The sequence below is a fragment of the Coffea arabica genome, chromosome 11c, assembly GCF_036785885.1.
Source record: "Coffea arabica cultivar ET-39 chromosome 11c, Coffea Arabica ET-39 HiFi, whole genome shotgun sequence".
Lineage (NCBI taxonomy): Eukaryota > Viridiplantae > Streptophyta > Magnoliopsida > Gentianales > Rubiaceae > Coffea > Coffea arabica.
This window is the reverse complement of record NC_092330.1, coordinates 3,100,609-3,215,295: the sequence shown is the minus strand read 5'-3', so window position 1 is coordinate 3,215,295 and position 114,687 is coordinate 3,100,609. Positions and strand designations below refer to the sequence as shown.

Here is a 114,687-nt window from a genome sequence, read left to right as displayed (position 1 = left end):
AAATTTTCAGCAGGCAAAAACGTTAAGCAACACTAAAGCGTAAGCTCGCTAAAAGAGGACATAAGATTGTTGAAGAACTAAAGTTAATCATGATTTGATTAAGTTCCCAGATTAGATATCTACAAGTTTCCTTCCTACTATAGTGAATGTAGTACAACATAAAGCCAGAGGGCTTCTACCATATAGGTTTTGATGCTAAGCATTATATATTTTCATCCAAAAAGTTAGTTTAAATTTTCTAAAGCAAGTCTGCAGAATATGTATGCTTGCTGTGTGGCATTTCTTGTAATGTTGCAGAAACAAAACTAAGGTCAAGAAATTACAATTCCTTTGTGCAATAAACAGAACCCTTCAATGACATCTCTGTGGCATTAACTTTAAGGTTATTTTTGGGATTTTAAGCATCAGTTGGACTTTTGCAACTTTTTGGGATGTGATTAGGGAGGCAGGATTTCTCAAGGTTAGGTTATGCCGAGCATGTAAAGAAGAAGATTACAAATTGGGAGGATGTCATAAAATAAAACTCTGCTGAGCTTGTGGGATATACACAACCGGTCTCGTCCTTTTGTTTGCAAAGATCTGGTTTCCCAGGGACGAGATTTTTCTCATGGAGCAAGTGAACAGCATAAGTCTCCTCAAGCTCTCTCTGAAGGATCAACTCAAATCTATTTGTGAGATGTTTATATATACCTGAGGATATCTTTTTTAGGTCGATCAAAGGAGAAGACAGAATATGGAAAGTCTCGAGTCTTTCTAACACTTCGATGCAAATGAAAGACAGGGAACAAGACAGGAGATATTCTTAATGAGTTTCTTCTAAAGAAACAGCTCTTTCAAGGCAATGCTCTTTTATAAGAGTTACTAAACGTTAAAAGCAAGTTTGCTGGACGCTCTGAAGCGCCAAATTTCAATTCTTCATGAGGGGATCATATTCTTGATAGCATCAGATATGAATCAGCCAATGGAGAAAACTGAAGGATGAGAAAATGATCTTCACAATGACTGAAGCAGTTGCTGAAGGCATAGTATCTCTTTAGTAATTACTTACGGGCTTCCAGCCAACCCAGTCACAGAAGAAATGGTCAGGGAAACTGAGTGTTTACTTCCTGATTTGCCTGTAAAGCTCCGAGTTCTGAAGACGCAGCTTAAAGAGCTTTATTTTCACCATTTAACATTGAAATTGCCCTTTGCAAATGGACTCGACTTCATTGAATGTCTAACACTAGGAACAGTAATTACTTTTTGGAAAAAAAAAATGTCATTTCCATTTTGCGTCTTCAAATTATATCCGGATTTTCACTTTAGTTCCTAAACTTCAAAATGGGATATTTTAGTCCCTAAAGTATAAATTTAGACTACTTAGTGGTTGTTCTTTCATATTCTTTTTACTTTTTCTCCCTTCTGATGTTGCGCACCTGCAATTCTCACAGACCTGAATTAAAAAGATGTTCAAGCCAGTTTAGGTTCTAAACTCCTGCTAAAGAGCTTTTGCCTTTTCAACTTGACTGGAATCTGTCTAACTAAAGATCAAAGTGTCTTTCCAATTAGCAGCGCTTGATTAATACAGATCAATGTTACTATTTATATCCAACAATTCTTGACGAATCATACTTCAGCTCAGCATCTTGTTCATGAAATTACAAATTCCATCTAGCAAAACTTTCTAGAATATCATCATTGATTACTTGGAAAAAATCACAATCGTCCTATGCTCGCCTTATTTCATCAACTACAAATTGTTATTATCTTCCCTTTGTAAGTTTGAGATTTATGACAGGAACTTGTACTTGAAGATGGGCAGTGTTTAACTCCTCGATTAGCTCTTCAGGTGGCAGAATGAAGTTTTGGGAAAGATTAGTAATGCCTGCATCAACAAGACCTTTCACACCACTTTTCGTACCATCAAAAGCCTTCAGCTCTTTCAAACGATCATAACCTATAGCCAATTGAGCTGCAATCTCTTTGGCATGGGGCTTTCTATCCTTTATAGGTCTAAATCAAGCTCAACATACAAAATATTGCATGAGGCCTCCAGTGCATGCTCAGATATTTTTATACATGTGAGGCTAACATTTAGTCAGCCGAAGATTCCAGAACAAAATTTCGATGGAATATATAAGTTGTAGTCAGGACTATAAACAGAGCTGAATTGGCCACCCAGTGGAAATAAGTAACATGTTTAGGTTAAAAGTTCTTGCCTTCGATAATGATAGACAATCTGGACCTCTTCCTTGTGTGATGACTCCGTGAATGGGACTCAAAATGAAGTTTGGCACGGCTAAAGGTGCTGCACGGGCAAGAGCCCGGGTGATCTTGAAAAAATGGGGCTAAAACGCTCAGTCGTGACGCTAGAATGTATAGGCAACCAGCATCTAGAACTTGAATGTCTATATCCACCGAGGAACAAGTTGGCCGGCAGGCAAAATTCAAATGACGTACTGAAAAGTTCTGCATTAGAAAATCTTTCTGTCGGGAACAACGAATTAGTGAACAATAGAAGCAGGATTTAATATTTAACTATGATTAGGAGTCTATATAGAATGTACAAATGGCCAACATTTAACAGGTATTTTTTTTAAGAAAAAAAATTCTAATAGGAGAGAGGTGGGATTTAAGAAGTGGGCAGGGGGAAGGGGAGGGGAAGGGGGATTTGAACTTGGAGATCTCTGTGTCCTAAGGCCAACTTAATGAGATGTTATTAGAGTTCAAATTTTCTGATAAGACAATGTGATATGTTGGAGAGAGCAGATCATCTGTCCAATATTTTGTGTCCAATTTCCTGTCCAATATGAAACTACGTAGTTTCACTTATTATATCTGTTGATGTGGCAACTAAAAATAGGTGGCTGTTTGGCTGCCTTATACTTCCTTTTCTTTCTTCTTTTTTGGGTTTCTTTTGTTTACACAACTTTGTTTCAATTCCCATCTTTTTTAAATATTCTTTTGTATTTGAAATCTTTAATACTTTGTTTTAAAAAAATGAGAATTGTAACAAAGTTATGTAAACAAAGGAAACCCAAAAAAGAAGAAAGAAAAAGAAGTATAAGGCAGCCAAACAGCCACCTATTTTTAGTTGTCACATCAGCAGATATAATAAGTGAAACTACATAGTTTCACATTGGACAGGAAATTGGACACAAAATATCGGACAGAGGATTTGCGGTAAATTAAAGAGAGCAAATCCATTTTCGGTTTGTGGAATCTATGGACAAGTTAGTCATTTAACAGCAATTAATTGTCTAGTATATTCAGTGATTCTGTGAATAGTACTATTTTTCCCATCATTGCATTTCTTCAACTTTATACCCTCTTTATGAATTTAAAGTCTTCATTTTTCCTTGTTCCAAATTTTTTCTAACTTTTTTTTCAGTCTAATTTCCTTGAAAACTAATTTTTATATTCAATTTTACTTCATTCTTTTAACCTAATACTTCATCTTCACATCCTAACTCCATTTTCAGACAAATTTTCGTGCTTAAAAAAGAAGAAAACAAATAATTTATGTTGAATATAATCTGTAATTTTGTTGATGACCGCAATTGTAATATATTTTTAACCTCAAAGGGCTTAGGCATAATACAAAGATTATACCTCAAAATTATTCTAGTGACCAAAGTTTTAGCAAATCGAATCTTGACTCATAGAAGAAATAGCGCTTTGGGTCTTTCTACATTCGGCCTTGGGATCATTACTATAAAGCTTATATTCAACTCATAAAATTATTAGTGTTGGGTTTAATTTGGATTCAATCTAAACTCACAATTTAATATATAAATAGGATTAATCTTATATATACTGACAGTGTATACACTTTCACCATTGGATATACAACATATAATCCAAATTTGAATTTGGAACCCAATTTTTGCATTTGTCATGCATCCAACCATGATAGTGTATATACTGTCAGTGTATGTAAGATTTACTCATATAAGTATATATAAATTTATGTATTATTATATGGTTACTTATTAACTATTACTTTTTAAATTATAATATGCATAATTATAAATTACATGGAGGTGTTGGTCAGATGGTACGGTAGGAGGGAGTATGAGTAGGAGGTTTTGAATTCAACAGCTCCCACTTACGGAAAAATATTAATAATACAAAATTATAAATTATATTTATTACTCCCTCCGTCCCAAAAATTTCGTCGCACTTAGAAAACTGTGCTTTTTATGAATAGTTCCAGCATAGGTGAGTTGCTTACCGTTTTGTCCCTCGCCCAAGCTCTTCGTGTAAATGCAATCGGTTATGCCAATTCAAATTAAAGCCTAAACAACTTCTGGATGGTAGGACCAGAACTTTTGTTTTGTTTGCACATAGCTTGTGCGTGCTTTGCACGCTGAGGTTTCAACCAAGTTTCTCATGGTTTTTTACTCCACGCACATATTCATATGGGCTTTTCAAACACATGAATACTGAACAAGTGGGCTCAAAGGGCACACATAACTTGATTATTGTGGGGACCAAAAGGGTAAAAGAGTGAAAGTGAATGATAAGTCTTTACTATTTTTAGCAAGTGACAAATATTTTGGGACAGCCCAAAAAGGAAAGTATGACACTATCAATGGGACGGAGGGAGTATATAATATGAGTAAATATACAATTATTTGGGCCGGACTTTAATCAAGTTGAGCCTAATAAAATCTAAACTTGTTCACATTTAATTCCGACCTAATATTTGGGCCAAGTTTAGTCTAGCTTAATTCAACAGGCAAAATCCATTTCTTGGGCTTAGCAGGATGGATTTGGACTAGAGTGGTTAGATTAACAATTCTACTTAGACCAGATAGTCAATACAAAATTTCCAAATCCAAGTTACAATTCTGTGTTCAAAGGTGACCTCTCCTTTTCTGAATCAATGTAGCTGGCACAATTCCACGAGAATAGGTAGACCATTAAGTTCTAGGTTTTGATCCCTCTCCTTGCTTGACTCCCTCTCGAGAACCAACATTTTCCTTATCCATGGTGGCATGCTATATTCAATAGTTATGGCTTCTGCATCAACAGTTTCAAACTCCAAAAGATGTCGTTTCCAAGCAAAATGAGTGAATTTAGAAAGGCTATCAGCCTACAGCTAATGTTCATAGAGATTGAATCTTTGCTTGATTTTTTAAAGAATGGTTTGTTCTAGAATACTATCGCCAATTTAAAATTTTGGGTAAAAATTGAATGTGAAGTTAATTGCTGAAAGCTTGTAAATACAACAAAAACTAATTATATGATAGAAATTGTTGAGATTGCTTAGAAAATTTGGTGAGACACTAGGTTGTAATGAATTTTAAATGTAATGTGAACTGGATGTTAGAAATTTGATGACGAAAAGTGCTTAGATTTGGATGTTATTTTGATCTAGAAGTTTGAGGTTCAAGCTATAATAAAGGGTAAAATACAAGGAACCCTCTTATGGTTTCGGGAAAAGACACCTTACCCCCTATCGGTTAGAAACCTCCACATAAACACCCTAACTTCATAACTAAAGTGAAAATTGACCGGTAACCGGGCGTGCGACCTAGTGATGATGGGTATGCGAAATTCCTTTGAAAAGACCTTGAGTTTCATTCCCAAGATCTTGAAAAGACCTTTGAAAGTTGTCATGTCCATTTCTGCAAATTTTGGAGGAGGTTTGACGGATCAGATGTTATTCATTCAAGATGGGCTATGCTTGGAGCACTTGGTTGTGTTTTTCCTGAGCTTTTATCAAGAAATGGTGTCAAGTTTGGAGAAGCAGTTTGGTTCAAAGTTGGTCCGCAAATTTTCAGTGAAGGTGGGCTTTGATTATTTAGGTAACCCAAGCTTAATTCATGCAAAGAATATTTTAGCCATCTGGGCTTCACAAGTCCTACCGAGACACCACCAGAATCCACGAGGAAATAGCCGTCGATCTCTTGGGCATCAAGAAGGATGCCCGCATTCTCGACGCCGGCTGTGGCATCAGCGGCCCGATGCGAGTCATCGCCGCTCATTCCGGTGCCAACGTCATCGGCATCACCATTAACGAGTACCAGGTAAATCAAGCCCGGATGCAGAATGAGAAAGCCGGCCTCGATTCATTGTGCGAAGTCGTCTGTAGCAACTTCCTGGACATCTGGGAAAGAAAAAGGATTTATCTTGCTACTCATGGATAGGGAAAGAATACTCAATAATTTACTCTACAATAACGACTTATCCCAGGGCTCCGCCTATCAGGTAAATTCCGGGCGTTTATGACCAGTCACCAACTGCTTTTGAGCCAGGCCGACGAAAGACTTCGTTTTTATGCTTCAAAAAAATGCTCGTAGCGGCGATGCTTTTGCTTCTGATTGCTCAATTACAAGGGTTTACCATAAATAAATAAGAATCTACCTGTGTCAATGGATTCAAAATCTTTTATGCCTGACTACCATAGTGGTCCAAAAGAAGGTCAACCAGAAGAACTGGATGAAGATGTAGAGGAGGATGACTCTCCCCCAGTTGTGGAAATAGCAGAGATTGATTCTGGGAATGAGCCAACCGATGGATATAGATCCGAAGTAGTCAGGGATCCAACCAAGGGTAAGACTCCTATTGTTGATTCCACCTGGTTCAAAGTCCTTATGTCAAAGAACAGTCAACCGTTGGGGAAAATGGAGAAAGCTCTAAAGATAAGGCGTTGTTTCTTCGAGAATATAGAGCCAGTAAGGTAATCTTTGAGAAGCCACCATAGGAGATGACCAAGCATTTGAAGCTTTTGTATATCAAGGCTCACATTGATGGGAACTGGTATCCAGAGTCTTGGTGGACAATGGAGCCGCATTCCACTACGAATGGTAAGAAGATTATCCAAGTCTGAACAAGACTTGATTCCTTCTGAAGTACTAAGGAATGGGATTTTTCCATGTAAAGGCAAGCTGACTAATAGATTTATGTACCCAGTCGGATCGGGCGCTTCTGTTTCCGTGAATGTTTTTTTTCGAGTAGAGATTCCTGCGAATGGGATCTCCTCCTAAAGGTTGGCGAGATAGGGCCAGAAAAAGCATCAAAATTTCTTGTTCAGACAGAGATGTATGTGTCAAAGTATACCCTCTATTATAAATGAGGGTATTTTGGGTATTCAACATGTTGTCGGTAACTTAGCCCGTTTAGAAGGTAATTTCCACTTTAGTTATGAAGTTTAGGGTGTTTATGTGGAGGTTTCTAAATAATAGGGGGGTAAAGTGTCTTTTTACGAAACCACAAGGGGTTCCTTGTATTTTACCATATAATAAACTGTTGAAGATTCTGAAGTTTCTTAGGGTAAATAAAACTATGTAAATTGTAAATTGTATGCTTGTTCTTCTTGATGTGAAACATTGATGAAAAGGTGAAAAGAAGATAGAAAAATGGCAAAAACAATATAAAAAAAAAATACAATCTTTTCGGATGCTATTGTTTTCAAATATGTTATTGGAGTAATTAATTCCTCAAGTTAGAAATCATATATTTGACAAACCTCACAGCAATGGCTTCCCACTCCTTTCGCAATGACATCCTCAAGTTAGAAAACAATAACGGGAAAAGGAGCGGAATATAAAGCCACATGCATGAGGATGACTGCCTTTTTACCATTCTGCTGTTGGGGGGGAAAAATGATGGCTTAACTTGTTGCAAGAGCAAAACTTGTTCAAAGCTAGTTTTGTGGGAGAACACATAGCATGAGGACTTTAGTATCTTATATAGCCTTAGGGTTTGTTTGATAAAACTGAAATCTGAAATTTGAAATCTGAATTCAGAATTTATTAAATTATTGAATTGTTAAATATTAAATCTAATACATTTGAGTGCATATCACATTCAGTGATAAGTAAATAGTTTATTACTTAATTTTGGAAGCAAATTTTGCCTAGAAAATTAGCGCCACTTAATTATTTTAAATGTTCAATTTTTTGTTATTAAACGGTTTGAATATGTTTAGATCTGAATCCATTAAATTTAAATGTTAAATAGGGTAATCAAACAAGATCTTAATCTTAGAAGCAAAATCTTCATGCTGCTCTTTTAAACCAGCTATCATGTACTGATCCTCCCATGAGAAAGAGATGAATTATCCTCAGTCAATTTCACATCACCATTTGTAAGGTTACCAATTTCAGACGATGATTTGTCATTCATTGTACTTTCATGAGTATCTTGACATGATTGAATCATGTTATTTTATCTAAATAAGTTTTAGAATATAAGAATGAAGGAGTCGTGTTTCTTCAAGTGTTAAACTCACAATAATGAACAAGAGCACTTTCTATCCTTGTCCTACATTCTTTCTTGCTAGTTAATTCGCCTGTGTAGCACCATCAATAAAACTAATAAAAAAAATTGACTCTAACACCTCAGGAATTCTATTCTTTATTTTTTGACCTCACAGTTGAGATGTCCACAAATTGAGAACGCGTTTGGCTTTCTTTGAGATGGTAATTATATGTATTTATGTATGTGTGTGTGTATTTGTATATGTGTATACACATATATGTACATACTAGCTTGTAGTCCCATGTATAAGCATTGGGAAATTATTTATTTTCATAGTGAAGGATGATACAAAAAAAATTTGTTTGATTTATTCAAACTCTCTTTGAAAGGTGCTTGATGTTAGGTCTTTTTTGGATAACTAGTAAATTATTAGAAATGCAAATGCAATAATGAGATAAAAATTTGAAATAAAATAAAAGGCTAAAGTTCCAGATTGCAACCTCACGCTAATGCACTGAACAACGTTAATTTTAGTAGTGAATAAAATAAAATGATAAAACTTCCGAAAACAAAGATCTTTAATCATCCAAAAGGAAATGTAACCAATCATTTTCTAAAAGCAGTACATTGTTTAGGAATACACAAGTGAAAGATTTCTAGTGCAATTGAAATACACTATCAGGCTACTCTAGAATTGCAATTGAAATGCACTATCAGGAGAAAAGTTTACTGTCAATACTTTCAAATAAGGGAAATCCCCAATTTAATCTCTAAACTTTTTCACTTGAACCAATTTCATTCTTTACGGTTTTTTTTCACCAATATAGTTATCAAATAATTGTATCGGGTACAATGTAGGACTTATTAGGTGGTGCCACCGCATTTTATGTATTTCGCATGGCAGGTTAAGGGTATAATTGGAATGACAGGCTTGACCATCTAATTATAGGGATTATAACAAGGACTTTTAGACGATTAAGGACAAAACCCTCTGAAAATTGAGAGAGAAATAGGGTTCATGAGGATCAAAATTTAAGAAAAGGCTGGAGAGGGTTATAAGGATCAAAATTTAAGAAAAGACTAGAGCCGCTCGTCAAGGAAAAGAAGCTCAATGCCGGGGGCATCATCTCCTTTCAGCGTGGAGTAGGTGAGCTGGGCAAGGATCGATTGTTCATTGATTGGAGGCGCCGACCCGACGCTCCTAATCACCTCCAATTGCCTCCTTCCATGTCCACTACTAGTTTTTCGCAATTGCTTCCACATCATCAATATTCTTTCCCCCATCCTTGGAACCATCCTTTCTACTTGCAGCATCATCAGCAGCAACAAACCCCTAGGGACAATTCCCAATTGCTACAACTAAATAATGCTACTATTGGTGTTGGTATTAACAACAATCCCCATCCATCTAATCCTCATCATCTAAGCAACAACTATGCCTACGACAATGTAATGAAGGGGAACCCTTGTTCTGGCCCGTTCATTTATCTCAGATCCGTTGCGGCTGCAAGGCCACTCCAAGTTAATTTGGGAATTGGAACGGTGCAACTGGTACAAAAAGGAGGAGGCAGCGTTGGGCTGAACCCGGAGAAGGTGATGGTAGAGGAGAATAGGGAGGCGGAGGAGCCAATGGTGTTTGAGTTGGTGCCAGTGGTCCAAGGAAAGGCCGCAGCAAAGCGGCTAAGGCTGTTTGGAGTTAACATGGATTGCCCCATCTCGGAGTCATCGGAGGAGGATTAGGAGGATGATAACTGGGACATACTTGCATTACCTTCCACAGCAATCGATCATCCTACAATGCCATCACAATTTCCCCATTTGTGTTCATCTCTACCTCTACCTCCGCCTTCTTCTTCTTCTTCAACTTGTCCTCTGCAGTTGAGGCCATACAATTATGCCAGGTCCACCGCTCCACACAATGCCCTCCAACAACGACAGCAACAATAGCGACAGCAAGGGCAAGGCATCTATGTTCTTGGATTTGGATATATACTTAGATGGAGTGGCACCGGGGTCTCGGGAGTGACTAAATCTTCTAAGCCGGGACATATACAACTTGCGTGAATGCGACCTTGTGTACTATGTTCCTTTCCCTTGGAACAACTTACTATGTTAATCTTTTTTATGTCTATCTTTAGTGCTGTACTTTGGGCGGCATTTGAGAAGCAGTGAAACACTGAAATGTAGAACCATGTTACAGTGCTAAAAGTACGTGGAAAAGCTCTGGTTCCATTAGCTCTGCCTGGTAAAATCCCAGTGACAAATGCAGACAACTTACTATACTATAGTAGAAGAGGAAAGTATGCAACTCATGGCAAGTGGCTGACTTTTTGCAGAAACCTTGGTCTGGTTTCTCTTTAGTGCTCTTCTCTCTCAATTTTAAGAGGTTTTTGTATTTAATCATCTAAAGTCTTTATTATAATCCCTATAATTAGACAGTCGGACCTATCATTCCAATCATACCCTTTGCCCGCCATGCGAAATATATAAAATGTGGCAGCGCTGCCCAATAAGTCCTACATTGAACCCGATAAAATTGTTTGAAAACTAAATTGGTGAAAAAAAATCGTAAATGACGAAATTTATTTAAGTGAAAAAGTTTAGGGATTAAATTGGCGATTTTCCCTTCAAATAATTGGTCCAATCTCTAAATAATATATGGAGAGGTTCATACTAACAGCATAAGAACACATATAATAGGCATTTAATCCTTCATTTTTATAGGTATTACAAACTTGAACCGAATTCGTCCTCATTTCTGCTTGTTTACTTCTCTACTCTTTGTTTTAAACAATTTTCTTGACTCTATTACAACCCAACCAAATTGTCTGAATCATACTTCAAGTCCATCGGAGACAATAATATACCATCTGAGTGTGGAAATTCGACAGTGGATTATACGCCACTTTGTCTTGCAAGATTAACCAACAACTTTCTAACCATATAAAATCTTGTACATAATAGGAAATAACTTCTAATTCTAAACTAAATAGAATATTTTTTGGCTACTACTTCAAGTAACTAAAACCAATTAAAAAACTAGTTACTTCCACACAAAACAAGAATTCTACCTAAAAGAAATTAAGCCAATTTCCTAACAAATCTCCACCTTGGCGAAAATTTCTTTTAACAACCATTTGCCTTCAACTACCAAATAATATGGTACTGAACTACACACCCGAATGAATACAGTCCTGATACCAAATTGATTCAATCGGTAAATGAACATGTGTAGTTGCTCCGAATCTAACCTCCTATTGACTTGCGAGAAGGTGCATCAATTCACTGTCTCCCTTTGCAGGATTTTTTCTTACCACCACTTGCAACACGGGATCCCCTTCTGTGAGCTCTAACCCTAACCATTGAGGTAATCAATTGGTAAAATCACCATACTTCTCCCCATCCTCAGAACTGTCTCGCTATGTATGGTTTCCAAGACTCCACCTAAAACGAAACACTCATAACTGTCAGAGTCTTCTGGCGCATGGAAATTAGATCTCTTTGTTTCTTTGGGACACGTGTCACACCACCTAAAAACATAACCAAGATCTAAAAGCCATCGGGATGAAGTATCAACCGTTGGAGGTGTGAGAAAGTCTCCACCGATTCACGTCCAAAATCAACATTGGACTCCATATTTTCTTTGACTTTTGAATCACCTGCCTAGATACACCGTCAAGCATCTGCATACTTTTCGACTTCCTATCCTTCACCATCAATGTTTTTTGCCAAACCATTGAAACAAGGATACCACTCATTAAATTGTTCAATTAGTAACAGCTACCAATCTACTTGATCTCAATAGTTAACTAGAATCCAACCACAAACTTTGCTGTATTGCCCAGTCTCGTAACTTGAAACTCTGATACCACTTGTTATGATCCAAACACGGAATATACAACTATTGAAATATCAAGTACACAAGAATTTAAGGGTAAACAAGATACAAGCATGAAAGATAGATGGCACACAAAATTAACGTGGTTCGCTTCCACCATTGAGTTTACATCCACGGAGAGAAACTCGTTCTTTATTATGAAAGGAAAACTCTATACAAGAATACAATTTGAACCTAAGTCCTACCCTTGTATACCATCTCTCATCTCCCAAGAACCCTCTCTCACATCCCATGTATAAGGCTACATGATGCTCTTGTGTCTCCTTGTGTGTCTCTTGTGTAGTATGCCAACCCATCTATTTATAAGGAACATTATTTGGTCAAAACCCAAATAACAATAGAAAACCAATTATAATTCCTAAACTTGTACAGAATGGGAAATAACTTCTAATTCTAAACTAAATAGAATATTTTTTGGCTACTATTTCAAGTAACTAAAACCAATTAGGAAACTAGTTACTTCCACACAAACACAAGAACTCTATCTAAAAGAAATTAAGCCAATTTCCTAACATAAAATTGGTTGTTTTTTCGTAAAATAAATTCAATTATAAATAATCAAGTTAAAGAATACAGTTATCCGGAACCAACAAAAAAAATCAAATATAAAGCAAATAACTAAGAAATCTTACGTAGCATAGAAAGAAGTGATTGATTTATTCTGTCATGAACCTAAGTTTAAGTGCTGCTCTGATAAAGCAATTAAACTTTTAACATCGTATGATTGTATTCCTGTAAAAAGAATCAAACATTGAGTTTTCAGTCATCAAATAGATAACACTTTCTTTTCCAAGCAAGTTCGACTTACCAATCTTTTATTAATCACAAAAAACCGACCAAACTTTTATTGTATTCATGTCGGTTGACGCATTAGTAGAAGAGTCCCATGTCAGTTTCGGTTTCGGAATCTTTTGTATTAGTCAACTTGAAGGTCTATATATATGTACCAGTGCTAGTGCGGTTTTTCTTTAAAGAGGGAGCTTGAGAGAATAATTGAGAAATTCTTCAAAGACCTACAGTCTTCGAGTGTTTTGAGAGATATTTGAAGGTATATACATACACACATAAATATATATATGTACTAGTGTTAGTGCAGTGTTTCTTTGAAGTGGAAGGTTAAGAGAATACTTGAGAAATTCTAGTCTTTGAGTGTTTTGAGAGATATTGTGGCGTGAATTAGTAAGTGAAAGATATGATTTAGTATTGTTATTGTTGTGTATTTTTGGTTAATAAATTTTTTTGTGTTAAAATAACTTCTGCTGTTTCTCTTTCAATCCCCAATCTCGGTCCTCCCAAGACCCTAGAAGAACCTTAGGACCATAGAAGAACCCGAGAAGAAGAAAAACAACTCTAAAGTCTGATCGCCAATCAATGAGACAACGGAGCCTGCAGTAAGTTTTTCTATCCTGTTCTTTTACCGTCATCATATTTATTTATTAATTTGGTTTATTTGTACTTAATATGTTGACTTCCTGTTTCATTCAATCGCATAGTATTCGTTATTATTTGCCTCCTTTTGGGTTGCTTTGTTGGTCAATTTGATTTGTTATTTCTGATTGATTGCCTATTCGTCGTTATTATGTGATCTAGTTCAGTATTCTATTTTTATCTTTCAACTTTATACATTTTAATCTTGAATCTTCAGGTCGCAAAGAGATTGGAGAAGTTTAAAACCACAGTCTTCACACAAATGAGCATGCTTGCAGTTAAGCATGGAGCTATTAACCTAGGGCAAGGCTTTCCCAATTTTAACGGACCCGAATTTGTTAAAGAAGCAGCTATCCAAGCTATTAAAGACGGGCGAAATCAATATGCTCGTGGATATGGTGTGCCAGACCCTCAACTCAGCTGTAAGCAATTGCTGCAACCATTTCAGGCTTAATAGATCCAGAGGATGAAGTGATCCTTTTTGCTCCTTTTTATGACTCGTATGAAGCCACATTGTCCATGGCTGGTGCTAAAAAATGGAGTGTAACTCTACGGCCTCCAGATTTTTCTGTAACCCTTGATGAGCTCAGGTCTATCATCTCCAAGAATACTCGAGCAATCCTAATCAATAGTCCCCATAATCCCACGGGGAAGATGTTCGCTCGAGAAGAACTTAGGGCGATAGTATCTTTGTGCATCCAGAATGGCGTTCTAGTTTTTACTGTAGGAAATAGTCAATGATGAATTCCACATTGAAAGTGTGTGAAGAATAGAAGAGGTTTATAATCAAGTCCACACCTATTCAAATAAATTTGGATGGTGGAAAATTTTGGAGGAAAAGTTTAAAATTGCACATACATTTATCCGGTTGACTATTGAATTAGAATATAAATTTAATGGTTACAAATTTGGCACTTGAGTCTTAAGAACCAAAATTAATTAAAATTAATTTTGTTTTAAAATTTCTTCTTAACTAAACGATTTTCTTTTAGGGGCTGCGTCTAATGATATAACTCTTAAATGTCCGTTTAGTGTCCATTCATTTTAAAAGGTGCCTATTCATAAAAAAATGTCTTCAAAAGATATGACATTTCTTTTGGGGTATCTGAACATTATAAATTAAGGACGTTCAGATGTTAAGAAGTCTCACTTTTACTTCTAGTTTTACTATTCTTCTATTTCTTTCAAAACAATATTCTTTGAACCATTTTTGGGAGAATTTCTTCATACTACTATGTGAAAATTTTGGTTGGCTGTGTTATTCCTAGAGGGAATTGCCGCAAATCTGATAGTAGAATAGTGGAGACAAATTTTCTTAAGAAAAATGATTCTTCACGTCAAAGCCATTTTCTGTGGTTGTAGTTATTACTATTTCCTAACATTTACTGATAAAGTTTATGACAAGCTGGCTTTCGAAATGGATCACATTTCTATGGCTTCCCTTCCTGGGATGTATGGGAGAACCGTCACTCCGAATTCGTTAGGAAAGACATTTTCCTTAACCAGTTGGAAGACTGGGTGGGGAAATAGCTCCTCCACATTTGACATGGGGAGTGAGGCAAGCCCATTCTTTTCTCACATTTGCAACATCAACTCCAATGCAGTATGCTGCTGCAACAGCTCTCAGAGCCCCAGATTCCTACTATCAGGAGCTAAAGAATAGTTACATGGCGAAGAAAGCGATCCTTGTTGATGGATTGAAGGCTGCAGGTTTCATAGTTTATCCTTCCAGTGGAACTTATTTTGTAATGGTGGATCACACTCCTTTTGGGCTGGAAAACGATGTTGCCTTCTGTGAGTATCTGATCAAGGAAGTTGGCGTTGTAGCAAAATTCCAACTAGTGTCTTTTACTTCAATCCAGAAGAGGGAAAGAATCTTGTAAGGGTTTACCTTTTGCAAAGATGAAGAAACTCTTAAGGGTGCAGTTCAGAAAATGAAAGAGAAGCTGTCTAAAAAGTTCTAACCCACAAGGCATGGGGTTTTTAGACCTTATTTATATGGTGCTATTATTGGTAGCTAGTAATATCTCATGCGTTTTGGGAGTGTATATATTTTCCAAACTACAACATTTCTAAGATATTGAATTTCTAAGGTGTAATTTCCTTTTTATGGTTTCTAAGTATTATATCCACGGCTTCGTGTATTCCCTTTGGGTGATGTAAATGTTCTCTTTGATGTCATTTCAGCAAAAATTTTCATTCGTTTTTTAGTTCAAGTTCTCCTTCATCACATTTCCTGATTTTATCTTCCATTTTAATGAATTTTTTCAGTTTTTTTTTTTGTTTAATGATGAGTGTAAAAGATTGATAGTGCTATTTCAGTTAGGTGTTAATGATTGGTTGTCAAAAAAAAAAAAAAAACTATGGGTGTTAATAACTTAGGTGTTATCTTCCATTTGGGTATTAAGTTTTTTTCTTTTTTTATTTTAATTCATATAATTGCTATTCATTTAAAATGATCGGAGAACATGAAGTATAAAATTAGAGGTGGAGATCATTTTATGGGTGAAGAGATATATATTCTTTGAAATTGAACTCTTTGCATTCTTTTGTGTGTTATTTCTATTAATATATAATAGAGTGTTAATCATGATCCACCACATAATTTTTTTTTTCTATCTCATTATTCATTTTTTTACAACTAAAATTTCATTAGTAGAGATAACTGAGTTTTAAAAATTTTTTTTTTGGGCATATCAATGTAATGCACTAATGACAAAGAGTCCCTTTTTTAGGTCAAATGCGAAATTTTATTGATCAAGGCATTTCAGTTTGTACGCAACAGCAGAGGCTATATATTCATCAATGACATTCACAGTCTCCTAGACTATATCTGTCAACAAAAGAATTGGATTTCCAATGTTCACAAATCCAAGGTAATCCAAGGGACCACGGATATGGGACCAAGGCATCGATGGTTATCAATAACAATTATTTTCAACGATGTAACATTTTTTGAACAGGATATAATTTTACGTGAATTACTTATAAAATTTAAGAGATAAGTATTATATATAGGATCCATATAAATAATAATAAAATATAACAAATTTATTATAAAGATGTATATATATAAATAAACACACACACACGTATAGCCCAAACTTAACTCCCATCCAATTAGCACAAAATATTTTGGGACAAATTCAACTCATCTCACGTGTATAGGGTTCGACCTGATAAATTTAGGGTCTACTAGGCTGAGCTGAGGCTAACCCAACCCAATTGATAGGCCTACTAATAACTGGAACAAGCATTGCTTTAAATAACTAAAATAATAGGTCTAACTACATTTGTTTGTAAAAGTAATTATAACTATCTTTAATGGTCAAACGAAATTACTCAAATGGGTTGGAGTTATTGAACTAAATTATTGAAATTATTAAGATAAATGATATACAAAAAAAGTTGAAAAAAAATATGAAACTACTCAAAAAGGAAAAAGAGGGTTTTATAAATTATTAAATAGTTTCCTTCATTGTTTAGTGCTACAATTGGAATTGGTTTAATCTATTTCCTAACGAAGAGGCCTAGATAGTAAATATTTGATTTATGTGCGCATTACACATGTTTGTAAATATCATTCATAGAAGGAAAAGTTGTTCCAAATGTTCCCCATATTTTGTCAAATGAATTTTTTTGTCCTTCACTTTTAAAATAATAACTTTACATCCCTTACAAATTCATATTAACAAAATTTGGTCCAAACCAAAAATTTCAACTATATTTTAGTCTAAAATCACCACGTGACCCATATGTAGTCATTTATTATGTACAAAAAAAATCAAATTCCACTTTTTTAGTGATAAAAATAAATATGGATTGGATCAAATGCCACATTTTTGGGAAAAAAATAAATATGGTTCTAGTCAGATCATACTTTTTAGAGGCAAAAATGAATATGGATTGGGTCATTTGTATTGCTACAAATGGGATCTAGCATATTTGTCCCTAAAAAAATGACCATATATAGGTCACGTGATAGATTTAGAGTAAAAAGTGATAAAAATTTTGATTTGGGATCAAATTTTAACTTTTTAATCTTGTAAGGGACGTAAAATTATTATTTTAAAAATGAAGGATGAAAAAAATTTATTTAACAAAATGTGAAGGACATTATGAACTATTTTTTGTTAAAAAAACTTTCGTGTTTAGTACATTTCAAAAATATTCTGAAAAATACTTTTACTTTGAAATACTCTCATAAGACAAGTAATAAATTTTTAATGTATTATACTTCAATTTTTGAAAAAATTTAAAATTTGAGTAAGGATATTGAGATATATGCTAAGAGTGACATACATCATATTTTACACATATAGACAGTTATGAAATTTTAATAAATTTATTGTCTCCTACACAAAAATACTTTGAAAATTGGTATTAGATGTAGCATAATTTTTGAAAATCATAGTTAATTTATCTGTGTTTTTAGTTCCATAACTTTCAAATATATTATTACTATTTACATATGGATTTAATTATATGCATACGTTTGCTATATGCATTTTTTCATGCTGAATTGTCCTCATATTTTTTAAAAAATATATTTCAACATAATGTATTGTATAGTATATGTATTTACATAGTATTATACCCTTCCCTATTTTACCACAGTGGTGGAGATAGGATTTATAGGTAGGGGGCGAAATACTAAAGGTAGAATATTTTTTTACAAGTGCAATTTTGAAAATTATGAATTATGTTTTAATTTTTTCCATTTCTTTGGCTTAATGATTTAGAATTCATATCGAATTGCAACTAATTAAAAAAATAATTTAAACCAAAGTTTCTAACAACAAGCTTTTTTGTTCACAAGATGATTTTAACAAAACACCAATAAAATCAAGTCCACAAAACATAACACTACAACAAAAATGGCCTTTAACGGCATTTAATGGTGTTAGTATAGATAATCTAACCTGACACTTTATCTATCCTCACACCTAGGGCGAGTGTTGTCCCTTCCAATGTGGGGATAGCCTCAAATCTTTAGCAGCATTCAAATGTGTCAGGAATACCATGGTGCTATAGCATTCCCTCTGCCAACAAAAACATTTTTTTGTGATAATCGAAAGTGTCAGTAGAGCATTAGAACATCAGTAGCGGATCAATAGGATATCCAATTTATGAAGGCATCTTGAGTTGTCTTAATATATGGCTTTAAGGACACGTAGCCATGTGAATTTACACTGCTTTGGACGACATGCCCATTTGTCATTAGTGTTTTTCGAAGCTAAGCTATGCTGACACTTTTAACTGCCAGGAGTTTTTTCCCTGTTTTTTTTTTTATATGGAAGCAACCTACAATTAGTCCTCCCTACTGTACATTCCACCAACCAGAATCCCAAGGGACTTGTAAAATTATCCCAAAGAGCAGAATGCATATAGCAATTTAAAAGAAGAAGTCGATACTCAAATATAATTCATTGAATTAAAAGTCGGTAACAAGTACAAACATAGCAAGTACTAAAATCCCAAACAAGTACTAAAACATTCTCATGTACACAAACTTGAAATACTCTCTTGTGCACAAACTTAAAGATTCTCATCCCTAACAAGTTGAAAGAACTAATAGTAGCTTCCAAACTTTCCAATGAAATGATGAGAGCTTTCAGTTATAACCACGAAGTCCCCATCAATCTTCAGCTGGTTCCACCTATGCACAAAGTTTGTGGGGGATCAGTAGATCATCATACTAACAAGACCTTTCCAGAAAAGCCACAATGTATTTGCTAAAGATCAAATTAAATTGCCATAATTCTAGAGGCGAAGCCATTCATGATGAGACCTAAGAGCCACGATGTAAAAACATGAACCCCTTTTCCACTACTCTGGGTTAGGCCACGAGCCATGTCATTTTGTTTGATTCAAAGTTAGGAACCATTCTAAGGATTTAAATTTGTTCAAATTTTCTGTATTCCACGAAATAATCACTTCCAGGGGGAAATTTTGCAACCCACTCACACTTAAGATCAATCTGCTATCACTGAAAAACTAAACCTTGTATCCACTCAGTAACATAAAGTCAACTGCTAACAAAACTAGTTACATACATTTCATATCGGCAATTACAGGACAGATCAATGCGTAAAGTTAAAAGCTTTCAGAATAAGTATTAGCAGCTCAATGCCCATAAAGCCAATACATAAATGTGCAGCAGTAGCGAATCATGAAGCTTTAGTTGCATTTACTTCTTAAATATTAGCTAGAGAAAAGATCATAACGTTTCCCACCTAGAAGCTTTAATTTCATCTATTAGTTACCACCTCATACTTGCCAACAACCATAATCACACCACTCATCCTCTTATACCAACCACAAAGTCCAATAAACCCAATCTCCTGCCCCCTGACCCTCCTCTTCCCCACCCCCCCCAAAAAAAGAAAACTAAAAAAAGAAAGAACAGAACAAGAAATGGTTCTTGGAACATTTACAATTTTCACAACCCTTTCACAACAAATACATGGAAAGCACTAATGAACATCATCTGTAGGCCCAATTGAATCAAACAAAACTGACTACTAGTCCTCAATTTACTGTACAACCACTAACCACCGACATGATTACTACCAAAAATGCATCTGCAAAGCAGAAGCAACCTCTTTAATTCATAAAACAGAGTACAAAATCAAGCCATTTTAGTACTCAACTTCCATCCTTAAAATCCAGAAAAGGCCATGCAACATCCTTAATCTTCCTCACAAAGACTAAAGACCGTTCTTTGATCAGCTTATACCAAAACCCCACAAAATTAAAACACATATTTTTCAGTTTCAAGAAAAATCACGAGCCAAGATTTACCTTTAGAGAAGACTTAAAGCAACCCTTCCGGTACACAGACTGGAAAACTTAATGATGTATTGCTGTCCTATCCTTGACCAGGGGCTTTTAAATACTTAATGTAATTACCTAGTAGATCAAGAATTTAGTTTCTTTTTGGTGTTAATGTTTTCCACATGAATCAGGAGTTTGTTTTATCTTTTCTTGGCTTCCTCGTGAATCAGGGAATGTAGAAAATGGAAACATAAGAGAGATCACTCAATAAAAAACCTATACTAGGTTGTTTTCGTATTTATGGTGAAACCATATATTACCTAATAACTTTTCAGTACATCAAATTGCAATCATGGACAGCAAAATGTGCACTGCATCCGTTGCTTTCGCGAAATATTTGAACTATACTAAAAGGAATGTCTTAAAATTTTTACCTCCAAAGGAGGGAAGTTCTGCATTAGTGCTCAAAAGAAGCTGTGCTTTTGTTCCTGTGCAGAGTCTCCATTTCCTTTCTTTAAGGTAAAATTGTTTGGAGAGGCATTCATTGCTAAAGTTTCTTGATACAAAGCCTGCAAAAATAGTTTCCCCAAATTTTAGTAAAGACAAAAGCGAGGCTAAATCAAATGCTTATATGAGAAAGATAGTTTACCATTTATCATTGCCAGATATACTCTCATTGCCCTACTTCCTAGACTGCAATTCAACTTTCAAAGCCTTAAGAAGGTCTTGCATTTCAATTTGTTGGTTTTGCATTTCAGCTTGTCAGTTCTCCAGCCTTTGCATAAGTTGCTATTGAGTTTGGACTTGAATTTCCATCTCAGCTTGTTCAGCATTTTTCTTGAATTTTTAAACCATGTCAGGTACAAATAACAACAATTCGTTAAAAAACAAGACAGATTATGTCCCATCACAGAAGATGCAAAAGAAAGCTCCAAAGTTTGAATTATAAGTTGTAAGTGTGATTATAATTTTAAGCTAGTCCTAAAATTATACATCTCAAACTACACAACATCAACTCCCAAGTTTGAAAAAGAATAACCAAAGGAGATTTCAAGTCATGAACAACCCCTCTGTATGATACATACTGTGAAACCCACGACTATTGGCCCAATTATTACTTTATCTTTATTATTTTATTTTCTTGACTAATTAAAAAGGATAAAGTTGCTATGAGAAAAAAAAAAGAGAAAAGAAAAAGGGAAAATAAAATAAAGTAACTGTAGGATGGGTTAATGGGCTCTAATACAGTCAAACTTTTACCCAAGCCACCTACTAATAAGTAGTGCTAGGTTTAGGGTTTCATTAAAACCCTAGACAGTAAAATAACCCTAACCTTACTTTCTTTCGTCTGCCCTAGAGCAAGAGCCGTCAGAGAGGAGAGAAGGAGAAGCAGGCAACAACGTCAATCGATCCGTCAATTAGGCACCTAAACCTGTAAGTCCCAAATTCACGTGAAACCTCTCCTTTAAATTCTAGTAATCGAATTAATTATCCTAAATATTTTATGGATATATATTATTGTTGTATATAGATTGATATATGCGTTTCTATAAGAGATTAGGAGGATTCATATTTGAATTAGTGGAAATAGGGTGTTAGATCTTGATCGTTGGTGAGTAGATGACCCAAATCTGTTGAAGAAAAGAAAAGGAACAAAAAAAAAAAAGGAGAAGAGCAGCAGCGGCTGCCGCTGCTCTGTTTTGGCCAAGCACTGCCGCTGGGGAAAGGAATTCCAAGGGTTGGCTGAAAAGACAAAAAAAAAAATTTATGGTGATGTCGCCAGCAAGTGCTGGCGACAATGGAACAATTTGGTTGGCCTTTTCGGTCAACCAATTGGCTGATTTGGGTCTGGCGACCATGGTCAGCCATGCCATACGCCCCACCAGAAAAAAAATAATAACAATAATAATAATAAAATAAAATGAAAAATAAAGATAACAATAAACAAAAATAAATAAGTAGAAAGGGAGCAATTTAAACTTGGACCAAATTATAGTATAAAAATTTAGTAAATATTTAATAAATAGATTTTAAATATAACTAGTCCATTTTTATAGTATATTGTGAATATTAAAATTCAGGACCCAATTAAATATAATTGTTAGAATTGAGGGTTAGTCATGTAAAATATTACCTTATTAATTAAGTCTAAAGTACTTAAATAGCAATCTAAAACATTTTAACCTAGCCTTATTAGATTAAGTTATACAATGTAAGATAAGCTTTAGATTGTGGAACGAAATGCTTAAAATAATAATAATAATAATAGTAATAATAATATGGATGAAATAAATTAAGGATGTAAACGAAAATATAAATATAAATACAAGTGTAATAGGTTAAGATAATAAATATAATAACAAGTCAATATATATATAGGTTTATATATACATAAATAATAATAACACCTACACACGCACAAAGGTAGAAATAAAGTGAAAGGTAATAATAACTAATTAATAAATATATATAAGTGGTAATACAATAAAGTAGCGACGACAAGGACGATAATAATAATAGTAATAATTAATTATAAATCATAAATAGGTATAGTAAGATAGCAGTCAAGATAATAAACATGCTTATGAGTAACTATTTTCTTTTAAATTAAGAAACGTTACAAAAAGGAGAACTTTCCAAATTAAGAAATCGCCCAATTTGAGAGAGATACTATTAGGGTCCATTTAATGGTCTAGGTATGAATCTTATGCTTACTTAGGGTTGTATATTTATGCATCTATAGGAAGTAACAACTAATTAGGGAACTCATGCATTTGATAGGTACGGTACAAAGATCTAAGGTAGTCCACTCGAGCAGCTAAACAAAGGTAGGTGGTACTTACCCTTCTGAGATTTCAAATGTGTAAATGAGACTCTCGTTTTCAATCCTATTTGGCTATGTTGGCTCGAAATGTGTTTGATTAAATGCTTTACTTGGGTATTTATGAAAGTTGTATTTTACTATACAAAGATGGACCATGTGACTTATTTGAAATGTTTTGATATGTTCTTATATACAAAATGGGCTGAATCTTTTATGAAAGCAAGGAATTCTGTATATGAAATACGAAATGAATTTTGACCAGTAAAGCTCAGAGCGGTCATGGAATAGACGGTAGGGGCTATAGTCCTGTCTAATCGCCATGGTAGTCTGGTGTAGAATCCGGCCGATTGGTAAGATCATGGTAGCCTGGTATAGAGTCCGGCTGATTGACAAGGTCATGGTAGCCTGGTATAGTGACTGGACGATTGACCTAAATATGAATGAGACCAATCGGTAGTCATGAAACTTATTGGTCACCCACCTAGTAAGGGTTTAATCTCTAGGCTGAGTACTCAGTAGCCGGTCATTACATGTACTTGTTATGAGCTGGTCTGGAAGAATGATTTATGAGCCGATATGAAATGAATTCATGAACTGATTTGAAATGAGACTTATGAACTGAAATGAATTGAGACTCTCGTTTTCAATCCTATTTGGCTATGTTGACTCGAAATGTGTTTGATTAAATGCTTTACTTGGGTATTTATGAAAGCTGTATTTTACTATACAAAGATGGACCATGTGACTTATTTGAAACGTTTTGATATTTGCTTATATACAAAATGAGTTGAATCTTTTATGAAAGCAAGGAATTCTGTATATGAAATACGAAATGAATTTTGACCAGTAAAACTCAGAGCGGTCATGGAATAGACGGTAGGGACTATAGTCCTGTCTAATCGCCATGGTAGCCTGGTATAGAGTCCGGCCGATTGGTAAGGTCATGGTAGCCTGGTATAGAATCCGGCCGATTAACAAGGTCATGATAGTCTGGTATAGAGACCGGCCGATTGACCAAATATGAATGAGACCAATCGGTAGTCATGAAACTTATTGGTCGCCCACCTAGCAGGGGTTTAATCTCTAGACTAAGTACTCAGTAGCCGGTCATTACATGTACTTGTTATGAGCTAGTCTGGAAGAATGATTTATGAGCCGATATGAAATGAATTTATGAACTGATTTGAAATGAGACTTATGAACTGAAATGAATTGATTTATGAGTGGATATGAAGAGATTTGTGACTTGAGACGAAATGAATTATGACATTACGATTTCTTATGTACATCTATCAATAAGATGCTTTTAAATTGCTTGTCATTCTTTACTACTGATTGCTTTAAAAATAACGTTACTTTCAAAATTACGGATGTGAATGATATGCAAACGATTTGAGTTGTACTTATATATTTGTGTACCTATAAAATTAAGAGTGCATGGTCCAACAGAGGGGTAAATATTACCTACTGAGCGATGTGTCGCTCAACTCACTTCTTACCATTTTTGCAGATTCGGAAGAGTATGAATTGGTTTACATAGAAGACCCTGAGGATGACTTTTATTAGTTTAGGTGCATAGAACTTGGCAAACTAGCTACTTCTAGTGTTATCCTATTTACTTTTGTTTCCGCTGTTTCAATTGGAGAATAAATGTACGAATGCCTTGACTATTCGTAGACTTCCTTTTATATGTAATTCGAACCGCACTTTATTTGTTTAAATTATTTAGTATTGCCAAGTTTAATTAGTTAATGTAGCCTTGTATTCCTGAGTGGGACTTGGGAGTATGGTGGATGTCATGTGACGGGCACGTGCGGGCTCGGTGCGTGATATTTTTAGTGGTATCAGAGCTAGGTTCGAAATAAAATCATAAGGTAGAATAATTCATGAAATAAGTAGTGTAAGCAGTAAATTAGGTTTGACAAGATCTGTGTACGGTAAAGAAGAAGGGAGTAGGACTGATGGTGTTCCATTTGGTATTGTAGGAGATGGTCGAACCAATGCACGAGGAGCAGGAGAATTGCGACTGCCCAGTCCATTTGACAGGATGTGACGTGGCTCGTCTTAAGAAGAGACAAAGGTTTTATAGGGACAGGTTCCTAGAGGAGTTAGATAGAGCCACGGACGGAGCTAGGAAGGCTTATGCATTGAGTGATCGAGTAGCTGACCAAAGGCAAGAGATCTCGTCGTTGATAGTGTCGAGGGAACACATGAGGCAGGACATGGAAGGCTGGCGTGGAGAGGTCCTCCGACTGCGAGAAGAGGTCATTAAGTTGAAAGTAGATATGGAAGTACAGAAGGGACTAGCTGATATGCATAACGAAGAATTTGGGGAAGTAGCTTCCCTACTCCAGAATCGACAGGCGGAGTACGAAACCCTAGAAGAGAAATATGGAGAGAGAAGGCAACGTGTGATGAACTGGATAGCTGACCACTAGCCCCTTGCACCTCAGATGCACGGGTGGAACCACCTATGGCCTGATAGTGATGCGGAGGTAGAGGATGACCCCGAGGAGGACCCTGAGAACATGCCCATGGAAAATCAAGAGGGGGAAGATGGAGTTGAGGATCAGGACGGTGCTGGAGAGGGCATAGGAGACGGAACTATTGTGGATGCGGATCCACCAGTTGATGAGTAGTGGAGTTGGTCTGAGAAAGGTTTCATTTGGCGAACCACTCATTTTAGTAGTATTATGAAATATTAGTCCAAAAACATTGGTAGGTTGATTAGCGATTGTTCGCGTGGATTAGTCCTCTATCCAGTCGTAGGCTATAATTAGATAGTTTGGACGCTAGATTGTTAGACATTTTCTTCTTGGAAAATGTTGGATTATTGGCCCCGATGTATGAGGGATCGATTGTTCTTCTCGTTCGGAGTTAGCGAATGAAACCTCCTACTTTAAAAAAAATTCTTTTCATTTTGTATTTATTATCATTATAATTTGTTTAATGTGATTTTTCGCCCATGTTGTTTTAAGGGTAGTATATGTAAAGTATGCAGGTAGGCAACTCTAGTTGGAACGTCTTAACAGCGTTAAAAGCGTGTTTTCTTATGTACCTATATATATGTATCCATATATGCATAATAATAAATAGGGATAAAAAAAAACTTACTTAGTATGGGACTCATTGTGTGACTTAGGAAATGGCACCAAGAACTAGGCGCGGCGTGAATCGCAATGGCAGCTCTAATGGCGAGAACGTCCAGGGTAGTCGCAGCCAAGAACCGTATCAAGGAAATAATGACCAAGATACGGGCTATCAGGGGACTGGTTCAAGCGGGCATCAACCCTACCTGATGCTACCAACGGAACTAGTGACTGCACTAACTGGAGTAGCCCAAACATTACAAGCCCAATCACAATTAGCACAAGTTCAGGCTGTCCAAATCCCGGGCCATTGACAAGGGAGAACCCAATCCTACTATGAGAAAATGAAACGGATCCATATCCCTACCTTTGATGGAACCCCTGACCCGGACTTGGTAGAAAAATGGTTAGATAAGATAGAAAGTAATTTCGCACTTTTGCAAGTGTCGGAGGAGATGAAGCACCTAATTGTCAAACCCTTTTTGGTAGGAGAGGCTAATAAGTGGTGGGCAACTTTGGAACCTACCGTCGTCCCACCAGTAAGTTGGACAAAATTTAGAGAGGAGTTCCTGAAGTACTTTTTTTCACCTGCCGTGAAGATGTAGAAAATAGATCAGTTCGAAAACCTGAGACAGACACCGGGGATGTCTGTGGTACAATATTCAAATAAGTTTATGGCGTGGGGAAGGTTCGTGCCGTTGACCATGGCGGATGTCGAGTTAAAGAAATATAAGTTTGTACGGGGATTGTTGAGTAGGATTCAAATTAGGGTGAATACCGCTTATACCCCTACGTTTAATGATGTATTGGATGCCAGCGTGAAGGCTGTAGCTGACTGCAAAAGATTGGACAAAGAGGGTGGAAATAAAAGGTCTAGACTAGGGAATGAACTGACAGTGTCGGGAACACCAAGACCTGGCGGATGGTTCCGCCTAATTAAGAAAAGTCGTGGGCAACCACCGAAGGTGACTAGAAGAAATACCTTTCCCACGTGCAAAACCTGTAGAAAGATGCATCGGGGAGAATGCCGATTTAAGACGATTCCCACATGCAAGACTTGTGGGAAGATGCATCTAGGGGAGTGCCGATTCGGAATAGGAGCTTGTTTTGAATGTGGACAGATGGGGCATAGGGCTATGAATTGCCCAAACAAAAGATCGGAAGGAGATAAGAATGGCAATCTCACTGATAAGAAGTCAAAGGTGAACGCCAGGGTACATGCCATGACTGACGTTGAGGCGGAAGTGTCAGGCGACGTGGTCACAGGTACTCTTTTAATTAATTCTATGCCTGCATATGTGCTATTTGATTGTGGAGCTAGTCACTACTTTGTTGTTAAGAAATTTGCAAAGTACTTATGCATGCCCCCTGAATGGATGGACCACCCCTACCAAGTAGTTGCTCCAGGAAATAAAATCTTAGTGTCTCATACTAGGTATCCAAATTGTAGTGTGGAATTGGAGGATAGGAAATTGGAAGTGGATTTGGTGCAAATAAATATGAGTGACTTTGATGTTATCTTAGGAATGGATTGGCTAGCTAGACATTTTGCCCAAATTGATTGTAGAAGGAAGAGAGTGTTGTTCATGAAACCGGGCGAGAAGGATTTCTCCTACCAAAGAAATGTGGGTAATAGAAAAGTTCGTCGGTTAGCCCTTCTATCTGCTATGCAAGCGTATAGGGTAATAAGGAAAGGATGCGAGGCATACTTGGCTTACGCTGTAGATATGGAAAAGGAAGAGACGTCCTTAGAAAAGATTCCAGTGGTGAAGGATTTTCCCGACGTGTTCCCGGAGGATCTTCCTGGCCTACTTCCGGATAGGGAAATAAAATTTGAAATAAATGTTATACCTGAGACGAATACCATATCCAAGACCCCCTATAGGATGGCACCTGCGGAATTAAAGGAACTCAAGAAGCAATTACAAGAATTGTTGGACAAGAAATTCATTAGACCTAGTGTTTCTCCGTGGGGTGCGCCGATACTCTTTGTAAGGAAAAAGGACGGTAGTCTAAAATTGTGTACCGATTATAGGGAATTGAATCGAATCACAATAAAGAGCAGATACCCCCTTCCAAGGATAGATGATCTCTTTGACCAGTTGAAGGGAGCTAAGGTATTCTCTAAGATAGATCTGAGGTCGGAATATCATCAATTGAAGATTAAGGCCGAAGACATCCAGAAAAGTACATTTCGTACGAGATACAGGCACTATGAGTTTTTGGTCATGCCCTTTGGATTAACTAACGCTCCGGCGGCCTTTATGGATATGATGAATCGGGTATTTAAACCACAGTTGGACCGTTTTGTGGTAGTATTTATTGATGACATTTTAGTGTACTCTATAGATGAGGAAACTCATGCTGCCCACCTTAGAGAAGTCCTAGAGATACTCAGAAGAGAGAAACTGTATGCTAAGTTCAGTAAATGTGAATTTTGGTTGAAGAGTGTGGCATTTTTAGGTCATGTGATATCAGGTCAAGGGGTGTCGGTTGACCCAAAGAAGGTAGAGGCAATTGTGGACTGGCCACGACCCACTAATGTAACTGAGGTGAGGAGTTTCTTAGGATTTGATGGATATTATCGAAAATTTGTAGAAGGATTCTCCACTATTGCTACACCGCTCACTAGGTTAACTCAGAAGAGAGTAAAGTTCGAATGGACAGATAAATGTGAAACCAGTTTTCAGAAGTTAAAGGAAAAACTAGTGTCAGCCCCAGTACTCACCCTGCCATCTGGACCGGAGAGATTTGTGATTTACAGTGATGCTTCTAAAAATGGTTTAGGATGCGTATTGATGTAAAATGGTAGAGTGATTGCTTATGCTTCCCGCCAATTGAAAACTTATGAGCAGAATTATCCAACGCATGATTTGGAGTTGGCGGCAGTAATATTCGCATTAAAAATATGGAAGCATTACTTGTATGGTATACAATGTAAGGTGTTTACCGATCACAAGTGTCTCAAGTATTTGTTCACTCAAAGGGAATTGAATATGAGGCAGAGGAGGTGGTTAGAATTAATTAAGGACTACGATTTGACAATCAGCTACCATCCAGGCAAGGCAAATAAGGTAGCAGACGCCCTTAGTAGGAAATCGAGAGAGTTAAGAGAACCCACAACAAAGGATTAGATAAAAAACTTTGAAGTGGAGATGGTAGAGTCCACGGCCCAAGTGCTAGCTACCCTGATAGTCGCACCTACCTTGATAGATAGGATTAAGGAGGCGCAGCGCTCGGATGCCGGGCTCGCAAAAATTAAGGAAAAACTGGAATTAGAACCCTTTTATAGGTTTGAATTGGGAGACGATGGGAGTTTGTGGAAGGATAGTAGGTTGTGTGTACCAAGAGATGAAGGATTAAAACAGGAACGGCTAAAGGAGGCACATAATTCAAGGTTCTCGATCCATCCTGGTGGAACCAAAATGTATCGAGATCTGAAGAGGAATTATTGGTGGAATGGGATGAAACGAGATATAGGCGAATATGTGGTGAAGTGTCTGGTGTGCCAACAAGTGAAGGCCGAGCATCAAAGACCTGCCAACTTGTTGCAACCCCTAGAGATTCCCCAATGGAAGTGGGAACATGTGGCAATGGACTTTGTAGTGGGGTTGCCCCGAACCATTAGATATAATGATGTCATCTGGGTTATAGTCGATCGATTAACAAAATCGGCCCATTTTCTACCAATGTCGAATGGGATATCAATGGAGAGACTGGTAGAGATGTATATGGAGCAAATCGTATGCCTTCATGGTGTCCCAGTGAGGATAGTGTCTGATCGAGACTCTAGGTTCACGTCCAAATTTTGGTCAACTTACCAAGAAGTTATGGGGACTGACTTAAGATTAAGTACAGCTTTCCACCCTCAAACGGATAGACAGTCGGAGAGAACCATACAGACTCTAGAAAACATGCTTAGAGCTTGTGCACTAGACTTTACGGATAGTTGGGACAGGTTGGTAAAACTAATGGAGTTTTCGTACAATAATAGCTATCATAGCAGTATAGGCATGGCACCGTTTGAGGCATTGTATGGACGGAAGTGTAGATCCCCCTTATATTGGGATGAAGTAGGCGAGAAACAGATCGCTGGTCCTGATTTGGTGGAGCGGACTTTGGAGAAAATTAAGATCATCCGAGAAAGGTTGAAAGTAGATCAGGACTGAAATAAAAGTTGGGCAGATTCAAAAAGGAGACCTTTGGAGTTCCGACCGGGAGAAAAGATGTACTTGAAAGTGTCCCCTACCAAGGGAGTAATGAGATTTGGACGAAGTGGCAAGTTAAGTCCGAGGTATGTGGGATCTTATGAAATACTGGATAGAGTTGGACCTCTAGCGTACCGACTAGCTCTCCCACCTACTTTGTCAAGGATACATAATGTGTTCCATGTCTTCCAATTAAGGAGGTATGTGTCAGACCCGAATCATATTTTGGAGGACCAACCCGTCGAGGTGAAAGAGAACTTATTAGTGGAGGAAGTTCCTTTAAGGATCGTAGACCGAAAGGATCAAGTCCTAAGGAGAAGGACCATACCCTACGTCAAGGTGCAATGGACGAACCATACACCATGAGAGACAACATGAGAGTTAGAAGAGGACATGCGGAATAGGTACCTATATCTTTTTTATCAAGGTACGTAAGTTTCGGGGACGAAACTTTTCATAAGGGGGGTAGAATGTGAAACCCACGACTATTGGCCCAATTTTATAACTTTATCTTTATTATTTTATTTTCTCGACTAATTAAAAAGGATAAAGTTGCTATGAGAAAAAAAAAGAGAAAAGAAAAAGGAAAAATAAAATAAAGTAGCTGTAGGATGGGTTAATGGGTTCTAATACAGTAAAACTTTTACCCAAGCCACCTACTAATAAGTAGTGCTAGGTTTAGGGTTTCATTAAAACCCTAGATAGTAAAATAACCCTAGCCTTACTTTCTTTCGTCTGCCCTAGAGCAAGAGCTGTCAGAGAGGAGAGAAGGAGAAGCAGGCAACAATGTCAATCGATCCGTCAACTAGGCACCTAAACCTGTAAGTCCCAAATTCACGTGAAACCTCTCCTTTAAATTCTAGTAATCGAATTAATTATCCTAAATATTTTATGGATATATATTATTGTTGTATATAGATTGATATATCCGTTTCTATAAGAGATTAGGAGGATTCATATTTGGATTAGTGGAAATAGGGTGTTAGATCTTGATCGTTGGTGAGTAGATGATCCAAATCTGTTGAAGAAAAGAAAAGGAACAAAAAAAAAAAAAGGAGATGCCGCTGCTCTGTTTTGGCCAAGCACTGCCGCAGGGGAAAGGAATTCCAAGGGTTGGCCTTTTGGCCAACCCAAAACAAACAAAAAAAAAATGATGGTGATGTCGCCGGCAAGTGCTGGCGACAATGGAACAATTTTGGTTGGCCTTTTCGGTCAACCAATTTGCTGATTTGGGTCGCCAGACTCTCTGGCGATCATGGTCAGCCATGGTTGGGCCCCGCCAAGAAAAAATAATAATAATAACAATAATAATAATAAAATAAAATGAAAAATAAAGATAACAATAAACAAAAATAAATAAGTAGAAAGGGAGCAATTTAAACTTGGACCAAATTATAGTATAAAAATTTAGTAAATATTTAATAAATAGATTTTAAATATAACTAGTCCATTTTTATAGTATATTGTGAATATTAAAATTCAGGACCCAATTAAATATAATTGTTAGAATTGAGGGTTAGTCATGTAAAATATTACCTTATTAATTAAGTCTAAAGTACTTAAATAGCAATCTAAAACATTTTAACCTAGCCTTATTAGATTAAGTTATACAATGTAAGATAAGCTTTAGATTGTGGAACGAAATGCTTAAAATAATAATAATAATAATAGTAATAATAATATGGATGAAATAAATTAAGGATGTAAACGAAAATATAAATATAAATACAAGTGTAATAGGTTAAGATAATAAATATAATAACAAGTCAATATATATATAGGTTTATATATACATAAATAATAATAACACCTACACACGCACAAAGGTAGAAATAAAGTGAAAGGTAATAATAACTAATTAATAAATATATATAAGTGGTAATACAATAAAGTAGCGACGACAAGGACGATAATAATAATAGTAATAATTAATTATAAATCATAAATAGGTATAGTAAGATAGCAGTCAAGATAATAAACATGCTTATGAGTAACTATTTTCTTTTAAATTAAGAAACGTTACAAAAAGGAGAACTTTCCAAATTAAGAAATCGCCCAATTTGAGAGAGATACTATTAGGGTCCATTTAATGGTCTAGGTATGAATCTTATGCTTACTTAGGGTTGTATATTTATGCATCTATAGGAAGTAACAACTAATTAGGGAACTCATGCATTTGATAGGTACGGTACAAAGATCTAAGGTAGTCCACTCGAGCAGCTAAACAAAGGTAGGTGGTACTTACCCTTCTGAGATTTCAAATGTGTAAATGAGACTCTCGTTTTCAATCCTATTTGGCTATGTTGGCTCGAAATGTGTTTGATTAAATGCTTTACTTGGATATTTATGAAAGTTGTATTTTACTATACAAAGATGGACCATGTGACTTATTTGAAATGTTTTGATATGTTCTTATATACAAAATGGGCTGAATCTTTTATGAAAGCAAGGAATTCTGTATATGAAATACGAAATGAATTTTGACCAGTAAAGCTCAGAGCGGTCATGGAATAGACGGTAGGGGCTATAGTCCTGTCTAATCGCCATGGTAGTCTGGTGTAGAATCCGGCCGATTGGTAAGATCATGGTAGCCTGGTATAGAGTCCGGCTGATTGACAAGGTCATGGTAGCCTGGTATAGTGACTGGACGATTGACCTAAATATGAATGAGACCAATCGGTAGTCATGAAACTTATTGGTCACCCACCTAGTAAGGGTTTAATCTCTAGGCTGAGTACTCAGTAGCCGGTTATTACATGTACATGTTATGAGCTGGTCTGGAAGAATGATTTATGAGCCGATATGAAATGAATTTATGAACTGATTTGAAATGAGACTTATGAACTGAAATGAATTGATTTATGAGTGGATATGAAGAGATTTGTGACTTGAGACGAAATGAATTATGACATTACGATTTCTTATGTACATCTATCAATAAGATGCTTTTAAATTGCTTGTCATTCTTTACTACTGATTGTTTTAAAAACAACGTTACTTTCAAAATTACGAATGTGAATGATATGGAAACGATTTGAATTGTACTTATATATTTGTGTACCTATAAAATTAAGAGTGCATGGTCCAACAGAGGGGTAAATATTACCTACTGAGCGATGTGTCGCTCAACCCACTTCTTACCATTTTTGCAGATTCGGAAGAGTATGAATTGGTTTACATAGAAGACCCTGAGGATGACTTTTATTAGTTTAGGTGCATAGAAGTTGGCAGGCTAGCTACTTCTAGTGTTATCCTATTTACTTTTGTTTCCGCTGTTTTAATTGGAGAATAAATGTACGAACGTCTTGAGTATTTGTAAACTTCCTTTTATATGTAATTCGAACCGCACTTTATTTGTTTAAATTATTTAGTATTGCCAAGTTTAATTAGTTAATGTAGCCTTGTATTCCTGAGTGGGACTTGGGAGTACGGCGGATGTCATGTGACGGGCACATACGGGCTCGGGGCGTGACACATACCCAGCCTACTCAATCAGATTGAATTTGAGGGAAAAAAATAGGGTCAGATCAAGCACATAACATCCCATCTATTCCAATTCTGCGTACCCATACAAAAGCTCCAATTAGCTTGCTGGATAAACTAAATCAACCCCAAAAACTAGTGGCAAAACACATCTAATTTAATGTTTTCTAAGTTTGTTGAGTAGGTTTGTCTAATGAGGGAAAGAAGCAGAAAGTATGGTCAATATTTTACACTACCAACGACAACAACCAAAATTTTCCAACCGCTGGTCAATTTTTGTTCAACTCTCCTCCTGCTAAGTCCAAACGTAGTTGGGTTTTGTGCAAAAATGGTTGGGAAGTAGCAAGTCCTTCCCAAGCGGGCCAAGAGGCAGATGATGCAATTAATCTAGGGGATTCATGATGGCAAGGCAAAAATTTTTAACAATTTTTCCCCTAAGTTAAAATTAGGGCAATAAAATTTCTAGGGATGAAAAGATTAATCATGTAAATAACCATAAAATTACACCCTAAATAAAGATTTGACAAGAATGCAGGTAGAAATTTTCAGAAAAAAAAAAGAAACAGGCTTAGGGCCAAAATATTTGCAAATTATTTTAGTGAGAAAGAGGAGAAGGAAAGAACTAACCTTTGCTGCAGACACTTGGAGAATTACTTGGTCTTCATGCTAGAGAGCCATGGTACTTCACTGGTCTTCAATCGTCGGAGAGATTGAGATTGCAGTAGTGAGGTGGAAGTAGAGGTGAGAGTGGGCGTCTGAGTGAAAGTGAGGTAGAGGTGATTTGAAAGAGAGTTCAACACTTAGAAAAGCTTTGTTTTGCTTCTACACAGTAAAAGACAACTAGACGAGTCCACCACTTTTTTTTGCCTTGAAGAAGAAAATTTTCACTAAGTCTTTTGGCCGCCAAAATGAAACTTTGGAGTTTCTGCCAAAATCAAACGCTATCGTTTTGTGTCTTTTTTTTTTTTTTACATCTTACATTTTCTTAAATGTCATGATAGGTAGTCTAAAGGCACATTATTATTTTTATATTAGATAAAATAAAAAAATTTAAAGTATATATTATTGAATTGATAATAAGTGTCATGATAGGATTGCTATAATGACACAAACTAGAAAGTATCCTTATAGGCATGTCAGGAAAAATCATTTTTGTTGTAGTGTAATAAGGAAATCATATGGCTAGTATTGAATTAAAATATGCATTAATATGTGAAATTTATACAAATTTATATAATAATTCATGTTTCAATCTTTTCTTTCTTCCCATCCTACACAAAAAAGGAAAAAAAAAATCTATCTACATGAACATATCGCAAAATTTTTCCTTAAAATATCAAATGGAATAGCCGATTAGTTACAAATATTAATTGTAATAAATGTTTATGTTGAGATATTTTAGAGACAATACATTAAATTCTAAGAAGATAATATGTAACACAAAGCATTTAATAGGAAATTAAATTTTGTAGATCAACTAATTTAATGACAATCTAAAAATATTTAGAGAATTTAATATTTTTCATAAGAAAAAAAAGGTTAGTGAAGGAGGACAACGAAATTTTTCTAAAATTTTTGGTTGGGGAGGAGGGGCCACAGGCAAAAAAATAATCTTCAACGAAAATTATCAAAATCCAAGGGGGTAAAAAGTGAATAGCCAAAATTTTGGAGGCAACTGCCCCTGCAACCATGCATTGAGGTGAGAGAGTTCTGTCGGTCGGCACCCAAAGTCATATATAGTTCGGGTCCAAAACCCTAATTAGGTCCACGACAACGAAACTATTCAACCATGGGACGTTCGCGACCTCACCGTCGCAGAAATGCAGGGAAGTCTGCTGCAAGAGAAAGCAAACCATCCCAATTAGGCGGCTTAGTTCAACTGGCTCAAATCCCAGACCACATAATTTGCAGTAATATCATCCCTAGACTTCCAGGCAAGTCTTTGATAAGATTCAAATGCGTAAGCAAGCTTTGGAATTCGACAATTTTGGATCTGAATTCCACATCTTTCGGTAACATTCGAGGTCCCAAAACAGCTTCTATGTCATTCGAGTACACAAAAAGATCGATAAATCTTTGTTTCCATATGATGGACACCAAAGGCTCGACCGAAAAGTTCTCCCTGGAGAAGCCAATAACGGAGTATTATCATCGTGATGGCCATATTGCAGGTTCATGCAATGGTTTGTTACTTATAATTTTTGACGCCTCTTTTTTCTTGTGGAATCCATGCACAGCATACTTCAGCTGCGTGTTAGAATCGGACAAAATGAAACCTCCCTATTTTGTAACAAATTCCGGGATTTGTTACGATTCATCCACTGACGATTACAAGGTCGTAATAGGGCTGCAAAACAGTAGTATTCGTGCTCGGGAGTTTTCACGCGGACCCGTGTTGGTAGCTGGATTGAGAAACAAAGGTTGGAAAAAGCTAAACTTTCCTTATCGATGTCACCAGGGAACAAGTGGAGTTTCATTCAATGGTTTTCTACACTGGAGAGCTAATACCAATAAGGGTTATTGTACCAACCCTGCACCTAATAAGATCATTGTTTTTGATCGAGAAACTGATCAAGTAAGGGAGCTTCCTATGCTGCAGGACAGAAGTCGCCACATACTTGGTTTGGGGGTTTTGGACGACTGCTTCTGTATGTCTTGTTGGGACATTAACCAAGTAGAAGTGATTGCAATAAAAGAATATGGTAATGAAGAATCTTGGACTCCTTTGTTTGAGATATCAATTCTGAAATTCTATAGCATCTCTTATGGCACAAAGTTGACACCATTGATGCTCATGGAAAATGGTGAAGTCATGATGCTACGGGATGATGAAACTATTTTTAGTTATAACCCTCAAACGATGGAATACAATTATGAGTACCCCAAAGTGCTTGGCAGATGTCCTCATATATTCATCGAAAGTTTAAATAACCCTCATGCCTAGCTCGGAGTGGGATGAGAACCAACATCAAGGACAAGGATTTCTTATTCTGACGGAATATTCACTAAGTTGAAAAGGTTTCATATGATTAGAATTTGAAGCTCGCAGGTGAGAAAGTTGTCTGCTTTTTTTCTTGTTGCAATTTTTGTCGCTTAATTCCTGTTGGTTCATCCAGTATTATATTACTTGATGCAATTTTTCTTGTTGCAATTTTTGTCGCTTAATTCCTGTTGGTTCATCCATATTTATAAAAGTTAGTCCATATATACTTGTTATATTGTTGGCGAAGTTGAAATTGGAATGTAATTGTGGATGGCACTCCAAAACTTCTGCCCTCCTGTGTTCTGTCTAAACTTTGTTCCTCAATAGTCAATACAATGTGAAATGGTTGCCCCAAAAACAGATGTTTCGCATTTCATATATAAGGTCCAACTTAAGAAATATTAATCTTTTTTATTTGTTTCTATACTATCAGTAAAGAGGTAGTTCATATTTACCATTCATTTCTTTAATTTTTTATGAAATAATTTTTTGCTTTTGCAACGATATTCTATTTCTATGCTGCGAATAGTTTTTTCCCAATGCTTATTTTTGAATTGTTATTATCTTAATTTTATAGTATTTACATAAATTATAATGGCACTGTTCACCCCCGAATTACCTAATTTTTAGTGTAGTTTATTTAAACTTTTGTATTTTTTTTAATTATGTAACGCCCCTTAAATTACGAAGCCGTCTTTTATTCTGTACCCTAAGACACAAAATAGAAGAATCCTACTAAATGCATTAATTGATGTGGCTATGTACATATATATGCAGGTTTGCACGTGGTATATATATATTGGGCTTGCACTTCGGTCTTATTCTCTTTTGCTTTAAATTTTTCAAAATTTAATTATGAAAAGTGATTATAAAGAATAATTAAAATCAGCAAAAATTTATGTTTGGTTGATCATGGATATTAACTTTTTTTTAAAAAAAATCTATAATTTGAATATAAAATCAAAATAGAATATCACAAATAAACTGATTATCCAAAATCAAAATCTATAATCAAATAAATTAATCAACCGAAAGCCTTTCATGTCGTTTGTGTAAGTTGCTTGTCTTGTTCCTCTCTTGAAGTTTTAATAAAACTAGTGACCTTCCTTGAACCATCCGAAAATATCACTACCTCTCTTTAATTCTTAATTTTCTGACATTCAGCCCATTTCAAAAAATAATAAAATAAATAAATGTCAGAAGGAAGAACAAGATCACTATGAATAACAAATTCAAACCATTTTGCATAAGATAAGAAATTCAAACCATTTTGAATAACTATGAATAACAAATTCAACCCATGTTAAGGAAGTTTTTCTGAAAACACTTCATGGAAAGCAGTCATCCAAATGGGCCACAAGATACCTAAAAACAATATGAACAACTACTTATAAATAGCAGTGAAATAGTAACTCTTCTAACCAGTAATGTCTTTCATGGTCTCTTTGACTGATGGCCCATTACTTGTAGCATTCAAAAGTTCAGGAACCTGATGAAAGTGAACAAAGATGAACTAAAATTTGCTGTGAAAAGAAATTCCATCTATTAAGTTAGGCCCAATTTATTGTGATTTGGACAAAGATGTTTTAACCAATATTATGTGTATGCAATGATACCAAAAAAGAAAAGAAAGCAAATCCATTATGAGTGCATTGTTGGTCTAATAGTAACATATTTTTACTTGTAACTAAACAAAAAGTAGTCATAATGTTTCTAACACTAAAATAATTAAAAAAAAGTTTAGAACTCCACCAAAACCTGTCACAATCTTCAACATCAATAAAAACATGCAAACTTGCATATTTTTCTTTCTTTTTTGAGAGAAAAAGTGAGTTAATCCATCCATTTAAATCATGCATAATTGCTTTACAGACAAATGAGAACATTATCTCACCAAACAATTCTAAAATACAAATAGCAGCTTTAAATTAAAAACATGAATTGCCATGTTTCTAGATCTACATATGCAAATTCGAATCCAACAATTTGTTTGATTGCAAAAATGTCTTTTTAATCAAAATAGAATTTTCCAATAATATTTTGTAAAGTGACACTCTAAGTTAAAAACCTCAATGCTAACTTCCACCACCATATGCATTCCTTTGACAACTGCAATCATTTTAGCTAGTCAAATTGACAACATATTACCAATTCCTTTAGCCAAATAGTAATGATACGTCAAGTTTCACACCTAAAAACCACCTCAAACTGTAATTACATTATCTATCATTATGGATAATAAAAAAGGATAAGAGTACAAAGTCATATAGAACTAGTTTTAGTAAAAGATTCTGAAAGCTAATTTTACACTTCTTTTATTCTCAGGCTATCATTTGCTAAAATTAAAACCATGAAAATAAACTACGTATCATGGATACAAACTAGTAATTCAAAATGTTGAATGAAGAGATACAAAATATTATCTTCACATTCTAAATTGCTTGCCCCAACAATTATTTTACACATCATCCACCTTATCCAATAGATAAGAACTTTTCACCATTCCTAAACTTTATATAAATCAAAATATCAAAATATAATTACCTATTCATAAATTAAGAGACTCTGATTAATTTTTAATTCGATAAGCATCATTATTTTCTTCCTGATCATCGTTTACCTTGGGCCTTCATTTGTCAAATTCTTTCTCCTCCACTCTAGCACTATTAATATCACCCTATTATCAAATAACAATTTTAATAAATAAAAAATTAATACTAGAATGAATATGTATAATGGTGTTATTTATTTTATGGGGGAAAAGTAGTTACAATTCTTTCATTATTAGCCTAAAAATTCTTCATGTAATCACCACCGTTCTTCTTGTCAACCTTAGGGAATTTTGTTCCAAAAATAAAAAAAAGGCCAAAAAGTAGTTTTAGAATAAATAAAATTTAAAAAACTGAAAAAAAAAAAGATTTCTTTAGATTTGGGGGAAAAATATTCACAACATCACATACCTCTTTTAGGCGGAAAAGAAAGTCAGATGAAGAAGGAAGCGGCAAGAAAAGCAATAAGCAAAGGTTTCTAATCAGAACACAAAATATGACAAAAAAAGTATTAAATAGTAGATGCCAAAGAGAGACAGTAAAAGTAGAAGATCATAAATCATGATTATTGGACTATGGAAGAAAGGAAATATCATACCCATTCTTGATCTCCGATAATGAAACCATTCAATCAGTTAATTATGGACAAAAATGAAAGAAAATGCATCAACTAATCCAATAGAGAAAAAAATAGAATAAATGATTAGGATGAAGAAAAAAAGAAAAGGAGTACAGAGTGAAAACTAAATAAGAAATTTGCAGTGTATATGAGGGTTTGTTTAATTGTCTTTAACCAAAAAGAAGAAAGGAAATAAGGTGAACAAAAAAAAAAAAAAAGGGAATGCGCCACATGTCAAAATAAGGGGATCCACTTGACAATCATTGAGGTTGCTATAGTAACTCTACTTTTTTCTTATATAATAGGTAGATTTATATATATATATATATATATATATATATATATATACATACATATAATTGTTACAGTATATTTTTTTACAAAAACTTCTAAAAATAGCAATCAAAACTGGGATAAGTATGGTTCCAACCCTTGCAAGGATTCTTTCGTTTTCTAGCTAGAGACAACAACAGCGTCTAATGCACATATGCAAGGACAAAGATAGAGATAGTTAATAGCACCAATTTCGTGTCCACTCGTTTTATTAATTTTTCTCCCAACAAACTGTTACAAGTCTTTAACTAACGTGTATTCTGGGATTTTCGACTAGGATGACCAAGACTCAGCAAAGTGCAGCCAAAACAGAATGCTTTCTTTCCACATAATTGGAACATTATCTTTAACAACAACAATATGTTGAAGGGAAAATGTCATTGAGTCTACACAGAATTAGTAAAAGAGAAAACAGAAAAGATAAACTTTGTCATCACAAAATGAGTTAAAAATAAAGCTAGAGAGTTGTGGGCACTTGTTTAAACTACAAATGAATTGCTATGTATACTCTAATTTTGGAAATAGCTCTATCTCAGATCTTGAATGGGGAGTATAGACAAAATTATATTCTTTTATACGTTCTAGGAGATTACCACAAAAAGAATGGCTAAACAATTGTACTTCCTTCAGATAATTGTACAAAATGAAGCAGAACCAAGTCTTAACAGAACTATTCTATACTAAAATGAAATACTTTATCCAGGAGTATGCATAGTTAAATCATCTAAAGAGTATTGTTTTATTTATTTATTTTTTTGTGGAAATCTAAAGAGTATTGTTCAAAACGATGAACTTTGAAAGTTATGAAAAGTGGACCAACCATAGCCGAATTCAAATCCAGATGGTCTATTTTATCCAGCTATGATAAACCACAGCCCTATGATTAATGAAAATGCAAAGGGTTGAACTTTTCACAAGTTGGAAAAAATAGTTTAAGCATACACATTAGTCCGCCTTATCAACCTGTTTCAGTATCTAATCGATATTTCTACACATAAGACGCATGATAAAGTCATGTCATAACAATTTCATTGCTTACTTTTTTACCAAAAAAAAAAAAGACTCCATGATCTCATTCCTTCCACTTCCTATACGCGGTTTAATTCCATTGCCTTCACTAATAATTGAAAAGACCTTAGCCTTGGACAGTTAACAAACTGCCTCACGCTATTATGGCCTTATTTCTGTAACAAAGGTCCATGGGGGTGTCAATTATATATCGAACCATAAAAAGGTGGAATCTCCATTGCCAATCACCGACACAATATAATCCGGTGTTTATTGTTGAATACTAATTCTTTTATTCCAAATGGAATGCCATATGGAATTGCAGTTAATATGAAATTGAATGCACTGATAAGTAACAAATAGTGAAACTGTTTTGGCGTCAATATAAACAATCACGACTCTTTTCTTATTCTTTATGCCCTTGTGATTGCTATCCATTTTAGTTCTAGCTAGGTGCAAAAGATATCGATTTGGGAAATTTCCCTACACTGAGTGTAAAGTGCAGTACTCTATTTACAACACCATCAACGAGTCCATGGATGCACTTCTTTCTTTAACAGCTTTCAAACAAGGAAGTAAATGTTAGATGCTTAATCCAACGTTGAACTTATATGTGAATAATTATCTGATGCAAACTGTCAAATAAGATTAAATCCAATTAAAGTGATCAAATATAGTTTGGACTTAATATATATCTAATAGGGTGTGGGTCTTTAATATGTAGAGACTTAAGGGTATTTTTTATTCTTATAATGAGCTGAAATAGGAATCCAAAAGGTAATAGGAATGTTATCTATAAATAGGGTTATGATCCCCAGGTCACAAATATTCTTATAGTTGTATTTTCTAGTATCGTAGAATAGCTCTTTCCTAATATCCCATCATCAGGAAAGATACCAGAGAAAAATTAAAGGACTCTCTCAAGAATTGGCAAATATATGTTGACCTAGAAGGCCACCCCAAAATCTCTAGGGATTCAAGGATTGTCAATATGAATTTAGGTACGCTTCTGAAAATTTTTTGTTAATTTATTTCTTAATAATCGTCATATAGATTTTAGATTTAATAGGTGATGATTTTCATCAAAGGTTAAATATGAATAACCACCCTAACGGTAAAATCTATTGCACTTAAATTCTTTTCTAGACCTCCTTATTGGAATTGTGGATAAGATGTTAGGTTCATGAGTAAAAAATTATGTCCCACATTGATTTGAGAAATATAGAAAGAGCACTTAATATATAAGTAAAGGTCCGAAAACTAATAGTTTAAATCTTTTTGTCAGAGTTGTGTTCCTGACTTACATATTGAGCTCTTTGATAGACTCTTTTGAAGTGTTTCTCCCTATCAAATTGGTATCAGAGTCTCAGGTTGCAAGACTGGACTACTTATAGGCAAGTGGATTCTTTTCAGAGTTGGACTGTTGAAAATTCTCTTCTTGCTGGTGGATCGAAGTGCTAAAGTGTTAAGAAATTTGGCTAGTGTTGGACCAAGTGTGCCTAGGGTTGTGCATCGAAATCGAAAGCGATAATTCGGAAGTTTGAAATCGAAAATTTTTGAAATTTTGACTGGAATTTCCTCGACCGAATTCGATTTCGAAATGGCCAATTCTGATTTCGAATTCGATACCGAATTGAATTCGAAATTCGGTGAGTTCCGAATTCACCGAATTCCTTTTTTTTCGAACTGGGGAGGGAATTAGAATGAATAGATGAGGAAGGGGAGGTCTGGACAGAGACGGAGGCTGAGGAGATGGGAGTAGTGGAGGAAGAAGATGGCAAAGGCGAGGCCGAAGAAGCGATCTGGAGGTAAGGATGGGAAGAGAGGGGTGGACTCAGACAGAAGGAGGGTGAGGGCGAGGAGGAGTATGGCTGCGGACTGGAGGGACGTGAAGTGGTGGACGAGGGTGCGGCGCTTGAGGAGGGGGTCGGAATCGGAGGACACGAGGGTTTGGTGGGTGAAGGCGACGAGGAGGCAAAGGATGAGGAGGTAGAGCAAGAGATGGCGGAGGAGGCGGTGGATGCCGTTGGGGAGAGGGTGGTAAGGTCTAGCGGTGTAATCTCGGGGAGATTTGAGGTGGTTCTTGGTGGCGCAGATGAGATGGTAGAGTCCCAAGGAGAGTAGAGCTAAGGATGAGAACACAAGGTAGAGTAGACCTGCCATCGTCGATGATCTGATTTGGGCCTGCCCCTTCTTCTTCGGATCCTCTCCCCTCACAGATGATGGAGAGATAAAAGCCTTCTTAGCCCTCAACTTGAACTGGTGGAGGAGGAGGCGGAGACTGCTGCTACTGTTTAGACTTAATTTATTAGTGTATTAGACCAGTGCAGTGCAGTGGGGAGAAAATAATAATAATGAAATTGATTTCTAGTTTCTCTCAACTAGCTGAAATAATTGATAAATGAATAATTAACGTACATTTGGCACAGGTTTAGCATAAAATTTTGGAATGTTTTGAGAAGATTAAAGCCATATTTGAGCTCTTTTGGTGATAATTGCTTAAATATTATTTAAGGGTGCAAAAATGTGATAAATAAGAAGATTAATGCGTTAATTTGGTAAAATTGTGAAGGTTATTGAAGAATGGAATTCATACATAAACTGAAGGAAATGTAAGATTCATTCAGAGGATAAAGTGCACAAGAGATTGGGAGCAAAAATGAAGAAAAAGGAAAGAAGTGGAAAAGCAGAGAACAAAAATAAAAAAAAAATACGGATCCGTGTGAGCAAGAGGGATCCGAGCCCTCGTCTGTGTTTCTGGAGCAATGCATCCGAGGTCATAAGATCCAACCTCGGATCTATAGGAAGATGTCCACCTCGGATCTATAGGAAGATGTCCTCGGATCCACAAGATCCGAGCTCGGATCCAATTGCACTCCTCGGATTCGAGGCTCGGATCTGTCTCTCTACTCAGCAAGTGGCACAGCCGTTTTTCTTTACCTTTCTCACAACTTTTCCAACTATTTTGAGGGACAGAAATCGGTGGCACATGCTTCTGCAACAAAAGAGAAAACCAAATGAGTGTAGACAAAAAGAAACATCATATTTTTGACTTCTTTTTACAAAATCTGAATGGGGAAATTATGAAATGAGAGGGATGGAATTTCTACCACTTTTTATGCAGAAAAACAGGGGAGAAACCAGGCAATACCATACGTAGCTAATTTTCTTTCTTGTAACAATTTTTCTCTCTAGATAGGAGTTCTTGGATAAACCTTGTTGGAGTTTTTTCACTTGTAATCATATTTTGCAAGAGCATAGCAGGAATTGGAGAGCTTCACCTTCAATTGGTTAAGCTTTCTTTTATCTTTCTTATACTTGTATTTTATGATGTTTTACATTTATAAACTTGAGAGTTTGATTGTTAAATTATTCATGAGTAGCTAATTCTTTTTATCTAGGGAGTAGATGAAACTTATGGCTAAGTAATCTGAATTGAATGTGATTTACACTTGTTATATCTTGAGTTAACTTGTCTACTTGTGTAGCTGTAATTATTTGTTATTGATTGATCATCAATAGCTTGTTTATAGTTGTTATTGTTCAATGAGAATTGGTAATGACAATGGAAACACATGAGTAGAGCTTGAGTTGTATGTTCATGAAAATAGAAATACACTTAGGTGAATTATTTAGCATTTCATGAATTAAAGCAGAGTAGTAGTAGTATTTCACCATGAAAATAGGGAAATCTATATTGCTCTAGGCCATTTCATCATGAAAATGAGATTTGGTAATTTTGAGAAATGAATCTCTGCTTAAACAAGAATAATAACAAGAAGTAAATCCATTCATTTGTGTTGTTTATGCCATAAGTGGAATCTACCTCCCTAGATTTATCTTTACGTGAAATTTCTCCAATTTGCATTGAGCATTTGTTAAATTAGAGTTGTATATCAGATTTGTAACTTATAGTAATATACTTTCTCCGCTCAAATTAATTGTATGTCTAAATAATAGAGAAATCAAGGACTTAGTAATTGTTTAAATTGCTCCTTGTGGATCGACCCGATATGCATCTTGTACTACAATTTTGACATGTATACTTGCAGTCCAACGGGTGTAAAATCGAAATTAAACTTGCATTGATATAAAAAATCCCGTCAAGTTTTTGGCGCCGTTGCCGGGAAGAGACAATATTAGGGCCTAGTCATCTCTATTAATTTAGAAATTTTCATTGTTTTAATTGAAGTTGTTGAATTAAAACTGCAAAAATTTCTCTTATTTTTATTGGTAGTGTATGCACCGATCAAATCAAGAAATCGCACCTTTTGATCCTGAAATTGAAAGAACATTACGAAAACAAAGGAGGAATACACTGCATCAAGAGGAACAAGAGGTTTGGCAGCCAATAGAAAATATCTTGATAGAATTTTGAAGAAGAAATGGTGGAAAATCACCCAAATAGGCGAGTTCTACGAGATTTTGCTTTACCGGGAACACAAGATTCACAAACTAGCATTGCAAGGCCAACGGTAAATGCAAATAATTTTAAGATTAAACCATCATTGATTCAAATGGTACAATAATCTCAATATGGAGGTAATGCTACCGAAGATCCAAATTCTCACTTGTCAACTTTTCTTGAAATTTGTGATACAATTAAGTTTAATGGTGTTAGTGATGATGCAATTAAAACTTCAATTGTTTCCATTCTCATTAAGGGACAGGGCCAAGATTTGGTTACAATCTCACCCTCCAAATACTTTTACAACTTGGGATGAATTAGCTAAGCCTTTCCTAAATAAATTCTTTCCACCTGGAAAAACTGCTAAACTAAGAATGGATATAACCAGTTTCACTCAACAGGAAGGAGAGACATTGTATGAAACTTGGGAGCGCTACCGGGAATTGCAACGAAGATGTCCTCATCATGGTTTACCAAATTGGCTAGTGGTCCAAACATTTTACAATGGTCTCACATATCCAACAAAGACACATGTAGATGCAGCAGCGGGAGGAGCATTGATGGGAAAGACAGCTGAGGAAGCTCAACAATTGATAGAAGAAATGGCTGCTAACAACTACCAATGGGCAAATGAACGAGGTAATACAAGGAGAACCGCAGGTATGCTTGAAGTAGATACTTTGAATATGTTGAGTGCAAAAATGGATAATGTGGTTAAGATGTTTAATAGGAAAGTTGGTTCTAGTTCTAATCAAGGAGTAGTTGTTGCATGTTGTACTACTTGTGGCGGAGATCATGATGAATTTTTGTGCTCTAGCAGTGAACAGGTTCAATATCTCAACAATTACAACCGTCCACCTCAAAACAACCCATACTCCAATACATATAATCCAGGATGGCGAAATCACCCGAATTTTGGATAGAAGGATCAAGGGAACCAACAAAAACCAATTAATCCACCGAATTTTCAACCAAAGCAACCACTTCAGGAGTCTAAACCAGCTTGGGAATTGACAATTAAGAAGCTAGCAAATGTATCAAATGATAAAATTGAAAAGCTAGCTGATGCCACCACTCAACGGTTTGAAAGAATTGAGGGAAGAATGGATCAGCTCACCAATATGTACAGGAATGTTGAGGTCCAATTGGGACAAATTGCTAATGCGGTTAACAATCGCAACCAAGGAGATTTACCTAGTAAGACTGAGGTGAACCCAAGGGAGCATGTGAAAGCTATAACCCTTTGTAGTGGTAAGGAAGTAGGTGAATTGCCGGTAGTTGAAAAGAGGAACAGGTTTGAGAGAGGAGAAAATAAGCAATTGAATGAGTTAGGAGAGGAAAGCAAGAACTTTAAAGGGAAAGAAAAGGAGGAAGAAAATGAACCACAAAATGAAGATGTAACACCAATTCCTCCACCGGTGCCATTCCCTTACAGATTGAAGCCTTCAAGAAATGACAAAGAATTTGAGAAATTTGTTAACATTTTTAAACAATTGCATATTAACATTCCTTTTGTGGATGCTATTTTGCAGATTCCTTCATATGCAAAGTTTCTCAAAGAGATCATGACCAAGAAAAGAAAGTTGGTAGATAGTGAGACAATTGCATTAACGGAAGAATGTAGTGCAATTATCCAAAATAAATTGCCACCCAAGTTGAAAGATCCAGGAAGTTTCACAGTTCCTTGCACTATTGGTAACGTAGAATTTTCTAAAGCACTTTGTGACCTTAGTGCAAGTGTGTCCTTGATTCCTTTGACTGTGGCTAGGCAACTGGGATTGAAAGAGTTGAAACGTACTAACATTTCGTTGCAATTGGCTGACAGGTCTATTAGACATCCAATGGGCGTATTGGAGAATGTACTCATTAAAGTACAGAAATTCATTATTCCCGTTGATTTTGTTGTTTTAGATATGGAGGAAGATGTAAATGTACCTATTATACTTGGTAGACCATTTCTAGCCACTGCAGGTACAATAATAGATGTCAAACGAGGTAAGTTTAAGTTCCAAATCGGTGAAGAGGAAGTGGAATTTGACTTGAGTAAAGTGGAGAAATATCCCTCTTTCACTGACCATGTTTACTCGGTTGACATATGTGATGAATTGGCATTAGAAATGAGTCGAGTCAATCTTGATAATGATTCTCTTGAACTTTGTATTAATGGTATAGGTATACAAGAGGAACAAGTTGAAGAAATTACTGAATTTTTGTAGGCACAGGTTCCTTACAAAAGGAGAAATGCTTATGAGGAGTTAGGACTGAGCAAAGGGCTACCCCCACCATCATGTGAGCAAGCACCACAGTTTGAGCTTAAACCACTGCCTAAACACCTCAAATATGCGTTTCTTGGAGAAAATGAAACATTGCCGGTAATCGTCAATGCAACATTAGATGAGAAACAACTAGACAAGCTACTACGTGTTTTGAGGAAGCATTTAAAGGCTATAGGATGGACAATTTCCGATATCAAAGGGATTAGTCCAACTATTTGTATGCACCGGATTTTATTGGAGGAGAATTCTAAACCAGTGGTGGAAAGTCAAAGAAGGTTAAATCCAAATATGAAAGAAGTGGTAAGAGTATAAATCCTTAAATGGTTGGATGCAGGTATAATTTTTCCAATTTCTGATAGTGTTTGGATTTCTCCTATACATGTAGTACCAAAGAAAGGGGGGATAACCATAGTTCATGGTAAAAATGATGAAATGATTCCCTCTAGAGTCATGGTTGGGTGGAGAGTTTGTATAGATTACAGAAAATTGAATGCAGCTACTAGAAAGGATCACTTTCCTTTACCCTTTCTTGATCAAATGGTAGAAAGATTGGCCGGATATGAATTCTATTGTTTCTTGGATGGTTTTTCAGGATACAATCAAATAGTCATTGCACCAGAAGATCAAGAGAAAACTACTTTCACTTGTCCGTACGGCACTTTTGCATTTAGAAGGATGCCTTTTGGACTGTGCAATGCACCGGCCACCTTCCAACGATGCATGATGGCAATTTTCTCTGATTTTAATGAGAAAATTATGAAAATTTTCATGGATGATTTTTCTGTATTTGGATCTACTTATGACGATTGTCTTAACAATTTAGATCTAATTTTGCAGAGATGTGAAGAAACAAACCTCGTACTTAATTGGGAAAAGTGTCATTTCATGGTTTGTGAGGGTATTGTGCTTGGCCATAAAATATCTTCAGAAGGTATTGAGGTTGATCAAGCCAAAATAGAGGTTATTGAGAGAATACCCCCTCCCACCAATGTAAAAGGAATTCGCAGCTTTCTTGGACATGTGGAATTTTATCGGCGGTTTATTAAGAATTTCTCCAAGATTGCTAAACCTTTATGTGAATTACTTGCAAAAGATGTTTCTTTTCACTTTAATGATGAGCGTTTACTTGCTTTTAATAGGTTGAAGAAGGAACTTGTCTCGGCACCCATAATAGCATCACCGGATTGGAGCGTACCATTCGAATTAATGTGTGATGCAAGTGACTTTGCAGTTAGGGCTGTTCTTGGGCAAAAACATGATAAGCGACTTCATGTCATTTACTATGCAAGCAAAATGTTAAATGAAACCCAAGTCAACTATGCAACGACAGAGAAAGAGTTGCTAGCAGTGATTTTTGCATTGGATAAGTTTAGATCGTATTTAGTAGGATCTAAAGTTATCATTTATACTGATCATGCAGCACTCAAATATTTGTTAAATAAGAAAGATGCAAAATCGCGACTAATTAGATGGATTTTATTATTGCAGGAATTTGACTTGGAGATCAAAGATAAAAAAGGATCCGAGAATTTAGTTGCTGATCATCTTTCGAGATTGGAGAACTTGCCTAAAGAAGACCATTCAATCGTTAAAGAAGAATTTCCAGATGAGCTCTTAATGGCAATTTATAAATCACCATGGTATGCTGATTTAGTTAATTTTATAGTAAGTGGAGTAATACCTAGTGATCTGAATTTTCATCAAAGGAAGAAATTCTTAAATGACGCTAAACATTACTTCTGGGAGGAACCATTCTTTTACAAACATTGTGCAGATAGAATAATTAGAAGATGTATTCCGGAGGAGGAGGTACATCGTATTTTAATGCATTGTCGTACCCTTGAAACGGGAGGTCATTTTAGTACCACTAAAATCGTAGCAAAGATATGGCAATCTGGATTTTATTGGCCTACTATGTACCGTGACACTAGAAATTGGGTTAAAAGTTGTGATCAATGCCAAAGAACCGGTAATATCTCAAGAAAAAATGAAATGCCTTTGACTACATATTTGAAAGTTGAGTTATTTGATGTTTGGGGCATTGATTTTATGGGACCATTTCCGAGTTCATATAATAATAAGTACATTCTCTTAGCAGTCGATTATGTTTCTAAATGGATGGAGGCCATTCCTTCACAAACTAATGATGCTAAAGTTGTACTTAAGTTCCTTAAACGGAACATATTTTGCAGATTCGGAGTCCCAAAGGCAATAATCAGCGATGAAGGTAAGTATTTTTGTAATAAAATTATTGACACTTTGTTGCTTAAATATGGATGCAGGCATAAAAAGTCACTCCCTTTTCATTCTCAAGCCAATGGCCAAGCGGAGTTGGCCAACCGGGAAATTAAGCTCATTTTAGAGAAAACGGTTAACCGCTCAAAGAAGGATTGGTCAAATAAGCTTGAAGATGCTTTATGAGCATATAGAACGGCATTTAAAACGCCGTTGGGAATGTCTCCATATAAGCTCGTTTATGGGAAAGCATGTCATTTACCTGTAGAAATAGAACATAAAGCTTATTGGGCTGTTAAGGCTATTAATTTTGATTTTAAATCTGCAGGTGAGAAGAGAATGCTTGAGTTAAGTGAATTGGAGGAATCACGGCTAATCTCATATGAGAATGCCAAGATTTATAAAGAAAAGGTAAAATTTTGGCATGATAAGCACATTCTTCCTAAACATTTTCAAGAAGAGCAAAAGGTGTTACTGTTTAACTCAAGGCTAAAATTATTTCCTGGAAAGCTTAAATCTCGATGGTCCGGCCATTTGAAGTGGTTCGAATGTTTCCATATGAAGCAGTGGGAATTAAAGGAGAAAATGGTGCCTCATTCAAAGTAAATGGCCAAAGATTGAAGTTGTATTTGGCCGGAGAAAAGGTTCCTAAAGGAGTAATTTACTCCTTAGGAAATGCAATGGAGAGTTGAAGAAGTTATAGGAAAGTCGAGCTAACGACTATAAACAAAAGCGCTCATTGGGAGGCAACCCAATAATAATAGTTTATTTGCGTATTTTTATGTGTTTTTTTCTAAATTTTGGTATGATTTATTTGACTAATTAGTTGTATTTCACTTGTTTGTAGGAGAGATGGCAGGGATTATCACCCATTTTGGAAGAATAATTGAAGAGCAAGTGTAAAAAGGGAGGTTTTCTTATCAACTTGTGTTTTAAGCGTTTAAAACTCCCATGCATACATATACATTGTGCATTTCAAATATATTTGAGTGACTTTTGGTTGATGTGCATTTAATGCCCAAAAATGCCATTTTGGTATCAAAGAGCAAAAATGATCAAAGAACCTCACCCCTTGATTTTCAATGAAGATGTGTTTGATGTGTTTTAAGAGTTTGGATATTGTGTTTATGGTATATTACATGTGCGTGGAAGGTTGGTTTTGATAAAAAGCATGTCAAGTGTATAATTTGAAATTTGCCGGAAAAGGGAGAAATATTTGAAAAATTGCAGTTTCTGCAATTAGTGCAGAATTTTGCTGATCCGAGCTCGGATCCTCAAAAACCCAGAAGGATCCGACCTCGGATCCATTGAAGATAAAATTTCAACACAGGAGATCCGAGCTCGGATCATACCAATTCAGTTGGATCCGAGACCTCGGATAAACTTCTGTAACAGTGGATCCGAGGCCTGTAGGATCCGAGGGCCTGCAGAACCGATCCGAGCTCGGATCGGTTCGCGATATCAGTGAAACCGAGGGCTCGGTTCCTCATTTTTCCAGCTTTCTTCTTCTTCGTCCCACCGAAACCCTACACCCCTTTTTCTAATCTTCCATTTCATCCATCAAATCTCCAATCTTTCACAACAAACCCCTTCCCTAACCTCTTGGGAGCATTAACCCTCAATAATTTCGAATCAAAAACATCAAAAAGAGGGGTTTTGATCTTCAAGACGTGAAATAGGGCCAAACTGAAATCTTGCAATTTGAGGTCAAATTTGGGCTTGTTTGTCTTCCATTTTTGCATCATTATCATCCTCCATCATCACTCTACACATTTGAGGTAACAATTTGCAATTTTCTTTGAGTTTACATAATCTCTAATTTTGCATTTTTCTATTTCTTGGGTATATTGTGATAAATTTGTATTTGTTAGAACTTCTTGATACAATTGTGCTACATTGCACTTAAATAGATTGTTACAACTAGTTTTATGTTTATTTTTGAGAAAAATTGTGGATTTGGTGATAATTTTTGAGATTTCTTTCTCAATTTTTGGGCTTGAGTATTTTATTGACTTAGAATTGTGAATTTTACTTTCATAGACTATATGAACTTGTTTCGAGAGGTATAAGTCACTAACATATCAATTGAACATGATATGCTCTCATTAGAACAATAGCCTATGGGATAAAAGAGTGTGTCCCTGATCAAGTTGACCACATTGAACCACTTTTACTTAAGATAATTAGCATTTGTTTGGATGAATTGGAACTCATATGTATGTACATTGAGTGTTATAAATGGGAATGGAGATATTCTCAAGTGTTTGTGTGTTTATGGATATAATTTTCAATTGTTTGCACGTAATATGCATGAAATGCTTCTTTTATTGGTCATATCCTTTGTAAACGCAGGAATTGGATTTAAGAATTGTTAGGAAGTATATTTATTTCCATTTGGGTATATGTTGGCAGGGAGTTTAGCCCTTTTTCAGGGGAAACTCTGCCGAAATTTTCTTAAATTCTTATTTAAGCAAATCTATACGATTTCTAATGAACATTCATCTTCTTTTTGGTATAGGCATTATGGCTCGCACAAGAAGGTCTAGAGTACCGACACCTCCATCTTCGTCAAGTGAGGAACATACACCTTCGTTGCAAGAGGAGTCCCCTGAAGAGGAATCTCCTTCACCTGAGTCACCTCCACGCTCACGGCGTAAGAGGGCATCTACGAGCCATGAGGAACCAATTCCGGACTACGATACCACGCGATTCACTTCACTTGAAAACCAACAGTGGTACGAAGCCGGCCTGGACAAAGAAATCATCATTGAGAAACACTTGGCACCGGAGGTGGACGCACACTATCATATTTCTACAGCATTCAAGAGACTAGGATGGGAGAACATCCTTCAATTGCCCAAACACTACTACCCCAACCTGGTCCGGGAGTTCTACGCCAATGTAGAAAATAAACAAAGCCACAGTGGTAATCTCATCGTCTCGCAGGTTCGAGGCAAGAGAGTGGCTATCAATCGAGATACACTGAGACACTTTGTCAAACTCAAAGACGACGGAGAGGATATCAAATTGACCAAGGAGTTCAAGGCTCGAGACCCTTGGCAGGTGGGAGAGGCGGTTGGACGCCTCAAGGGCCAGTATAGGGAGCGAGGAACGGCGAAGAAGCTCACAGTTTACGCCGATTCCTTCGAGCATAGGTACCACCTAATCTTCTACCTCTTTGCCTTCAATGTGGTACCCAAGAGAAGTTGAAAACGGGAGCTCCGCAACAGCAACCTCTATTTCTTGGACAAAATGATGCATGGTGTGGGAGCGCAGCTGACCGGTATACCTTTACCCAGCATCATCATCAGCTATATGAGGACCACAGCTCGCATGAAGGCCGGCGAAACCTGCTTCGGGTTTCCCAGACTCTTATCTCTTCTTTTTGAGAAGCTAAAGGTTCCTCTTGGAACTGAGCGAGCTATAGTCACCAGGTCTGCCGAGGAGGTTAACACTTCTATACTCAAAGCCTTGGGCATTCCTACGGACTTTGGAGCTACACTAGTTCGAGACACTGGAGAGGCATCGACCTCTGCTCAACCTCTACCGCACATGGAACCACACGTGGAAACTCAAGAGGCGGAGACGCAGCAGCCACTTCCTCCTCCCGTTCCCCGACCGCCACCTCCGCCACCACATTCCAAGTGGCAAGAGCTCCTTAATGCCATTTGTTGTATGGAGACACGTGTCGTCGAGCGCATTGACCAGACCGAGAGGATGATGACTGAGCGCCTCGACCGCCATGACCGCCGTCTTCGTGCGATTGAGGATCACTTCCATATCCGTCGGTCACCTACTCTGACACCTCAGCAGGAGGAGGGCCACATTGGTACATCACATGGTACTCATGGAGCCGAGGAGGCACTAGACCCTCGTTCCGAGCAGCCATGATGCTCTATTGCGGATTAGATCTTTTATTTCTTTATTTTTTATTTTCTTTTGTTAAGACAAACTTTGAGTTTTTATTTTTGTTTTATCATCTTGTGCTACTTATGGTGGTTGGTACTCTTGTTGTTTCATTTTCGGCAGAATGTGGATGATCGTGATGATTAAGGGATTCAAATTGCATCACCACCTATAAGAGGGAAGTTTCAGTTTCTTTTTCCTTTTTCTATAATGAGGACATTGTAGATTTTAAGTGTGGGGGAGGGATTATTTTATCTTATGGGTGATTGTGTCTTGAAATGCATGATTTTAATTGATTATGGCTTAAAATTGTTGGAATAATATTTGGAGATATTGTCATAATTTTTGTAAATGAGGTTGTTGGCAGGGAGTTTCATCCATTTTATGGGGAAACTTTGTCAAAATTTTTCTAAAATATCTTCCAATTTTCATTGCAATTCTTCCAATCTAATGGCCAAAATGATTAAGTGTCTAATTCTTCCATTGGATAAAATGCTATGTGTATTTTGGAAAAGTTTAGTTCTTATTTGGCTTGGAATAAATTATTATGCAATTAAGATTTTTATATTTTAGAAAGTATATTTGATTAAATAAGAAAAATTATGCTTCGAATTTTGCAAGATTAATGATATTTATCATTTTTACTTAATTTTATAAGTAAGTGATTGATATAGTCAAAGACAATGCCAAATTCTTCCTTTAGTTATATTTAGAGGAAAAAAAAAGAAAAAAAAAGAAGAAGAAAAATATTATTATTTCTCTACTCCAATGATTCACATACTGAGTAACCGGGGGTTGGCATTTACAAATGTCGACATTCGCGTAAAAAGGTATTGGAATTAAGAGTATGCTTAGCAATTTAAATAAGTGAAATGTTGAGTAACCGGGAATTTTCACCTAAAAGTGTTGATTTTCGCGTAAAAAGACATTTTCACTATTTAAATAAAATGAAGTGTGAATAAATCCCTCTAAATTGTTGAGTTTTGGGATGAGAAAGGCCATAAAATTGACTCTATGATTTGCTCATTTGTGGAATTAGGATAGAATGAGAGATTGATTTGAATTTGTTGAAATTAAGGCATAATTATTTTTATTTAATTAAATATTATGAGTATTTAGTGTAATTTGAGAAATTGCATAATGATTGAATTCTAAGTTTTTGAGGAATTAAATTTGACAAAAGTTCGTAAATTGTTTTATCTATTGAGTCATTGAAGTAAGTTTTGCGTAAAATTGCTTGAGGATAAGCAATGATTCAAGTGTGGGGGAATTTGATAAATGAATAATTAACGTACATTTGGCACAGGTTTAGCATAAAATTTTGGAATGTTTTGAGAAGATTAAAGCCATATTTGAGCTCTTTTGGTGATAATTGGTTAAATATTATTTAAGGGTGCAAAAATGTGATAAATAAGAAGATTAATGCGTTAATTTGGTAAAATTGTGAAGGTTATTGAAGAATGGAATTCATGCATAAACTGAAGGAAATGTAAGATTCATTCAGAGGATAAAGTGCACAAGAGATTGGGAGCAAAAATGAAGAAAAAGGAAAGAAGTGGAAAAGCAGAGAACAAAAATAAAAAAAAAATACGGATCCGAGCTCGGATCCGTGTGAGCAAGAGGGATCCGAGTCCTCGTCTGTATTTCTGGAGCAATGCATCCGAGGTCATAAGATCCGACCTCGGATCTATAGGAAGATGTCCTCGGATCCACAAGATCCGAGCTCGGATCCAATTGCACTCCTCGGATCCGAGGCTCGGATCTGTCTCTCTACTCAGCAAGTGGCACAGCCGTTTTTCTTTACCTTTCTCACAACTTTTCCAGCTATTTTGAGGGACAGAAATCGGTGGCACATGCTTCTGCAACAAAAGAGAAAACCAAATGAGTGTAGACAAAAAGAAAAAATCATATCTTTGACTTCTTTTTACAAAATCTGAATGGGGGAAATTATGAAGTGAGAGGGATGAAATTTCTACCACTTTTTATGCAGAAAAACAGGGGAGAAACCAGGCAATACCATACGTAGCTAATTTTCTTTCTTGTAACAATTTTTCTCTCTAGATAGGAGTTCTTGGATAAATCTTGTTGGAGTTTTTTCACTTGTAATCATATTTTGCAAGAGCATAGCAGGAATTGGAGAGTTTCACCTTCAATTGGCTAAGCTTTCTTTTATCTTTCTTATACTTGTATTTTATGATGTTTTACATTTATAAACTTGAGAGTTTGATTGTTAAATCATTCATGAGTAGCTAATTCTTTTTATCTAGGGAGTAGATGAAACTTATGGCTAAGTAATCTGAATTGAATGTGATTTACACTTGTTATATCTTGAGTTAACTTGTCTACTTGTGTAGCTGTAATTACTTGTTATTGATTGATCACCAATAGCTTGTTTATAGTTGTTATTGTTCAATGAGAATTGGTAATGGCAATGGAAACACATGAGTAGAGCTTGAGTTGTATGTTCATGAAAATAGAAATACACTTAGGTGAATTATTTAGCATTTCATGAATTAAAGCAGAGTAGTAGTAGTATTTCACCATGAAAATAGGGAAATCTATATTGCTCTAGGCCATTTCATCATGAAAATGAGATTTGGTAATTTTGAGAAATGAATCTCTGCTTAAACAAGAATAATAACAAGAAGTAAATCCATTCATTTGTGTTGTTTATGCCATAAGTGGAATCTACCTCCCTAGATTTATCTTTACGTGAAATTTCTCCAATTTGCATTGAGCATTTGTTAAATTAGAGTTGTATATCAGATTTGTAACTTATAGTAATATACTTTCTCTGCTCAAATTAATTGTATGTCTAAATAATAGAGAAATCAAGGACTTAGTAATTGTTTAAATTGCTCCTTGTGGATCGACCCGATATGCATCTTGTACTACAATTTTGACCTATATACTTGCAGTCCAACGGGTGTAAAATCGGAATTAAACTTGCATTGATATAAAAAAAATCCCGTCAGTAATCATAGGCTACGGCTACTGCTGCTAGTCTCTCAAGTCTTAACTCAACGAACGCGGGTACTGGGGCCTCGTGAGGTGATGGTAGTGAGGCGGAGACCGCATTTTTGTATTTTCAGAATTTTCTATTTTTCTCAATTCGAAATCGGAATCACCGATTTCAAAAATTATGTTTTCGAATTCGACCCGATTTCAATCAATTCGAAATCAGAATTACCGAATTCACTTCCGAATTACCAAAATTCCGAATTCAATCCGAAATTAGTTTCGAAATCGAAATTTTTAAACTTTGCACACCCCTAAGTGTGCCATGGTTTGACAGGGTCGGGTTGGTGTTAAGCTAAGAAGCCAAGAGTTGGCAGGGATCCAGAATGCAGTTAGATGTTGAAGAAGAGTGGATCCATTATTGAAAGAAAAAGATGACATTAGGTGTTAAGGTGGGTTTGCGTGGAATATTATAAGTGGGCTTGGAGAAGAATTATTAAATTTGAGTTTAATATGAGGGATTACTCATAAAAAGAGAGATTTGTTAGATTCATGAGTAAAGGATTATGTCTATATTGATTCGAAAAATGATAAAAGAACATTTAATTTACATATTGGACTCTTTGATGGATTCTCTCGAAATGTTTCTCTCTATTATAAAGGTTGGAAGAGACTGTTGGTCCTTTTTCCTTTTTCGTTTCCTGACCCTCTTAGACCATCCTTCTTGAATGCGAAATGAACATACGAAAACAAATAATAATTCTGGTGAAACATCTGATACATGCATGGCAAAATTGCTTCTTGGCTCAATTTATCAACAACATGAAACATTATAATATACTACCAACGCAATGCATGCATGCCAGTGTTACTTCTTCCTCAATTTTTCAACAAAATGAAATACTTTACAAGCTTTCGAAAGTTAAAGTTCTTGAGAATTACACGCATTTTAGAGCGAAATGCTGCTGGGAAAGGCGGATGTTCTTTCAAGCTATTGAACTTTCTTTTTTCCTAGGGCTGAACTTTCCTTTTTCAAGTTAAGTGAAAGCCCAAGCCAAATTGCATCTGCGACATGTTATGCTCAACAAATTGATCTTGAAGCTTATTGAGCTTAGCCCTACACATCGAGTCCAATTTCACAAGTTGGTTGAGATTGTAAGAAGACAAGGTCAACACCTTAATGCCCAACCTTCCTATCTACAATTTTTTTTTTTTTTTGGGCAACTACATAGGTTTAATCATATAATAGTATGATTATTCATTTCATGCGTAATATTCAAAACAACATATTATAATGGCCATTGTTTTGGCTCTTTCTAACTCACGATTGAAGTGGTTTGGTGGGATCTCATGCGAGGCCATATCAAAGAGATGTTTTCCGTGGATCATATTTTATTCTACTTCCAATATATGTTTAATTAATGCAAAATGGTTTTCTTTAAAGTTCAAAAAGGCAAAAATGTTCAAATTGGCCTTGCTTGACCATGGATTAAAGTATAAACGTGTATCATAGACCTAATTTTGGGCCTTGACAGTGATAAAGAGTCGGGCAATTTATACTTTACTTTCCTGTGGTTTAGCGTTTTTTCACATAACTCCTCTATAGTTTTAAAAATTATACATAATTTCCTTATAATTTGGATTAAAATGTTAAAGTGATGGAAATTATCATTCGTAACGGAACCTTTGAAAATATTAAAATTACCTTTATAAATACATGATACACTAATCTCGGATAGTATTATGTTTTACCATATAACTCCTTTATGATTTAATATTTTACCATAGAAGGAGACAAAAGTACTTAGTTCAAACCCAAAGTGGAATAAATTAACAAAGGGAATGCTGACTAGTTAATCAGCAGGCGAACACCATTTGAGGGACTGAATTGAGAAAAGAACTAGACGATGATGCGGAAACGAAAATCCAACTCCCTGATTCACAAAAGTGAACAAATGTTTTGATCTTAGTTATATGATATATTTCTGTTAATGAAAGAACATTTCATTTCCCATGAATCTCATATACATCATCAAGGTAAATTATCTTCAAAGAGCAAATTTAGATTTTTATTACGAGTCACGTGTGTAATAAGAACACTTGTTATGCGTTAAATAAGCACTGTCGCTGATAACAAGGTATATAGATTGCAAGTGTATAAAGCAGCAGCACAACGGCGTGCAGACACTACTTTTGACTGAGTCATTGGTTTGCTCAGAGTTTTCACCTTCGAGGACTTTATTGGGCACCCCTTTTCCTTATTTTGTACATTGTTATCAAGTTGGCCAGCGTTTTCGCCCGACAAACTGGTCAAACTCTGATTTCACGCTCAACAAATCTCCAGGTAGAGTACCAAAAATAAACTAAATATGGAGAGGTTTTGGACAAAGGGATAATTTCAGAAACCTCCCTAAGGTTTTTAACATTTTCACTATACTCTCCTAGGTTTTAGAAATTTTATTTATTCCTGTCAGTCATTTGAGATCCAATGCTTACATCATTAATGGTCAAATGAATCTATTATCCTTATAATTTAGGATATTTTACACATATATGTGAAGAAAAAGAGTTAAATGATTGTTAACTACATTAACCATAATTTGGATTGTAAAAGTTAATTAATTTGCCATCTAAAAATAGAGCCAATTCTAGGTGTATCTTTTCTAATTTATACACTCCACAAATAAAAGAAATCACTTGATAAATTAAAGGATTTGGATATGAGAAATAATTAAGCCTTTTACAAACTAAATTAACCATAATTTGAAATGTAAAAAATAAAGCCTAATTTGGCATCTAAAAATGGATCCCATACTAGGCATCTTTTTTTCAATTTATGTACTTGATAAATAAAAGAATCAAATATAAGGAGATCTTGGTTGCGCTAATTTTTCTTATAATTTTGGTGACAACAAGAATCTTAAGGTATTGGGCAAAATTTTTTGTTTTGTTAAATTTTGGAAGTTGTTATTTTTTTGTTGTGGATGATGAAAATTTTTTGGTTGATCATGTTTAGTAATGGCCCCCATAAGTGAATTAACAATTTAGATCAAATATTTAATCTAATTAGTATTATAGTTGATGGGTACTTTTGAAATGAATAAATCTTCTCATACCTGAAATTATTTTTTTATTATTTCTTTTTTGATTGGGCTGAATTTTAGATTTTTAAGGCATAGACACATTCTCGTGGTTCATTTTAAAAGTGATTCTATTTTGCTCCTACGGGGTTTTGGAAGCGCAAATTTGTCCCAAAGATTCCTAGAATTCATTTGGTTTGGTTTTCAGTGAATAACGCCAAAGTGCAAAACCACATTGGTTGTTGCCTGGAATAATTGCTCCTGTACAAGTCAATGAAATAAGGATAAAACTGAGAAGAGAAAATGAACCACGATAGTCCAACCTCTCTTCTTCTGAGATCAGTAAAAACAACAGCTTGTTGAGGCTTTAACCAAGATGGCTGACTCTGTCATCTCTCTTGTCATTGGGAGAACCGTTGATCTGCTGCATACAAAATCTGTTTTCCTGAAAGATGTTCGACGACAAGTTGAAAGACTTGGAAATGATCTGGAGTGGATGCGGTGCTTCCTGAAAGATGCAGAACAGAGGCAAGATGAAGATGCGAGGATCCGCAACTGGGTTTCTTTAATCAGAGCTGCTGCCTACGATGCGGAGGATATCATTGAGATCTTTGCCAGCAAAGTTGAGTTCTTCACAAAGAACAAGGGACTCGTCACCAAATTGACGTATTATCCCTTGAAAATTGTAAACCTCTACAAGATAGGTAAAGAGATTGAATCTTTACAGATGAGGCTCAATGACATAGCTGATAGACGCGAAAAGTATGGTATCAGAAATCTCGAAGAGGGAATGAGTTCACGAGGAGAGGAGTTTCGACGGCTTCGCCGAACCTCTCCTTTTAGCGAGGACAAGGATATAGTGGGCTTCGAGGAGATTACAAAATTCCTGGTGGCAGAACTTCTGAAACAGGACAAAAACCGCCGTGTGGTTTCAATCGTCGGCATGGGAGGAGCTGGTAAGACAACTCTAGCCAAAAAAGTTTATAACCATGCTGATGTCAGGGAAGGATTCAATTGCCGTGCTTGGGTCTGCGTCTCTTCAAGCTACGGTCACAAAGAGATGCTGAGATCAATCATAAAGCAATTGAATACAGTGGATAACAAGCTACTTGAGACGTTGGAAAAGATGGACGAGCAGGACTTGGAACGAAGGCTCTATCAAGATCTACAAGATAAATGCTATCTTGTGGTACTTGATGATGTATGGAAGGAAGAAGCGTGGGATTGTCTTGCTAGGGCCTTTCCTGACGTTAATACATCAAGTAGACTGCTAATTACAAGTCGCAACAGGGGTGTTCCCTTACACGCAGATGCTCTGAGTATCCCACATGATTTGAAAACTTTGGGGCAGGAAGATAGCTGGCAGTTGTTCCTTAGAAAGGCCTTAGGCCATGGGGATAATGCTGGGTGTCCTCTGGATTTGGAAGAAGTAGGGAAAGAGATTGCAAGGAGATGTGCTGGTCTGCCACTGGCCATCACGGTTATAGGTGGGCTGCTACTGACAAAGAAAAGGTTGAAGAGTGAATGGGAGAAAGTTCTCAACAGCTTCAACGCAAACCTATCAAGGAGCCAGAGTGGAGTATCAGCAATTCTGGAATTAAGTTATGCAGATCTTCCTTCCAATCTGAAATTTTGCTTTCTGTATTTGGGTTTGTTTCCCGAAGACTACATGATTTCTGTGCGAAAGTTTATCCATATGTGGGCTGCAGAGGGAATAATGCAGAAAAGAGATGCAGAAAATTTGGAGGAAATCGCAGCATATGATCTGGAACAACTTTTTAGCAGAAATATGGTTCAGGTGGCGGAAATGACTGTTGATGAGAGGATTAAAAGCTGTAGAGTCCATGATTTGTTGCGAGAGCTTGCAATCAGAAAGGCAGAGGATGAAAATTTTTTTCAAATCCACGACACCAGATATGATAAAATATCCAGGTACCTCGCTGTTCATATTCTTCCTCGGGATAAAAATTATTTTTGGACTTCGACCCCTCCTCTCCGGTCTCTACTGTTTTTCAATGTCCGTTTTGACAGGGAAGACATTAGTCTTAGCTTCAAAAGTTTCAGAAAGCTTAGGATACTAGACCTTGAGAATGTTAAGATGCCGTATAATTTGCCAAAAGAAATTGGTGAAGTCAGGCTTCTGAGGTACCTCAGTTTATTAGAGACATCCATTAGTAGGCTCCCTCATTCCGTCGGTTGCTTGCGATGCCTACAAACTCTTGACATACGGAACCTTCATCCAGTGATAGTCTCAAATTTCATTTGGAAGCTTGAAAGTTTACGGCATCTATATGCATCTGATATAAAATGTAATGTGCCTCTTAAGATTGAAGGATTGAAGAATCTCCAGACTCTATTAGGCATACGCTTTGATCACATCATGCACAATAACATGATGACTTTGACAAGTCTTCAGAAACTGGGGATTGTAGTAGATGACAAGTCAGAGATAGACAAACTCTGCATGCATTTATCTGAGGTTGGAAGTCTAAAGATGTTACGTCTTTACCGTGCTCGAGGAAGATACCAGTGGCCATCTCTAGCGGGACTTTCTAAGCTCCATCATGTAACAGAGCTTAAGCTATATGGGGTGGGTTTGAGAATGCTGCCTCCTGATTTCCCTCCAAATCTCTCTCGCTTGTCTTTGAAATACACAGATCTCATGAATGACCCAATGCCAATACTAGAGAAGTTGGGACAGCTATCGTTCCTCGAAATGAAAGATGCGTATGGGGGGCCACAGCTAGTCATTTCTAGGCATGGATTTCACCAATTGAAATTCCTTGAGCTCGACCTCTTACGTGATTTGGATGAAGTAATGGTGGACAAAGCTGCATTGCCACAGCTCCAGTGCCTGAGAATCAGGGACTGCCGCAATTTAGAGAAGTTGCCGGAAGAGCTGAAGCACATATCTACTCTTGATACGCTTGAGCTTGTGGACATGCAAGAAGATTTCATCAGTAGGCTTGATGCGGACATGGTGTCCAGTGTTCCTAACCTCAGAATATTTGACTCCACCATCTCGCAGAAGAAACGAAGATCATATGTTTATTTGCGGCGTAGAATGGAAGGTTATGCATAAATGTCTTGAATGTGTATTTCTACCTTTGTACTCTCTCTTATTTATCCTCTCCATTAAGGGGCTCCTGTTCCACCTTATGTTGCACTGTATGCTGAATTTCAGAGTAGTAATTAATAAAATTATTTCCAGTTTTTTATCAAATTAAATAAATAAAAGAATGTTTCTAATTCAACATAACTTTTATTTTCCCCAATTCAACATACTTGCTTTGCCATAATTTCACTCTTTATTTTCGTCACATAATTGAGGCCAACCGACAAGCTTTTTAAGTCCTTTTTTTTTTAATTATTTGAAATCTCACATTTCAAAAAAGCAAGGAATGATTATTTTGTTATTAATGATTTTTTGGGTAACTAAACAGTGCCTACATCTGTACCTTATAGGATTTGTCTCTCTATCAATTTACATTGCATATATCATATTAATACAAGTAAAAAAAATTTAAAAAAAAGTTCATGTCTTCAATAGGCCTCAAAAATCCTGATGGTAAACTCTTGGGAATTGGAAATGTCTAATTCAATAAAATATCTAGAGGTATTTGTTTGATTCTAATAACAAGATGTTCATTTAAGTTGTTTGGGATAAACATTGAAGGGAAAAACATTACTGAGGGGAAAACGTTTATAATAATTCTTACATGTAATTGTTTTTTTTTTTTTTATGTTTTCGTAGCAATTTCATGTTTACAAAAATTAGTACAAATGTCGTGTGTAATGGATAGTCCAAGATTGTATGCTGTTTTTAAGTTTGACACTCCCTTTTAATTCTTCATGATTACTAGTTAGTTGATTCTATAACATGTATCGCCTTAAAGGAAATGTATATACTTCTCTAAAAAGGCAAGCGTAATTTTGCTTATAAAGAAAAACTTATTTAGTTTTTTGTGGACCATTGCAGAATTGGAGTGAAAAGAAGGGTTAATTATAAAAACTCCTTTTGGAGTTTGGTTAATTTGCTCTCACTTTGCCTCCTATTTCAGTCCAACTAATTAAATTAACCATTAAAATAGTCAAGTTAACGAAAGTGCCCTTCTACATAGTTTATAAAGAAAGACCCCAAGGTTCTTGGGATGTTCAAATTACAAGATATGATTTTTACTATAGAATAATTATTTTTTTAATCTTTTGGATAAAATAAATTGGAATGCTCATATTCTTTTTCTGCTCAAAATCATCATTCATGTAATTAATTCAAGTGGGAAGACCCTGAATTTTGTGGAAAAAGAAGAAAAATATGTGTTGCATGTTTCTCTTACTATTAGGTCTTACAAAAATGCTCCAAAAAAATATTTCTTACAAAATAGGAGAATATCTTTAGTTCAACAATGTGTGGACTCCTAATTTGGAGTTACTTACCCTTTATTTGTGTAAAGATACGCATTATTTGTTAAATATTTTGGGAGTTCATACTATATATAACCATCATTTTTAAGTCTATAATCCTTGATATCTAGGAGTTTAAAGAAGACCCCTGACTTAAGCTAGAAAAGGGATGCATAGACTAAACTAAAAAAAATAATCAAAATATTTTTTTCTCTGGATTTTTTAGAATAAAGGAAGCATAGTGCTTCCGTGTAATGCACTATGCAGGGTTTGAACCCTCGACCTAGTGCACAAGAGAGCCTTAAAAACACTCTACCTGGCCATTTAAAAAAAATAATCAAAATCTTTTTAAGCTTATTCAGGAAAAATTATCAAAAGGTGGTGTAGCCCCCTCATTCACTTGATTTAAGTGCAAAAGGATGAAGAGCTACTGGCTTTTATCGCAAGTATAACGGGTTTGGTTGCCTAAGTGATTATTTGAAAAAATAAAATAAAATTTGGTTTTATCATAATACATTTTTCAATTGCCTATTTATCTTTTTCACACACTTTTATCTCACGTGCACACCTCACAAAAGATTGCTACAGTATCTACCACATCAAACAAGAGATGCCTAAGTTGAACAATGAGAGGGAATATTCAATTTGGAGAAAAGAAACAACAAAATGGAATCTCGCTTCTGGAAAAACTGATCAAATATTTTTTTCTGTGAAAAACTGATTAAATGTTATTTTAATCTCAACCAAGCAGAAATGCTGCCCAAAGAATGATGACTTTCAATTGCTTCTTATTATTAGTATTATTATTATTATTTTCTCTTTCAAGCATTTGGGGATAATTCTAAGGGCTTCCAAGAATTTACTGTGGGGCCATACAAAACGAAACTAAAAGTTTGGGGTTGCAAGTTGTAGGAAATAAAATTTTGTTAAATTAAAATTCTGTACTGGTCCTTTGCAATGCGCTTTCTGCATTTGCTGAGGAATCTCGATGAATAGCAGTGGAATCATGGAGAAAAAGATAAAGCAAGACAAAAAAGATGAAAACGGATTGTGCATGTACAGCTGATCACAAGGCAAAAGTGACAATTGTTTTATATAATGGGAAATTTTATAGAAATACATAGCAATTGTTTTGGCAGTTTTCTTAATTTCTAATGCTAACAATAGTCCAGCGTATAACAGAAATTTTAGGATACAATTATACAAACAATCCTAATCCTTTAAAAATAAATTTAAAATGAAAATCATGTGTTCGTTGTTACTATATATTCAGGACAAAATATCTCGAATTCTTTTTGGAAATGTTAAAGTCCTTTATTCTTTATTCGGATATGCAATCACGTAAAGTAGGTGATAATGCTAGAAAAATATGTAATTGCCAGTAATATTAGTCATCAAAAGAATAATTTGTAATTGCTAGTAATATTAGCAATATTGATCAAAAAATCAGATTCCATTAAGCTTAATAATTTGTCCTTGACGAGTGCGGGGGTATACATATAACGATTAAACTTATTCCACAGTCAAGTTTTATATTTATAAAATTCTAGATACCTTACATGTGATTTTCTGCAAGTATACAGGTCGTGATTGAATATGGAGTATTAAGGGTCGAACTCACAAGGAAGAATGGACAACTACTTGTACTACTAAAATCCCTCTATTATTTAGACAATCAACAAATTAAAGGAAATAAAACTAAGTTAAACTATGCAAGAAAATAGCAAATGAAAATTTCTTAGGATATCATATCCCTAACTACTCATGCAAGTGCAATTTTTGGATCATTGAGCATTACTATCTCGGCTAGTTATGGCATAATTTTCTTGAGCATGTGAAACCTACTCTCGTAGTAAATGAACTATACTTTAAAACTATACTTATAATTAATCCACACTTACTCTTGTGGTTATAAAATTAGCTACAAGTTCATTGAACCTTTATGAAATTACATGAAATAAATCACTAAAGGCACAAAAGTGCACCTCTACTCTCGTGAGTGTACTCCCTAGGTTTAGCACTTCTTAAACTAATATTAAATGTCAATTATCATTGCAAATCTAACACCTTAAGATTATCACAATTAATGGCCAGTTAATCATGATTAGACAAACAAAAGTGCTAAAAAACTTACTCAAAATAATAGTATCAAATAGCTAAGAAATCAAACACAGTGCAATCATAGAAAGTTCAACCAAAACCCAAGGCATAAACTTTAGAAACATATAATGAAACACAAATCCAACCTTGTCTAATAATTAAACATGAAATCCAATACAAGAGAAAAAGTAGCAGAAGAGATATCACCCTTATCACATGAGATCAAATTGTCCATCTTGCTCATCAAACCCAAGCCGTCAAGTTTAACCAGAATCCCTCCAAGAAATCCCTCCGATTTTTGGCCGAATTCGTCCCTTGTTTTGCCAAAATTCTCTGCCCTGAATCCTTCCAAACAATCCCTCCAAAAACTAGCCAGATTGTTTGAAGGGATTCAAGTCAACTTTCATTTTTGACAAGTTTCTTTGTTTACTTTTTCTAACGTTTCGAACCACATTTGAAACTCGTCATCCTTGCGAACTTTAGGATTTCAATCATCATAATGTAAGTTTACTTCTTGTCCAAAATGAAGTCCATTTCCAACTCTTACAAAAATAACAAAAAATATGCAAGTAAAAGGGACAAATATCTCATTTAAGCATTGGATTACACTTAGAACTAATTCTAGCAAAAATAGACTATTTCTTCTTATAATATTGCAAAAGTGACTAAAAGTAATATTAAATATCATCCAAATATAGTATAAAATAGTCACTTATCAACTCCCTCACACTTGAATCATTGCTTGTCTTCAAGCAATCAACACATAATTAATCAATCACAATAATTCAAGAGGTGAAACATTACATACACTTTTTCAAATTTAATTCCTCATAACTCGTCAAATAATCATTATACAATCATTCAATCTATACTAAATACTCATAATATCAAATAAAAGAAAGATAAGTATACCCTAATTTAACGACTTAAATTTAACCTCTCACTTTAACCTAATTTTCACAAGCAAGCAAATCACATAGTCAATTCATAATTATCCTCCTTCTACAATAATCTTTTTTTCAAATTTCACAATTAAGAGGGACATTATTCATAAAAATCTTACTCAAATAGTGCAAATGCCTTTTGACGCGAAGATCGACACTTTTAGGTGAAAACTTCTAATTCCTCAACACTTCACTTATTCAAGTTGCTATGCATGCTCTTTATTCAACATCTTTTTATGCGAGTGCTGACATTTATAGATGCCAACCCCCAATTACTTGGTACAAGAACCATTGGAGTAGAATAAAAACTTTTTTTCTCTTTTTTCTTTTTTTAAAGTAAAAGACAATAAATAGACATTCCCTCTTAGCAAATACACAAGAATATTCAAAGGAAAGGTATAGTTTTATTGACTATATCAATCACTTACTTGTAAAATTGAATAAAGAGAAGAAATCTCGTTAAACATGTAAAATTATAGGTATAATTTTTCCCAATTTACAAGATATACTTTCTAAAATGAAAAAAATTCTAATTGCATAATAACCATTTCCAAGTTAACTGAGGACTAAAATTTTCACAATACATATAAAGTTTCAGCAAGTGGAAGGATTAGAACACTTAAGGCTAGATCAAGTTGGCCTTTTTAAAACAAAATTGCCAAAATTGGAAGAATTTTTGGCCATAGTGAAATTTTAAAAAAGATTTTGAAAAAATTTGACAAAATTTCCCCCTGTAACTGAACAAAACTCCTTGCCATCAAACCCAATTTCAAGAAATTTTTTCATATGGCAATTTTTCAAAACACAATTTCAACATTTCTAATGCATTTAAATCCACAAAAATATCTTCACATGGCAAAAAATAGCAAATCAATTATTCTCCTCCCCCACACTTACATTTCACATTGTCCTCAATATGAGAAAAGAAAAACAAATAAAAAATAAGAGATAATACTCACCTTATTAATTTGCACTATTTAAATCTATGGCCATGTAATGAATTTTCAACCTTATTTGACAAAGAAAGAAGAGTTCAATTAATGCACCATTTCAAATGGAAAAATCAAAATAAAATAACTTCTTAAAAGTAAACATGCAAATCAAGGGAAAAAGAGAAAGAGATCAAGTATGTAAATCAACACAATGTTCAAAGATAATAAAAATATGAAATTAGCTAACTTCGCAAAACAAGTATATCCATGAGAATCCAAAGCAAAGTTAAGCAAATTTCACAAAATATGCTCATAATCATAAACAAAGTAAGTTCCATTTATACATTTTGTTGTCAATGATCAAATTCTCTCAAATACAAAAGTACTCTCTAAATGGATGCAAACACACCAAATCAAAATATAAATGACCTTTTTTAGAATTCATGAAATGGTAAAAACCATTGACCTACAAAGATCATAAGTGCATTTATGAATTTTGTCCATTAAGGCCATTTTCAATTCACCTCAACTTCTAGAATTACTTAATAATTCAACCAATATATATTCTCATATATTTAGATAATTTAGACTACTCAAATGAATATCATAAACTCCCACAAAACTAACTAAAATGCTACATTAGCCATTTAATATGCAACTTTTTTACCAATCCAAATTAAGCAAATATTTAGCTAAAATTCACCAATCTTCACAAAATATTCACAACTCATGATTTATTCATCATCAATAATCATCAACAACATGAACAAGTATAATAAAAAAATTACCAAACTTCATAAATACAAGAAAATTAAAAGTGCCAAAAAATAGGAAATATTTACAAATGGCAATAATCAAAAGACAAAGTTTAGTAAAGATTTGTTACCTCAAACTTATTGATTGATGACTAGGGATGCAAATTACTAAAATCTCACTCCATTTTGGCCTCAAATGAAGGGTTCAGAAAAATTGAAACTCTTGTCTTGTGAAGCTAGAATCCAAATTAAAGCTTATTTTTTAAGTTAAGCTATGAAATCTTCTCTAGAGGATAAGAGGAGTGTTTTGGTGAAATTAGTTTGAAGATTTGATGATGAAAAGAGGAATTTTGGTGAGTAGTGTGTGTTTTAGATGTGAGTATGTGTGTGGGGTTGAGGGAGAAAGAAGGGAAGAATGAGGAATCCATGAACAGATTCCTCTTAAAATCAAAGACCCTCCAGAATTCGGTCCAGAGGCTCAAAAAACAAATTTTTTCTACTCCCCTGCTAATCCGACCAGAAATCCGGCTAGAACTTGGCCAAATTCCCTGGCCAGATTTGCTGCAGGAAATTTGATATGCAATTTTCCTCTAGTTTTCTACTTGGCCATGTTTCCACACTCACCAGGTTTTCAACTATTTTTATGTTCCATGTATGAAATCAAGTTTTAACCTAGAAAATGCATTTTTCTCAATAAAATACACTTGAAAACACAAGATCATGCATTAATATAACTCTAACATGAAACACTTTAAATGCATGAAATGCATCAAATCAATATGAAAACTTCCTTTTTGCCTCAATATAGACACTTTTACATTTGAGATGATTTGTATGAACCCTTGTTGTTGCAACCTACAAAAACATACAAAAAACACTAATCAAACAACTAAAACCTACTAAAAACAGGAAATCGTTGGGTTGCCTTCCAACAAGAACTTCTTTATAGTCAGTAGCTTGACTATATAACCTTATTTTTCAAGGATGTTTTGTTAATGAGTAATCTACCATTTTACGATATGGTGGATCAACAAAAAAATGGATTGATAACAAAAGCCATATGCTCTAATGATAAGAGAGATAGAAGTGGTTTGCCCATCTCAAGTGATTCATAGATATTACGTTGAATGTGTATCATTTGAGTACTCACCAAAGGAATGTTCACTCCTCAAGAGGGGTTAAATATGAATCATTAATGTTCATCTCTTGAGGTTCATCATTAGTTCCAAGGATATTATCTTGTGAAATAGACACTTTCTCATTGAAACATACATTAGATGCATCATTTTCATCAAAATGCAATCCATTTTCACATACAACATCCCTACCATTCATACTAGGGTCATTTTGCATATCATTAGAAGAAATAACTTCACACAAATCATGCAATTGGTTTTGAATTCTACTAAAGTGAAAGGTTAATTCATCTAACCTATCTTTACCCCTCAACAAAATGATGAAAAATTGCATTAGCTAACTTTTCAATAGTAAATTCTCAAAATGGCTTAGATTCGTAAAAAATTGGGAGGGGGAACCAAAAAGCCTGAAATAATTTTTTACGTGTTTCTACATTTAAAAAATTGAAAATGGGATTTTAAGTTCCTGCACGTACTCTCATGTGACCTGTTTTCGGTAAAATTGAAGAAAACATGTCAATTGTCCACTTTCAAACAAAATTGCATAGATTGGGGGCCACATTTATTTTTAGAAATAGATTGGGGACTAGTTTCGTGCATGAATTATAAATTGGAGACCAAAACTCCAATTCTCCCTAAATTTTATTCAAGTACATCATTTTATTATACAAATAAAATTGGTTTCTGTGCATACACCAAATTTTGAAAGAAATACAATAACTATACATAACCACGTCAAACCCTTCCCAATCCCAACTTATACAATCTCTTTCAGCTTCACACCCTTGCATTCCCCTCCCTTATGCAACAATTAATATATATCATTTTTCCTGTTCTTTAAGTTTTAGTAAACATCCAAAAATTACAATTCATGCACCATATATACCATAGGAAAAAATATTCAAGCTATTAGGGGTGTCAATGAATCGAATCGAGCTCGAATAGTAGGCTGATCGAGTTCGAGTTTGACGAAGTGTCTAAAGCTCGAGATCGAGCTCAAGATCGATGAATATCAATGTCGCATGCTCGAATTCAATTCGTAGGAAAATCGTGAGGCTCTAGCTCGTGCTCGAATATGTGTTCGAGCTTGAATTCGAACTCGATTAAATACTGTGCTCGTTTATAAATGCCTAAGGTGAACCAAACAATCTGCTATTCTTAGTAAGCAGAATTTGCTCTTTCATTCAGTCTTTTTATCTGCCATTTGCATTCGAAAATTCAAGCATTCCCACAGAAATCTACAAAATCAAAAATTTCAAAATCCAAACTCATCCATATGATTGAGAAAACATATTATTGATTCCAAAATGAGGAAAGATGCTCCTTGACCATTAAGCTGCATTGGGTTTTCAACAAAAACAAAACATGGTTAAAAAAATGTGAAGATAATACTTACTACTAGTAAACTAGTCTATTGTGAACGGTGTACGAAGACTCTCTTTGGTGGTGGAATCAATGTGGATATATGTTGAATAGTGGAGGAAAAGAGAGATGAAGGCCTGAGGGAGGGGAGAGGAGGCAAACGAGTTATAGAACAAAAGAGTTCACTGTCAACCAGCAAAGATCCTTGGTGGGAAAACTTTTCCTCTTTTCCTCCTGTTTCTACTTTAGCCACTAGCCACTCGGAATCTTTGTGCTTTTTCTCTGAAGATAGAAACGGTCATAGGAAGACAATTCAAGCTGCTGCACGCCTGCACCTGCTTCCAAGATCCAAGCTTCCGCTCGCCGGCTGCACCTGCTGCACAATCCACTTCCAATCGAAATGAAATGGCAAAATGAAACGGCTGGAGTTAGCAACTCAAATGGGTTTGATTTGGAATTGGAATTAGGGATTGAGGTGAGGGATGGGGATTAAGGAATAGGGACTAAGATAAGGTGAAGCTGCGGACAAGATTGAAGCGGCGGCATAATGCTCTCGATTCGTTGAAAGAAAGAAGCGGCGGACAAGATTGAAGTGAAGCTGCTTGACCTAATTAGAGTATTAGACTCTAATATGTGAATTTTTTTTTAGAATTATCTGGAAAGACAAGAATACCCCTATTATATTTTGAATTTTAATAGGTAAAACATGTAATTAAGCTTACAACTAGATATATCTGAGTAATTTTATAAATATGAAATTATATATATCTAAATATACCTTAAGCTCGAAAAGCTCGCGAACTTATCGAGCATAACATTTTTAGGCTCGAATTCGATTTGTTGAAATATTCGAATAGTTCGAGATCGACTCGAGCTCGATGAGCCGATCATTTGAACGAGCTGCTCGCGAACTATTCTCGAGCAAAGTGGACCAGGAAAATTGTTGACATGTGAGTTCAAGGATGACGATCTTTTGGTTTCTGCAATTTTGAAATGCAAAAGATTTATGTCTACCTACAAAAGGTCAATCCATAGATCGGAACATCCAAGTAAGCGAAAGAACCAAATGGATAGTTGCAATTTGCCTCTTCAGAGTCTTGGAAGGGGTGGTGGACAAAGAACAGTGCTGTCCTGGTTACTTCGTTCAGGATGCATTTCCCTTGGTGATGTGATCCAGTTTTGTGTTCGGAATACTAATATTGTGGTAAAAGAAGGTGTTATAACTTTGGGTGGAATATTTTGCAAGTGCTGCAATAAAGGTGTTTTCACTCTTTGAGTTTAAGAGACATGCTCGTTTCAGGGTTAACCGTGCTTGCTTAAATCATTTCATGGAATCGGGAATGTCATTTGCTTTGTGTCAGCTTGAGGCTTGGTCAAGAAAGATGCCTGTGTCAAGGATAAAAAAAAAGATGTAGATGATGGAGATGATTATTGTGGATGCTATGGTAATGATGGTAACTTAATCTGCTGTGACAATTGTCCATTTGCATTTCATCATGAATGCTTGTATATTAAGGTTTGTGTTTTTCAGTTTCTCATCCCGAATTAAGTTTGATCTCTTTCTTTGTCCTCCGGTTTAATTTCTGATCTTCTTTTAACATATTGTTTTTGCAATTCCAAAATTGCTCTAAAATTCTCAACCATACCATATTGATAGTTACCTTGGAACACCTCATGTATGGTATTCTACATTTATGTTTCTTGTCCTATGGCTTTATCATTCGAACCTTTTGTCATGTACACTTGAAGTTACTTTGTTCTGTAAAGCTAGTAGGTGCTTATTGATTTAATGCGTGAGTAGACAAGTGAGGCTGACCCCATTACTAGGCAAGTGATATGTCCTCTATTTTAATGGAGATTGCTTTTATTTTCTCTATTTAGAAAGTGATGAACTTGTTTGCTGGAAATAGGAACTAACTATGCACTTAAACCACCAAGGCTGATGATGCAAGAAGAGGTTGCTTCCGAGGAGATTCTCTGTGCAATCTAGGCAAAAATAGCTGACAGGGCTCGTCCTTTGGGGAAGCTCAATTAGAATAGAAATACAGATGGTGTCTGGTGAGAAAGCACAAAGTAAGGCCAAGGTAGTTGTTTGCATTATCAAGGACCTAAGACAAAAGTTCACTCCGCAACCTATCTATGGACAACAGCCTAATGAAGTTGCTCATAAGGGGAAGGAATGACTTGCTAGATGCTAGAATTCTCAGTCAATTAATTAAAATGTCAAAGATGCAACCATAGGCAATAGTTTGTATAATCAACTAAGGAAGGTTTGCCATGATGGAGTGGTGTCAATGTGAAATTACTCCAACTTATAATAGTAGTTTTTGTGTACAATCTCAATAGTTGTATGCTATTACTTTTAAAAAAATAGAATTCTTTCCAGACCAATAGAAAAAACGAAATAGATGTACATCTCTACAGATTATAAATGAAATTCTTTTATTCTTTAATGGTACTTTGGACATCAATTTCCCTGTAGCTCGATGTTTCTCTGATTTCTGATTGGGCCTGGCCTTATTTTTGTTGGCCTTTACCGTAGCTTTCAATAGGGGAAGGGATGTAGTTGTAAATACACTAAGCTCATTCCAGTTTCTATTTAATTTCGTAAGAAAAGACAGTAGTAATAGTTTCAGCAGTAGTGGCAGCAGTAGGGATAACAGTCCTAATGGGTTTTCAGTTAGAGGCAATAATTGGCATAAATCCACAGGCTTTCTCAGAATTAGAACTGGATTTGGATCCATAGGCTATTGTCTAAGTCTGTGCCAGACTCAGTTTTCTCTGATCATCAAGTTCTTCAATGGTAAAAGTATTTTGTAGGCTTACTTCAACTGATATATAATTGTTTTTTCTATTTCATTATAAGAGTTCTTTTCGCTTGCAGACAGCTTTTTCTAGTAAATATCTTATAATTGGCCTTCATACTGCTCATGATTTTGCAGATGTTTATAGTTATGGAATGCGAGAAGAATGATCTTCCTTTTTCAACAGAATTCTTTTTTCTTTTAAATTGTGGAGATTTGATCTGGTAGATTATAGTGTTCATTTCACTCATTAAAGGCAATATTTGATCTTGTAGCAGTTACTTTAAGAGATTTAAGCTTCAATTACTTGGATTCATATGAAAAATGTGCTTTAATCTTAAAATTTGTGGATGTTTATTGGGTGTTTCAGGAGATTGTTAGACTGCAGGTCGTGTAATTAGATAGTGAACTTCCTATGGAAGATGAGGGATGAGTTTGTGAAAAGCTTTTCTTGCTTGAACTTATGTTTCATGTCGAAATGGAAGTTAAATGGTTGTGAATGTTCCTATATTGAAAAGTATTTGTGCAGTTCAATGAAATTCATTTGTGGTATATTTGGAAATGAACAAAGGCATAAGCCTTCATCTATTTTCTTGTTGACATTTTCCTTTTCAATTTATGAAGGGTAAAAGTGGCATGCAAAGGTGCCACACTAATTAGAGTTGGTCAAGCTGGATGCTTGGAAGATGTGTAGAGTAACATTTAGGTTCATAAATGCTACTCTTCAGCAGCAGTGCACAAACATACACGTTACACCGTAGATGAATTGAATTGGCATGCATTGGTTGTGTCAGCTTTTCCTTGAATAGTACTCTCTCTATTCCATTTTGATAGTTCTAGTTTTTTTTCATACAGTTTAAAAAAAAATAGTTAACTTTGTTGGAAAAATAAATTTAGATTGCTATTTTTCTAAAATACTTTTACATTAAATAGAGTACAACTTTATATTAATTATTCATAGAAACTTGAATTGATGGTTTATGGGAATTTGAATTGATAGTTAAGAAAGAGTCAATCCTCATTTTACATGGGGTAGGTTCTATTCAATAACAATCTATAAGGTAGTTTATAGTGATAATAACCTACATTGAATAACGATATTTTAGAGAAATTAAAAGATAACTACGTTCTTTAATTGGAAAGTGGACTACAATTTGGAATAGACGAAAAAGAAAAACGGACTATCAAAATGATACAGAGGGAGTATTTGTTTCATGACATTAGTTCTATTCGTAGCATGCATTCTTGTTTGTGCTACTAGATACTGACGAGGGGTATAATAAGCTCCCATACAAAACATTAGCATTGATAAACTACCCTACTGCAGATTAGTTTTCTTGAAAGCTGCTTGTGCTTTTTACGATGCTAAGTTTTATGTTAGAGCAGATTGATGATATATTTGAGCCCAAGTAAGCGGCATTGAAAGCTTGTATATTCCCAAAATTTCACACGTCTATTTGTTGATCATTGATGTTAGTAAGGTACCTCTTTCTCTGCTTTTATGCAACCTCTTTTCCTTTTCCTAATCAGAGAGTCTCTCTCTTCTTTTGGTTAAGTAGCATTCACATTTTCAAACTTATCTTGGACGGATAAAGAAATATACAACTTTACTGATTCGAAGCTTAATTGTTTAGTGATTTGAATCTTCAGTGATGAGTACTCTGTGGTTATGATGTACTTGTCTAGTCTTCCCTATTAGCAACAACATAATTTCATTTCTACTAGAGTTTCACAACTTGAACAAAAAATAAAAAAGGTAACATTATAGTGGCATGCGTTTTGACCTTGTCATCTTGATTGTATTAGTATATATCACCAATATTAGATCTTGTATGCTTTTCTAGATATGGATAGCACATGATGTATGGATTATTAGTCATAACGAGTGGGGGTACCCTACCTCAAATGTATTTTATATAAATATCAATTCCAGCATAGTATCATATCATTGGTGCAAGTGGAAGGGGCTTACATCTCTTAACCATGAGATTTCCAGTTCGAAATCTATGGAAATGGAAAAAATAATGTTGGAAGAGTTTCCCCTACAAGGGCCCGACTCGATTCGAACAAGATTAGTCGCAGACCGTAAAACGGATGGGGATACCTGTGGGTTATACCAATATATATATATATATACATACATATATATCGTCTGGAAAATCTTTGGAACATGATGCAAATGTAGTAAAAACAAGAGGAGCAAAAATCAAGAGGAGCTTCCTTCTTCACTATGGCTTTCACTTAATATAACTTGCCTTCTTGACATAGTAAAAACAAGAGGAGCAAAAATCAAGTTTGCTTCCTGACATCACCTCAAAGGCCACCACTAAAATCGAACTGAATTGGATTTCATAGTCATAGTCATAGTCAGTTTCCTTCATAATGGGTTACAATGAGCAACAATGCTGGTAGGTTTTGCAGCAAGTAAGTAAGATGTAAGCCTAAATTGTTGTTTTCTTTGTTTGAAGTGAACAGTGTCTTATGGAATTCCTCCGTCTTCTTGTTTCTTTCTCTTAAGGAAACATGTTCCTATAGTGTTTTAACGTTCCTACTTAAGTGCTACGTATATACTTGACAAGCTTCAAATTGACAGCCTATACATTATACACATTACTGTTTCATAATTTTAGAAGATTTGTAGGTAATAGTGAGAATTCTCGACATTGTTATCCAAAAAAATAAGAAAATTTGTCATGTTTATTAACTTTCTGCTTTCTTCTTTATTTCTTGATTCTTTTTTTTTTCTTTTTTGGGTGAGGATTTCCTCTTTTCTCATGAAAAGTTGAAGAGAGAAAAGGAAAGGAATTTTAAAAACCATAAAATCCTCCAGCTACTTTGAACTTAGTATTAGTAGAAAGTCTTGCTCCTATTAGTGAAGGATAGAGGTGGCTTTGATGCTTAAAACATAAAGATAAATTGGATTATGTGCTTTATGAGCCATTGTTAGGAAGCTAAACATAGTTTAGAGTTTGATTAGGATCGTTATTGGCTCTTTTAATGCTATTACCCAAAAAAGGGACAAAAATCAGCATATTTAAGAGTATATCTCAGAGTAAGTGTTACAAAGGATATTTAAAAAAAAATATAGAATTGAGTGTGTTTGGATTGTAAATTATTTGAGATAATTTTGTGAAAAAGTATTGTAGTACTTTTTTTGATGTGATGTATGTGAGATAAAAAGGTAATTAAAAAATATGTTGATTATGTAAGTAAATCAGTGTGTGTAAATAAAGTGAAATAGAAGACAATCCAAAGAGTGTTACCAGGGCTATGCACCACAGATTTATGTGTGTTTGCATTCATGGCCTCAAACTATTAGCATACTTAGCAGTAGAATGGCATTTCATTGATAAAAATTAATACCTCAATTATAATCAACCACGACCATCTTTTCATGTCTTCTATTTGGGGGGTTTGATTTTTGAAGTATAATTAATTTGTGTCCTACAAGTTCACCATTTCCAAGAATTTTTATTATTCCATGTGCTCGCTAAGCCTAAATTCAATATATCCCATATTCATGTCAGCTTCAAATCGTATGCATCGAAATGTTTCTCATTTTATGATTTGTTACCCAAAATATATACAGATTTCTCTTCCAATATTCTAGAAACAAGCGCAATTGGACATCATCTCCATGGGTAAAATACAAAAAAAGGCTCTTGTGTTAAACTAACCTACGAAAAAGCCCCTTATAGTTTCAAATCATACATTTCGATCTCTTATTATTTGAATTAATTTAAAACAGCAATGGAAATTGTCAAAACTAACTGAGGCAAACGAAGTGACACAATTACCCTAATATATATATATATATATATATATATATAAACCCCCCCTGTGGTTAAGCCAACCTACGGAAAAACCCTCTATGGTTACATGTTGTTTTTATTTATTTATTTTGTGCATATGAATAAGGTAAGTTGTATTTAAAAGTTTTTATTTATTTACTTTTTGTATAGAAATAAAGTGAGTTTTATTTGAAAATTTTTATTTATTTATTTTATGTATAGAAATAAGGTAAGTTATATTTGGGAGTTTTGAGTTGTTTTTTAAAATTTTATGAGTTTCAAGGGTTTTAATAGATATATCAGCTAAAAATTTGATTTAAAAAATTATTTTCCATGTCAAGCAACTTTAAAACTCGTTAATTTAAATCATTTTTGTCAATTTTTCATATTAGTTCAAACCATAAGGTACTGGATTGTATGATTTGAAACAATAAGTGATGTGAGACGGATCTAGACGAACACCAAGTTGGGATGATTGGCGGAACTTTGACCCTTCTAGAATCACGAGCCACGAACTAAGGAGATTCCTTAACCCACGACTAACAAATTTAGTGAACCAAAAGTATAGATAGAAGAACGCCACAATCAAGGAGACTACTTGATTGATAAGTTCGATGAACAACTTGAGATTAATTCTCAAGTATTCAAAGGAAATTCTCTTGAGACAAGAGAGAGTGAATAAATTCACGTATATTTTATAAAATCTGAAAGCTGTCCTCTAATGAATGAAAACCTAGGCTATATATAGCCTTACAAGACTCAAACCCTAGAATGTCCAATGGACGACCTTGCCCTTCATTAAGGGTGAAGATGTCTAACAACTAATTGACTAAAAATAAGACTCTAAATTCGGCCAAAGTGAAGTGAAAATTGACCGAAATTATTAATGCTAACAAACAACTAATAATGGAAACTAAAACCCTAATTAGCAAGCTAGTACTCGGTGAACTAGTCTTCACTTGGTTCTTCCATTTGAAGGAAAGTGTATAGAGTAGTTTCTCCATTATGTAATCCTTCAATGGTCCTCAAGTCATCACCAACTCGTTCTTGAATCGTGCACACAAGAGCTTGAAGTGATTCTTGAATTCTCCTAGCACGCGCTCTTGTAATTGGACCACTGGGTATTTGCATGACTTGAGCACTAGAAGTTTGAGCAGTCTTGAGCCCCTCCTCATTAATAAGAGACCTTTTTTTTGGTAGATTTGCTTAATCACAAGGGGATTTTCTATATTATAACTCTAAGAGTATGTATAATAGGTATATTAACTAAAAATTTGTTTGTTTCTAGTATAAATACTCTCAAAAGATGCGCGTGTATTTCAAACCAATTAATTCAAACAATTTTTGTCACTTTTTTAAATTAGTTCAAACTACAAAATATAGGAATGTATGTTTTAAAATTATATGGGACATACATATGTTCGCTTAACCTCAAGGAACTTTTCTATATTTTACCCCATGAAATTCCCATGTCCAAATCTTCCAGCATATGCCAGCAACTCCCATGCATAGTCCGAAAAAGATTGGGGGAAGGGGTTAAAGAGGACATAGTCAAACTTATAGCTAGCATGGAGAGGTATTGAGCGTCATGGAGTGGCGATTAATTATTGGGCTTTTATATTCTTGTGGTTTGTTACCGTACTAAATAACACTTCTATAATTTAAAAACCTATACATAAGTCAGTCACAGTTTCGGTAAAAATATATACTATTGGTTTCTATTAAAACTATCAGTCAATACTAAAAAGTCAAAGACAAAATAATAAATTGATAAATTTAACCTTTGATTACTACTTCTTTTTCAAATACAAAAAGAGAAGAAAGGAAAATAAAAAATAGATAAATAAGAAATAGAAAATACCATTGAAGATTTGCAATCATTAAAATATCAAATCATTATTATTACAAATATTGGTTTTTATACCAAATATTTTTTATTTTCCTTTTTTCATTTTCGTAATTGAAAAAAATTAAGATTTAGTAGGCCAAAATGCAAGTTTTGCTTGGAGTAGTGCGTTCTCCACAAATTAATTTTTGTTTTTGGAGTGTATAGTAAAACACTCTAAAAATACCCCAAAATACCCTAAATACACACAATTTCAAATATACCTAATCAAAACAATAAAAAAAGAATAAAATAAACCCACTACCTCTTTCTTCTTGTACCTATCATGAAGCGCCTACCACACACCACCACATCCACTCCTCTTCTCCTATTTCCTCTATCGCTACCACTCTCTTCCTCGCTCCTCCTCTCACCTTCTTTTCCCTCATCCTCCATTCGCCATTCTCCTTGTCATTCTTTTTCTTCCTCCTCTACCCTCCTTCCTCCTCTCCCCTTATCCCCTTCCCTTTCCTCCTTTCTCACTTTTCTTTGCAAGGAAGGGAGAAGGGTGGGGAGGGGAGAAAGTGAATGAGGGAGGAGGAGGTAGAAAGGAGCAAGAAGGAGAGAGAATGTGAGGGAGGGGGTGGTGATGGTGGTGGAGACATAAGGGAAGGGTGGTGGGTAGTTGTGATAGAAATAATAATTTTTTTTAAAAAAATACCTCAATAAAATTTTAAAAATATTTCAAAATATATTCCAAAAACACTTAACACAAAATGACTATCTAAATTTAAAAAATTTTAACATACACTGATACAGTATTTTTGAAAAATACCTCCAAAACAATCTTTTAATTGCTAATTTTGTATTATTATATGTTATATTGGTCAAATGTTTTAGTTTTAAAATCATACTGATTTGGCTTATATTTAAAAAATGAGAACCTGTGAATGAACAAGATCTAAATAAAAAATAAATTTCAAATATTAAAAATATTTAAATAAATTGCTTTTTTTAGCAAATTCGAGCTCAACGAGTAACAGGCGGAGGCAAGGGTTCACCAAAAAATGCCACATTTCTGTGACTTGTCTCCAAAAAATTCAGGCGGGTATGCTGTGCATCCGTCTGATTCGGCGGTAGTTCAATCCTCTCCGGCTTATCCCTGAGCCTCCTTAGGCCCGCCTCCTTCCCCTTAGGATATATTAGGTTTATCATTTCCGGAAAAAAAAAAAAGAGCAACAGGTATTCAATCAAGATGAAAGCTTCAAATTAAGCCTAATAGTAACAGGGTTAACCGGTTAAATGTGTTTTCATATTCAATTTAAGTCGGTGTGATGTTTGAATCGGCCTTAAAAAAGCATTTTCTTTTCAAATTATAAATTTCGATTTCAAAAAATACATACCTAAACCAATCAATTTCACATGCATAGCTAGCTATAATAATATAATGTACAAATTGAAATGGTTCCAGGGGCCATAACAGTGGGCTTTTGGTGGCCCTAATTCAGCCCAAAATCCACTTAACTAGATAATCACACTCAGAACGGCAACTCGAGGCTTCGTTGTATGGTAGACTAAGACCAAGCTCAAAAGCCGCCTCCGTCCGCACTCCGCAGCCTCTGCCTCTGCCGCCGTCCGCACTCCGCAGCCTCCCTCCTCCAGTCCTTTCATCGGTCGCGTACGTCTAGCTCGATGGTTTCAACCAGTCCTCCTTCTCCTGAAAACAGCATCAGCCAAGCAACAGTCACAAAAGCAGTAAAAGCTCTTATAAAATGGAGAAAACTCCACCCCAGAGCAACCCAGCATAAACCAGCTGCAGGAGAAGAAGAAAGGCAAGAATTTCTCGAAGATGAAGATGGTAACGAAGAAGCAGATTTCATTTACCTCCTCTTGACCCTCAAGAAAATCCCACCAAAAGATTCGTCCAAAATACCCCACAAAATTTCACTCCCAAACCCGCTTCACTCTCTGGCTGACGACAACCTCAGCCTTTGCCTGATTATAGACGACCGGCCCATCAAATCTCCGTATAGAATTACTGCAGAATTTGCTCAAAAGAAGGTAAAGTCTGAGGATATTCCCATTGATAAGGTTGTCAAGCTATCCAAGCTGAAATCAGATTGCAAGACTCTGGAGGGAAGGCGAAAGCTGTATCGATCATACGACATGTTTTTTGCGGATAAAAGGGTTGTTTCGTTGCTTCCAGCTGTTTTAGGGAAGCAATTTTATAAGAAGAAGAGGAAAATTCCGGTGCCGTTGGATTTGAGGAGCAGGGATAAGTGGAAAGAGCAGATTGAGAGGGCAGTAAATTCGGCATTGTTATGCTTTGGGAGTGGGAGTTGTAGTGTTGTGAAGGTGGGGAAATGTGGTGGGATGGGGAGTGATGAGATTGTTGAGAATGTCTTTGCTGCTGTGAAAGGGATATCGGAGGTTGTTCCAAAAAAGTGGGATGGGATTAGAGCCTTGCATTTGAAGCTTTCGGATTCTTTGGCATTGCCTGTTTATGATGGGAATTTGGGATCGTTGAATGCAGAGGATCGAGTTGAAGAGGGAGATCTGGAGGGGAAGAAAAATGGGATTTTGGAGCTTAAGAAGATGAGACAAGGAAGAGAAGGTGCATTGAAGAGGTGAAGAGTGAGGAAAGGATGTGAACCGAAGAATTAAGAGAATGAAAATATCAACGGGGTGAGTTCTGTGCAGTTACACTTTGTGCCTCCTACTAATGTGAGATGTTCTAGGGGTCCCGCAGCAAATACCGGAAGAGCCAACAGTTTGGGTAATAATGTATTTTGGGTTACGGATAGTGGATATTGAAAGACCTGTCGGCTTCTTAGCTTCCATTGTTATTTTTGATTTTGTATTGATACTTGATACATGCCGGCCTTTTGAGGCATGCAATGACATAGCCAAGAGAAGTAAGATTCTGATGGTCTGACTTCAAGTTTCTTCGTTTGTGTTTGATTGTTAATACTAGTTTGTCATTTGAATATTAAGTTACACCTCCTTGCTTCCATATTGGGTTATTTGTGATTGCCAATAATTGGTTGCAATTACTCACACTTTCCAATTTGTCTTTTCTGTAAGTTGATATTCTTGATACTTATTGCTTTGTCATGTAGGGTTGAGTTTTCTGTTGAAAGATTAACAGCGAAGTTGGGGTAGACTTTCATCTTTCTAGTGTAAAAAAGAAAAAAAAAATTCATATTGATGACTTTGGCTCTTCAGGTTCCAAATCTTGGTAATGAAAACATGAAGAAAGAGATGGTAAACTGAGGAGATGAAAGAGTGGGAAGGTGGTAAAAGATAAAGCGTATACAAGCTTTGTTTCCTAAAAGCTAAGAAGGAAACTAGATAACTTTCTTTACTCACTGGATTACATAGCTGCACAAGTAATTGTTCTTTTTTTCTTTTCCTACAAAGTTGACATCTAATTGAAGATCATCAAAGTGATGAAAATTCAACTTAATTTGAGATCTGAGCTTTCCAACATTAAGCAATTGTTCAAATTGATTTTCATTTGTGATTGGGAACTAATTTTATGAACAGTGGCTTTAAATATAAGTTACTTTCTGGATGCATGTTTGTTGCATTGCCTCTTGTTTACATATCTTTATGTTTCTTAGCTGTGTATTTATTCTTACCCATCTTGTGCTCAAAGTATCATAGGAATTCTAAAGATGTCGTAAACATTGAATAAGCTTACTTTATATTTTTTCCTGGCAATAGTTCACCCTAGTTGGAGATTAATCATCTTCAAGCAGCTATGTAAAATTCTATACTTCTGTCAACATACAAGTAAATGCATCTTGATGACATCAATTCTCTTAATTGAAGCTCCTTTGTGATGAATATTTTCTAATATTGTATTTTTTAATATGCATTTCTATTAGTGAAAGGAAGCTTTTGATGTTTTTAATAAAATTTTCCTTCTTCATTTTATTTATCGGCAGTAGTAGAGATGATATCCTAGCAATAATATTGCAATATCTGTAACTTTTTGTGTCTATCTATTATTGGCAGAGATACAATGATAAGCTCTAACTTTATGGTGGTTGTGATTTGTCTGAGACTCTAGAATGCTGTTGTATTCTCATTTCAAATGATTCAAGGTAATTTTTTTTTTAATCAAACTTGAAATCAGTGAGTTATCACAAGTTAAGGTGGCCTATGTCCTACATACGAGGTACTTTAGATATTTTTTATTTGGCAGTGGTTTTATTTTTATATTAATTTGAGTCTCGGTTAACTTGTTCTGCCTTGTACTTGGATTATATCAACTCTGTCCCAGTTAGTACACCCAGAGCGTCGTCATGTGTAGCTAAGAGAAAGGCTATACAGATATGTTGATATGGCAAGACCAATTACCTTCTGTATGAAACGAAACAACTTTTTCCTTTGTGGTTTCAATTAGGCTTCTTCTCATGTTATATTGTTATATATAGTCAATATTCTATTAGGGATTATAGAAAGCAAGTAGGGATCCAAAAAATTACTCTTTTCTAGGCAGAAATTGATACTCTGGTATGTAATTGTATACTTCCTTTTAACAGATTATAACATTAAGCCTAGGGACTTTGGGTGTTTACTGTTTTGAACAATGTCGATAAAGCTAGCTCCAAACAATTCCAACTTTCCCAAAGAAATTAGGAGGCAAATTTGAAAGGTTGAGCAAATGTTAAAAACTTCAGATTTGTCTCATTTGATCGTAGTTGCTTGAACCTTTGTCATCCAAACAAAAAAAGAGCGCTTGGACTCTCTACAGTGATCTTGTTGATTGGCACTCTTTTTGGTATGTAATTCTTATTCTTTTTGTGGGTCTCCAAACAATTCCGACTTTTCCAAAGAACTTAGCTGGAAAATTTGGAAGGTTGAGCGAAGGTTGAAAACTTCAGATTTGTCTCATCTGATCATAGTCACTTGAACCTTTATCATCCAAACAAAGAAAATGTGCTTGGACTCTCAATAGTAGTCTTGTTGATGGGCACTCTTCTTCTGCCGAACCAGATTTTTTAATAAATTTTTTTTGGGGATCAACTTGATTACTAGCATATAGAGTTGTCCTAGTACAGGACAGATTTGTGATTACTTTCTGTTATTTTTGCATGTGAGTTGGCTTTTTGCATTACATCTCAAGCCAGTATTATCTTTCTTGAAATTCCAAATCGTAGTTCACAAGATTAGAGAAGCTAAATCGTTGGTGTTGAGAACAATTGCTTGTATACTCCCATTTCCACTGGCAGCAGTATTCATTGACCTTTGATTAGCTGTTAAGGAGTCTTACACGCACCTTATTTTATGAAATTAGCATGGCATTTTTGCAATTTTGACAGCTGGAGTATTTTAGGTTGAAGAGTACTCACTTCTGGTTTTGAAATGATTTTAAAGGACGTTAATGTTGATTGAGATATACAGTTGCTTCTTTTTGACATGAAGACAACCTATATACGGGGGTTAAGTTCAACCCAACAAATGTAGCAACTCAATTTCCTTAAAATTGATATAGTGGAATGGTTCAAGAAGACTTCTGTTGCAAAATTTTGAGGAAAATTGATAAGGCTATTATGTTGAGCTTTATGTCCAAAATTTTTTCGCAGTCAGTGGGTGTGAACGCATTTGGTGCTTTTCTAAATTTAGGAGTTGTCAGCGAGTGTGAATGCATTTAGTACTCATAACATATGCGCCAAGCCTAAAAATCCGGATCACTTTCCCGGTGCCATCAACTCTCCATAAACGTGTGAAATTCTGTGGATAAGCTGACGTATGATGGTAATATCCAAGAAATGGGTGTAGTGTCTGCTTGTATCTATATATACGCCATTCTTTCCCCTAAGCAAGGGCGATTGATTTTTTTGGTTGAGGCGAGAATGCTTCTCATGGAGCATAGCAAAGATATAAGAAAAAAATACAAAGAAGAAGAAACGGAAGAAATTTTACGTTTGTTGCTCATTAAAAATAGAGAAGACAATGTTAACGGATCATCGGATTAATGATCTACCAGAAATGTTCATTCAGGTTTAATGGCCTTTTCTCCCTGTTCAACCTCTTTGCTTGTTTTTCAATTCATTTCTTTTAGCAGTTTTTTATTGCTTTTTTGCAGAACTAATTAAATATTTTTCACTTCCAGGGCCCTGTTTCTATCTCAACCCCCCTCCTCATTGGCGCTGCTCATCTTTCTTTTCCTGCAAAGCTTACATCTAATTGGAGACCATCAAACTGATAAAAATCCAACTTAACTTTAGATTTGGGCTGTTTGTTAGTCCTTGATAACAAGAATTGATGGTTACGGTAAAGATCCAAAGTAAGTCATCATTAGACTCTGATGCTCTTCTTCTTCTTCCTTTTTTTAATTTTATTTTTGGCGCTTGTGGGGCTAGGCTCTTATTCATTATTTTGATGTGCCCAAAAAAAAATAAAAAAATAAAGAGAAGGGAGGAATAACTAGTCTCTGTTCTTGCCTCAAAGAAAGTTAAGAAATTAATTGTTGTAATTGAATTTTAGTGTGCGTCGTTCTTCACAAAACCTTTACTTAGAATGTTGAAAGTCACCTATGAGTTCTTTTCAAAAAGGAAATAGAAGAGAGTCTGTTTGGATTTTCTTTCTTAAATTGTGTAGGTACAATTTTTGTAGATTGCTTTTTTCCCCCTCTTTCTTTCTTTCTCTGATAGTGTATTTATGGGCATATGTCTGTCAATTTCTCGCAAGATTTCTGCTTTTAAAACAATTAAATTAGCTTACTTTGTTGGTGGTGCTCTGGTTAGGCAATTTCAACTTTGGCAGTTCAGTGCTCTTTAATGGTCATTCCTGGAACTAAATATCTGAAGATTGCCAATGTGTGAGAGTTGAGGACAAATGAGGCTGACCTTGAGACTAGGCAAGTGTTGTATCCTCTGTTTTATTGGAGATTGCTTTTATTTTCCCTCTTTAGAAAGTGATGAACTTGTTTGTTGGAAATAGGAACTAATTATGCAGATGCAAGGGGAGGTTGCTCCCGAGGAGTTCTTTCCATACATTCTAGACCAAAAATGCTGACAGGACTTGTTTGAGGAAAGCTCAATTAGAATAGAAATACTCAGAGATGGTGACTGGTGAGAAAGCACAAAGTAAGACCAAGGTAGTTGTTTGCATCATCAAGGACCTGAGACAAAAGTTTGCTCCACGACCTGTCTGTGGACAATACCCTGATGAAGTTGCTCATAACGGGAAGGAAGGACTTGCTAGATGCTAGAATTCTTAGTTAACTAGTTAAAATGTCAAAGATGCAACTATAGCCAGGAGTTTGCATAATCAACTGAGGAAGGTTTTCAGTGATGGAGTGGCTTCAATTTGAAATTACTCCAACTTGTAATAGTAGTTTTTTTGTACAATTTCAGCAGTTGTATGTTATTATTTAAAAAAAAAAATTTAGAATTCTTTGGAGACCAACAGCAAAAACGAAGTGGATGTTAATCACTACATATTAAAAATGAAATTCTTTTATTTTTTAAAGGTTCTTTGGATAACAATTTTCCTGTAGCTTAATATTCCTCTGTTTTCTAGTTGGGCCTGGCCTTATTTTTGTTGGTCTTTACTGTAGCATTCAAGCAGGGTAAGGAATATAGGTATAAATTCACTAAGCTCATTCCACTTTCTGTTTGTTTTGGTAAGAATGGATAGCAATAATAGTTTCAGCAGCAGCAGCAGCAGTGAAGACAGAGCGAATGGGATTTCAATTGGAGGCAAAAATTGGCATAACGCCACAGGCTTTCTCAAAATTCGAGCTGGGTTTGGGTCCATCAACTATTGTCAAAGTCTGCACCAGACTCATTTTCTCTTGTCATCAAGTTCTTCAGCGGTAAAAGTATTTCGTAAGCCTTCTTCAATTGATATATAATTGTTGTTTCTAATTTCGTAATTAAGAGTTCCTTTTTGCTTGTGGACAGCTTTTTCTAGTAAATAACTGATAATAGGTGTTCATAATGCTCATGATTTTGCATATGTATATAGTTGTGGAATGTGGAAAGAGCATCTTCCTTGCCAACTGAATTTTTTTTTCTTTTAAATTATGGAGATTTAATCTGGTAGATTATGGTGTTCATTTTACTGATTAAGGGCAGTATTTTTTTCTCTTGGCAGTTACTTCTAGAGATTTAACCGTCAATTACTTGGATTCAGAGGAAAACATGTGCGTTAATCTTAAAATTTTGTGGTTGTTTACTGGGTGTTTCAGGAGATTGTTAGATTGTAGGTCATGTAATTAGATAGTGAACTTATTATGGAATTGAGGGATGAGTTGTTGAAAAACTGTTACTGGTTACACTTAATGCATTCTGTGGAAATGGAAGTTAGAAGGTTATGAATGTTCCTTATTAAAAAGAATTTGTGCGGTTCAACATGATTCGTTTGTGGCTATATTTGGAAATGGACAATTTCTTGTGCCATTTTTCTTTTTAATTTTTGAAGTGTAAAAGTGGCATACAAAGTTACCATGTTAATTGCAGTTGGTCAAGCTGGATGCTTGGAAGATGTGTGGAGTAACATATAGATTCATAAATGCTACTCTTCAGCAGTAATGTGCAGACATACACGTTTCATTGTAGATTAACTGCATGCACTGATTGTGTCTGTTCTTCCTTAAATAGTATCTATTTTATGAAATTAGTTCTATTTGTCAACCTACATCTGTCCTCTTAATTGAAGCTCCATCTGTAAATTAGTTCCCAATCTTGCAGTTTTAAGATACATTTCCTGAATTAGCGTAGTTGTGATTGGTCTGAGACAGAGAGCTTGATAATTTGGGGAAAAGAATTGTATTAGTGCTTGATAATGCATGGTGCAGGATCAAAGTCTTGTTTTGTTTGAATGGTGCATATGTGTTTTGGGGTTTTTAATTTGCTACTAGTTTTACTTGGTAGTAGTAGTGACCACTTGTTGCGTGTTATCCATATATTTGTGCTTCCGAATCTGTAATTCCTCGGGTGATCAGCTGAATGGCGGCATGCAGGACACAGATTCTGTTTGTGTTTCGTAGTAATAGTTAAACGGCTTACGTTTGCAGTGAATGTGTTCAATTAATTCATTTATTCTTCACTTTATTATTATATTACCTTGTATTGCTCCAATGTTTCCCAACCTAAATCCAATATGTGCTCGTATCCTGACACTTGGTAATTGTCTAGAACTTGATGATTATGATTAGACTTGTGATTTTGGTGGCTACATGTGTTTCTTTGTTGATTGAACTATAAAATTACTTCTAAAATGGGTAAGTGAATTGTTTAGATATTGGAGTTTTGTTAACTGTAAGTGAGGACAATATGGTCCAAGGACGTACAGAATATGAAAAAGCACTAGTAGTTTTTCACACCCAAGTTTTAATGTGGAAAAATATTTGTGAACCTCATCTTACGGATAAGTCCTGATTGTCCTGTGGAACAATTATGATCAGTTTTTAATACTGGTAGGATTTAACTAATTATGATTAGTTTTGCACCAGGAAATTAAATTCGTAACTTGGATTGTTTGAGGCGAAAATGGCTGGATTTTGGTGTCCCAATCTTGCACTTTTAAGATACATTTCCTGAATTAGCGTAGTTGTGATTGGTCTGAGACAGAGAGCTGTTATATTCACATTCAAATGACTGAGGTAAGCTTTAGTTCAATATTACCTCCAAAAAAGATTGTGGTGGACCATTTATAAGTTATGATAGGTTAATATGGCTCTACTTGTTCCTCTCAGGGCACTTCACATCTTTTCTACTTGGTATTGGCACTGTTTTAATCCGGTCATGTTGGTTAGTTCTTTATGCCTTGCATATCAAGTATATCACTGCTCTTATCTCAGTTATTACAATTCAGACAGTCATATATACTTTGAGAAGGTCTACTTGTATGTGTTGATATAGTCAGGCCAATTACCTTCTGTATGCAATGAAGCAGCCTCATTCTTGTGTCCTTGTTCTTTTGTTGCATCACTCAATATAGTCAATATATCTTTTTAGGGCTTATGAAATGCAAGGTGGAGAGAAAAAGTGACTCTTTTCTTGGCAGAAAATGTTATTTTGGTTTTTAATGGTGTATATTCTTTTGTTTCTGTATTCTGTTCATGAGAAATCTTGCAAGATTTTCCTAGATGACGGCACCAAATTGATCATGTTTGGGTCAATTGGTGAACAATGTTGAAAATGTAGGTCCGAAATGATTTTAACTTTGCCAAAGTACTTAGGAGATGTATTTGAAAGGTTAACTGAAGATTGAATTAGAGGTCCTTGAAGTTTTACTACCTAAGCAACAAAAAAGTGCCTGGACTCTGTAGAGTCATATTGCTCATTGGCTTTATTGATATACTTCTTTGGATCAATTTGATCACTTAGTATTTTCCAGGTTAAGGTTTGCAAGTTTCCGGGTTAAAAAATTCTATCTTGTTGAGCCAAATGCTTGTGTAAATCTTGGTCGCCTAACAACTTCTTTTGTTATCTATATATGAGTTCTTCTTTTCAGCAAAAAATAAGTAATGCAATTATCTTTTGGCTGTTCATCGTTCCACAATGACTGGAAAAATATATTATGGTGTAACAAGTCAATTTGGAGCTTTTTCTTTTTTTAGTATCTACTAAAATGGCTTTGAAATGTTAGAATGTAAACGAAGTCCATTGACAGTATTAAAAACTGGTCGCCATTGAATAAATGTATCCCGGGGATATTTCATGAACATATTCTAATCAAATTGATCAATTATTTTGTGCATAATATGTAGCTGTCCAAATCTATCTCAAGCTAGTTTGAGAGAAAAAATGTGATTTTTTTTTCCAAATCCATTTTTCATACCAAACATGGTGAAGAACAAGAGATCTTCACTAAAGAAGTTTTTTTGACTTCACTGAAATTAAATGGTTTTTATATGACTTTTGAGGCTGGAAGAGTCACGTGAAAATGCTTTCTTAGACTTGTTCTTTGTCTTAGCTAATAATTCACTAGTTTATTTTGAAATTAATAGAAAAATGCAGTTACAGTTGAAAAGTATTATTCTAAATATGTGACCAGGCCTATATAGGTTGTGAATTATATCGGATGGGTCAGCATAATAATTTCTGACCTGCTAAATATTTATTGTGAGCCAATATGAACGTGGAAGATAGCTAAAATTTCACTTGGACGTCTCATCAATGTTACATAGGTTATTACATTCTTTCAGTCTTCTCGTGAACTATTTGCAAAACAAAAGATCTCTATGAAATAGAAGTTTTGGAGAAAATGTTGACTAAGAAGAGAATCAATCTTGTAGATTTCTACAGAATTTACCCATTTCGTGTTGAGAAAGTGATCTGAGTCTGGGCACTTCAAGAAATTTGTAGTTATTATGGTTTATATATTCGAAAGGTATTAGTTTTGCATTTCATAAGTTTTCTTGGTTATTTATTCGTCAACCAAATCTTAACAGCAGAAGGAAAATTGTTCATTCTTGATCTTGAATGAGTTTCTATAATAAATTGTTAAGTCTACCAAGAAATTAGTTGTTAATGCCATTTGCATCTCAACCAATTGAATTCTGTTAGAAATAGTTTGAGCTATGTTGTGGAAGATTTCTCACGATAAAGGCCGTGGTCACAAGATAAAGTTAAAAACCTCTTATTCCTTTTTCAACCATGGAAGCCCATAAAATTGGATTTTAAGCAAATTAAAAGTTAAAGCTTCCTATGTTTAGTCCTATGACATTGAAAGGTAAGGGGGAGTAATCTTGCTTGCAGTCAAACAAACAAAAAGTTATAACTTCTGATGCTTGTGTGACAATGAAGGGTAAATAGGATTTATCCTGCATGGGTTTAAAGAAGCAAAAAGTTGACAGAATGGATCAACATAATTATTTCTTAGACTTTACGCATTCAGCAATTATTCAAATTTGATTTTCATTTGTGGTTAGGAACTAATTTTTTGAACAATGGCTTGAAATATAAGTCACTTGCTGGATGCATGTTTGTTGCATTGCCTCTTGTTTACGCATCTTTATGTATCTTAACTATATACTTATTCTTACCCATCTCAAAGTACCACAGAAATTCTAAACATGTCATAAATATTGGATGAGCTCACTCTTTTTTTTAAAAAATTTTCTTTTTTTGTCTCTCGTTCTTGGCAATAGTTCACTCTAGTTGGAGATTAATCATCTTCAAGCAGCTATGTAAAGTTCTATACTTCTGTCAAAATACAAGTAAATGCATCTTGATGATACCAGTTCTCTTAATTGAAGCACCTTTGCGATGAATATTTTCTAATAATCTATTTTATAAGATATATATCCTTTAGTGAAAGGAAGCTTTTGATGGTTTTAATAAATGTTTCCTTTGTCGTTTTATTTGTCAGCAGTAGTAGATATGATACTCTAGCACCAATATGGCAATATCTGTAACTTTTTTGTGTCTATCTATTATTGGCAGATATAATGTTAAGCTCTAACTTCAGCCTTCAGGGTGATTGTGATTTGTTTGAGACTCTAGAAAGCCGTCATATTCACATTTCAAATTATTTGAGTTGTTTTTTTTCTTCCAAACTTGACTTGGCAAGTTATCACAGGATAAGGTGGCCCTATTTCCTACTTATGAGGTACTTTAGACATCTTGTATTTGGCAGTGGGTCCCATTTTTATGCTAATTTGAGTCATCTTGCTTAGTTCATTCTGCCTTGGCACTTGGATCATATCAATTCTATTCCAGTTAATACAACTCAGACTGTCATTTATACTTAGGCTAAATGGATATGTTGATATAGCTAAACCAATTACCTTTTGTATGCAATGAATTAACTTTTTCCCTTGTGATTTCAATTAGGCTTCTTCTCGTGTTATGTTGTTATATATAGTCAATATTCTATTAACGATTATAGAAAGTGAGTCGGATAGAAAGAAAAACTCTTTTCTGGGCAGAAATTGATATTTTGGTCTGTACTTTTATACTACCTTTCAATAGATTATAACAATTAAGTTTAGGGATTCTGGCTGTCAACTGTTTGAACATGTTGATAAATGCTAGCTTCAAACAATTCCAACTTTGCCAAAGAACTTAGGAGGCAAATTTGAAAGGTTGAGCAAAGGTTGAAAACTTCGGATTTGTCTCATCTGATCATAGTTGCTTGAACCTTTATCATCTGAACCAAAAAAAAGAAAAAAAAGAAAAAAAAGATTGCATGGACTATCTACAGTGATCTTGTTGATTGGTTCACTTTTTATGCTGAACCAGAATTTCAGATTATTTATTTACTTATTTATTTTTTTGATCAACTTGATCACTTGTATGTAGAGTTGTCCTATTACAGGACAGATTTCTGACTACTTTCTGTATGTGAGCTGGCTTTCTGCATTCCATCTCTGAAATTCCAAATCATAGTTTACAAGATTAGAGAAGCTATATCCTTGGTGTTGAGAACCATTGCTCATATATTCCCATTTTCAATGGCAACCACATTCATTGACCTTTGCTGTGAAGGAGTCTTATACGTGCTTTATTTCATGAAATTAGCATGGCAATTTAGCAATGTTGACAGCTGGAGTATTTCAGGTTGATGAGTCCTCACTTCTGGTTTGAAACGGTTTGATGGGAATTTAATGTTGATTGAGATAAATAGTTGCTTCTTTGACATGGATACAGCCTATCCACAGGGGACAAGTTCGACCCAACATATGTAGCAAACAAATTTCCTTAAAATTAATATAGTGGAATGGTTCTAGAAGACGTCAATTGCAGAATTTTGAGGAAAATTGGTAAGGAAATTATGTTGAGTTTTATGTCCAAATTTTTTCGTGGTCGGCGAGTGTGAACGCATTTGGTGCTTGTCTAAATTTTGGAGCTGTCGGTGAGTGTGAATGCATTTACTACTCATAACTTATGAGTCAAACCTTAAAATACGGATCACATTCCCCATGGCATCAACTTTCAATAAACGTGTCAAATTCTGTAAATAAGCTGATGTATGATGGTAATATCTATGTAAGCCATTCTTTCCTCTTTCCTCTAAGCAAGGGTGATTGATTTTTTTGGTAGAGGCAAAAATGCTTCTCACGGAGCATAGAAAAGAGATAAGAAGAAATAGGAAGAAGAAATGGAAGAAATTCTTCATCTGTTGCTTATTAAAAATAGAGAAGACAATGTTGATGGATCATCGGGTTAATGATCTACCAGAAATATTGCCCTTTTTGTTCATCCAGGTTTAATGGCTTTTTCTTCCTGTTCAACCTCTCTGTTTGCTCTTCACTTCATTTCTTTTAGCAGTGTTTTTTTGCTTTTTGGCAAAACTATTGGTTCTAGGTGTTAATTTTTATTCATTTCTTTTCTTTTAAGGAAATACCAGATGGAAATTGGTATTGTGTGCAGTGCACTTGCCAAATCTGTGGCAAGGGGGTGGATGAAAAGGAGGCTTTACTACCTCTTGGAGTGCTGAAATGCTCCCAGTGCCAAAATATGTGTAGGGTCTCCTGTCTCCTGTTGTGCATTATCTTCATATGTGACTATACATGGATAATCTTTGTGTGGTGGGGAGAGTGGGAGGGTTTATAAACTGAAGGGATAGATGATAGAAAAATTTACGTGTCATACTCAGATTCATTTTGATATCACTAAATTTTTGGTCTTAGTCCAGAAAAAGACCCTCTTTTTTGGGATTAATTTATATCCTTAATGAAGTTTCTTGCATCAACTAATTGGGATCCAGATCTAAATGTAATTTTCCCACTGCTTTGGACCATGTTCCATATCCCATGTGGCCTCATCATGACTGTTGGATATATATTATTTATTATTATGTATTGAAAGTCTACGTGTTAACAAAAATTTCTTCAAAGTGTCCTAAGCAAATATAACTGTGTCAAAAGTCCATCATAAGGTTTGGTGTGAAAACGTAGGCAGGTTTCGTACATTGGATGTGGATATGCATTTGACATCCCTACTTGGATTTGGGTCATAAATAGGTCAACACTAGTATCAACTTCCATCAGAACAAAAATAAGCATGATTTTCTTTTGGTTGCTTTCTGTGTTACCCATCTGCCATTGTGTTATGTTGATCTTATAGTGGCATATTTGTCATTAGAAAACTTCAAAAGATTTTCATGTGTGTTTATCTTGTTGTTTGTGGGCCATGCAGTAGACTATATGCAATTTGTTTTTATCATTGATTAGGTTTTTGTTGCTTGTAGATCCTTAATTTGTCAGTTAAAATTTCTGGCAGCATGATTACTTTGATATGTTGGCAGATCATGAAGCTTTGTGTGGAAGAACGTGGTAGCAAATTAGACAAAGCCTTTGATACCTGGTGCTGTTCCGCGACATGCCAAGGGGTATTCCTCTTTGTTTTACGACCAGTTTAGTATTTAATTTGTTGAATTCTTGCCATGTGGTCTTATGGCATAACAGTTTCATATGAAGTTGTTTCCCTGCAAGAGTTGCAAACCTGGAATGAAGTCAAAAGAAGTATCATTTTTTTGCCATGTCCTTTGGTCATGAGGTCATATTGGGCACAGGACTCGTGTGACTTTTAAACCTTAGTGTGGGATGAACCTGACAATTAGATCAGACCAATTATGGTATGGAGGGCTTTAGATTAGCTTTTCCAAGATGTAGGTTATAGGTTCATTTTTTACGTACTTGTATTAGAACTGGGAATCAAGAGAGTGAAGAAAAATGAATTATACACAAATAAGACTGGAGATGTTGCCATTGAACTCAAAAGGATGTTTTTGGTTACTGCAGTTTACATGGTCATGTCTCATCCATGTAATGCAGGGCATGACGGTCTTAAATTAACTTTTAAAGTCCATATGTATAGGTTTTCCTGTATTGTTGTTTTCTGTGGTTCTATTCTTATTCCATTACTCTAAAAAAGTGAATATCTTTAAGATACTAAGTCGACTTTGTCATGTAGGTCTATCTTGGTCTTCAAGCAAACATTGGTCGTCCAATCCTGCTTTCTGATGGATTTCGCTGGACACTTTTGAAGTGCATCAATGGTGATCAACAAGCTCATTCTGCACAGAGCTTTCTAGCATTAAAGGCAGAATGCAACTCAAAGCTAGCTGTTGCACTTCAAATGATGGAGGAATATTTTAACCCAATGGTGGATCCAAGATCCGTTGTTAATATGATACCGCAACTAATATACAATTGGGGGTGAGTTCTTTATCTTTCGGACATGAACCTTTTCCTGCTTAAAAATCTCTACTTATTCTGCACATGGTTTCTCTCATCATCCTCTTCCCCATGTTTTAAACCTTCTTTATTTAGCTCTCTCGTTCTGCCTTGTGCTTGTGTAATTGATTATTGATTATTAACATTCTATATGCCTTTTATGCGTACCATTTTTAATTTGCATTTCATCTTCCTTCGCTACTAATTTCAGTTAGTTTCTTCACAGCCCTACGTTGCACAATGCAGATCAAACTCAGTGGTAGACTTTTTAAGTCAATATAGAGTAGTACTCTAGATAAAATATCTGATTCTTTTAAATTGTGTATTTTTTGGTCTGTATACTTCAACTGTGTGTGTTTGCTCTATATTCATCCGTGTGACTGAAGGTGTAGATATAGTATACAATCATAGGCTTTCAAATTGTTATTAATCCTTTGCTGTTTGATGTTGTTGTGCTTTGTTTCTGTTGTTTAATAACTCACATGAGACGTTATCCGAAAGCAATGCACCATATGACTGCCTTATCTTTTGCAGCTCTAAGTTTCCTTGTGTAGATTGTAGTCGGTTCTACACAGTGGTCTTGGAGAAAGGCGACACCTTGATCGCTTTAGCATCAATCAGGTAATTGTTGTTATGTCATCTCTAGTCACTGAGAACTTTTCAGTCTTGGTCCGAGTACTGCACTGCTCCTTCCTCAATATAATCTTGTGCTTGTGGAAGCTATCATGTTGGATACAGAAGTGCTTGGTTCATTTTTCGTGTGGCTTATCTGCTGTCTGATTTTTGCAGATGCATTAATGAGAAGAAACCACCGTGTGTCATGCTGTTTGTTTAGTACCAAAAGTCAATATCTGTTTTTGGCCACCAATGAACATGTCTTAACCAGAAAAAGTTTTTGACTCGATACAAGATATGCTTTGGAGACACTATTGAGTCAGATTAGTATTCTGCTGCAACTAGAGGTTCTAGTTCAGAATTAGATGTGTAGCTAAGGTATAGACCTGTATCTTTTAAATTTGGCTTTGTGGTGAGGCATGTAAATTGATCCTAGTCCGAGAGCATGGTAGCAAAGTCATGCTGTGTCTGCTCCTGTTTTAAGATCAGAGATGATTTTTCCTGTATTGCAGTCTTCTCTGAGATATTACGCATGAAAAGTTCTGAATATTGTCCTTTTGACTCCCTCTATGGAATGCTAGATCTTTTTCAAACGCATGCTGATCGTGGATTTTATTAGCGACTTAGTTAACTTCTATCTTCTGATTGGCTGTCAGTTGTTTTATCTGTTTCTTGGTTGAATGTTCAAGAATGATCTAACTTTTGGTTTTGGTTCAAGATCCACGGTGTAACTGTTGCAGAAATGCCTTTTGCTGCAACTTGTGTTAAACATCGTCACCGGGGCATGTTCCGTCGCCTTTTACAAGCTATCCAATTGGTGAGAACTGAAATTCTTAGTTAGTTAATCGATGAATAGCTGAAAATTCTCCTTCCCCAGTAAAAGAAATATCCATGTAAAAAATATATAAGAAAGTGTTGGATGAATCATCCAAAAATGGGAAAGGCTGGATGACATCCAGCCTTAGATTTTTTTTTTTTTTTTTTTGTCGCGACGGTAGAATTCCTATAACCTAATCTAGCCTAATTTAGGAGGAAGGGAGAGGGGGACTCGATGTGAGTAGAGATTCCATCAAAGAAGGCCAATGAAGGCAGCTATATATTGTGACAAATTTTGGTGGGAGGTAAGGATTTTGACCTCCCACACCACCAGGATTTTGACCACCAGGCCAAAGGTTTAGTGGCGGATCCAGCCTTAGATGGATCATCCAAAATGTAGAAGTCACAAAAGTAAAACAAAGAAAGGCTTTTAATACATTTCAAAATAATGGAAATAATTTCTTTTCTCTCTCAAAGTTTCACATGATATCAGAGCTTCCACTCCGATCCATTTCTGATAAAACTAATTTTGTAAAATTCATTCTTCATTATCATTCTAATTTAGGTAACTTCAAATCTTCTATCCTCCAAGTCTTTCTTCTAGTAATTCTTCAATCTCTTCCTTTTGGATTCCTTTGAATCACATCATGACAAATTTGGAGCAGCGTTTCAAATCTCCACTTCCAAGATCAATTCTAAATTAGAAGGGGAATCTACAATGACAATAGCCACTCACAGTAATCCAGAATCTGAAACAATTCTGATCACAAGTCACAAGTTAAATGGAAAAAATTATCTTCAATGGTATCAGCTCATGTTCATGTTTATTTTCAAAAAAGGTAATGATGAATATCCCACTTGTGAGATTGAAATCCCAAAGAATGGATATTCAAAATTTAGGCAGTGGATGAGTAACAACAATATGATAATGTCATGGTTGATAAATTTCATGAACAATGATATGATATAGGTGCAAATTTTCTTCTCTATGGCACAGCAAAAGAAATCTAGGACGCAGCAAAAAGAGATACTCGAGTTCTGAAAATACAGTAGAACTGTTCTAGATTGAGGCTATCTTGTATGATTTTCGCCAAGAGAGTCTCTCTGTCATACAATATTTCAATACCTTAAAACGGCATTGGTAGCAACTTGATATGTTTGATACTGACACATGGAAGTGCACAGATGATGCAGCTAATTACAGGGAAATTGTGGAGTAAAAAAGAATATTCAAATTCCTATTGGGACTCAACAAGGAGTTGGATGAAGTAAGTGGACGTATTATGGGCATCAAACCACTATCAAGCATTAGAAAAGTATTTTCTGAGGTTCGACGTGTAGAAAAAAAAAGTAATGATGGGATCGCAAGATACAGCAGTGAACACTCCACTGCTTGATAGTTCTGCACTTGCAATCCGAGGAACCAACCTCAGCACCAATGACAATCGACAGCAACGAGGAAGGCCCTAGTGTGAACATTGCCATAAGTCAGGACATTTGATAGAGACTTGTTGGAAGATCCATGGAAGACCAGCAGATCAGAAGCCAAACAAGCCAAATTGTGATTAAAAAAAAAAGTCATGCTAGCGTTTCTTCATCCGTTGAGGGAAAAACATCAAGTTAAACAAGTGGATTCAACAAAGTATAAATAGAAATTCTGCAAAAAATGATCAGCCACAATCTCTTCCAATCTACCAGCTAACCTAGAGCAACAAATGTGATGGCACAATGAGGTAATTCTTCTGTTGCCCTTACAACTAGCAGGGACTATAATGGATCCTGGATTGTTGATTCCGGTGCATCAGATCATATGATTAGAGATGCAACACTCCTATATAATTACAATTCTTAAAAGCATAACTCTTTTGTTCATATTGCAGATGGTTCCCTTTTCATGGTTTTGAGAATGGGATCTACATACTTAATAAAGGATGTTGTTCTCTCTCCTATTCTTCATGTTCAAAATTTAGATTGTAACTTACTTTTAATTAGAAAGTTGAGTCAAGATTTTAAGTGTGTTGTTAAATTTTTCCCATCTTTGTGTGAATTTCAGGAGATGGAATCGAGGAAAACAATTGGCAATGCTGAGTTGGTGTCAGATCTCTACCTACTCAAAACTAATAACCCTGCAAGTAGACCAGCTAATTATTCAAGTTGCAAAATGTCCACTGGTGTGTCAAAGAGTATGTCATTGCGTCATCTCTACTCCTCTATTTCCAATTCAAGTGTCAATAATGTGGATGAAGTTATGCTTTGGCATTTTCGTCTTGGCCATCCCAATTTTGTGTATTTAGAAAAGATGTTTACTCAATTGTTCATCAATAAAAACTCGAGTATTTTTCACTGTGAAAACTGTCGGTTTGTCAAGCATATTAGGACAAATTTTCCTCTAAGTTATCACTTACCTATCCGTCCTTTCACCATGATTTATAGTGACGTGTGGGGTGTATTACGAATTAAAATTCTCACTGGTGCTCCGTGGTTTGTGTCTTTTGTGGATGATCACACTCGTCTTACTTGGATATTTCTTATGAAAGAAAAATATGAAGTTAGTCACATCTTTCAAAAGTTTCATATGATGGTTCAAAATCAATTCAATGCTCATATGATGGTTCAAAATCAATTCAATGCTCATATCTAAAATTTTAAAACTAACAATGCCAAAGAATACTTCAAGTCCCATCTTGAATCATATCTCTCACATCACAACATCATCCATATCAGCTCATGTGTAGATACTTCTCAACAAAATGGAGTAGTTGAAAGGAAAAATCACCATATTCTTGAGGTAGCCAGAGCACTTCTATTCATAACTAATATGCCTAAATATTTTTGGGGTGAGGCAGTTCTTATTGCTGCTTACCTAATAAATAGAATGCCCTCTAGAGTCCACAAATTTCAAAACCCTCATCAAGTTCTTCTAAAAGTCTATCCTCACATCAAATTCATCTCCTCAAATATACCTCCAAGGTTCTTTGGGTGTTTGGTTTTTGTTCATAGCCATTCCCCAAACTAAATTAAATTAGATCTTAAGTCCATCAAATGTGTCTTTCTAGGTTATTCTTCCAACCAAAAGGGTTATAATTCCAACCAAAAGGTTTATAAATGATACTCTCCTATTACAAAAAGGATATACAATTCAATGGATGTCACTTTCTTTAAGCATGAGCCTTACCATCCAAAACCTAACATTTAGAGGGAGAATGTGAGGGAATCTCAATTTTGGGATGAACTTCTCATCAGAGAGCTAACCCAGATACAGAACACAACTCAAACACAACATACACCTCAGTTTCTAGTTTATCTTCCTTTTGACTCAGGCACCATACCAAAAATCAATTTCAAGCATTCATCATCTAATAGTCCAACCTCAAATCACAAGTTTGGGCAACTTGACTCCTTTCAACTTCAAATCTATACAAAAAGGAAAAAGAACATCAAAGAGAGTGAGAACCCTGTACCTCTCATGCATTGTCATGAATGCAACCCGAATTCTGATTCTTCTCAAGTTCACTCAAGTGAATCCAATCATTCTCATGAATTAATTATTCCAATGATTGATAATGATAACGCTCCAATTGCTCTAAGGAAAGGTGTAAGATCATGTACCAAACATCCGATTGGAGATTTTGTGAGCTAACTCTCTTTCTCCAACATGCAGGGCATTTATTACTTCATTTGACAGTGTACACGTTCTGAGGACTATTTATGAGGCTCTTAAACATCCAGGATGGCGAAAAGCTATTCATGAGGAGGTCACATCACTTGAAAGGAATGGAACATGGGTGATTACAGATTTACTTGCTTGAAAAAAGTCAGTAGGTTGCAAGTGGATCTTTACCATCAAAACAAAGCAGATGGAAGTATTGAGAGGCTGAAAGCTCGCCTTGTTGTTAAGGGATTCGCACAGCCATATAATATTGACTATCTATAAACCTTTGCTTCAGTTGCTAAACTTAATACCATCTGAGTTCTTCTTTCACTTGCAGCTAATTGTGACTGGCCATTACATCAACTCGACATTACATTTCTAAATAGCAATCTTGAAGAAGAAGTTTATATGGAAGTACCCTCGGAATGAAAATTTCCCACACTAAAAACAAGGTATGTAGACTACAAAAGTCCCTTTATGGATTGAAATAGTCTCCTCGCGCATGGTTTGATAGGTTTGCAAAGCTTGTGAAAAAATGTGGGTATAAACAATGCCAATCAGATCATACCTTATTTGTCAAGTTTTCAACTGAAAAGAAAATTGCTATTTTGATTGTCTATGTTGATGATATTATTCTTACTGATGATTTCGACGAAGAATTACAGATCTTAAAACAACATCTAGCACGAAAGTTTGAGATTAAGGAGCTTGGTAATCTAAAGTATTTTCTTGGTATAGAAGTAGCAAGGTCAAGAGAAGGTATTGCAGTGACTCAATGAAAATATATATTGGATATGTTGAAGGAAACAGGGATGCTTGACTGTAAACCAGTAGATATACCCATGGATTTAAGCTAAAAGATAAGTGTAGAATCAAGAAGTATTCCCGTAGATAGGGGGAGATACCAGCAACTTGTTGGTAACTTAATTTATCTCTCCTAAACGCATCCAGACATTGAATTTACTGTCAATTTAGTAAGTCAATTCATGAATAATCCCACGGAATAGTATATGAAGGCTATGTATAGGATACTAAGATATCTTAAGTCAACACCTGGAAAGGGATTATTATTCAGGAAGAATAGCAAAATAGAGACTGATATCTATACTGATGCTAATCACATAGGGAATCTACTGGATAGATGCTCAATTTCTGATTATTGTTCATAAATCTTCGGAAACCTTGTTACATTGAGAAGTAAGAAACAATCAGTTGTCTCAAAGTAGTACAGAACCCGAGTTCATATCATTAGCTTTGGGAATTTGTGAAGATATCTGGATTCAAAGATTACTTAGTGAACTGAGGGTGATGGACAAACAACCAATCAAGTTATTCTATGATAACCAGGCAGCTATCAACATTGCTAAAAGTCTTGTTCACAATGATAAGACAAAGCATCTTCAGATTGGTCGTCATTTCATCCTAGAGAAGATTGAAAATGGGACTGTTCAAATTGTCTACATCCCTTCTCAACATCAATTGCTGATAATCTCACCAAATCACTTCCAAGAACTAGATTTGAAGAGTTGAGTTGCAAGCTGAGCATGTACAATTTGTGCAACCTAGCTTGAAGGGATGATATGAACATGGGATCCAATGATTCATGTTCAAATCATACAAGAGATTGACCCATTGGAGTTCATCAAATCATCCATTAGAGTCATCAAATCCGAGATCCCTTCCTTGATTTTCCTTAGTGTCCTTAGTTCAAGTCGTTTATGTTAGTTTCCTTAATCTTGTCGTTTGCTTGAAAAATTCTAACCATATGTGTCTAATTATTTTCAGCAAATAGTAGTTGGTTAATTAGTTAATTTGAGTTGTTAGTTTGGTTGAATAAATGGCTAAGGTCATATGGACCAAAGTGTTAGCCAATTTGAGTTAGTTAGTTTCCTATTCTAGTCGAGTTAGGATTTAGGAACGTAGTTCTAGTTTAGATAGGATTTTGAGTCTTTGTAAGGCTATAAATAAGCATTGTCTCAAACGTTATTTTCATAGAAGTCATGATAAATTAGAGAAAATTCCAGCAAAACACTTTGTGTTTAGCAAGTCTCTTGTCTAAGAGATCTTTTCTTGAATACTTGAGAGGATTCTTGAATTTTCAATCGACTTATCAATTCAAGATCATGTTGAATTGTAGTGTCATTCTACCCTTCTAATCAATCTCGAGCGGTCCTTGATTGTTTAGAATCCATTCTTTTGTATCTATAGTCTGATCAAGATAGATCATTCTGCTGCCTGTGCAATTCGTTTCTTGAAAAGCGGGAGTTTGGATAATCGAATTCGCATCAAGGGGAGTGTGAAATTGTCATCTATATTAGTATTCTTTATCTAGTTATTGTTTCCGATAAAGAGATTTGGTTGGATGTTAACTGAGTCTTATCTAGTTAGTTTCATATTCTTTGTGAAATTTTTGATCTAAAGGAATTCTTTCTAAATTTCTGGATTGGAATACCAATCTTTCTACTATATGTGCCTGTTTGTTATTCATCTCAAAATAATGGGAATAATTTCTTTTCTCTCTCAAAGTTTCACAGGTAAGCTCAACTTTAGTAGTTCAATTCTCTTTAATGTTAAATTTTCAGTTTACTAGCTCTCTCTCTCTCTCTCTCTCTCTCTCTCTCTCTCTCTCTATGACATGCACACACGCACACACACACCCCCACGAAAGCAGGCACATGCTTCACACACTATTGCGTGCACACAGGCAAAAACACACACCACTACAAGGGCTCACATGTACAAATGTATTAAAACCTTTCTTTGTTTTACTTTTGTGACTTCTACATTTTTGGATGATTCATGTAAAAAATTCCCCTTCTACATTTTAAGGTCAAATCCCATTTGCATGAACGTGTTTTGTTTATTGTCCATATTTTACCAAATGCTGCTACCTAGCAAGTCGATTATGATATGGTATATTTACTCAAATTTTTCTGAAGTTTTTAACTATCTGCTGAAGAAAAGTTCATGATAGTGGCTTCTTTAACTAATGAAAGCTAAATTGTTCTGTAGATGCTAAAATCTCTTAAGGTTGAAAAGCACATAGTAGCTGCCATTCTGAGTACAATTGAGACTTGGAAAGCAGGTTTTGACTTTACAAATTTGGAAGACCATGATAACCAAAGTTTGAGCATGATTCAACTAAGGGCAAATTACATTTTACCCCCTGTGATTTTTGCAAAAATCACATAACCCCCCCATAATTCTAAAAGCTATATATAAACCCCTTGTGATTTGGATTCAAGTGTCAAATAGACGGAAAGCACCCATCATGACGATTTGTGGCTTAAATGCACTTGTACTACTGGTAGCAGTAAGAAACATTCTCATATTACCCCTAACCACTTTAACGCACCCAGTAAAGCCTAGATCTGTGCTCCTTATCTCTTTTCATGAACCGAAAATACTTTGTAGCTGACTTTCCATTGAATCTTGGTGAAGGCAATACATTTACTGAAGAAACCAAACCAAGATTTAGAAAGAATGAAATCTGAAGGTGAGTTATAACATCAAGGTGCAGTCTTTTCCTTTTCCTGAAATATAACTTGAATGGATTATTATTATTATTATTTTCAATAAACTCTAGATGTCATGCTCAAGCAGTGCTGGTGGAAGTACTCAAGATCTAAGGTACCAATACCTGCATTGTGCATGCGGGAGAAAAGCAGTGGTATCCGACAAACCTTCAAAAGGAAAGCTATATTTTGTTTGTGTAACATAAACTTGTGAATTTTTCTCATGGTGCAATCCAACAAGGAGAATAAGACAAAATTACACCAGTGATTTGAATGTTACAAGCGGAGACATCTTTAGTGGAGAATCAAGTATTGATGGTTCAGATTTGGAAGGCTTACGCGTGGATGGTGGTTTATATTTGAGGAAAATGAAAAACATTGAAGAAACCTTAGGAGTCATGAAGATTTGTATGGGTGCTTGTTTTGCTATATCTGTGTTATCATTTCTCGTTTTGATGTTCACATGAAAATATATCAAATGAATTGTGGATATGAAAATGCTGTAAATCTGGACTTCTTGTCTTTAAATGGATTACTTTGTTGTCTTCAATGAATGAATGAACCTGTTTTGGTGGTCAATTGATATAAATGGGTAAACAAGATTTCCAGTTGGTATGAACCTACTTTGGTACTCATAGGTTGAATTTTGGATTCATTTGACAATATAGCTGTCCAGAAGTTCACAAAAATTTGGTAATACATCAACCAGTTTTTACAAAACAAAATAAGGTACATAAGTACCTAATCAAAAAGTCCAGCAGACACCAAGATTTAACAAAAAGTCCAGCAACAAACTATTAACAAAAAGCATTGAAGACAAATAACTTAGTTGAATTACAACTCCTTAACCAATGGTCATCAAACACGTTTAGCTCTCTTAACCCGCAAATTTTCCAACACACTTGCAACTGTTGGTACAAGTTTTCTAACTCTAGTTGATCTTCTACTATCCAAACAGATTCAATAGTAGAAGTTGATCTTCTAGTAGCCAAAACTGGTTCAACGGCAGAAATTGCATAAGGCTGCATAAATAGATAGATTTAAGTCAGTAAATTGCAGTTAACAAAGTAATAATCAGCATCATTAATAGTACCCGTGACGTTGAACCCTGTTGTGAGACAGATCCAATACTTATTGCATTTCCACCAATATCTGTTTCATTTGCAACATCATTACTTGCATATCCAGCACCACTAGCTCCACTAGGCACCTATTTTAATAGTAACACTGATTACAAATTACTCTCTCCGTCCCAATAGTAGGGACGCTTATAGGGAATGCAACTTTTTATGTACAGTGGTATCATTATTGACAGCCAAGTCTTTGTTCCAAATTTACCCCATCGCAAGTACAATGGTCAGCTGCACTTTGTGTTTTTCACGGAGTAATGATTTTGTGGGTCCTATCTTAACCAAATGCATCCCTTTGTATGTTAGAGACACGCGCTATTATTGGCCTTATAAAGTGAGAGTTAGTCTCACATACTCCTCTGGCTTCTCCAAATAGATAATAAATAGCAGGTCCCACCAAATTTATTTGGATTTTCTAGCACATGCACTATGAGGGCAAGGATGGAACGTGAGAAGGAAAATAGTGTAGCGTGACTCTAATTTTGGGACAATGAAAAAGTGAAACATGACATTAACAATGGGACGGAGGGAGTAACAACTACTACAATTTACCTTATAAAACCTAGACTTTGGATGGATTAGGAATTTACAAGTTCTAGAATTATGTCCTGGCATAAAACACTTCTTACAGTGCACAACAAGTCCTTTTCTTGTAGATGTAGTGCTTCTAACTTCATCAGCTTCTCTTCTTCTGACTTTTTTGGGTCTTCCAAGTTGTTTTCTAATCTTTGGACGATTCACCTGTTTAGCTCCTTTTGAATCCCAATACTCTTCAAAGGGCATTGCAGCTATAGTGTAGTTGTAGGTGCTCAAGTATGCTTCTTTGCTATAACAAGGATCAACATAGTGTTCAGGCTATGATTTATCCCTTTGAATGGCAACAATAGAATGTGAGCATGGAATCCCAGTTAGTTGCCATAGTCCACATGTGCATGTTCTACGACTTATATCAACAAAATATCCTCTAGTCTCACAGTCCACTTCATACTCAGCATCTCGAGAATAATGAGCTATGCAGAACCTGCTATTTATCTTGTTCTTCTCAAGTAGAGCTGTTAATCGAACCGAGTAGCTTGCGAGCCGAGCTCGACCCGGTTCGATAAGAGCTCAGCTCGGCTCGTTTAGAGAGACAAACGATCCGAGCTTGAGCTCTACTTAGTACTCGTTTAAGCTCGTTAGGCTCGAAGGGTAGGGGCATTTTCGTCATTTCAATGTATATGTGGAACTCTAAGTTATCTCCCGTCTCTGTCTGTAGCCCTAATTTTCTTTCCTCTTCTGGTCTTATGTTTTCCCGTCAATAACCGTCACTCTCCAACCGCACCCCGCACCCCGTAGCCTCCATTCTCACGCCGCACCTAGCAGCCTCCATTCTCACCGCGCAGCATCCATTCTCACGTTGCACCCAGTAGCCTCCATTCTCACCCTGCACCCCGCAGCCTCTATTCATAGGCCGCACCCGACAGCTTTTTGAGGAGAGAAACAATGCCGATGAAGGTGAAGGGATGGATTTATTGTGGGAGACGTACGTGGTGGAATCGACTAAGAGCAAGGCAAACAGCAAGAGCAAGAAGAAGAGTTACAAGAAGAAATACGAAAGCAAGCATCGTGAATGCGAAGATATCAGCTGCGACGGGCACGATGAGGAGAAGGAGTCAGATGGGCAGTTTTGTTTCTTGCAAGCCCTTAAGTTGTCAGCAGGAAGGGTGAATTTGGGAATGACAAGGCCTAATCTTGTTAAGATATCTAAAGCCATTAAAGGAATTGGGTGGCTGCATAATCTGAGCAGGCATAGCAAGAAGGTGCACAGTGGAGATAGATTCTAATTTACTTCATACACTGATACTAGTCGTTAATTGGTGGTAGCATCAAGTAGCAGCGAGATTGTTCTACTATTTAGTTTCTTTGAATATTTATTTCTTGCTAGTATATAGTTTATATCTTTTAGCGCCCATGCCAATTGTTAATAACAAAATCTTGTGCTCTATGATTTCTTCAAGTTATGGATGAAAAAGCAGTAGATTCTTGACCGCATTAGCTCTAGTATGATGTCCACAATAAACGGTAAGTGGATAAAGGAAAGTGAAGTTAAATCTTTGGAGCCTCGGCTCCAGTTTTTTGCAAGCTCGAGCTCGAGTTTCAAGCTCGATGAGCTTGGTTCGATTTCAAACTCGAGTTCAAGCCCGAGCTCGAGTTTTCTACCAGTATATTGAGTCGATCTCGAACGCCTTGTGAAGCTCGAATTACTAATCGAACGAGCTCGACTCGGCTCGTTTAACAGCTCTATCTCAAGTCGTTCTTGTATGTTTGGACAGAGGTTCGCTTGATACTTTTGCATGCCTTCCCTTTTCACATTTAGCTTCTGCATCAGTTTTCTTCTTATCCACTCAAACATGCAGATGATTGTAAAATCTCTTGCTGGAAGTATGTAGGAATTAAACAACTCATTCAAATTATTAACAAGAATATCACTCTTGCATGAGGAGCTGGTGTGACCTGGACCATAAATGTGCAGGAATCCAACTTAACCAACTAGCTACATTCATAGCTTCTTCCACCTTTGGATCAGCCCTTTCCAATTCAGCCATTGCTGTCTTAAAGTCACGAATGTTCCCAGCAGAAGCAGATGCCCAAAGGTACTCCTTCAACTCCTTGCCCTTGAACTTTTGTTTGAAGTTTTGATATATATGGCGAAGGCAGTACCTATGCTCTGATTCAGGAAACACATCAATTGCACTAACTAACCCCTTTGCCTATCATATATGAATGTCCATAAAGCTCCATTTCCAACACCAAATTCAATTTTCAACTTCATCAAAAGCCATTTCCGTGAGTCATATCTCTCGGCTTCCACTACAGCAATTGCCATGTGAAACATGTTATCATTGCAATCCTTGCCTATAGCTGTCAAAAGCTATCCACCAAATGGGCTTTTTAAAAAAGCAGCCATCTAATCCAATTATTGGTCAACAACCAGCTAGAAACCCATTCTTCATTGCACTTAAACTGTAGTACATTCTTTCAAATGTCCCAACCTCATTGTCATCCAGTCTAGCCACTTGCAGGATAATACGGCTACCAGGATTTCGGATCAACAAGGTAGCAGCACAATCTCTGATAACATGATACTGTCTCATATCATTCCCTTGTAGTGCCTCTCTTGCAAACCTTTTAGCTCTATAAGCCTATCTAATGCTTATGTCAACCATAATCTCTCTCTTCACAGTTTTGACAAATCCTTCAATAGAAGAATTCGATTCATCCTTGAACCTGTCTAAATATTTTTGGCTCAAATATCTTGCATTTGCATGATGGTTGCTGTATTCTCTTCCACACACATGTACTCTTTTTATTGATTTGATTTGGAAAGTGCTTTTTTTTAATTGGGCTTGCACGTATCCTCCAGGAGCAACCCTTTTTGCACATGGCAATAACTTTTACTTTTTCATTTTTTGTACTTGATGGTGTAGCCTTCCTGACATTCCATTCCATAAGTGCTTCTCTAAAGGCTTGTAAGTTCTTAAATTTATCCCCAACTTTCAGCTCAAAATTTGATTTTGTGTACTCAACTGCAGCATTAAAATCTCGACAGCTATTACCTTTCCCATTTCTTTCATCATCTCTCCACATAATGTCAAGCAGTTCTTCATCATCAACAGCAAATTCATTCCACTCTTCATTAATTTTAGAACTCTCCCCTTCTTCAAAAATGTTCTTATCATATCTCGGTGGTGGCAGATCCTCCAATGTATATGTCTGCTTTGCTGTTGCTGGTTCTTTAGTTGTGCTTTATGGATGCTGTTGATTTTCTATTTCATTAGCCTTTGCTATGTTTGCAAAAACACCCTTATCTTTTGATCCTTCTAATCCCTCTTTCAACCACCCAGGTTCTTCTAAACTGTTAGATCTAGCATCACTAACATCATCTTCACTTGCAAACTATTTTTCAACTTCATCTTGCTTCTCTACAGCTTTTTCATCTTTTTTCTTTGCTGATTTTGTGATTGCTTTGTTGTGCTTTTTGTTTCCAGCTTCTTTAGTAGGTTTTCTCGCTGACTTCTTGACTATTTGTTTCCCTTTATTGTTTGCTAACTTTTTAGGGGTATCTTTATCAGATGTCATATTTTGTGCCCCATTATCCTCTCGCATGTTCTTGCCTAACAGGTTATTTCTATTATCATCATGACAGCTCACAAAAAATGGGACATTAGTGGTGGCACTTTTAACATGACTTTTTACTCTGAAAAAAGCGACTTGACTAGGTTTTTCATCACGCAATTTAGCATATATATTGATAACATCTACGCCTTCATGCACAGTTAACATTAACTCTATTTCTTTATCTCCTTTGATTTCAGCTGCTCTAACATACAACCCACAATCTGGTATTTCAAAATATAGGTTCACATTTGAGGCATCACCATACCTACCATACATTTCACACAACATATCCCTAGACAATTTCCTTGTCTCACAATTTTTAAATATGGCAACATTGTTACCAGTATAGACAATTTCTGGTTCCCATATGAATATACCACCAAAATGCAATTTTATAGTTATTCTTTTTGAAGTTGTCATTTTTTTTGAAAGCTTGCATTAGAAATAGTGAAACACATGATAAGAAAAAAACACAATCTGATTAAGAAAAGGACATACAATAAATTACATACTTCAGTGAAAACACATGATAAGAAAAAACACAATCTGATTAAGAAAAGAACCTATAGCTTATCATATACTTCAATGGACCACATGATGGCCGACAAGCAAGAATTAGTCAATGGCCAAATTGCCAAAACTTTATTGGCAGCCAAATCACTCTATATTATTGACAACCAAGCCACCCAAATCTAACCCAAATTTAACACTAATTAACATTTTTCAAACTAACAAAACCATATTTTACCCATGTTTAGCTGAAATTCCAGTGATTTTAGAACTTTTGAATGCAATTTTTTTTACCCTAATCCTAACGCATAAGTTCAATTCTAGTTGATAAAATACTCTATCCTTAATCATGATAATACAGGTTGTCCCAAAGCAGCAAAATTTTAATTAATCAATGCTTAAGCATTATTATCACTGATTTATTAAATTTCCAACGCCCGATAGTTTCGGTTCCAAATGCTCAAGTGCATCTTATATACTAAACTGATGTCGAAAAACTTACCAGACACAACAATAGCTTTCGTGATACTCTTTCACAGCTACTTTTTGATCTTCAATGGTAGATCTAGGGTTTTAATTTTGTGGGTTAAATTTTCTCTCCTTCATTTGTCGGTGGTCTTTTTCTCTCTCTTTCTCATGACAAAGACTAGAGCAAGGGAAAATCTAACTTCATCTGCTTCCTTTTTTGTATTTATATTTGGATAATTTGGACATTTCGCCCACAAATCGTCACGATGGGTGCTTTCCGTCTGTTTGACACTTCGACCCAAACCACATGGGATTTATGTATAGCTTTGAGAATCATGGGGGGTTATGTGATTTTTTCAAAAATCACAGGGGGTAAAATATAATTTGCCCTTCAACTAATGGTAGTTCCTGGAACTAAATATCTGAAGATGCCTATATGTGAGAGTTGAGGACAAAAGAGGCTGACCCCAATACTAGGCAAGTGTTGTGTCCTATGTTTTAATGGAAATTGCTTTCATCTTGCCTCTTTAGAATGTAATGAACTTGTTTGTTATAAATAGGAACTAATTATGCAAATGCAAGAGGAGGTTGCTCCCCAGGAGGTCTTTCCATATATTCTAGACCAAAAAAGCTGATAGGGCTTGTCCTTTAGAGAAGCTCAATTAGAATAGAAATACTCAGAGAAGGTGACTAGTGAGAGAGCACAAAGTAAGACCAAGCTAGTAGTTTGCATTATCAAGGACCTGAGACAAAAGTTCGCTCCACAACCTGTCTGTGGACAACAGCCTGATGAAGTTGCTCATAGTGGGAAGGAATCACTTGCTAGATGCTAGAATTCTTAGTTAACTAATTAAAATGTCAAAATGCAACTATAGCCAGTTGTTTGCATAATCAACTGACAAAGGTTTGCTTCGATGGAGTGGCTTCAATTTGAAATTACTCCAATTTGTTATAGTAGTGCCTTTGTACAATCTCAACAGTTGTATGATATTATTTAAAAAAACCTTAGAATTGTTTCGATAGCAATAGAAAAAATGAAATGGATGTACATTGTTACATATTAAAAATGAAATTCTTTTAGTTTTTAAATGTACTTTGAATACCAATTTTCCTGTGGCTCAATGTTCCTCTGTTTTCTAGTTTGGCCTGGCCTTATTTTTGTTGGTTTTTATTGTAGCTATCAAGCAGGGGAAAGGATACAGGTGTAAATACACTAATCTCTTTCCACTTTCTGTTGGTATCGGTAAGAACAGATAGCAGTCATAGTTTAGGTAGCAGCAGCAGTGATAACAAAGCTAAATGGGATTTAATTGGAAGCAAAAATTGGCATAAAGCCACAGGCTTTCTCAGAATTTGAACTGGGTTTGGGTCCATTAGTTGTTGTCAAAGTCTGCACCAGACTCGGTTTTCTCTCATCATCAAGTTCTTCAATGGCAAAATATTTCGTAAGCTTTCTTAAATTGATATATAATTGTTTTTTTCTAATTTCATAGTAAGAGTTTCTTTTTGCTTGCGGACTGTTTTTTCTAGTAAATATCTAATAATAGGCCTTCATAATGCTCATGATTTTGCATGTGTATACAATTGTGGAATGCGAAAAAAGCATCTTCCATTTCAACAGAATTTTTTTCTTTTAAATAATGGAGATTTGATTTGGCTGATTATAGTGTTCATTTCACTTATTAAGAGCAATATTTGGTCTCTTAGCAGTTACTTTAAGAGATTTAAACTTCAATTACTTGGATTCAAAGGAAAACATGTGCTTTAATCTTAAAATTTGTGGTTGTTTACTAGGTGTTTCAGGAGATTGTTAGATTTCAGGTCGTGTAATTAGATAAAGAACTTATCATGGAATTGAGAGATGAGTTTTTGAAAAGTTGTTTTGGTTGAACTTATGCATTGTGTGGAAATGGAAGTTAGAAGGTTATGAATGTTCCCATATTGAAAAGAATTTGTGCAGTTCGACGAGATCCGTTTGTGGGTGTATTTGGAAATGGACAAAGACATAAGCCTTCATCAGTTTTCTTGTGCTATTTTTCCTTTCAATATTTGAGGGGCAAAAATGGCATACAAAGTTACTACATTAATTAGAGTTGGTCAAACTGGATGCTTGGAAGATGTGTGGAGTAACATTTAGATTCATATATGCTACTCTTTAGCAGCAATGTGCAGACATACATGTTTCATTGTAGATTAACTAAATTGGCAATGCACTGATTGAGTCTGCTCTTCCTTAAATAGTAACTACTTTATGAAATTAGTTCTATTTGTCAACCTACACCCGTCCTCTTAATTGAAGCTCGATTTGTAAATTAGTTCCCAATCTTGCACTTTTAAGATATGTTTCCTAAATTAGGGTAGTTGTGATTGGTCTGAGACTCTGGAGAGCTGTTCTATTCACATTTCAAATGATTGAGGTAAGTCTTAGTTCAACTTTACCTCCAAAAAAGATCGTGGTGGACCATTTATAAGTTATGATAGGTTAATATGGCTCTATTTGCTTCTCTCGAGGTACTTCATATCTTTTCTACTTGGTATTGATCCTATTTTAAATCGGGCCATGTTGGTTAGTTCTTTATTCCTTGCATTTCAAGCATATCACTGCTCTTATCGTGGTTATTATGATTCAAACTGTCATATAACATATATACTTTGAGAAGGTCTATCTGCATATTTTGATATAGTCAGTCAGAGCAATTACCTTCTATATGCAATGAAGCAACCTTATTCTTGTGGCCTTGTCTCTTTGTTGCCTCGCTCAATATGGTCAATAAATCTTTTTAGGGCTTATGAAATGCAAGGCAGAGAGAAAAAGTAACTCTTTTCTTGGCAGAAAAGTAACTCTTTTCTTGGTAAGTTACACGTCTGGTATATGCAAAACTGCCTTTGGTTTCCCAAATTGACTTAAGGAGAAAGTTAGATGAATATTAGCATATTGTGCTACTAGATACTGACAAGGGGTGTAGTAAGCTCCCATGCTATACATTAGTATTGATGAAATAGCCTATTACAGTATTAGCTTTCACGAAAGCTGCTTCTGCTCTTTATGATGCTAAGGTTTATGTTAAAGCAGATGATGTTATGTTTGAACCCAGGCGAGTGGCCTTGAAAGCTTGTATATTCCCAAAATTTTACACATCTATTTGTTGATCACTGATTTAGTAAGTTATTTCTTTCTCTGCTTTTACGCGACCTCTTTCCTTTTCCTAAACAGATAGTCTCTCTCTCTTCTTTTAGTCAAAGAGCATTTACATTCACAAACTTACCTTGAATGCATAATGCAATGTCCAACTTTTGTTGATTTGAAGCTCAATTGCTTAGTGTTTTGAATCTTTGGTGATGACTGATGAGTGCTCCATGGTTATGATTAC

General features: G+C 35.5%; 4 protein-coding genes, 2 long non-coding RNA genes, 1 other non-coding gene and 1 pseudogene across 10 annotated transcripts; 6 read left to right on the top strand and 2 right to left on the bottom strand.

Moving 5' to 3' along the window:
* The first annotated feature begins 12,943 nt into the window (after nucleotides 1–12,943).
* On the top strand, nucleotides 12,944–15,480 carry LOC113715813 (uncharacterized; annotated as a pseudogene).
* Nucleotides 15,481–18,928: 3,448 nt separating this feature from the next.
* On the bottom strand, nucleotides 18,929–34,667 carry LOC140017077 (uncharacterized). The gene is made up of 4 exons (XR_011823398.1): nucleotides 34,525–34,667; nucleotides 20,943–21,130; nucleotides 20,728–20,862; nucleotides 18,929–19,175 (listed from the first exon to the last, which is right to left on the bottom strand). It is a non-coding gene; the product is annotated as an uncharacterized lncRNA (long non-coding RNA).
* Nucleotides 34,668–35,686: 1,019 nt separating this feature from the next.
* LOC113715812 (F-box/kelch-repeat protein At3g23880-like) lies at nucleotides 35,687–36,841 on the top strand. Its single transcript, XM_027240114.1, has one exon. The coding sequence runs from the start codon at nucleotides 35,687–35,689 to the stop codon at nucleotides 36,839–36,841; it is 1,155 nt and encodes a 384-aa protein (XP_027095915.1).
* A 9,321-nt stretch (nucleotides 36,842–46,162) lies between these two features.
* On the bottom strand, nucleotides 46,163–46,269 carry LOC113717497 (small nucleolar RNA R71). Its single transcript, XR_003454413.1, has one exon. It is a non-coding gene; the product is annotated as a small nucleolar RNA R71 (small nucleolar RNA).
* A 14,359-nt stretch (nucleotides 46,270–60,628) lies between these two features.
* LOC113715811 (putative disease resistance RPP13-like protein 3) lies at nucleotides 60,629–63,334 on the top strand. Its single transcript, XM_027240113.1, has one exon. The coding sequence runs from the start codon at nucleotides 60,629–60,631 to the stop codon at nucleotides 63,332–63,334; it is 2,706 nt and encodes a 901-aa protein (XP_027095914.1).
* Nucleotides 63,335–81,797: 18,463 nt separating this feature from the next.
* LOC113717324 (uncharacterized) lies at nucleotides 81,798–83,318 on the top strand. Its single transcript, XM_027242119.2, has one exon. The coding sequence runs from the start codon at nucleotides 81,998–82,000 to the stop codon at nucleotides 82,934–82,936; it is 939 nt and encodes a 312-aa protein (XP_027097920.1). The 5' UTR covers nucleotides 81,798–81,997; the 3' UTR covers nucleotides 82,937–83,318.
* Nucleotides 83,319–89,010: 5,692 nt separating this feature from the next.
* LOC113716562 (increased DNA methylation 1) lies at nucleotides 89,011–101,862 on the top strand. 4 transcript variants are annotated; one of them, XR_011822875.1, is made up of 8 exons: nucleotides 89,011–94,478; nucleotides 94,612–94,735; nucleotides 95,522–95,605; nucleotides 96,190–96,434; nucleotides 96,987–97,073; nucleotides 97,786–97,884; nucleotides 99,069–100,066; nucleotides 101,545–101,862. XR_011822875.1 is itself a non-coding variant. In XM_072070246.1 (6 exons), the coding sequence occupies exons 3-6, from the start codon at nucleotides 95,525–95,527 to the stop codon at nucleotides 97,796–97,798; spliced, it is 426 nt and encodes a 141-aa protein (XP_071926347.1). In that variant the 5' UTR covers nucleotides 89,011–94,478; nucleotides 94,612–94,735; nucleotides 95,522–95,524; the 3' UTR covers nucleotides 97,799–98,353. The 4 variants fall into 4 exon arrangements, 3 of the variants coding, with proteins under 3 accessions (XP_071926347.1, XP_027096749.1, XP_027096750.1); XM_072070246.1 differs by lacking the exons at nucleotides 99,069–100,066; nucleotides 101,545–101,862 and having other exon boundaries at nucleotides 97,786–98,353; XM_027240948.2 differs by lacking the exons at nucleotides 97,786–97,884; nucleotides 99,069–100,066; nucleotides 101,545–101,862 and adding an exon at nucleotides 97,242–97,664 and having other exon boundaries at nucleotides 89,026–94,478; nucleotides 94,622–94,735.
* A 2,273-nt stretch (nucleotides 101,863–104,135) lies between these two features.
* LOC140017060 (uncharacterized) lies at nucleotides 104,136–105,563 on the top strand. The gene is made up of 2 exons (XR_011823367.1): nucleotides 104,136–105,031; nucleotides 105,139–105,563. It is a non-coding gene; the product is annotated as an uncharacterized lncRNA (long non-coding RNA).
* Nucleotides 105,564–114,687: the final 9,124 nt, after the last annotated feature.

Bases quoted from the DNA above. Each gene is read 5' to 3' on its own strand.
- LOC113715811 (XM_027240113.1), top strand. From the start codon at position 60,629: ATGGCTGACTCTGTCATCTCTCTTGTCATTGGGAGAACCGTTGATCTG.
- LOC113717324 (XM_027242119.2), top strand. From the start codon at position 81,998: ATGGTTTCAACCAGTCCTCCTTCTCCTGAAAACAGCATCAGCCAAGCA.
- LOC113715812 (XM_027240114.1), top strand. From the start codon at position 35,687: ATGGGACGTTCGCGACCTCACCGTCGCAGAAATGCAGGGAAGTCTGCT.
- LOC113716562 (XM_027240948.2), top strand. From the start codon at position 95,525: ATGAAGCTTTGTGTGGAAGAACGTGGTAGCAAATTAGACAAAGCCTTT. The intron at 95,606-96,189 runs GTATTCCTCTTT...TTTGTCATGTAG, and splicing joins GTTCCGCGACATGCCAAGGG to GTCTATCTTGGTCTTCAAGC. The intron at 96,435-96,986 runs GTGAGTTCTTTA...TATCTTTTGCAG, and splicing joins CAACTAATATACAATTGGGG to CTCTAAGTTTCCTTGTGTAG.